Source organism: Martes martes (assembly GCF_963455335.1).
Source record: "Martes martes genome assembly, chromosome: 17".
NCBI lineage: Eukaryota > Metazoa > Chordata > Mammalia > Carnivora > Mustelidae > Martes > Martes martes.
The window spans coordinates 11,790,540-11,914,302 of NC_137905.1; the positions used below are offsets into that span (position 1 = coordinate 11,790,540).

The following is a 123,763-nucleotide window of genomic DNA, read 5'->3' on the forward strand; positions in this document are numbered from 1 at the left end:
GAGTGTGGAGCCTACTTGAAATAGTAATAAAGTTAACTATTATTAATGGATTATTGGGGACAACTGTGGGAAGAAACCAAAATAGTTTACCATATATACAGATTCATAGCTCTTAAGACTTTTCCATGATTCTGGGTGGCTCAGTGGGTTAAGCCTCTGCCTTCGGCTCAGGTCATGATCTCAGGGTCCTGGGATCAGTTCCCATATCAGACTCTCTGCTCAGTGGGGAGCCTGCTTTCCTTCCCCCGCCCCTGCCTGCCTCTCTGCCTACTTGTGATCTCTGTCAAATAAATAAATAAAATCTTAAAAAAAAAAAAAAAGACTTTTCCATGATTCTATCAGCCCCAACTGGATTATCAAGGATAACCTCCTTTACTTAAACCCAACTGATTGTATAATTCAATCAACAAAATACCTTGAAACCTAGATTATTATTATTTTTTTAATAACTATGGAGTACAGACTAGTGAAGATGGCATGTACACCTTCCTATCAATGATGGAAAGAAATGTGTTTTGGGGCACCTGGGTGGCTCAGTTAGTTAAGCATCTGCCTTCCACTCAGGTCATGATCCCGGGGCCCTGGGATGGAGCCTAGCGTGTGCAATTCCTTGCTCAGCAGGGAGCCTGAGTCTCCGTCTGCCTTCCACTCCCCCTCTACTCAAATAAATAAATAATACCTTTTTTAAAAAGTGTTTCACTAATGAATCATTGAACACTATATCAAAAACTAATGATGTACTTACTACACAGTGGCTAACTGAACATAATTTTTTAAAAAGTGCTTCAGTAAGAACTCAGGAAAAATATAAAGTGGCATATGTATATCCGTACAATATCATATCATCAAGCCAAAATAATTACAGAGTACTAAAACATTGTGGAAAACAAAACACTTAGAAATGTATGTGTGTGTGAACTAGAAAGCACAGATTCTAAGTCACATTTGGAAAGATGTTAGGAGAGATGTAAAACTGCCTGGTCGAATCTGTACTTCTTAATCTGATTACTTCAAGTTTCTTTCTAAAAGAATTAAACATTTAATGAAGGGATTAAATAGAAGCGATTTTAAGAAATGGGTGGGTCGAGGCACCTGGGTGGCTCAGTGGGTTAAGCCTCTGCCTTCAGCTCAGGTCATGATCTCAGGGTCCTAGGATCCAGCCCCACATCAGGATCTCTGCTCAGCGGGGAGCCTGCTTCCCTCTCTCTCTCCGCCTGCCTCTCTGCCTACTTGTGATCTGTCAAATAAATAAATAAAATCTTTAAAAAAAAAAAAAGAAAAAAAAGAAATGGGTGGGTCACCCTGGGTGTTGATAAGGCGTGTCTTGGAGTCCTGCTCAGTTGCCCACTCACCTCTGTGAGATCCAGGCAGCTCTTCCCAAGATGGATTTGAACAGCACTAAAAGCGGTAAGTTTTCATCTGCAATTTGCTCTTGGATAATGCCACATGCTTTATTTTCGAAAGTTTATAAAAGTTAAAAACACAATCATAATTACAGAAGCATATTGTCGGAGCAGGAGCTGTTTGCATCAGTAAGTTGTGTCGGGGGACTGATAAGTGCTTTCAAGTTGGAAACTGGAATTTCAAATTTAAAATAAGAGCTATAGTCCCACAAGTGGGTTGTCAAAAGTTCTGAAGTTGACACTGTAAATGGAGAAAATACACATGGAAAACCTAATGTTTTATATTAAAATGTATTTTACCACAAAGTACCAGCTACTGTGTAATTTATCTCAATTTCTTAAGGTTTTACTTGTTTATTTCCATTAAATTTCCCAGCTCCTATTGCTTCCTATTTTCTCTGAGTAATTTTTCATATTTTCAGTAACTCATATCACAGACTGTCAATTTTTCTATTATACGTACATACTTAACATACAGGTCTTCAATTCAGCATGACTTCAGCTGTACCCCTAAAGTAAAAATAGAGAATCATTGTTGAACCTATAGGCTTTCAACCTGGAAAAAAAAATGTGAAGACTTAGGTTTACACAGTTTTTAATCCATGAACATATCCTCCATACCCCTCTTCCCATTTTCTCTTCATCGGGCATACTACAAAAAGAAACCTGGCAAGGCAGGATTGTTTACAACCAGAGTCAAAAGGATATCCTCCAAGAATGGTTTAAACAAAACCCTTACCCTGACAGAGCTACCAGGAAACAATGGGCCAAAGAAATTGTTATTTCAGATTCCAAAATTCAGGTAAGCATAGGTTTCTATTTCACTATCTGTCAGATTAAAGGTAAAGAGAAAGGCTGGGCTCGGGACTTTCAGGCCATTCTTATGTCCAGTATGTTGCTTAGGGGCTTTTTGTTGTATATTAAAAAAAGAACTGCGTTTATATCTTTTACCAACTGTGGAAATTTTGGCTGGGTATGTTCACTGATGGCAGGAGAATACACAGACTGGTTCAGGCTCTCCCAATAGGAGGTAAGTTTTTAAGATTTACATAATTTAAGAAATTATAAAGCTATGTTAATGATAAGGTATCATTAAGTATTGAAATGTAGTGAGGCTCCTTGCTGGCTCAGTTGGTAGAGCAAATAATGCTTGATCACGGAGCTGTGAGTTCAAGTCTCACATTGGGTACAGAGATTACTTAAAAATAAAAAAAAATTTTGTTAATTGATAAATACTGCAGAATGAGGATTAATATGTAGTTATAAGGAAACCGTGGGGGCAAGAACTCACGTACGTTCCCAATTTTCAGGCTAGGTTTTTTTTTAAATACCTGAAGTGTGATTCATACACAGAAGTATATGACATAGGGGCGCCTGGGTGGTTCAGTGGGTTAAAGCCTCTGCCTTCAGCTCGGGTCATGATCCCAGGGTCTTGGGATCAAGCCCCGAATCGGGCTCTCTGCTCAGCGGGGAGCCTACTTCCCGCCGCCCCCTCTCTCTCTGCCTGCCTCTCTTCCTACCTGTGATCTCTATCTGTCAAATAAAGAAAATCTTTAAAAAAATATATATATATACGAAATAAAATCCCATATTGTAATATTTGAATAGAGCTACTGATATGAAAATGAAACTAAGTTGGATTTCTTCAGTTAGCAAGGCGATAATTGTAGACAATATAATTATACCTGGTGAGACAGCATTTAAAACAATGAAGATCAGTAAAAATGTGCTCTTACAGGAAAATAATCAATTCAGATTTTTGTGTCTATATAGAGAGAGAGCCTCCAATTAGCCATTGGCTGTAAGGTCCTTTGTCTGAAGGATGCTGGGGAGAAATATTTTACTTTTCATGCATTTGTTCTAGATGTAAAGAGACAGTTTACTCAAATCCCAGTAATAAAAGTGGATCCCATGGGACTATCTGGTGATGTGCTTAAGACTTACCCGGAAACATTTTAATTTAGAGCACAGATAACCTTTTAGCACGATGCCTGGATAAAGGAGTGGTTTATTAAATATTGGTGGTCATTAACACTAAATCTTATCACAAATTATCAAAATAAAACAAGTAATTAGAAAGTACATTGCAAACCCTATTCCAGAAACGAGGAAACAAGGAGTTCCATAGGTTTTGTATGTGACAAGTTTCACAGCAAGGTGTACAAGTTCCCAGGAGTCTCCTTATCTGTTGCTGATTATAGGTAAGAGGAAATATTGAGGAGTGTTAGTACAGCTCAACTTTGCTAATTTACTCTCCATTTAAAGATATTCTTGGGGCACTTGGGTGGTTCAGTCGGTGAAGTGTCCAACTCTTGATTTCAGCTCAGGTCATGATCTCAGGGTTGTGAGACTGAGCCCCGGGTAGGCCTCCACACTCATCAGGGAGATTGCTTCTCACCCTCTTCCGGTGCCCCTCCCCCTGGCTCACACACTCTCTAAAATAAATAAATAAATCTAAAAAAAGATTCTCTCTCTCCTTCTGCCTCTCCCCACCATGCTCACACATACTTTTTTAAGATTTTTTTTTATTTTATTATTTATTTGACAGACAGAGATCGCAAGTAGGCAGAGAGGCAGGCAGAGAGAGAGAGAGGGAAGCAGCTGAGCAGACAGCCTGATGTGAGGCTCAATCCCAGGACCCCGGGACCATGACCTGAGCGGAAGGCAGAGGCTTTAACCCACTGAGCCACCCAGGCGCCCCACGCTCACACATACTTAAAAAAAAAAAAGGAAACTCTTTTCCACAATCAATTCTGTATGTATTACACATTATAAAATGGTGTTTCTTATAAACAGATGGCAAGCCAAGAAGAGACATTCACAGATTGAAGACCTGTTATGAGAGAGGTAGGAAAGGGAGAAAAAGAAATATTGATCTCCTTCAATAGAATCGACAGTGTCTCTTAAGTCGGAATTTTTCTTGAGATACCATGATGTGATAAAAGAAATGCTGTCCTGAATTGTAAGCTAATAGTAATGTAACTCCTAGGATAATACATCACTTTTTTCTTATGGATATTATCACAATGGTAGTTGATCAAGTCAATTTTAATTATATTGATATTTGGACCGACACAGATTGAATTGATCAAATCAATTTTAATTATATTGATATTTGGACTGACACACCTTCTTCTCCCACTTAGATCTGGTTTAAAAACCACAGATCAAAACAGAGACAATTGGAATTGGGATGCTCCTTAGGAAAAGACAAAACCCAAGGACAATACCATCAGCCTTGGACTCAAGGTAAAAAAAAAAAAAAAAACCACTGGCTCAAATACATTTCTTCAGTGGGTCCCAGTGAAAATGGAAACAACTCAGCATGTTGTGCCCATGTTCTAAAAAAAAAAAAAAAAAAAAAAAAAATCATTATCTTGAGAGGCACTTACAGCTTGTTCTGGGCACCCTAGTGTCAGAAAGATAAGCACAGTCCCACAGCTGCTAGGACAGACAGGTTCTCAGCAGGCAAGGTTCTGGGCCTTTTGGTCCTTCGGTTCCAAGCATCCTCTTCTGTCACCATCAGGGATTCAAGGAGAGTAAGTGTAATCAGCATGACCTTCCCAGGCTCAAGTATCCAGTTTAAACATGAAAACTGTTCTAAAAGATCTCTTCTGTTCCCATGTTCTCCTTTAGAATACTTACCAACAGCAGCCAGACAAGACTGGACATCTGTCCCAAGATCTCAATCACACATCCTACTTCAAGCCTTTGAGAGGAACCGATTGCTTGATATGACAACCAGGAAAAAAGTGGCCAAAAAAAACAGGCATTCAGGAACCAAGAATTCAAGTAAGTTCTGTGTCTGGGACATGAAATATGTGATATTACCCCTCCGTGGATTGCTGAAAAAACTGACCTATCTTAGATTATCACAATCATCAAGGCTATGTAAAGGTATGGGATGGTAAACATCTAGCACTACAAGTCCCACTCCCACAAAATGAAGAACTCTTGTCAGTGGTATACCCATTTAGAATCACCAGCCGCAATTAGTGAGGAAATGTGAAAGTTAGTATCTATTTTGAGAACACCCTGTGTCAAGTTTACTACAGTTGGAACTGCCATTTTGGTCCAGATAATTCCTTTATTGTGAGGCTGTCCCGTGCCTAGTAGGTATTTTCAGCACTCCTGGCCTCTACCAACTAGATACCCTGCCCACCTCCCCTCCCCCAATTTGTGACACCCCCAGAACTCTATATAGTCACATGTCCTCCAGTTGGGAGAACAAAATCACTCCCATTGGGTACCTTCTAAAGTTAGGGAGACAGTGGTTTAGTATGTGTTAAATGCTCATGACAAAGTAGTAATCATCAGTTTATCAGCACAGAAACAATCCTTGATCAGATTTATACATGTGTATACAACATAGGGACTTTTATGCACATGTTGGCAAAGAGAAAAATGTCAACCTGTCAAGAAAATTTGTTTCTGATCCACTGTTGAAATTAAAGGGAGAAAAGGATCTAGATCATATGCCTTTTCAGCCAGTTTCAATTCCTCTATCGTTGATTGCTGAGTGTTATGACCTCAATTTATGTTTTTATGTGTATACACACATTTGTACACACACACACACACACACACACACACACACTGAACACATGAACCAGAGTAATGAATTTCACACATATGGAATACTTATATTTCTGATACTGGGACCTATATTAATAGCCCCTTTGCAATTTACACAGTATGGAAAACAGAGGCACAATCACTTGTCCTGTATCTTCTCTCTTTTGTTCATGTAGATGTGGTTTGAGAACCAAAGATCCCTATACCCAGGGCAGAGCAGAAGTGAGTCCATGAATTCCTTGGCGGATGGCCCAAATGGAAGACCAGATCTGACAGCTCAACAATACCAAATTCTTTTGTCCACTCCCCTGGGCAGATCTCACCAATTTGCTTTCTCCAATTCTTTCAGCAGGAACCAAACATTTCTACCTGCTCCTGTCCCTTGTGTGAGCCAAGGACCAAGTGTCATGGTGGTACAGCCCACACAGGCTACGCAGGGAGAGAATTCTCTCTCTACTCTCACCCTTAGGAACTACCTACCAATACCCTCAACTTCAGGAGGGGACCTCTCAGACATTCAGACCCTTTTCTGGCTCCCAAACCACGAAAAATGCCAGAATCACATAGAACAGACTGGCACAGGAGTATTGCAGTTGAAGGACTATTCTGAGCCTCGGCCTGAGCATCAACACCACCAGCCGCAGGATCTGCCACAGGTGGACATAACTTACGTTCTGCAAAGGTGGGATGAGGTCTGCCAGGCTCTGATAGCAAAATGGGATCCTCAAGAAGGTACACACTGAGATACACACGGCTACAGCACACAGTCAGCTGAATAACCAGCCCACTCCCTCAGCCAACTGCACCAGCAATGTGTAGAAACCTCAAGCCTCATGTCAGCTCCTGTTACCCACAGGTGTTGAGGAAAAGGTTACCTTTTCTGAGTCCCCCAGTCCACCGAAAGAGAACCCTCCAGGACCCCAACTGTGCTTCAGTGAAGATGATTTTCAGACTGTGTTCCATATGCTAAAAAGCTCACCAGGGCCTGAGTTTCAGAAGGAGGAAGTCATTCTCAGAACCTGGTCCAGGCCTCTCTTCTTTTGATGGACAATCAGTGCAACTTAAAGAACAGTAAACAATGAAGTCATCCTGTCTGGGACAGGATTAATACAAGAGGAAGGAGAAAACTACTGGAAACCCAAATGGAAGTCTTAACTTCTTTGTGGGCAGTGGTTATCTTCTGTACTCCCTTCACTGACTAAGCTGCATCCCGCCTCTGGAAGCACCATAGGCATCAGCCACCACACAGGCCTGCGGAATCCTTCTGAACCAAGTATTTTTCTGACAAACATGACCTCCTCTCTGTAATCACCACGACCACCAATCGGGAACATCCATGAACCGTAACCAAACCCAAGCGAAAATAGGTCTACCAGGGACATATCAGCACACCTTTCCCCGCTAGCAAGATGGGAAAGCAAACTTGAAATTAGTTTACCATGTAGAAAATGAAAAGGATAGTGTATTTCCTGATGTGAGTTCATAAAAGTGAGCTTTTCTCCAAAGCTCTGAAGGCTTTAATAGGAACTAGAAACTATCTTAGCATCTACCAATAAGAGAATGATCAAATGAATTAGGATAAATCCACGATACTGAGTAATCTTCACTTGTATTTTCTTCCTTTGTCTATTTAAAACATAAAAAATTTTACAATGAAAATGCAGTAGTGACACAACTACTTACTCTAATACTAGTATTTCTACATTTTTAGGTTTTTCATATGTTCACCAGTGTATGTGTGTGCATATATATATATACACACACACACACACAAGCATCCAGAAAATTCCTCATTATAAATTCTCTATTAAACTAAAACCTGAGGATAACCATTGTCATTTTCCTTTTTCTCTCTTCTGAAATGGTAACTTTTCAAAGTAGATTTTGATGTATGAAGGTGTATTAATGGTTTACTTTGGTACAGTAAAAATATCTTTGAAAAGTATTTTTTTGTTCATTTTATCAATCTGCATTGTCATATTTGCTGTTTACTTTCCATATGAAGGTGTCAGAATAAGGGCCTTGCACATACATCCAGTACTACAAAGATAGCCATTTTACACTAACACTAACAGGTATGAGGTATACATCCTTACCGGTGATACATGGATGCATTATGCGCAAGAGTTTCTCTAGATGTTCACACACTAACACTCAAGCGCCAGAATATTCCAACACCAGTATTTACAGTCAAATTACACTTAGCAGAAATTACTTTTTCTAATATTAGCTGGACTTTACCACCTAACAAATTAAAACTCACACATATACACACGTAAGGGACACTCAAATTACTGTGGCATCTATCAGAAAAAAAACAAAAAAAAAGAACCTGACAGATTTGGTGTTTATGAATGAACAGATTACAATGCTTGAATGACAGAAATTCATTTTCTCACAGTTCTCAAAGTATCTGCCGGTTTGGTTTCCTCTGAGGCCTGTTTCTTTGCTATCTATGTGAATGGCCATCTTCTTCCCGTGTCCTTACATGGTCTTCCCTCTGCGCACACACTGCAGTGTGCCTCTCCATGTATCCAAATTTCCTCTTCTTGCATTTGGTTTTCTTAGCTTTCAGTATATGGTCTCTGGTTTAGGTTTTGGTTTGCTTGCCAAAGGAACTAGAGCCACCCCTGTCTAATGAGCTCCATGTTTTAACCACTTTAACCTCTGTAAAAATTTATTTGTAAAAAGTTTCCACTGCCTGCTTTAAAAATATTAGAAAATAATTTGATTTACTTAAGTCTACATTGTGGACAAAGCCACCAGTTAAATACACAAAACAGGCAGAACAGTCATCAGCAAGCTTCTCTGAAGAGCCCAGATGAGCTCTTCATATCTTTGGACACAAATTTATGACCCAAGGCAGCCCGCGGTGCCAAGGCGCCAAGCTTGTAAAACCTGATTCATTCCCCAGAAACACTCCAAAGGCAACAAACTATCAAAACTGAACGCTGCAGAACTGAGGAAGCCCTTCTTGTTGACAGGCACAACCATACTGAAAACTAGAGAATATGAGAGGAAAAGAGCAAAAAGATAAGCAGAATCAGTTTTATGGTAATGTTTATTATTGAAAGAGAAGCATAAATGGCATTTGCTTCAAGAAAATATGCTCAAGGGGCACCTGGGTGGCTCAGTCAGTTAAGTGTCTGCCTTTGGCTCAGGTCATGATCCCAAGTCATGGGATCCAGCCCCACATCGAGCTCCCTGCTCAGCAGGGATCTGCTTCTCCTTCCCTTCTGTGCTCTCTCTCTCAAGTAAATAAATAAATAAATAAAAATTTTTTAAAGGGGGAGAATAAAAAAATATGCTAAAGAAACATTAAAAACCCTAAGGTAAAGCACAGAAAAATGAGAACTCAAAAGGTTAAGTCCAGGCTGATGATAACAGATAATAATCCACTACTGGGTGGATATTCTTGTTCCTAGAGAAGGTCATTAGGATTTATCTGTACAATTTAAGGTTTTAGATGACTTTTATTTGGGGATTTACATTCCCCCTCACACATTCCCAGGGAAGGTTATACAATCTGCAGCCCAAGACAGACAGACCTTGAAATTTAAGTCAATCTGGTCATTTAAGAAGTTAGGAAGGGGCATATGCCAAAATTCTAGCCAATGAGAAGTCTAGGGGCTTCTGAGAAAGGTGGCCTGCCAATAAAGGAGAAGCCAAGGAGGAAACAGTCCCTCTTCCACTGTTACAACTACAGCAGCCAACTTCTGACCATGAAGTAAGCAGCCTACAAAACAAGCTAGAGATAGCAGAGCAGAAAATAAAAAAAAACTCTGAAGCTAACTGCCTCAGGACTTCTTATTATATATACAAGGTATAATCCCATTGCCCTTGTTTGAAGTCCTTTAGGTAAGTTTTCTGTCATAAGCAATTAAATGCAACTTATGGATATAGGCAGAGGAGGGATATGATCCAGCAAACGCATTACACTAAAAACAAGAGATCTCAAGAATTCAAGCAGCAGCTTAAACCTTTAAAATGCAAATGCAGGGACGCCTGGGTGGCTCAGTTGGTTAAGCAGCTGCCTTCGGCTCAGGTCATGATCCCAGCGTCCTGGGATCGAGTCCCACATCGGGCTCCTTGCTTGGCAGGGAGTCTGCTTCTCCCTCTGCCTCTGCCTGTGCTCGCTCAATCTCTCTCCCTCTCTCTCTCTCTGACAAATAAATAAATAAAATCTTTTAAAAAAAATAAAAAATAAAAAATAAATAAATAAATAAAATGCAAATTCATCTGCTTTAAAGGGACAGGGAACAAAGGAAAACTGAACACCGGGAGCATAATCCACTGCTGCAGGTTGCAGAGGAGACAGAAAAAAAAGTTTCTGCCACTAATGAAGGTATAGAAGTTATTTAAGTCCTAGAAAATTTCAAAAGCTTAAGGGGGGGGTGAGGGAATAATGAGGAAGGTCCAGAATTCAAGAGCTAAAATGAGTAAGAAATGATGTTTCCCAGGGGCGCCTAGGTGGCTCAGTGGGTTAAAGCCTCTGCCTTTGGCTCAGGTCATGGTCCCGGGGTCCTGGGATCCAGCCCAACATGGGGCTCTCTGCTCAGCAGGGAGCCTGCTTCCCATCCCCTCTATCTGCCTGCCTCTCTGCCTACTTGTGATCTCTGTCAAATAAACAATAAATATTTTTTTAAAAATCTTAAAAAAGAAAAAAGAAATGATGTTTCCCAGACCACAAATCTCGTAATGTCCAAAAAATGCAAAAAACAAGAATTTGGGAGCTCAAGGGAGAGGTATCCTGACTTTAGGACTTGAACAGCTGGTCTTTACAGCAGATGCAGCCATAGCTCAATACCATTAACCATTAAAATTCAATTCATTTTCCTTGCTTAGACTTGTGCTCCCAAAAATACTTCTGATAATTTGTTTTCCCACATATACCTCTCAGCCTAAAATAAGAAAAGCCAGAGAAATTGCAAAAAGTTATTTCAAAGTTATTGGTTTACAATGAGTGCTTTGGTTTACACATCTTTTAGGAGTCTAGATAAGACTTTGACAAAACTGAAATTTCTAGCCTTATAAAAGCTGTAGTAACTTTACTAGATTATGAACAACCTAAATAACATCTCCATTTTTATTTAATTATTTGAAAGAGAGAGTGTAAACGCATGAGCACAAGTGGGGGGTGCAGAAGGAGAAAATCTTAAGCAGACTCTGTGCTGAGCACGGGGCCCAACGTGGGGCTCAGTCTCACAACCCTGAGATCATGACCTGAGCAGAAATCAAGAGCTGGATATTTAACTGACCAAGCAACCCAGATGCCCCTGGTGAGAACACATTTTAAACAAATGCCCACCACCCAATCCTTCCCAATACCTACTTAAAAATTACTCCTGGGGGGGGGGGGGAAGAAAATTACTCCTGGAGTGAGCTAGGTACTACTGGGAGCAGTTGTAGCCTTTCAACATACGAAAGAGAAGAACAAAGTAAAGCATTTTGATTTAGGTGGGTTCCCCCAGAACTGAACTCTACAAATGTGTGTGTAACTGATGATTTCAAAATGTACTGATCAGGGGAGTGGAGATGTGAAACAAGAGAAGGAAGCCTATGCAGGGCGCATGTATACACAGACTTCCACCGTGGGCCACTATGCTTATTTCTGCTGGGAATCTCTAACAGATAATGGACACCATTATCCCACTCAGGAGTTAATTCTCAAAGATTGAGTTGTGTCATTTCTCTGGACAACAAGGGTCTGCATCCTCTTAATTCTCATTCAACATCGAGTGAAAGCCACTCCCGGGGGCACTAAACTCCACAGCACTTTAAGCAGAGGGAAAGCTTCAAGCAGGCACTTGCCATGGGACTCCTATCAGTGGAATATGCTGGAATGGTGAGTGCCCAGAGAACATGGGTAGGGCACCGACTCCTTCTGTTACACACCTGCTGGTTCGTGACTCGCTCCTCTCCACGCCAGCTCCCAGTAGTTCACGGTGTTCTGCCTTCTTTCACAGTCCTTGATGCAGATCTTCTCTCTGCTCCATCCGGAAGAACTAGCACCTTTTTAATAGCCTACTAGTTCTAAAATGAAACCACTCTGTTCATTATTGACCTAATTAAGATCCAAAAATTGTCAGTTCCTTCATGGTTTTTACATTAAAAATGTTTTGTGAACACAATCAAATAAAAACACTTGGAGACTCAAAGTTCTGTTTATTTTCAACAATAAAAGCAACACAACAAAGAGGAATCAATTCACTAATTTGTAAATCTAACACAATCCTTAGCACAAACTATTTTCAATAAATAAAAACACATTACTAGTAACTGAGTAAGACTGTTTTTAAGACTCTCTAGGGTTCTGTGTGTTTTAAACAAAACTGGGTGACAGATAAAGAAACACGTGTCACAAGTATGACTGACAAAGACTGGAAGAAAAGAACAGCCAAGGAGCAGGTCTCCAAATAGTAAGTTAGCAAAGGGAATATGGGATTTTCAAAGCAGTTGAGAAATCAGAGTTCACGAGAGGATGCAAGGGTTTAGGGAAGTCTGTATTCAAGGCCTTGTAATTAAAACTTTCGACATTTCTAGATTCCTGATTTGGAATCTACCCAATCTAAAGGAGCTTCTGCCAAAGGATTGGAAGCTCTTTGTATTCATGCTGCCCAGAAACACTCATCTCCTAATCTCTCTCCTTTGACTCTGTCCCTAGCTCCTAAAACAATATAGCAAGAAATCCATTCAGAAAAGGATTACTACGACACAGGCCAACCTCCCCCTGGTTTAGATTTTCCTTTCATAAGCACGCTGATACGGCCACGGACAGCTCTAAATATATCCAATGTCTTTTACTTTTAGCCTCCTACACAACTCTGCTTGGCTACAAAATCTAAGACTCACAAAGAAGCCTATGCAGGGCAATGGCAGCATTGGTCAGAAGACAAGTGTCAGTTCCAATGTACAAATCTCTGAAGTTCAATGATCACAAATCTTTTTTTTTTTTTTTAACCTCACTTGCCACATATTTTCTCTTTTCTCATTATCCTGCCAATTATTTCTTTCGGAATTCAATCCTCCGAGCTACATTCTGAGCACCAAATTTTTTGACCAATGCATCTCGGGCATCCTCATCATCTTTTTGCAAATCTAAGTCATCCTGTCGGGACCAAATGGGATACCCATCAGCCCTCTGACCAGACTCTAAAAAGGAGGAAGTAGCCTCCAGCTCACCACTATTTTTAAGGAAGGCTTGTGTTACTGTTGACAGATCCAAGTTAAACTTTTCCATTAACTGCCGGATGATCTTAATAGCAGCTCCCACCTCTGGTGCAGAAACTTTTTCTTCTTCTTCTTCCTCCTCATCCTCATCAGGCTGTGTCTCAGAATCTTCCTCAGGTGTGGGTGGATCATCGTCACACATTGTTATGTGTATTTCAAAATCAGGGCTCTCGTCAACCTAGAGAAAGGGATGAATATGACCAGTTCCTGATTACCAAGTCCCAACTTATTCTTTCAGTATCTACTCTCTCTCTCAACCACACCCCCCTGCTTTGTCCTTTTCACGCCAATCACACTGAACTTCCCTCAGTCCCTTTAATACCATCATGCTCCTTCTTATGTTTATTCATGTTGGATATGTTTACATATACTTACAGACGATGGGTTAAGGGGGGAGTGGCCATGTGTGTGTAGGTGGAAAATATGCAGTGCTTATGCATACATTATGTGCACATATATGTATACATATAACTACAGTATTCCCACAAAACACTAGAAGCTACACTAGATATTAAAAAATACGTTTGTGCATACACATGTTCATTAGATGATCTGTTAAAAGTCTGACTTCGCTCTCAGATTGTAAGCTCCATAAAAGCAGATATTGTATCTGTTTTACACATCACTACATCCCCTATACCTACTAATGCTTTCACGTAAGTACTCAAAACACACAGCTGTACAAGCACAACTATACTAGGACCTCCACGCTGTACTACATTTAGGCACATTACAAAGCATGTTATGTGAGAAGAGAACTAGGGAAACCATGTTTACATTTGAAAGTTTATGGATTGGGGCGCCTGGGTGGCTCAGTGGGTTAAGCCTCTGCCTTCGGCCCAAGGTCACGATCTCCGGGTCCTGGGATCGAGACCCACATCCAGCTCTCTGCTTGGTGGGGACCCTGCTTCTGCCTGCCTCTCAGCCTACTTGTGATCTCTCTGTCTTTCTGTCAAATAAATAAATAAAATCTTAAAAAAAAAAAAGGTAATTTATGGATAATAGACCAAATATAAAAAATAAAACAAAACTCAGACTACAAAAGACAACAATCACTAAATTCTGCCTATTCTTGTGCATTCCTTCACTCACCAATTACAGAACTTTACATTTTTTTCCTGTTTTATAATGAGGCCCAATCATTTTCCTTTATTAATAAGAAAAAAATTAATTTACAAAATCCTTTTTTGGAAGAAGATATGCACATATAATTTGGACTTTCTTTTAAATTACTATTTTATAGCTCCTACCTTTCCCTCTAACTATGATTAAATATGGGATTCCAACTGACTAACAGAAGCTCAACTAAATACGGAAGCATTAAAAAAATCCCAAAACTACCCTAAGTACACAAAAAGCTAAACTTGCTTATTAAAAAAATTAAACTCTTTTAAAGATTACATTTATTTTCCTAAAAAGCCTTAAAATAAAATTTAAAAGATAATTTATTTAAAAGATAAATCCGGGGTGCCTGGCTGGCTCAGATGGCTAAGTGTCTGCCTTTGGCTCAGGTCATGATCTCTGGTCCTGGGATTGAGCCCCACATTGGCCTCCCAGCTCAGTGGGGAGCCTGCTTCTCCCTCTCCCTCTGCCTCTCCCCCTGCTTGTGTTCTCTCTCTCTCTCAAATGAATAAATAAAATCTTAAAAAAAAAAAAAAAGATAAAGCCACAGTCTTACTTTGAAAACCTTAAACTGAGAATAGAGTCCTCGAAATGGGGTGCTTTATATGGTTTAAAAAGAATTCTTCCTGATTTTTCTCCCTCTCCCCCTCTGAAGTTTTCCTACCAAAACCTCAAAGCTACATATCTGAAACCAAGATCAATCCCACTTCCTATTCTCCCTCTCCCCCACCCCCCACCCTTACCTTGCTGGGCCTTAGGTATACAAAAAGAGTTAATTCAAGAGTTAATTCAATAGCCAATTCTAAAGAAGAATGGAAGTAGGGAAGAAGTTAAATCTAGTCAACATACCACAATCTCCTCAAACTCCCGGGTGGCTTCTACAAGCATCTTTTTGACTGCTTCATCATTCTCCTTGATCTCTTCCTTTACATATTCTTCCTCAGGTAAGTCTGGAGTTCTCTTATTCTGCGGTTCTATTAAAGAGAAGAACACCACCAAATTAGAAGTAGCCTCTTTTACAGAAACCAAAAATACAATGCATGCTCTATGAGCTCTTAGCCAGAAGTGAGCCTGTACATTTTTTCTATTAGAAGACACCAGTTTCGGATCTGAAGGATTAGAAGAACATAAGATATGCATATTCAAGAATTTCTACCTTGATTGTACTATCCAAATGATGATATTTTTCCTAGGTTCTAATACATAAAATAAAAATAGTCTTGAAGTGTAATTCATTTTTTGCTTTCTATTTATAAATGTGTAAATTAACAAAATCGTGCCATAAATCGGGTTCTCTTATCTGGGAAGCAGACTGTGAAATGGAGATTAACACATAGGTGTTTAGTAGGGTACACTTCTGGCAAAACGCCTGTTGAGAATAAAGCAGGAATGGGAGCAAAGTTGAGTGGTGAAAAAGCTCCAACAAAGCCTCAGCTGAAACCATGGGGAAGTCTGGAGCTGGCCAAGTTGAGGTGAAGAAGCCATGACAAAATTCCCCATGGATAGTCCCTAAATGCTAGCCATCCTAAGGTGACAAGACCTTGGGCAAGACGGCTCCCCCAGCCGCTGAAGACAATTAGGAGGGTGCACCACAAGCCACTACATACCATCTACAGAAAGGAGGGTCTCCTAAAGCTCAGCATCCTCTGGTGTCTCTTTTACTCTTTGTTCTCCAAGGATTTAATTCTGCTTTCTTTTCCACTTAACAAAACTGACTACCAAGGAGCAGCAGGAGAAAGCTGTGATGTAACTGCTTTGTATCCTGATTTAAGTGTGGTTACAACAATTATATACACACTAAAATACACAACTGAAAAATAGTATGGTGGTCCCTCAAAGTACTAAACATAAAATTACCATATATGATCCACTTCTGAATGTGTACTCAAAAGAAATGAAACAGAGTCTCAAACAGCTATTAGTACACCCATACTCACAGAAGCATTACTCACAACAGCCAAGATATGGAAACAACCTAAGTGTCCCTTGACAGATGACCAAATAAACAAAATATGGTCTATACATGCAGCAATATTCAGCTTTAAAAAGGAAGGAAATTCAGACACACACTACAACATGGATGAACCCTGAAGACCCCGTGCTAAATAAAATAAGTCAATCATAAAAGGACAAATGTATGATTCCAGTTACATGAAGAAGACACACCAAATTCATAAAGACAAAAAAGAAGAAGGGTGGTTGTCAGGAGCTGGGGGAAGGAGCAAAGGGGAGTCAGTGCTTAATGGGTACAGGGTTTTAGTTTCAGAAAAAGAAAAAGTTCTGAAGACAGACAGTGGTGATGGTTACATGACAATGTGAATATACTTAATGCCACCAAACTGAACACTTAAAAATGGTTAAAATGGCAAATTTTATGTAACATATATATTACCAAAAAGATATCTCTAGATATTACCATTTTTGTTCATGTACCCACTCATAAATAAAAAACAACACTTCCTTGTTCTGATTTACTTTGCTGAAAAACATCACCACATTTGTTATTTAAGTTTCTATGGGTCATAAGTCCAGACATGGTTTCTATCGATCCTCTGATCAGGGTCCAGTTTATTTTTATTTAATAACAATATTCTGCATTTGCTTATCAGCCATTCATTTCCTTTTCCAGAAAATCCTCGTTCCATTTCTTTTGCTCATTGTTCTATTAGTTTCCTTTCACTAACTTCTACAAGCTCTTTGGACATTAAGGAAACTATGCTGCCATGTATTAGGACTATTTTTTCAGTTTGCTCTCTGACTTTATCATGAGAAGATTTTAATTTCAAATAATCAAACAAAAATTATTTTTAATCTCTTTGGTTTCAGGACTATCACCATGCAAATATTAAAAAGTATATTCAAGGTAACCTACTGAATGGGAGAAAATATCTGCAAATCATACATCCAATAAGAGGTTAATACCCAGAATAAAGATCGCATACAACTCAGTAACAAAAAAAATTCCAATTAAAAAATAAACAGAGAATCTGAATAAACATTTTTCCAAAGAAAACATACAAATGGCCAAGAGGCACATGAAAAGATGCTCAAAATCACTAATCATCAGTGAAATGCAAACGAAAACCACAATGAAGTATCACAACACACCTGTCAGAACGGCTATTAACAAAAAGACAAGAAATAACAAGTATTGAACAAGATGTAGAGAGAAGGAACCTTTGTGCACTGCTGGGGGGAGTGTAAGTTGGCGCAGCCACTATAGAACCAATGAGGTTCCTCAAAAAATTAAAAACAGAACTGCCATACAGTACAGCAATACCACTCTGTGGTATCAATCTGAAGAAAATGAAAGCACTGGGGAGCCTGGGTGGCTCAGTGGGTTGAGCCTCTGCCTTCGGCTCAGGTCATGATCTCAGGGTCCTGGGATCAAGCCCTGCATCGGGCTCTCTGCTTGGTGGGGAGCCTGCTTCTCCCTCTCTCTCTGCCTGCCTCTCTGCCTACTTCTGATCTCTGTCTGTCAAATAAATAAATAAAATCTTAAAAAAAAAAAGAAAGAAAGAAAATGAAAGCACTAATGTGAAAAGATATATGCAACCCTTTATTCACTGCACCATTATTTACAAGAGCCAAGATACGGTAACAACCCCAGTGTCCATTGATAAAAACGAATGGATTAAAATGTGGTGCATGCACACGTATGCAGGTACACGTGTATACACACACACACACACACACACAGGACTACTACTCAGCTGGGGGTAGGAAAAAAAACCAAACCGAATAAGGAAATCTTGCCACTTGCAACAACATGGCCAGACCTAGAGAATATTACACTAGTGAAATAAATCAGAAAAAGACAAATACCATGTGATTTCACTCATAAGTGCAATCAAAAACCAACCAAATTAAACAAAACCTAAGCTCACAGATAAAGAGAACGGAGACGGAAGAGGGTTGACATGGGGAGTGGGGTGGGATGCAGGGCAGCAAAATGGATGAGAAGGGGCTCAAGAGGTACAAACTTCCAGGTATAAAATAAATAAATCATGGGGATAAAATGTACAGTACAGGGAATACAATCAATGATACTGTATTAACCTGCATGATGACAGATAGTAACCTAACTTTCTGTGACAGTTCCATACTTGAAACTAATACTGTATGCCAACTGTACTCCAGGTTTGAAAAAAGATCAATAAACAATACCAGACTTGAAAAATAAACTTAAAATATATTCATGCATATTTCTTTTTTTTTTCCAAGTTATTGTTTTTTTCTTGTTTAAGTAATCTCTACACCCAAGTTAGGGCTCAAACCTACAACCCTGAGATCAAGACTTACATGCTCAGGGTGCCTGGGTGGTTCAGTGGGTTAGGCCTCTGCATTCTTCTCAGGTCCTGATCTCAGGGTCCTGGGATCGAGCCCCGCATCGGGCTCTCTGCTCAGCGGGGAACCTACCTGCCCCTGTCTCTCTGCCTGCCTCTCTGCCTACTTGTGATATCTATCTATCTCTCTCTCTCTCTCTCTCTCTCTCTCTGTCTAATTAATTAATTATTTAAAAAAAAAAAAAAAACCTCACATGCTCTACCGGCTGAGCCAGCCAGGCACCCCCTTATCCGTAACTTCTTAGTCATTTTAGGATTTTAATCTTTACAATTAAATACCTGATCATCAAAATATTAGAGTATGGTGAAGCCAGCTTAATTTTCTCCAAAGTTCCAAATGGCCTGTCTGTAGTCCCAACACTACCGATTTAAAAGCAAAGCCCTACATGATCTACTTCACCCATACACATAGCCTCGTCCTCTCTTGCAAAACTCTCTGTTGCTTACTCCATTCTAGCCACACTGGCCTTTGTTACTCCAAGAACACATCAGCTACATTCCCACCCCCAGGCCTGTGCACTTAATATTCCTTCTGCCTGAAACACTTCCTCAGATAACCACCTGGCTTGCTCTTTTGGTCTCTGTTCAAGCGTGTAGTGACCTTCCCTTATCACCCTGTAGAAAACAACCTTCTCCCCAGCCATTACCCTGATTTTATTTTTCTCTATAGCACTTACCACTGCCCAGCTAGCATGTTAAGTTCCATGACCGCAGGGACTTTTACTTATTGTTATATCCCAGCAGGGTAACAGTGTCTGGCACTCAAATAACTGTTGAATGAATGAATCTGAAATGTCACTTTTACCAAAAACAAAATTCCTACTAAGCATGCTGAACTTCGAAATAAATTTACCTCCCCAGACCTGAAGTGTTCCTTGGAATAGCCAGCCACCTAAGGAAAGGGGGGGGGGGGGGGTGACTTGTTTCTTTAAACAAAAGGGTCTGTCAGTTTAAGCTCTCAATACCGGTTACATCAGAAGTGAAGCATCTTCACAGCTCTGCACTAAGTCCTAACCAACCTGAATCCCCACGTCCAATTCAACTGCATTAAAAACTCACTTCACCTGAGCCAGAGACCAGGAAGACCATTCCAACTGATGAAACCTTCTGTGAGTACGCAGAGAAGCCAAAACATGAAATAAACTGGTCCGGCACGTCTTTCTAAAGGCTTATGCTCTATCTAAACACAGAGAGGGACGCCTGGGTGGCTCAGTTGGTTAAGCGGCTGCCTTCGGCTCAGGTCATGATCCCAGCGTCCTGGGATCGAGTCCCACATCGGGCTCCTTGCTCAGCAGGGAGCCTGCTTCTCCCTCTGCCTCTGTCTGCCTGTGCTCACTCTCTCTGACAAATAAATAAATAAAATCTTAAAAAAAAAAAAAATAAACACAGAGAAATATTCTTTTTTAAACGAGCTTCTGGAAAAGAAACCCTAAAAGCTGGCTAACAACACACTGCCTCTAGGGAAGACAACTGGGTAGCCGGTTCGTAAGAAGGGGGGGGAGGGTATCTCTATATGGTCTTTTTGTACCTTTTGAACATCAAACCACCTCAATTCCCTAGTTACTGGAAAAATACATCTAAGTGCGATTAAGAAAATGGTGCAATTTTACCCGGATGTCTAAAGGGGCGGGGGGAGGGCCGGGCGACGCCACCAGCCGCGCCAACATGGATGCCTATGAGAAAGGGGAAGGCGCCCCGCCCCCACCCGCACAGGTGCAGCGCAGGTCCCGCGTTCGCGGCAGAGGCCTCACCCCCGCTATCAGCAGCTTCGGGATCCTGCTCAGCTTTCCGCTTGAGCTTCTGGGACGAGGGGCTCACTGGGGCGTCCCCCAACAGGTACTTGTGCTCCTGGCCCCGCAGGTGCTTGAGGTAGCGGTCCTTCAGGGACTGCCACGAATGCTGGGTGAGTGAGCTTTTCTCCATCGCCTTCCACAAGGCGGTGCCGGTGACGGAGCTCGCCGAGCGGGCATTTTCCTTCACGTACGTCAAGATGGCCACGTCGTCCGCGTCCGTGAAGGCGATGCGCCCCCCGTGCGGCTGCGGCTCGGGCTGCGCGGCGGCCGCGGCGCCCCCCTCGGCCTGGGCCCCGGGCTTCGTCTCCGGTGCCTGGTCGGCCGCCGAGCCGAGTCGATAGTCCTCCAGGTCGAGCCTCTCGTTGCGATCCACGCAGTCCATGATGTACTGCGTGGAGATGAAGTCGCCCGAGGCCTCGGCCGCCGCCTCCCCCGGCTGGGCCAGCAGCACGGCCCCGGGCTCCTGCACCCGGCACAGGGTGCCGCCGCCGTGCAGGATGAGCGTCGAGACCCGGCGCTTGGCCGGGCTGGGACGCACGTAGAAGGACATGGAACTGCCATCTTCCCTCACGAACAGAGTCGAAGAATGGGTGAGCCCGTTGGGGTCTTTGCCCAACTCCATCGCCTCCGCCATAGCTGACGCCAAGTACCACAGGAGCGGCCCTCAAGCGAGCTCTGACGCACAGAGCAAAACAGAACCAACAAGCGCTCCCTACACGGCGGCCGCGAAACCCCGCCCTGCGCCTGCGCAGCAGCAGTGCGCGAAGAGCGCCCTCCCCCTCCTCTCGGAAGAGGCGGAGCTTCCGACCGTGACCTGGAAGTTACTGAGCGACCCTCGTCCCTTTTAGGTCGGGCCGCGGGAAAGATGGCTGCGGTGCAAGGGGCTGAGGTGAAAGTGGACGGCGGCGAGCCAAAACTGAGCAAGAAGTAAGTGTCGCCGCGAGTTACTAAGGTCTTTGCGGCCTGACAGTCCGGGCTAGAAAGCGCTTCGAGGCTCCGGCCGAGGCGGCTGTGCCTGGGGCCTTCCTGCCGGTTCTCGTGGGTACAGCCACGCCGTGATGTAGCCGCTACGCCCCGAAACTACATCCCCCAGGTTGCCCCGGGACCGGGCTCTGCTGGAGCCTTGTGGTCGTATTTCTGGAGTTAGAAGAAATGAGAATTGACTAGAGAAAAGCGAAACTTACTCCTTCCTTGCCCTCCCTCTGAAAAAAATGCGTTCTTTCCTTATTGAGCCACGCCTCGCTACCCTTTGGAGAAATGCTAAATACCCGAGCTTTTCGGAAAGACCTTCCAATTTTCCTTGGCCTCACCCTGGTTATTCTGAATATTATGTATTAAATGGATCCCTTTTAAAACTGTTGTGCACCTATCTATATGGGTTATTTAAAGGATCTGTGAGTATTGAGTGAATGACCGAAGTCTAGCAGTAGGGTCTGATTCAGCCGTCTCACTAAGACTGCACTTTGGAGCACTGCTGAAGAGATCTTGGTTAACCACCCTAAATCCTTGGAGTGTGACGATAAATATAAATGTATCAAGATTAGCCTTCCGTTAACTGGCTGTGTCCTGTATTTCTGGATATATAATATATATATAATATATTCCCTCTCAACTAGGGTTCTTCAGTTGAAGCACAGAACACAGGCAGTGATTTGTTTTCTTAGTACTCCCAAGGATGGTGCGTAACTAGTACCATTCCAGAGGCATAGGAGAGCAGTTAATTCATTACAAATAATGGCTGTCTTAGTGCATTAGGGCTCAGTTCTTCTGCTGAACCCTGATGGAACAGACAACTTAACCAGTAAAAATTGATTTTCCTCTATGTTTCTGGATTTATGCATCAAATGTTCTAGAAAAATGAGAAAGGAAACATCTGAATTGATGGTTTGATAGCACCCAATATGTTGTCCTTCTGAGAGCATCTGATGTTTGGAACCTGGTCTTGGACTTATGCCTTTGGGAAAATTGCTTGGATTTTGATCTGTTACGTCGGTATAGTTGAGCCTTGAGCAACTCAGAGGTTAGAGGCACCATCCCCCTATATAATGGAAAGTTCAAGAGTAACATTTGACTCCCCCAAAACTGAATAACCAACTGTTGACTGGAAGTTTATCAATAATATAAACAGTTGATTAACATGTGTTTTGTATGTTACGTATGTGCTGTACTTTTACAATAAAGCAACAGAAAAAAATGTTTTTTAAGAAAATCATGAGAGAACACGCATTTACAGTGCTATACTATATTTATCCCCATCAAAATCTGCATATAAATGGGCCCTGCACAGTCAAAACTGAGGTCGCTTGAAGATCAACTGTAATTGAAATTAAGGGTTGTGAATCATAAATGCCTCCTAAACAGGTTTCCAACTGAGTGCAGTTTTGAGATAAATTGAGGAACTTGGCTAATTCCTTTTACTCACTCCCTAGATTAATTACAGCTACCATTTTTTAAAGCAGGTTCTGTGTGTCAGACACTATGCTAGAACTATATAAACTTTCTAATCTCAAGAATAACCTTACAGGGAAAGTGTTAATGTCCATTTTTCAAATTAATAAAATGAGGCTCTGAGTGACTAAATACATTGCTGAAGTGTGCATCCCTAAAGTGTGGTCTGTCACCGACTCAGACTCTGGAGCAGAGATCTAAAACCAAGTCCAGAACTCCACAGCCCATGCCCTTTACGCTGCCTGCACCTTACCTCCTCACGTTGTCTAAAAAAAAAGTCTGCTGTTGATGTATATTCCTCTAGTTACCAGGGGCGAAAATAAATTTTTTAATGACTAACATTTCCTTCCGTATCTTAATTATTCTTGGGACTTCCTTGGTCTGCATTTTTAGTGAGCACCGTGCTATGCCAGTTATCTTCTCCAAGTTTAAAAACAGATGGGCTGCCTGCCAGGTGACTGATTCCCAAATGAAAGGTCAAATTAATGTAGTCCAGGGCGCTTCCTGAAATTCTCCTTTCCTCCTTGTTCCTAGAGTTCAAACAAGTCTTATCTTTGACTCAGGTGCTTTAGTATCGCTTACTTTTAGCTTCATCTAGAGTTTGCAGTTGACAGTGACATTTCATATGCTTCCCATTGCCATCTTTTGTGGCCACATAGTTAATCTCCCAAGAGAGAAGCCACATGTCAGGGCCTTCAGAGACACTGCTTCTGGTCCTGTCCTCCTATTTTCTAGATTGTTGTGATCATCTCTACCTATAAAGTGTTGAGTGCCTTGCTCTTGCGTTTTGACCCAGGTATGCACCTTATTACCGTAGCAAGAACAGACCGTTTTCAGAGGTGCAGCACAGCGAGTGTTACAGGGTTGTTGTCAGTTAAGAGGGTCTTCAATGGAACACTAAAGGTTGTGCAACCTCCCCTTGCCCCCCATCCATAACAGTAGGAGTGCTGGTTGGGTGTATTTATACTGTTTTGTCCCATCTGACACCACATCTCTGTTTCCTGTTAGGTGGTGGTAATCATTAGTTCCGGGGTGTTCTGCCATGTTGACGCAAGCTGCTGTAAGGCTTGTTAGGGGGTCCCTGCGCCAAACCTCCTGGGCACGGTGGGGGCAGAGGGAGCTGCGACTGTATCAACTTGCTCCTTTCACAGCGCTTCACAAGGACAAGCCACTTTCTGATAAAAGAAGGTTGGTGCCCTTATCTTTGTTGTTGCTCTGGGAGCAGAAATCCTTCTCTTACTTAGGTCCTTATTTTTAAGTCTCTGCTTAAGTCTTTGGACTTGTTGCTAAGGAAAGAGAGCTCCACTACCAAAACCGGTAGTTGTTTCTTATTTTCTCTTTAATAAATTCAGATTCTCACTCTAGATCCTAGAGGTGGCTTTTGGATCTTATACTAGAACAATGTTGAGAACAAACGTTATTTTCCCTTTCCTGTCTTTTTTACTTGGTTTGCTCCTGAGATTAATTTGGTTTCTAGTCTTTGTTCTATCTCTAGGACCTTTTTGGATTTTCCTTAGGATTAATTTGATTTAAAGAACAACATCTAGTTGAATGGAAAACAGGTTTTTTTATGTTAACGCTAGGGAAAACCAGAAAGGCTCCAGTGCCAACTGACTGAATTACAGGACAATAGGCCTAGCATACAGTTCTGGAATGATTGTCTTCACAGTTGTTACAGGACAGTTTACATCCAGAGACACCTACTTCGAAGCCCCTGGAGTCAGTCTTCTTACTTAAAAATCATTATTTCACATCACCAGTTTATTTTTTTAACTGAGTTATTCTAAATTCATACTGAAAATTAAGAATGTGCCCTCAAGCCAGATAATATGTAAGCATGACTTGGTATCATTTGCCATGGTTCATTTATTATAGAATATTTGTTGAACATTGGTGGTTTGAATGAATGATCAATTCTGTTTGAAATCTGTTTGGTTTCTGGGTTCAGATAGCAAGATTTCAGATCAGAGTGTAGATGGTGAAGGGTTTGACTAAAAATGTATCCAAATCTAAGATTTCTGTCCTGGGTGCAGAGAATGAAGGGTTTAAGATAGTGAAGGATAGCCAGGATGGCTCACATTTGCATGTATATTAAATGCTAAGGGCAGGGTCATCTCAGTCCCACAACATTTGGGGAGGGGAATGTCTTCTGTTATTTCTATTTTACAGATAGGGGTTCTATAATTCCTAGGCAGGTGTGTCAGGATTTAGTCCCAGGCAGTTTGACTCCAAAGATGTTGTATGATGCTCAATGCTGGTTTATACACTGTTCTGCCAGTTTGTTGTCAAAGTCAAGCTCCAGCAAACAGACCAATACTGAGGGCCTTGTCAGTGCATTGACCAATGCTGAGGGAGAGATTATCAGTGACGTGTCTCCTTGAACTCTGAAGAGCCACCTCTCCCCCACCCTGTCCTACCCCAAACTAACCCACTTCTTGGAGAGATGTAGAGAGGGGTGGCAGACAGAGCTGGAGATGTTGCCTGTTTCAGTTTTTCTTTGTCCTGGGGTATCTTGGTTTTAATTAGGACCTCACACTGGAAAGCAGAGGCTGAGAAAGACCTTTCACTTGTTTAGTCTAAACTTACTTTTCCTTTATCTTATTCACCTATATCGTTGACTAAGAAACTAGAAGTGGGGGTGTAGAACCAGGCAAGAGCATTTCTCCCCATGCTGTTCATATTTTTGATAAGTGGTTATGGGGCAGAACATAGTAGAGGACTCTCAGGCAACTGTCACATTGAACATTTCCATCTTCCCAACAGTGAGCTAAAGAGACGCCTGAAAGCTGAGAAGAAAATCGCAGAGAAGGAGGCCAAGCAGAAGGAGCTCAGTGAAAAACAACTAAGCCAGGCCACCGCTGCTGCCACCAACCACACTGCTGACAATGGTGTGGGTGCTGAGGAGGAGACTCTGGATCCAAATGTGAGTCCCCTGGGCCACCACTCTGGCGGAGGTTGGGGAAGCTTCTGATGAGACTTAAGGCAAATTCCTTGGGACCAGTCACTAAGAAGATAAATAGGAACTGGAACAAGCAATGAGCCCTGGGTCGCTGCACATGGGGTAGGGGGTGGGCAGGGAGGTCTGTTACTCCATCTGATTAAAGGCACAGGCCATGAGCATTTTTCCTGATGAACTCTCAGCGGGCATTAGGGAAGATTCAGGACTTGCAAGTGTCTGGCTAATCTCCCCTGAAACTAACTGGGCCTTAGAGTAAATCCAGAGAAGATATCTCCCTAAAGATTGGCTAGGGTTTACTTTGGACTATATAGATCAGCAAACTGTAGTCTGTAGGCCAGATCCACTTTTCCTTGTCTTTCCTCTCATCCCCCCTCCTTGGTTTTGAAAATAAAATTGTGTTGGAGCCCATACCCGTTTGTTTACATTGGTCTAAGGTGCTTTCACATAATAGCAGAGTTGGGTGGTTGCACTGAAAGAAGTGTGCTGGCCCTGCCTTAGAATATTCCCTTTGTACATCCTCCAGGCCCCAAAGGCTGGTCTTGGGGAAAATCTGATATGTAGCCAGAGGTGGGAAAGTAGGAAAAAGGGTATGTAACTCACCATGCAGATGTATCCAGAAAAGTGCTAACCAAGGCCACTGGTACAAATTAAACTTACTTTAGGCAGAATTCCAATTTTTCTTTTCACTGAATCTTACGTTTTGGAGTTCTGGTCTTGATTTCCACCTGTGGATTTGGCCACCATGCATAACTTAAGTGCAAATCTCAATCCATATCAAATCCTGGGATTTCAAAGATCTGGAGGTTTCAGGTTAGGAGACCTCAATGCATTGGACCACTCTGGGGCAGAATACAGTACTCTGCTTGATGGGCCACTGGTCTGACCAGGTTCAACTTCTCAGAGGCTTTTTTTTTCCTCCAACAGCAATACTTCAAGATCCGCAGCCAAGCAGTCCACCAGCTGAAGATCAGTGGGGAAGACCCGTACCCACACAAGTTCCATGTTGACATCTCCCTCACTGATTTCATCCAAGAATACAGTCACCTGCAGCCTGGGGACCACCTGACTGACATCACCTTAAAGGTGGCAGGTACGAGGACTCCCTGGCAGTTTGCTGAGCTCCCACAGCACAGGCCTCTACAGGAGCACAAAGGAAGGTCAGGGTTGGTCTTGCTTTCAAGTAGTCTGTGTCTGAGGCTACTACTTAACGAGGGACAGGGCTGCTCTCTTTCCATCACAGGAAGAAACAGAGCAGCCCTAAGACATGAGCGTGTATTCCGGATGAGGTGATAGAGCAGAGGAAGGTGCGTTCTCTGAGCAGAGCTCCTGACCTGCTGCTGCTGCTGCTGATTCACGGTGCTTCAGGAGGACTTCCTCTTACGAGTGGGAGCCGTGGCTCCATGCTCCTGAAAATTCCCACCTGTGGCCTGAGGATGTTTTGCGCTGAGACTGTATTTCTAGAACATGGTTATTTTGGAGTTCTAGTATCTTGCATGGGATCTTTTCCTTAATTTAAAAAAAAAAAAAAAAAAAACCTGCGGTACCTGGCAAGCTCAGTCCATAGAGCAGGAGACTCTTGATCTGGGGGTCGTGGGTTCAAGGCCCAGCTTGGACATAGAGGTTACTGTAAAAAAAGAGAATGTCTTTGGGGTGCCTGGGTGGCTCAGTCGGTTGAACATCTGACTCTTAGTTTCGGGTCAGGTCATGATCTCAGGGTCTTGGTATCAAGCCCCATGTCGTGCTCTGCACTCAGCACAGACGGAGTCTGCTGGAGAGTCTCTCCACCTGCTGCTCCCCCTGCTCGCGCACACGCTCACACTCTCTCTAAAATAAAAAAATTTAAAAAAAAAAAAGTCTTATTTGACCCACCCCCAAAAAGTGAAACTATTAATAGTAGAAAATTTAGAACAATTAAAGCAGCAGGGAGAAAGTTTAATTACCCATAATTTCAGCTACCCAAAGAAAACTTCTGCCAGTACCTAAATGCCCAAAGGTTTAAGCCTAGTAATTTTATTAAAACGTGTCATGATGTTAGTCATTCCGAGTCAGTATTCTCAGGCATACAGTGTGCTCTTCAAATATGTATTTTCAAGTCTTTTAGGAAATTTTTCTTAAATACAGTTTTTTTTAAAGTCCTGTTTCTTGCTTTGGTTTTCTTTTGGGACTCCTTATATCCATATGTTGGATCTTCCCTTTTCAATATTTGTCACTTTTCAAGCCCTTTTTATCCTTTTCTTTATGCTTTGATATTTAAATTTTATTCTTCTTCCCCACCTGGTGTCTTTAAAAGCATTATTGTATTCACTCTTATTTTTCTCTAGTCTTCTTTTCTGAAATGACTTTATTTCTGATTTTTTCGTGTGTCACTTCATTTCTTAGTTTTTCTGTGACTCTGATTTGTGAGGCTTTTGGTTTCATGTCCCTTTCTACAGGTCTTGTAATTCACTGTGAAATAGAATTGGTTGGGGTTTTTTTGTTTTTTTTTAAGATTTTTTAAAATTATTTATTTATTTGACAGACAGATCACAAGCAGGCAGAGAGGCAGGCAGAGAGAGAGAGAAGGAAGCAAGCTCCCTGCTGAGCAGAGAGCCCGACACAGGGCCCGATCCCAGAACCCTGGGATCATGACCCGAGCTACAGGCAGAGGCTTTAACCCACTCAGCCACCCAGGTGCCCTAGAATTGTTTTTTTCTAAGCATGTCTGTCCCAAGTGCTTTTTTATTTAATAACTGATATTTTACCTCTGTGCTTATATCTTGTTCATTCTTATGTGAAATTAGTTTTCCTGAAATGTTAAAAGGAAATTTAGTTTAGATAGCTTTTCCAGCTTACCTGAGCTCCCTCTTCCGTTGTTTTGTTCAGTGTTCGGAATTAAAGCAGCTTGCTTTCTGAGATTTCCAGGCTCTCTTCCCTTTACTCACTTTTGTTGGACCTTCTCTTTCCTTTGTCTATGTGTTCCTGGTCTTTTTCAGTTTTGTGGGCCTTGCCCTAGAAGGGAGCTCTGGCTGTTAAATTTAGTAGGTTCCTGAGGCTACCCTGAAGGACGTCAGCTCATTTAGACTTTGTGCAGCCCCAGCCCCCTATATTTACCATGTGGCAGTGGGCAAATCCCCTCCTGGGTTCAGCTGCCACATTTTCCAGTGACTACCTATGGCTATTTTGGAAATTTCCAGTTCTCAGATCCATCAGACACTTTATTGCTCCCTACAGCTTTTTCCTTAAGTTTCTTGGTGGTTTGCCCCATGGCTTATATTTGGAGATTGCTGGGAATATCTTCCCACATAATTTTGTTGTAAATTTTTTCCATAACTTTTTGGCCTTGCCTGTCTAGTAGTGCTTTCTTCATTTCTTTCTTTCTTTTTTTAAGTTTTTGATTTATTTATTTGGCAGGGAGAGAGAGATCCCAAATAGGCAGAGAAGCGGGGGCAGGGTGGGGGATGGAGGGTGGGGAGCAGGCTCCCTGCTGAGCAGAGAGCCCAATGCGGGGCTCGATCCCAGGACCCTGAGATCATGACCTGAGCGGAAGGCAGAGGCTTTACCCACTGAACCACCCAGGTACCCCTGTGCTTTCTGTTTTTATGTGAGGATTGAGATAGATACAAAGACTACGCTGCCGCTGACACAGCCATGTTCCGGGAATCCAGTAAACAGATTTAAATCCTGATCTTCCTGTACATTTTTAACTGATTTAATGAGGATTGTTGCCATGAAGAAAAAGACTGAGCTTAATTCTCAGACTAAAATCAAACTGTTCTTGTCTATGGTCATAGGATATTCTACCCAGACATAAACAGTGGCAGAGGGAACTTTTCTAGCACTGATACTATAAAATGGCTTCTGGTTTTATTGGTCAGTATTTTTGTTGTTCTTTTTCTAGGTAGGATACATGCCAAAAGAGCTTCTGGGGGAAAGCTCATCTTCTATGACCTTAGAGGAGAGGGGGTCAAGTTGCAAGTCATGGCCAATTCCAGGTATGTAGAAATATGCCATTACAGGCCTTTCTAGATGGCCCCAAAGCAACATGGTTGGGGACAAAGGCCCATGTTGTCTCCATTTCCTGTTAGTATTTAAAGTTAAAAAGTAGCTTATGGTTGGTTGAGGCTGAAAAAGAGAATAAAAAGGCCATCTGGTCACCTAGAGAATAACAGCTGCTCTCAGGTTGTGCAGCAGTTACAGGTGGCGGATCACACTTCAGCAGTTGACGGAAGAATCTCCGATTCTTCTCGGGTGCACACTAACTAGGCATCTGCGGTTTGGTGAGGATTCCAGAGGTCAGTTTGAAAAACTAAACCAGTGGGGAGTGCAGTCAGTTAAGCATCCAACTCTTCATTTCAGTTCAGGTCATGGGATAGAGCCCTGAGGGAGGCTCCATGCGCAGCACGAGTCTACGCGGAATTCCTTTATTCCTCTCTCCTTCCCCCGACTTGTGCTCTCTCTCTCTCTATAAAAAATAAATAAAATCTTTAAAAAAAAAAAAAACAAAACACTAAATCTGTGGTCAGTTTTAATTTGGAGTATTGTATACTGAAGTACGATTTACTTTCAGGAATTACAAATCAGAAGAAGAATTTATTCACATCAATAACAAGCTGCGTCGGGGAGACATAATTGGAGTTCAGGGGAATCCTGGGAAAACCAAGAAGGGTGAGCTGAGCATCATTCCCTACGAGATCACACTGCTGTCTCCTTGCTTGCATATGTTACCTCATCTCCACTTTGGCCTCAAAGACAAGGTAAGCTCTTGTGGCCTCTTCACTGCGATTTATTGTGGCATTGAATCAGACTTAGCAGTGATTTCTGTCTGTTGCTTTTGGTTTAGGAAACACGGTATCGCCAGAGATACTTGGACTTGATCCTGAATGACTTCGTGAGGCAGAAATTTATCATCCGCGCTAAGATCATCACGTATATAAGGAGTTTCTTGGATGAGTTGGGATTCCTAGAGGTGAAGGAGAATTCCTACCTGACACGATGAGCTAGCTGCCTTGTTATGCCTGCCTCTAATTATTCCTTCTCTTCCTGTCTCCATGTCCTATGTCCATATTGTTCGTGCTCAAGGAAAAGTCCCCTTTCTTCATAGTGTCTTCGTTCCACCTTGTTTTTTTTAGTGCCCTGATTAAGAAGGCAGGACCTGAATTCTGAAATAATGGACAAAATATAGGGCCTTCCACACACTAATGATGTCACGTTCAGTGTGTTATCAACTCATTTTGCTTTTTTGTAGCATTAAAAAAGAAGAATAGGTTTTAATTGTGCAAGAAAAGTAAATTCATGTTATTGTAAAACAAATTCAAAGAAACAGGGATGTGTGAAAAATATATGCTGTGCATATGTACCTGAGCTTGCTGCAAATGAGGTTTGTGGTGAAATGTTTTAGAGGGGTTTTATTTTTTGCTTTAAACATAAATGAAGTAACACTATATGTATTCTGATGGACCTGGTTCCCCCTTCCCAATATATTCTGGAGCGTTTTGCATGTCTGTAATAACTGAGTCAAAAGATAAAAGCATTCCAACTTAGTGTTTCTTAAAATTTTAATTTATGGGCACCTACGTGGCTCAGTCAGTTAAGCATCTGCCTTTGGCTCAGGTTAGGACCTTGGGGTGCTGGGATTGAGTCCGACATCAGGCTCCCTGCTCAGACAAATAAAATCATTGAAAAAAAATTTAATTTACAGTTTATGAATATTTATGGTACTTTATTAATGGTGTTTGGTGTTAAAAGAAATTGAGATGCTTCTAGAAAATCAGGTCATCTCTACTTTTTTATCAAGCGCCACCTGCACATGACTATTAGACTTGACTTTCACTTGCGGATATGACAGGGATAGAACACATCCATGCAAAACCTGAGTTAGCCCAAAGGCCTCTGGTTTGAGGACCTCTGTGTGAAGACTAAATGTTTCTCCCTGTCGTTTAGATTGAGACTCCCATGATGAACGTCATCCCAGGAGGAGCTGTGGCCAAGCCTTTCATCACCTACCACAATGAACTGGACATGAATTTATACATGAGAGTTGCTCCAGAGCTCTACCATAAGGTAAGCAGTAAGAGGATGCCTTGTTCCTTCAAGAAGCAGAAGGCTGGAAATCCACTGGCTGGGTAGGGACAGTTAGAAATAAGAGGAACAGTGAGGGTAGAACAGCCAGGAGAGTAGTATAATCTGCTGGGCCTGTGAATGTTATACTTCCAGAAGTTCTCTACAAGATCAGTGAAGCATTGCAGGTCCGAGGGCAAAGGGATTGTCTTTCCCAGGTGTAGAGCTCCTCCTAACCTGCTTTGGTTCTCATATTTTAAGTTTATAGTCCTCCTTGGATTAAATCTGATTTTAGTCTTTTATAGAAAAGTTTGATCTCTGCCTAGAAGTTGACAATAAATGTTATAAATAACCAAAGCAAATATAGAAGACTGTCATTCGAAATTGTTGCAGACAACAAAAGCTGTTACAACTAGTTTAAACACAAGAAGAATGTATTCAAATACATAAGGAAGCTCACAGTTCCCAGGAGCCAGAGGGATCAGAGATTCAGGCTTGGAGACCACAGGGCTAGGAATGATTCTCAGGCCTGTCTGGGCTGTTCCTATGGAGAAGCTGGATCTTTTCCATTGGGGACAACTAACGCAGCTCGTGACCCTGGCTCTCGGCACACGTTGTCGCCATTAGGACTTCTGTAGTACTTCTTTCATCAGTAGCTTTCAAAAGCTGTATGGTCATGTCTGACTGGTGGGGAGCTTAGGATGCCTGCATCCTAACCCCAAGAGGCTCCTTTCTTGAGGAGGCTCACGCTCACGAGAGAAAGTCCTCTCCCAACAGAGGAAGAGTATTCAGAGGTCCTGAGCAACCAGAATGAATGATGACTATCCACTACAGAGGTCTGAAGAGGGTAGGTTACTCAGCATTTGGGTAGAGACCTGAAAACAGGCCTGAGCTATGAAAACCATATTAGCTTTTGTAGACAGACTTTCCAGAGTCATTAATATTAGCTGCCATGACCTTGGCCATGTGTTATTAGATACTGGTGGTTGGTGGCATTGACCGGGTTTATGAAATTGGACGCCAGTTCCGGAATGAAGGAATTGATTTGACTCACAATCCTGAGTTCACCACCTGTGAGTTCTACATGGCCTATGCAGACTATCACGATCTCATGGAAATCACGGAAAAGATGGTATCAGGTGACCTGTCCCGTTTCCTTTGTCTTTCACACATGTCTGAAGGAGTGGGGTGCTGCTTTTGGGAGGACTTCCTGTGGGTCCTCTTTAAATGACAGATTTCTTTCCCAGGGATGGTGAAGCACATTACAGGCAGTTACAAGGTCACCTACCACCCAGATGGCCCAGAGGGCGAAGCCTGTGAGATTGACTTCACCCCGCCTTTCCGGAGAATCAGCATGGTAGAAGAGCTGGAGAAGGCCTTGGGCGTGAAGCTGCCAGACACCAGGCTCTTTGAAACCGAAGGTGGGTGAAGTGACGCACGCCTCCACGGAACGGCTCTCCTTCCTGTTCAGCTCTGAATTAGATGAGGCCAGGGCAAGGATTTCCCATGCCATTTTTTATATACTTTTTTACTGCGTAACGCCTTCTGTCCTGACTTGTACGTTTGTATTACAGAAACTCGTAAAATTCTTGATGACCTCTGCGTGGCAAGAGCTGTTGAATGCCCTCCACCTCGGACCACAGCCAGGCTCCTTGATAAGGTGACAGACCGTGCTCTGCAAGTACATGCCCTCATCCCGTGCTAACCAGCCCCCTGCTCCGTACGAAGGTGAATTCCACTGTGAATTCCATAGCTTCTCCAGCCTCTCAGGAAAGCCCTCACGAGAGAAATAAGAGAATTCACAGGTTTTGAACTCCTGTTGTACTAAGCTCTGTGCCAAGAAGTTAGGTAATCTCAGTTAAACTGTACCAGCCAAGGAGAGACTTAGGATAAACCCCGGTAGCAGCAGGTAGTGGGTGGAGTGGAGTCCCAAGACTGGAACAATCAAAATGCCATTCAGAAAGGATCTCTAGCTCTGCTCTGCTTTTTCGTTAAGCTTGTCGGGGAGTTCCTGGAAACGACATGCATCAATCCTACATTCATCTGTGATCACCCGCAGATAATGAGCCCTTTGGCTAAATGGTAAGATAATACAAGGTATTTCTGTTACCTGTTACTGCCTAACAACTTCAGAATTTAGTGGCACAAAGCAGCAGTTCTCAGGAGTTTGTGGGTTCATTGGGTAGTCTTCTCTACTGAGTGGTAGCGAGGGTAACTAAAGTGGCTGCAACTAGGAAATCAGGCGCCTCGTGTCCCCTCCACATGGCTTCTCGTCCTCTAGAACCTCTTCATGTAGCCTCTCTCTGGCAGCATAGCCTGGGCTCCCTTACATGGTGGCCGGGTTCCAGAAGAACCAACCCCAAGGCGCAAACACATGTCAAGCCTCTGCTGATGTCCCAGTGGCCAAAGCAAGTCCTGTGGGCATTTCGGGGTCAGCGTGACAGGGCACAGCAGGGCCTGAATACAGGAGGTATGGGCAGTGCACCCGTCTCCCACACAGGCATGTTGTGAAGATGACGAAGGCTTCCACGTCTCTCACCCTCCTCACTACTGTACCAAATGACTTGGCGCTGGAGTGCATACGGGCCTCAGGTCTCAATTCGCAGCACTGAGGAATCAACAGGAATTCAGCAACTCCTGTGTTTGTAGCAGATGTTATGAGTGAACCTGTACATTCAGCCTCCCCTTTGGTTTCCCGTCCCCAGGCACCGCTCTAAAGAGGGTCTGACTGAGCGCTTTGAGCTGTTTGTCATGAAGAAGGAAATCTGCAATGCCTACACCGAGCTCAACGACCCTGTGCGGCAGCGGCAGCTGTTTGAAGAACAGGCCAAGGTAAGGAAGGGGGGTGGGGGCAGAGGCAGCTGTTTCCTCCTGTGCCCACTCACTAGACAATGTCATTGTCTGCATCTCTTGGTGGCTTCAGCAGAAACGAAGGGTAAAGCCACGGGCATCACTGGAGGAAGTCCCATTTCAAGATGGAGAACTTGGCGGTTTGGGCCCTAGAATTTCCACATAGAGGAGCTTAGGCATGATCATATCTGTGTGGGGAGTGTGATGCTTGCCTTGAAAATACATTTGCCTAACAAGAACATCATTTTTCTTAAATGATACATTAATTAAGGTGACTTTAGGGCAAGAGGCAGATAGATTAATGAAGACAAAGCCCCCACCGGCTGCCTGCACCAGCACTGCCACAGACAGGTAGTTTCAGGAAATGAGGGAAAGACTCTTGGGAATCCTCAGTCTCCGAATATCAGTCTCACTGATATTCTGGGGCAGTGGAGTTGTTTTCATTTCACAGAGAAATTCTCATGGGTTCTGAAGTGGGGCTCACCAGCCCCAACCCGGTCTTGGAAAGAAATGGCTCCATCCTGAAGTTACTGGGAAGCCAATTCCCGAGACATGCCGGGTGTCCAGAGCATTCCCAGAATGTTGTCCCTGTGAATGTGCTGATGCGCTCACTCAGACCCCGAGAGACCGCGCGGCCTGAAACACTGTCGCTCTTTGGTTCTCTTGTAGGCTAAGGCTGCTGGCGACGACGAAGCCATGTTCATAGATGAAAACTTCTGCACTGCCCTGGAATACGGGCTGCCCCCAACGGCAGGCTGGGGCATGGGCATCGACCGCGTCACCATGTTTCTCACAGACTCCAATAACATCAAGGTACGTGGTGGGCCTCCAGTGTTCGCTGCCCCAAGGAGCTCCACTCTCGGGGCCAGGGTAATGCGGACCTGGAGAAGAAAGGAGGGGCTCTGGGCTGGAAGGAGGACAGTCAGGGCATCTGACCTCATAGGATTTGGGTTTTTTCCTACCTGAGGCGAAAAGCGTACTCGTCGTTTGCATTTCTTGAGGATCCCAGGAATACACTAAGCCCTCTCCGTGCATTATCTCATGTAATTTAAGTCGCCCTATGAGGGAGGCACAGAAACTGTTACTCCCATTGTTATAGACAGGGAAATCGAAATCCTACCATCAGAGAACCTCTGTGTTCACTCATTCTTTTCCATCCCCTGTATTTGAGAGGGACTAAGTTGAAGTAAAAGCCAAGATCTCTGGATTTGGGCCACGGTAACCAGGAGCAAAAGGAATGAGTGGACAGCTGTGAAAAAGGGCATGCTTCTTCCTTCAAAATGCATTTTCTCCCCTGTAGGAAGTACTTCTCTTTCCTGCCATGAAACCCGAAGACAGGAAAGAGAGTGGGGCCTCCACTGATACGTCAGAAAACACAACAGCTGGCACTTCTGTCTAGAAAACGACAGCAAGTCGTATACTCAGGCCTCTCTGCATTTCTGCATAAGGTCAAGGACTACGGGGGAATTCTTGTGTGTTGCTCTCCATTTGACGATCACAGTTCGGTTCTGTCACCAAAAGAGAGAAGAGGAATTAAAAATTCCTTTTTACTTCTTGTTCCCAAATAAACCATTTGTCTCTACTCGCGTCTCATGACTATGTTTTCTGTAGAATGTCAACTTTTACTCAGACAGCTGGCCTAGTGGATGTTTAAGATTATACCACTTTATTCATTCAACAATTTCGTATTCATGTCTGCTCTGTGTCAGGCATTGTGCTGAGGGGTTGGGGACAGCAGTGAACACAAGCCAAGTCCCTGCTTTTGTGGAACTTGTATTTGTTTAGGGGTTGAGGGCAACTAGACAAGAAACAAGTAAATACACATTTCTGGTACATACTAAGAAAAAAGACAGGTCAGGGGACAGAGGTGCTATTCTAGAAGGAGGTGGTTTGGGGACAGTGCTATTTTAGATATATAATCAGGGAAAACTTTTAGATGACTTTTTTTTTTTTTAAGATTTTATTCATTTGACAGAGAGAGACACAGTGAGAGAGGGAACACCAGCAGGAGCAGTAGGGGAGAGAAACGGGCTCCCCACCAAGGAGGGAGCCCAATGCAGGGCTCAGTCCCAGGACCCCGGGACCATGACTCGAGCTGAAGGCAGAGGCTTTAATGACTGAGCCACCCAGGCGCCCCTAGGTAACATTTTTAAGTAATCTCTACACCCAATGTGGAGCTCAAACTTTACCTTAGAACAAGAGTTCCGTGCTCTACCAACTGAGCCAGCCAGGCGCCCCAAGGACCGTTTTTGAGGAACAGAAAAGCGTCTGGTGTGACTGGAGAGGAGTAAGCAGGGGCCCTAAGGGGCCAGATCACACAGGCCGCTGTAAGCCATGCTGAGGAGCGTGTGTTTTATTATGCGTGACATGAGTAGCCATTGGAGGGTTTCGGGCAGAGTGCTTTGAAAATACTGCTGTAGTTAGCACAGGGAGGGCAAGAGTTAGAGGGAGACAGTGGCTGATGGTTTGAAGTAATGGAGTTGGTTACATGTCATTGGACTCAGCCTGGTCCTGAGGTTCATAGAATTTGGTGAGGGGACTTGGGTTGTAAGAAAAAGAATTCAAAAATGATTTTAGGGGCGCCTGGGTGGCTCAGTGGGTTAAGCCTCTGTCTTTGGCTCAGGTCATGATCTCAGCGTCCTGGGATCAAGTCCCATATCGGGCTCTCTGCTCAGCGGGGAGCCTGCTTCCCCACCCCTTGCCTGCCTCTCTGCCTACTTGTGATCTCTTTCTCTCTGTCAAATAAATAAATCTTTTTTTTAAAAAATGATTTTACAGTTTGGGGCCTGAACAACTGAAGAGTTGTCATTTACTGAAATGGGACAAACAGGAAGTGCAATTTCAGAGGAAAGAATGAGCATTGGGTTTCAGACCTCATTTAAATCAGGTAGGAACGGTAAGCATGATGAACGTAAGTCTGGACTTTTCTCATTACCTTCAGCTCATTTCAGCTGGGCTAGGAATGGGACAAGGGTATGGCCAAGGGCCTGCTGTTACAATGGAGCCCCCAGCCCCAACACGAGAGGCAACACGAGAGGGAAACTATAGGTGAGTCCTATCCTGAACAACTTGTCCTTCTCAGCAAAACCTGCAAGCATCCCAAGGAGTCTACTTTGACAGCAGGGTGTCACTTCTGTAGCTGGTACACTGATCTGAGCACACAGAATCCCTTCCCTGGGAATTAAGCTCAGTGTTGAGCACCTCCACCCCTCGCTGGCATTTAAACACAGGCTCTGGGAGCACTTGGAAGTGGTGGTGGATGACCAGGTGGCATTTCAGAAGAAACACTTCTAGACGGCACATCCTTCACAAGACAGTGTTCAATTAAAATGAAAACCACCTCCCCAAAGGAGACGGCATAGGTTCAAGATACATTACTGGACTGCAAGCCACACTACCACTGGAAAAGGCAACAAGGACCGTCAAGGTCCCAAGTGACCTTAGAAGAGCTGTTTAGGGGCGCCTGGGTGGGGCAGTTGGTTGAGCATCTGACTCTTGGTGTCTGCTCAGGTCATGATCTCAGGATTGCCGGATCAAGCCCCACTTCAGGTTCACACTCAGCGGAGAGTCTGCTGGAGATTCTCTCTTTCCCTCTCCTTCCGCCCCTCCTACTTGTGCTTGCTCTCTCTCTCTCTCTCAAATAAACAAATCTTTAAAAAAAAAAAAAATAGAGCTCTTCAGTAGTAGGCTGGGGGCAGAAGCCAGCTTTCTGTCCTCAAGAAGACTGGAGACAGGGGCGCGTGGGTGGCTCAGTGGGTTAAGCCTCTGCCTTCGGCTCAGGTCATGATCCTGGGGTCCTGGGATTGAGACCCGCATCGGGCTCTCTGCTCAGCGGGGAGCCTGCTTCCTCCTCTCTCTCTCTGCCTGCCTCTCTGCCTACTTGTGATCTCTCTCCCTGTGTCAAATAAATAAATAAAATCTTTTTTAAAAATGTTAAAAAAAAAAAAAAAAGAAGGCTGGAGACAGATGAACTGAAGCAGTAGACAACATGTTTGTGGGGTGTGACAGGAAAAAGTGACAAACAGGATGAAAGCCAGAAGGAACAGAAGGATTGCAATTATAAAGTCCTCATTACCTCCTTCAACAGTTGAAGCTCACAATTTGCTAACTGTTGTACTGGAGCGAAAACAAGGCATGGTCTCCAGTTTCATCAAGCTTCTAGAATTGTAAGGAAAACAGACACTTATTAAATCATTTTTCAACTGTGTAAAATGGCAGTTCTAATAAATGTTTTGAAGGAGAGATCCATGCGGTATTGAGAAACTCTTAACAGACTCAGTTAAGGAAGGTTTCCCAAGGATATCAGAATCTGAGATCTGAAAGAAAATGGGGCATTAACTAGTCAAAGGAGAGGGTTTTCCATGGTGTAGCAACAAGCATAAAGGCCCTGAGATAGGAAAGAGCATAGAAAAGGCCAATGACACTAGAGAGAGCCCGTAAGACATGCCACCAGATGAGGCAGGACCAGGCCACCAGATGGTCATACAGGGGTATGAGCCCTATTATGGGATTTTGAGTAATCTCTGAGCCTCGCTATGGGATTTTGTATTTTGAAAGTCCTGGAAAGCCACTAAAGTATTTAAGCAGTGACATCACATTTGTGTTTTAAAAACACCAGTCTGGCTGCTCTGTGAAAAAGAATTGGAGTTGGGCAAAGAAAGGTCTAAGTCTAGAGGTTAGTACAGCAATCCAAGGGGAAGACAGACTGGGCTATTGCCATGGAAATGGACAGAAATGGATATATTCAAAAGACAAGAAGTTACGAACAGGACTTGGCAGTGGATTATATTGTGGGGGTTACGGAAAGGAAATGACAAGGAGGGTGACTCACTTTACAGTGTATTTGAACTACACCGATGGTGGTACCGATCCCTGAGATTGATGACTTCCCACCCCACCTGCCGCCAGGATCAGTGCCTCTTTAAAGGCAGAAGAGGGAGGCAGTTGCAGGTTAAAGATGTTAGAGAGAAAGGGATAAGGAGCAAGGTCCTTAGCCTTGGAGGAGGTCTGTGGTCCTTTTCCCCTGAACTAGAGAGAAGAATGGGGTCAAGTAAATTGCACTCCTGTCTCCTCTAACTTTTGAAGTTTACCAAGAAGAAAAGTGAATTCTCTCACCTTTAGGAACTGAGGTATACAATTGCTGGATGGCACGGGCTCCTGAATCATCCAGACAAGGTATTCCTGGCAACCTGACGGTTTAAGACCCAGGCTATCCATTAGAGCAGTCACTACCCACGTGTGGCTGTTGAGGATCTGAAATGTGGCCGGTCCACATTGAGAGGCATTTTAAGTGTAAAACACATACCAGATTTCTAAAGTATGAAAAAAAACAATGTAAAATATCTAATTTTTTTTAAAGATTTTATTTATTTATTTGACAGACAGGCATTTAAGTGTAAAACACATACCAGATTCCTAAAGTATGAAAAAAAAATGTAAAATATCTGTTTTTTTTTAAAGATTTTATTTATTTATTTGACAGACAGAGATCAGAGGGGGAAGAGGGGGCAAAGAGGGGGAAGCAGTCTCGCTTCCGAGCAGAGAGTCCGATGCGGGGCTCGATCCCAGGACTCTGGGATCATGACCTGAGCCACAGGAAGAGGCTTTAACCCACTGAGCCCAGGCGCCCTGTTTTGTTTTGTTTTGTTTTGTTTTGTTTTGTTTTTTAATACTGGTTACACGCTGAAATGACAAGACTTTGGACACACTGGGCTAAATAAAATACATGATTACAATTAATTTCACCTGTTACTTTTGACTTTTTAAAATGTAGCTATAGAAAATTTTAAAATGCATTATGTGGCTCATCGTATATTTCTGCAGGACCGTGCTGATTTAGACAGAAATTCAGACTAGTGTTTCAAGATACGACATCATTCTATTATTGGAACCATCTTACCAGCTTCCGTTGGGCCATTTCATGCTCCAACACGCGGGGCTCCAACCGAAAAGGACTACAAGGGCCAGAGTGCACAGCGCGCCTTTGGGGGCGGAGCCTGAAGGAGCAGCCTCCTTGGGACGTTACGTCCACTACGTCCCGCGATTCTCCTCGCTGCCCCTCAGGGTGCGCACCTTGGAGGTGGGAGAGGAGCGTCGGGCAGGTGGCGGGGTGGCGGGGCCGAGAGCGCTCAAGTGTGGGGGACCCCCTCCACCAAGGCTGCAGGGCGAGCTGCCCTCGGTCGGCCTTCCCGAGCCGGTTTTGTGTGTGAAGTGGTGGTATGGACCGTGCCTCCCCGGGCGCGCGTCCCGTTTCCCGGAAGTGCCGGTATCCGCGGCGGGCGGGCGTGGTGTGGGTGGCCTCGCAGCAGCCTGCGCGCCTCCCGAGGAGGTGAGCGCGCAGGTTGTCGCTGTTTCACGGGCCCAGAGCTTCTCGGGCAGCTGGCGGAATGGGCCCCGCTGCGGCTCTAGAGCCTGCCGAGGAGGGGCTGCGGTCGGGGTTATTGAGGAGAGGGGACTACAGCCAAAGCCTTTTCTCCCTTGGCAGCTGAGCTGCCTTCACCTTACTTTGAAAAGGGAGTGGGTTCTTGGGCTTTTTGCGCGTGTTGCCACATGCGATCTTGTGGGCAAAGACATGCCTGTTTAACTGAGCTGTTGTTTCATAGGACGTTACTCAAGACCTAAGAGAGAGTGGATTTGGAGTTTGGATTTTAGTGGACCTAGTTTAGCAAAACATGGATTCATGTCAGCTACCGTGCACGCTCACCCAGACAATTACGTGAATGAAAGGATGGAATAGTTCCGCGCTGCATCATCTTAGGGAGTCAGTGGTACTTCTGGCAAGTTCTGTCTTCCCTGGCTACTATGGTTCGTGGTATGTGCCTCTGGTTTAATTTCACGTTGACGCCTTGTGATGCCCGCTCCCCGGCCCCCCGCCCCAGGCCCGAAATGAAGGGGGGAAATCCCTTCCAAGTAGAGGATTCTGGGATCTCCCATGCTTTTCTTTTTTTCTTTCCCCCCACCCCCATACTTTTCTTTTGCCCGGAGAGATACATGGCCTGCTGGTTCTCTGACTTTAAAGTCACAATTTATGTCAGTTCCTGGCAGATTCTGGTTTTTAATCACTGTGGTCTGATTTACCATGACCATTTATTGCAGCAGCAGGCTCCACATTAGAACTCTTAAAAGATAAATGGAAGCATATTAAAAATTTTAAGAGCTTTTTTGGGGGCAAAAATCAATTCCAGCTAGGCAGCACCAGACCGAAAGTGGTTAGGAACATTGCAGATCAGAGCTAGGGGAGAGACTTCCAAAGAGTACAGCAAGAAAGGAAATTAGGTGGTTGGCAAAAGTTTAAGCCCGGTTCTGGCTGTTTGTGACTGGTTGTCCTTACCGTTTTGCTTTTGTAACCTACAGGCATGTACAGACTTAGATCATGGTTTGCTTTATAGGCCACCATAGCACTAGGGCCACATCATTAATGGCGTTCTTGTTTAACGAATTTAACTCCGTGCTGGGGGCTCATTGTAGAAATAGCAGTTTTCAGAAGCTGCATGCAGTGGGACTCAGTAATGCCTTTTTTTTTTTTTAAATGCTTAGCTGTATCCATCACCCATATGATCTCATTTTCTGCTAAGAAGCTTTCCATACATTTGAGTCCAAATGAAATTATGGAGTGAGCACAGAGTCAAGAGTAGACGGGTTTCTAGCAAAGTAGCCTCTCTGGTCTGATATGCTTAATGGTTTTTTATTCATGGCTTTACATTGCCTTTGCAGCCCCCTGCTCCCCAAGGGGCTCAAGACAATCAGGAACATAAAATGTTCCTTTTTGGAACATTAATCACAGTTGACATTAATTATGCTTAACATTGTAGCAGTAGCTTTTTATAAATATTACTTAATCCTCACAATAACCCATATTAAATACTACTGTTATCCCTGTTTTAGCAGATAAAGACACAGAAACAGAGAGGTTAGTACTCAGTATCACCCAGTTGGTAGCAAAGTCAGGATTAGAATACAGAAAGAGTAACTCCAAAGCCCACACTCCAGCACAGACTCCTGTGAGGAGAATGGTTGACTGGTGAGAAAGCTCTGGGCTTTGTCACTTCTCCCACCCGCCTCATAAAACATTATGGGAGAAATTAAAGTGTTGTTCTCTTCATGGGGTCATTGGAGATTTATTAGAGGGAGATCAAGAGTCAGTCTGCTGGGAGGAAGTCGGAGAAGAGAAAAAAAAAGTCTGAAAAAGAGGACGGAAAAGAACATCTGCCCAGAAAGATAAACCTTGTGTGGTTAGAGTCTGCCCAAAGCCAGCTGAGGTGTGCAGTACCTGACGTGCTACTTCCAAATGAAAATTGGGAGTAGCAAGGATACTTCCCTCTCATGCACTTTTATTTTTGAGTAGTGGGTTCAGATTCATTAGATACATGTCAGATGTCCAGCATTTAAAAAGAAACAGCTTTAAGAAACTGGGACTTCTTTGATCTTTCCTTAAAATGGAAAGGGGAGGGGTGCCTGGGTGGCTTAGTGGGTTAAGCCTCCAACTCTTGATCTCAGCTCAGGTCTTGATCTCAGGATTGTGAGTTCAGACTGTGCGTGGGGCTCCATGCTGGGTTTGAAGCCTGCTTTTAAAAGCGGGGGTGGGGGGGCGCCTGGGTGGCTCAGTGGGTTAAGCCTCTGCCTTTGGCTCAGGCCATGATCTTGGGGTCCTGGGATCGAGCCCCACAAGGGGCTCTCTGCTCAGCAGGGAGCCTGCTTCACCCCCTCTCTTTGCCTGCCTCTCTGCCTATTTGTGATCTCTCTGTTGTCAAGTAAATAAATAAAATCTTAAAAAAAAGAGGGGGGGGTGGTATGTGGAGAGGGGACAGGGAAGTAGTAGAAGAAAGTGACCCATTAGAGTTCCAGATAGAGAAATCTTGGTATGAACGTGGTCAGGCTACCCTGAAAGCCCACTGAAGCGCCTGGGCAAGTTGTAGCATCTTGTGTTGGTTCTCTTTTCTGTTCTTTTGATGGTTGTGGTTTTTGATCAGGCTCAGCACTAACGTGGACCATGTGGACTGCAGATGAGATCGCCCAGCTGTGTTACGAGCACTATAGGACCAGACTGCCCAAGCAGGGGAAGCCTGACCCCAGCCGTGAGTGGACATTACTAGCAGCCATGGTGAAGATACAACCTGCAGCTGACGAGGCCCACGGCATCACTAATAAACCAGCACAGGGTGAGGTCTTTTCATCTTCCAGCGCTCCCTCTCCCTGTCAGAGATGGCAGGAGAATTGTTCATGGCTGTGCAGGGACAGTCCTGGCTTGTGGCAGTGGCAGCAGGGGGCATGTTCCCCCTGGCCTCCACCAGGTGGCGCAGTACTTATGGTTGGAGCCTGCGGTGCTACAACCACAGCCCTGGGTTGGGTCCCCCTATAGAAATGCCCTGGAGGAGTGTGCATGCGTGAAACCTGAGGGCTGGGGACCGTTCACAGCATGGGAGCTCGCTCACCTAATGATTCGTTCTTTCCCTCTCAGTGACGAAGGAAGTTGTCTCAATGGGAACAGGAACGAAATGTATAGGCCAGTCCAAAATGAGGAAGAGCGGTAAGCCTGGGTGGGGTCTGAACAGCATTCATCCAGGGCGCTTTGGAAAGCACTCTGCATTTTGTCCTCTCCTCTCCTCATCCTGTTAAAAGGGGCCATACCAGTGGGGTGGCTGACCTTTCCTTTCGTACTGTCACTCCACTGGGAAGGTCAGAACTCATTTTAAGAATCAGAATAAACATCGGAAGCAGAGGCTGCCCGGAACATGCTTTCTGCACAGATTGGAAGTTGGCCGGTATTTTCCTGCGCAAACCAAACATTCCCTGGAGCAGCTCCTCCCCATGAGGTCTGAAGCCCCCCCCCCCCCGCCCCCAAAGCTGTCTTGAATTGATGGAGATTTGGACAACAAAAAGAATATGGAAATCCCGTGGAGATCTGACATCTTCACCTCCTGCTTCCAGTTCGCAGATTCCTTCTCAGGTTTGCTCTCCCCGTTTTCCCAGCCTTGCCTCCTGTGTGCCTGGACCACTGTGGATTGAATTGGATGGAATTGTATCTCCACAAGCTCAAGTGTGATATCAGGCCACAAAAGATTTGGACCCCTTTCCTCCATCTATTTTCCTGTAAATCAGTCCTTCTCAACTGTGGGGAGATTTTGTCCCCCAGGGGACCTCTGGCAGTGGTTGGAGACATTTTCGGTTTTCGGTTGCCACAAGTCAGGGGAGAGCATTACTGTGCTACCTGCCTCTGGTGCTAGAGGCCAGGAATGCTACTAAACATCCTCCCTTCCACAGGACAGAACCTCACAACAAAGAATTTTCTAACCCAAGGTGTCAGTAGTACTGATTTGAGGAGGCCCTGCATTGCCATCAGTGATCGCAGTACTTCCTGACAGAGCCCTCCAGGAGCTCCATGGCCATGCTGGTAGCTGGGGAAACTGCTGTGTTCTACTGCACGGAAACAGGGCCTCTGGTTCTCTTGTGTCTTCACTAGTGTCCTGTCTTTGCCACAGGAGACATCCTCAATGATAGCCACGCTGAGGTCATAGCCAGGAGGAGTTTCCAAAGGTAAAGGGATAACCCCAGAGAATCTGACTTAGCCTGCCCTGGGGAGCCCCAGAATTTGCATTTCTAATAAGCTCCCAAGTAACACTGATGGTGTCGGTCTGTGAACCACACTTTGATTACCCCTGGTCTAGACCATGGTTCTTACGCTTGGTGTGCATCCGAATTACCTATGTTTGTGAAAACTCAGATTGTTGGGCCCTCCCCTGGAAATTCCGACTCAGCAGGTCAGGGGCGGGACCTGGATTTCTAACAAATTCCAGATGATGCTGATGCTGCTGGTCAGGGGCCACACTTTTGAGAATCACTGGTCTGCATCATCCTCGAAATTCCAAATCACTGCCAGTCCCGTCGGTCTGCAGTAACTCTCTCTTAGTCATCAACCAGCCAGAGTCTTACACTTCACTGCATTATTTGGTTGTTCATTCTGGCCACCCCTTGTGCCCCAATTAGGTACCTTCTTCATCAGCTCCACTTGGCAGCCGCCCTGAAGGAGGATAGCATCTTTGTCCCTGGAACTCAGAGAGGGCTGTGGAAACTCAGACCAGACCTCTCTTTTGTGTTTTTCTCCAGCCATACACCCTGTAAGTATAGCCAACCCTTTGGATCATTATTACATTGTCTACTTCCTTATGTCCTCTTATCCTTAGATATATTCCTCAAAAAAGCTCGTCTGGCTGCAGTGTAGCGGCAAGCAGTGGACACTGCCTTTTTCTGAACAGGCCGCGGTGCCTGACCCCTTCTCTATCAAGGAACGACACTGTAGTTCTCAGTTCCCAGTCAGGATTGGGAAGCTTCAAGCTGAAACCCCACAAAGGGTTTCTTCAACAGAAAATAACTTCAACAGTTATTTTCTGCTACTTGTCAGGTACAATGTGACATTGGATGTACAGCAGGGAGTAAGACTTGTCCCTCGCTTAGCCTCATAGAGTGTAGACGGTCATGATCAGTTAAGTTAAATTTTGACGAGTTATATGGGGACATTCAGGTGCTGTGGTTGTATCAAGCAGGAAGACCAGACTTAGCCTAGAGGAGACCACTGGTTTTTTGTTTTCAAAATGGAGAATTTCTACTCCCTTTAGATAGCAGCTCAGGGATGGCAGTAAACTTCACTCACCCTAAAACCTTTGAAGGAAGGCTCTAACAGTGTTCTCTAACCATTAAACTTTAAAACTACACATGCAATTAGAGCAGGTATAGGTACTCGCTCTGAAGAGACAGAAGAGCTGTCAAGACTTGGTCATAATTCAAGTCCAAAATATAATCCAGCTTAAGGAAGGATGAGTCTCAGAAAAGAATCGGTTGAGTCAAAGGCCAGAAAATGACATACAGAGAAAGGCAGGGCTCATCTGTGCTTTCTTACTAGCACTGGATACCCTGGTCCAAGAACCAAAGGATGTTTCTTAACTCAGTGCTTCTCAAACTATAAAATGCAAATGAGTAATCTTAATAAAATGTGGATTCAAATTCATTAGGTCTAGGATGAAACCTAAGGTTCTGCATTTCTAACCAAGTCCCCATGATGTCAGTGGTGTTCGCCTGTGGACCACACGTGGAGTAGCTAGGGCTTGGCTGACCCAGTGGCAGGTGTAGCCCTAATGATGGAGAGAGATGCATCTGTGGATCACAGCTAGCCTCGCCCACTAATCAGACCACATAGATCAGTGGTCCACAGGCTGGTCTATAGCCAGACGGGAAAAATCTGGACTATAATGAGTTTTTCAAAAAGTCTAATTTCTGGGGCGCCTGGGTGGCTCAGTCGTTAAGCATCTGGCTTTGGCTCAGGTCGTGATCCCAGGGTCCTGGGATCGAGCCCCACATCAGACTCCCTGCTCAGTGGGAAGCCTGCTTCCCCCTCTCCCACATGCCCTGCTTATGTTACCTCTCTCGCTGTCTCTTTCTTTCTGTCCAATAAATAAATAAAATCTTTAAAAGTCAAATAAATAAATAAGCTCTTTTTAAAAAAATCAAATTTCTCTCCATGAAAAGGTTGTGAGATTTTTATCTTTTTATTTTTAATAGTGGTAATTAGGAAAAAAATAAATAGTAATAATTAGGATTTTTAAATATCTTACTTGATGGAATACAAAATTGACCACCCCCTCTGTTGGTCTTAAAATCTTCTGGAAATTTTACTGGTCTGTGAAATCAAAATCTGGACCCACCAATCCAACTGCCGTGGGTTTATAGGTCATCTTTTGCCCTGTGATGCCCATGCATGGTTTGTCTGCAGGAGGAAGGAATATTACCTGGAGAATGTAACTGTCTCCCTTTGCATTTATTCCTCATTACTAATTGATAATTTGGTGCCTGGACTGGCTATTTCAGACTCTTACTTGTGAGTTTTATTAGCATGAGTCAGCCTCTCAAGTTTAGGCATCTGTCTGGATCAAATCTCCGAGCCTTCAGAGTGGGAGGTGGGCCCCAGTCAATTCTCCAAAGTCACTGTCCCCTTGTGAGGTCTCTGGAAGTCCGCCAGCCAGCCTCTCTGGCCACAATCCCAGTTCTACATTTCTTGCCTTTCCCACTCTTAGGTTATAAAGGCTACAGATGTATTATTTACACACTTTAGAAAAGCCACACACACTAGGTTAGTGTTTGAAGAAGTAGCTCCCTTCTCCAGGGGATGCTGTGCTTTTTGCTAACCTCTGGTTTTCTATGTTTCTATTTAAGCACAGAGTTGAGTCAGAAATCTCTAACTCAGCACAGGGAAACACCACTTGTGTAATTCACTGCAAAGTTTTTACTGTGAAGATATACATGTAAATCTCCAATATGGGGAATTTGGGAACATATTTGCTAAATATTTAACCATGAAACCAACCTCCCACTTTTTGTTTTCCAAAGCATGTTACAGGATAACATTCCACAAAATGCACTTGGGCAACTGTGCTCATTGTAAACCAAGGGTTCTCAACTCAGGACAGTTTTGCTTCTCAGAGGCCATTTAGCAACATCTGGGGACATTTTTGATGGTCAGACTTGGGGTGCTATTGGTATCTAGTAGGTAGAGACTGAGGAGCTGGTAACCATCCTATGATGTAAAGGATAGCCCCCACAAAAGGAATTACCTGGCCCAGAACATCAGTATTATGAATGTTGACAAACCCTGGTCAAAGCTGGTGTTTCCAAAACTTCCTGTGATGAGCATTACCTGGGATCTTTGTTAAAGTATTCTGCTTTCCAGACCCCCACCCCCACCCCAGAGTTTCTAACTCACTAGGTCTGGGTAGGATATAGCCACGAAAGATTCTTACTCGGGAAATTTGGGCAAGTGTTCCTAATCTCAAGTCAGCTAGGAAAATAGAATTAGACTTTGTTTCAGACAGTAGTTCTCCAGTCATCAGAATGACCCGGAGAGCTAAAATACGCACTGCTGGCGACCACCTCCAGAGTTCAGACTCAGCGGGTCGACTGTGGCTTCCAAGAATTGGCATTTCTAACAAGTTCCTTTGGGACATTGATGTGGCTGGTCCTGGGGCCTCACTTTGAGAACCACTGGTTTTTAAGGGGTCCCTTCTCTTGCAGGTGGGGATGCCTCCATCATTCCAATGCTCGAGTTTGAAGATCAGCCCTGCTGTCCTGTCCGTAGAGACTGGGCCAGTAAGCCATCAGAAGCCAGTGGTGACCTGGAAGCTCCTGAGAACACAGAGAGATGTGAGGGCCTGGGTGGTCCTGTGACCAAAAAGATGAGGCTTGAGCCTGGGACTCCTGACAGTGTGGCTCAACATCAGAGTTTTGGCCATCAGGAAAGTGGCCCAGTCCCACCAGACATCAGCGGCTCTCATTTTACTGCCCAGGAACGGGCGCCTGTCACCAGAATGGCCCCCGGTGGTGTCAAAGTGGTGGACGTTTATAGAACCGGAGCCAAGTGTGTGCCCGGAGAAGCTGGAGACTCAGGGCAGCCTGGTGCTGCGTATCACCAGGTGGGGCTGCTCCGAGTGAAGCCCGGCCGGGGAGACCGGACTTGCTCCCTGTCCTGCAGTGACAAGCTGGCCCGGTGGAACGTCCTCGGATGCCAGGGGGCACTGTTGATGCACCTTCTAGAAGAGCCCGTCTACCTGTCAGCTGTGGTGATTGGGAGGTGCCCATACAGCCAGGAGGCGATGCACAGAGCTCTGACTGGGAGGTGAGCCGGGAGGGAGGGAGGGAGGGTGGGTGCAGCTGGAAGGTGTCCAAAGAGACTAAAATACCCATACGTTTTGATCCATTGGGTCTATTGCTGGGAATTTGTCCTAAGAAATAATTAAGAAAGTGCTCAGACATTTAGCTTTGTGTGTAGTCATGTTTTTAAAAAAAAAAGGAAACCAGTGAAATGGTTTAAAGCTAATATTGATGACTATTGGACCTGGAAAGATGCTCATAATTTTTTTTAAATTTTATTTTATTATTTCAATGTTCCAAGATTCATTTATTTATTTATTTGACAGAGAGAGATCACAAGTAGGCAGAGAGGCAGGCAGAGAGAGAGGGGGAAGCAGGCTCCCTGCTGAGCAGAGAGCCCAATATGGGGTTTGATCCCAGGACCCTGGGATCATGACCTGAGCCTAAGGCAGAGGCTTTAACACACTGAGCCACCCAGGCGCCCCCCGAGATTCACTGTTTATGCACCACACCCAGTGCTCCATGCAGTACATGCCCTCCATAATACCCACCCCCAGGCTCACCCAACCCCCCACTCCCCTCCCCTCCAAAACCCTCAGTTTCTCAGAGTCCACAGTCTCTCATGGTTCATCTCCCCCTCCGATTTCCCCCAACTCACTTCTCCTCTCCTTCTCTCCATGTCTTCCGTGTTATTCCTTATGCTCCACAAGTAAGTGAAACCGTATGATAATTGACTCTCTCTGCTTGACTTATTTCACTCAGCATAATCTCCTCCAGTCGCGTCCATGTTGATACACAAGTTGGGTATTCATCCTTTCTGATGGAGGCATAATACTCCATTGTGTATATGGACCACATCTTCCTTATCCGTTCGTCCGTTGAAGGGCATCTGGGCTCTTTCTACAGTTCGGCGATTGTGGCCATTGCTGCTATGAACATTGGGGTACAGATGGCCCTTCCTTTCACCACATCTGTATTTTGGGGTAAATCAGTAGTGCAGTTGCAGGAGATGGTCATAATTTTTAAAGAGCAAGTTTAAAGATACAATGACTTCGTGTTGGTCGTAAAGTATATATGCACATAGTAAAAAAATCGTGGGAGGATATACACCAAGGTATTAGTATGATTATCTCTGAGTTGTGATATTACGGGTGGTTTTTTTTTTTCTTCTTTGTGGTTACTCTGTTTTCTCATTGTTCTTTTTTTTTTTTTTTTTAAAGATTTTATTTATTTATTTGACAGAGAGAGAAAGCACAAGTAGGCAGACAGGCAGGCAGAGAGAGGGGGGAAGCAGGCTCCCTGCTGAGCAGAGAGCCTGATGTGGGGCTCGATCCCAGGACGCTGAGATCATGACCTGAGCCGAAGGCAGAGGCTTAACCCACTGAGCCACCCAGGCACCCCTGTTTTCTCATTGTTCTGCCCCTACATATATATTGCTACTCTAATTTTTATTTTTTTTATTTTTATTTTTTTTAAAGATTTTATTTATTTATTTGACAGACAGATCACAAGTAGGCAGAGAGGCAGGCAGAGAGAGAAGGGAGGAAGCAGGCTCCCTGCTGAGCAGAGAGCCCGATGCGGGGCTCGATCCCAGGACGCTGGGATCATGACCTGAGCCGAAGGCAGCGGCTTTAACCACTGAGCCACCCAGGCGCCCCGCTACTCTAATTTTTAAAAATCATCAACGTCTTTAAAATATAAAAGACAGGGGCACCTGGGTGGCTCATTGGGTTAAGCCTCTGCCTTCGGCTCAGGTCATGATCTCAGGGTCCTGGGTTCGAGCCCTACATCGGGCTCTCTGCTCAGCGGGAAGCCTGCTTTCTCTTCTCTCTCTCTGCCTTCCTCTCTGCCTACTTGTGATCTCTGTCAAATAAGAAATAAAATCTTTAAGAAAAAAGAAGGATAAAAGATAAAGGAAGATCACTCAAGTGTGGTCTCCCTAAGGAAGCGTGGCCAAGCCCAGTTAAGGCTGTGGTAAAAGAAGGCAGGGAGAGGCCACCGCTGGAGGGAGGCCCATCGTGTCGGCTATACTGCTCCTGAGACCAGGGCCAGGGAACACAGCCAGGGAGTGTACCCAGGAGAAATGAAAACATGCATCCACATAAATACCAAGACATGAATGTTCACAGTGGTACAAGTCACACCAGCTGCAAAGCGAAGCAGCCCAGATGTGCATCAGCTGGTGAACGGATCAACGAAAGGTAATAGACTGTTAGATCATCAGCCCCAAAAAGGAGCGAAGGCTGGCCCAAGCTACCACACGGATGAGCCTCAAAAGCTCGGTGCTGAGTGAGAGGAGCCACGTGGTGGATGATTTCATGGAGCAAAATGTCCAAAATAGGCAAATCCAGAAGTAGGTTGGTGGGTGCTGGAGAAATGCATGCGGAGTGACCGCTGATGGGTGCAGGGTTTCTTATCAGGGGTCAAACGTGATAAATTCAGATTGTGGTGACAGTGGCACAATTCTGTGAATATAGTAAAAAACAAACAAAACCTTAAATTGTACACTGAGAATGGATGAATTCTGTGGTATACAACTATAGCCCAGCATGATGTTTTCAACAAAAGCAACTCCTAAGCACTATGCCCAAGACATTTTCGGTGTTTTCCATGCTTTCCCTAGTCTGTCTGCTCGGTTCCAGAGCAGCGTCATGGTAGCCTCTAGATGGTGTGAAAGACCCAAGAGGGAAAAACGAAGCTTGTCTGTTACAGGAGAGCTTTGGTTTCTTGTGTTTGGACGATTCCCTAGGAAGAGATACTGACAAGTTAATATGGCTCTTTGAGGGTTTGCAGTCTTTCAAAGCCAGTACCGGGACTGGAGTTTAGTGTCACTAAAGTCTCTGAGGGGTGGTGACTCAGCTAATCATTTTCACTTCAGAGAGAGAGGAAGGGATCTTTCTCTGGCCATATGGCTCGTAAGATCTTGATTCGGTTTTTTCGCACCCTCTCACCGAGACTCAGGGGTGGTGAAGTGGTCCACGGGTATAGACACTGTCTTCCAGAGGAGCATGCTGAAACAGTGCATTCTCCCTCACATTTAGGTGTCGGAACGTCTCTGCGCTACCCAAAGGCTTTGGAGTTCGAGAAGTGAAAATACAGCAGTCCGGTTTACTGTTTGAACAGAGCCGCAGCGCGGTGCAGGCAAGAAGGGCCGATGGCCCAGGTCGACTTGTTCCTTGTGGCGCAGGTAAAGTATCTGCCCTATTCCACTTGCCCTGGAGTAACTTTTGCACAGACCATGGAGTGGCCGGTGGTGGGGGGGGGTGCTGCATCCCCCAGCCCAGGGAGGCAGCTTCTGACCTGAGTCCTCAGTAGGGGAGGCTTGACCGCACTGAGTCAGGGTCATGCTCTGCAAGACACTGGGCAGCTTACTTATCCTGTCTTAGCCTCAGGTTCTTCATCTTCAGGTAAGAACGTCATTTCTTAATTAATTACTTATTAATTATTAATTAATAGAATTAAAGAATTCTATTAATTCTTAATATCATTTCTTAAAAATTAATCCAATTAATAAAATGGGCAGAAGGGATGAACAGACATTTCCTTAAAGAAGACATCCAGATGGCCAACAGACACATGAGAAGATGCCCAACATCACTCATCATTGGCGAAATGCAGATCAAAACCCCAATGAGCTGTCACCTCACGCCTGTCACAATGGCTAATATCAACACAAGAAACAAGTGTTGGCAAGGACGTGGAGAAAAAGGAACCTCTTTATACTGTTGGTGGGAATGGTGGGAATGCAAACTGGTGCAGCCACTGTGGAAAACAGTATGGAGGTTCCTCAAAAAATGAAAAATAAAACTGCCTTATGATCCAGTAATCATACTAGGGGGTCTTTACCCTAAAAGTACAAAAACGCTAACTCAGAGGAACACACGCACTCCTGTGTTTACTGCAGCATTATTTACAGTAGCCAAGCTACGGAAGCAGCCCAAGTTTCCATCGACTGACGGATGGATGAAGATACTGCTCAGCCATAGAAGAAAATGAAATCTTGCCATGTGGAGGAACTTGGATGCAGCTAGAGTGTGTTATGCTAAGCAAAATAAGTCAGGCAGAGAAAGGCGTACCATATGATCTCACTCATATGTACAATTTAGGAAACAAAACAATGAGCAAAGGCGAAAAAAAATAGAGACAAACCAAGAAACAGAGTCTTTTTTTTTTTTTTTAATATTTTGTGTATTCATATGACAGTGCACAAGCAGGGGGAGGTACAGAGGGAGAGAAAGAAGCAGACTCCCTGCCGAGCAGGGAGCCCAATGTGGGACTCGATCCCAGGTCCCAGGGACCATGACCTGAGCCAAAGGCAGACACTTAACTGACTGAGCCACCCAGGTGCCCCAAGAAGGAGACTCTTAGCTCTACAGAACAAACTGATGTTACCGGCGCGGGGGTAGGGGGTTCAGATGGGGATTGCAAGAGTATGCTTATGAAAACAATGTTGGGGCACCTGAGTGGCTCAGTGGGTTAAGCCTCTGCCTTCGGCTCAGGTCATGATCCCAGGGTCCTGGGATCGAGCCCCACATCAGGCTCTCTGATCAGCAGGGAGCCTCCCCCCCCCACCTGCCTCTCTGCCTACTTGTGATCTCTCTCTCTCTCTCTCTCTCTCTGTCAAATAAATAAATCTTTTTTAAAAAGAAAACAACGTGTCATTTTCTTATCGGGATTGTTATGAGGATTAAATGAGAAATTCTGTTCCATGCACTGACTTTGTGTCCAGGATATAATGAGTGCTAGACACACAGTTATTGTTATTGGGTCTTAGAATGAGGATGATGAAGGATGAACCTCTTTATATCACTGTATTCTGGAGGCCGGGCGTCAGAGTGGCAGCCGTTGACTCTGTTTTGGAGAGAGAAGCAAATATTTTTGCGAAAACACTTCTGACATTCACAGGAAACTGAGGAGTTTTAACTCTAGAATCTTGTCTCTTCACAGCCATCAGCTGGAGCGCAGTTCCCGAGCAGCCTCTCGATGTCACTGCCAATGGCTTTCCGCAGGGAACAACGAAGAAAGCCATCAGGTGCCTTCAGGCCAGGTAAGCAGGTTGAGGCAGAAGGAGGTGGTGGCTGTGCAGGCACCCTTTACCACTAATTCCAGAACATCTTCATTGCCCCGAAAAGAAGCCCTACCCCTCTTAGCAGTCATTCCCCAGGCCCTACTCCGGCCCCTGACATCCATGAATCGACGTGATATCTCTGTGGATTTGTTCTTTCTGGACATTTCGCTGTGTAAAATCATACAGGATGCGGCTTATTTTACTTAGCGCAAGGTTTTCAAGGCTCATCCGTGTTGTAACACGTTATCAGTCCTTCATTCCTATAAACCATTGTGGGGCTCTCCCTGCTGCTTTTTGTTCATCCGTCCTTTTGTCCACGGCCATTTGGGTTATTTCGCTTTTGGGCTATCAGAAATCATGCTGCTGTGAACATTCATATAATGAGCTCTTAGGTGGGCGTATGTTTTCAATTCTCCTGGGTATACTATGGCGTGGAATTGCTGAGTCCTGTGATAACCTTAGGGGTTTTTTGCTTTTCTGCTTTTTGGAGGAACTGCCAAACATTTTCCATAGCAGCTGCAGCAATTTAAACTCCCACCAGCAATGTATGTGTCTCAATTACCCTACATCCTTTACAACACTCACTGTTGCCTGCCTTTTTCATTGGAACCACTCTAGTGGGCATGAGAGCTATCTCGTTGTGGTTTTGGTGTGCCTTTCCCTAATAACTGTTCGAGCTTCTTTTGATGTTGAGCATTCTTTCGTATTTTATTTGCCATTTGTGTATCTTCTCTGGAGAAATACCTATTCTGATCGTTTGTCCATTTGTTTGTTTATCTTTTTATTGTTGAGTTGGAACATTTCTTTGTATAATCTGGATGCCAGTCTTTTTTCACATATGTATTTGAACATATTTTCTGCAATTCTGTGGGTTATCTTTTCACTTTTTGAAAGGGTCCTTTAAAGCACAGAAGTTTTAAATGTTGATGAAGTCCGTTTTATCTGTTTTTTTCCTATGGTGGTTTGTACTTTTAGTGTCGCAGGTAAGAAACCATTGCCTGATTTCCCAAGGGCCTCCTGGCTCCGGGCCATTGTTTGCATCTCTCAGGGGACCAGCTGTTAGCCACCGACCAAAGTGTGTTTTACCTTCAAACCTCAACTCAACTACCACTGCCTTCAGGCTCACAATTACCGTCCTCTTTTCAAATTTCCATAGTGCTGTTCTGCAGCTTGTCCCAGTATGTTGGCGCTCTCTGTTGACTGGGAGCACCTCACGTTCCCACGCTCTGTCTGTCTCCAGTATCCACATGACTTTGGACAAGGCCAGTTGCTCTCCAGGCCTCCGTGCGCGCCTCTCTGTCAGATGAGGATACTGGCGTAGATGATCTGAGATCTCTGACAGGCTGTAGACGTCCGTCTCTCCGTTTAGAAGGCAGACTCCGTAAGGGAGGAAGTAGAGGGGGGCAAGAACAGAAATCTTACGGTGCAGGAGACTGATGTTTGATTCCTGGTTCACTTCCTCCCCAGGGTGTGACCTTGGGCAAATTGCTTTACCTCTCTGAGCCTCCGTTTCCCCAACTGTAGAGCAAGGGGAACGAAAAGTACGTTTCACCCACGAACGAAAAGTACGTTTCACCACGAAGTGCTGGCGAAGGGAGTGCAAGCTTACAGCAGACATCTTGTTAAGATTCATTTCCCCTTCCTTTCTTCAGAGAAGCTTCATATTCTGTGTGGAAGAGTCCGTTTCTCCTAAAGATTCCCAGGTTTTCTCATGGCTCATGCCCTCATGCTGGCATCCTGGGACCACCTTCTTTAGAACTGTGGGGAATAGGAACGTGGACTGGGATGTTAGAGACATTTAGGATACTGATGCAATACAAGAAGAAAATATTTCATTTAAGTCTTTGTGTTCTTCTGCACACAAGGCAATAATAACAGACACCAAGTAGAGGACCCTCATTTTCAAGAGGTTTCATTTTACTCTTCCTGTAAGTGGCAAATCCTCTTCCCATCCCAGAGGGTCCCAGAGAGATCATTACATGTCTCACTGGATTATAAAAGAAAAGGATGAGGAATTTAAAAAAAACAACCACCAGAAAACCTAAGTGCATCTGAGTTTGTTAAAGATAAGGCTAGATTAAGAATACCAATGTTGGGACGCCTGAGTGGCTCTGTCGGTTAAGCGTCTGCCCTTGGCTCAGGTCATGATTTCCAGACCCTGGGATCGAGCCCTGCATCGGGCTCCCTGCTCAGTGGGGAGCCTACTTCTCCCTCTTCCTCTCTCCCTCCCCGTTGCTCACTCTCTGTCTCAAATAAATAAATAAAATCTTAAAAAAAAAAAATACCAATGTAGAGGGTGCCTGGGCAGCTCACTTGGTAAAGCGTCTGCCTTTGGCTCAGGTCATGGTCCCAGGGTCCTGGGATCGAGCCCTGTGTTGGGCTCCCTGCTCAGCAGGGGACTGCTTCTCCCTCTCACTCTCCATCTGTGCCCCCCCCCCAAATAAATAAAATCTTTTTTAAAAAGAATACCAATATAAATGTGTAATCTTAAAGAAAGTATACTTGTGTGTATAGCTTTTCTGGCTCTTTGATGCACCAACCAGCAATGTTTCTCCTGAGGAAAACCTAATACCAAGAGTGTAATCCTTGCCGCTGAAAGGAACCAGGGCTTGCTGGGGAGTGGCAGCTGCCATGATTGCTGTGGAGGGTTGCTGTGCTCCACAGATGACCCCAGTGGGGATTTCTGAGTAGGTCTCGTTGACGGAGGAGTAACTAGTATGGCCACTCCGTTCTGCTGTTGAATAGATCTTCAGAAAGGTCTTATTTCTCTTGAGGGAGCTCTGTTTCAGCAGAGGAGAGGTTCCCAGCTTCTCCCTTCTGTCTTTATAGGTATAGTACCATAACATTACTCACGAGGCTGTTGCCTTAGGTTGGAAACATTGATAAGAGAAAGGGCTGTTTTTCCCTCCCGAGGGAAAAATGTTGGAACCATTTACAGACCTGGTCTCAAGAAGCTGTTGAGCTCACTCACACTGATGGCCCTTATGGTGAACCTGGAGGCCTTGACATTGCATTACAATGTTGGTGGTAAACTGAATCCGTTAGGGCTCCTTCCAGGGAGGTTTAAGTGATGGGTTTCTTTAACAAACCTTGATGGGGAACCGTCTCCAGCTCCGGATAGGCATGGTTGATTGCTAAGGCTTCTTGTTTTGGTGAATGAAAGGCCTTTGTATGCTTCATTCACGCTCCATAAAAATAAACCCAGATGTTCTTGCATAGTTGCACATCAGTGGCCCCTGGGCTGTAGCAAAAGTTTAGGGGCTCACCTATCAGTGTTTCAAAGGGAAGCGGGAGCGTCAGGCGAGACACTAGTTTATTTTTGATGTTACTCCTTTACCTGTTCTGGGTAAGGTGGGCAGCGCAAATGTTGAGTCTGTAAGACTCTGTAGACTTCCTGAACAGTAAGATGTATGGTCCTGTCCCCTAGAATGATGAAACAGACTCAGAAATACAGAACAAACTGGTGGTTGCCAGAGGGGAGGGGAAGGGTTCGGGATGGGCGAGAATAGAGGAAGGGGATTAAGAAGTACAGACTTCCAGGAGCACCTGGGTAGCTCGGTTGGTTAAGCCTCTGCCTTCAGCTCAGGTCATGATCCCGGGATCCTGGGATGGAGTCCCACATGAGGCCTCCTACTCCTTGGGGAGCCTGCTTCTCCCTCTACCCTTCCCCCAATTTGAGTTCTCTCTCTCTCTCTCAAATAAATAAATAATATCTTTTAAAAAAAAGTACAGACTTCCAGTTATAAAATAAATCATGGGGATCAAGAGTACAGCATGAAGGTACAATCAGTAATACTGTAATAACTTCATGTGGTGAGAGACAGAAACTGTGTTTACTGTGATGAGCATTTCGTAACATAAATATTGGTCAAGTCACTGTTATACACCTAAAACTAACATAACATTGTAAGTCAACTATACATCAGTTTTTTTAAAAATCACCATGGGGCATCTGGGTGGCTCAGTTTGTTAAGTGACTCTTGATTTCAGCTCAGGTCGTGTTCTCAGGGTCCTGGAATTGAGCCCTGTATTGGGTTGTGTGTGCGTGCACGCAGCTGTGTACTTTCTCCCCCTCTCTCTCAAATAAATAAATCTTAAAAAAAAAAAAAATCACCATCTTGGAGGTCAGCTACCACAATGCTATTTTAAATAATATCTTTTTATTTCATTTTCTGCTCACTGCTGTTGTAATCAGTTTTTTTTTTTCCCTGTTGCAGCTAATGTTTGTATCCAGCAACCTTGTTAACTTACTCTCCTAATTTATCTGGGAATTCTGTTGCTTTATTTTTTTTTTTTTCAAAGTAAACAGTCTTTTGCAAATATTTCCTTTCCAACCCTCCGTTCCTTTTATTTATTTATTTTTCCTTGATTTACTATCCTGGCTAGAACTGACAGTCTGCCAATCATTTGGCAAATAATGACTTTTGTTTTTGTGTTTTAATCCTTACTCCTTTTATTTCTTGTCTTACGGGCCAGAATCTTCTGGGTAATATGGGATAAAAACAGTGCCCTTTGGGTTCCTGGGTGGCTCAGTGGGTTAAAGCCTCTGCCTTCGGCTCAGGTCATGATCTCGGGGTCCTGGGATCAAGCCCCACATCGGGCTCTCTGCTCAGCGGGGAGCCTGCTTCCTCCTCTCTCTCTGCCTGCCTCTCTGCCTACTTGAGATCTGTCTGTCAAATAAATAAATAAAATATTTTTAAAAAAAAACAAAACAAAACAGCGCCCTTGTCTTATTCCTGATTTTAAGGACATGAATTTGCTGCAGGTTTTTGTAGACATATCTTACAGCCATAAGTACTGTCTTTTTCCTAATCCTCGTTTGCTAAATGGTTTTAAATCATTCTGTGGATGTTGAATTCTAACAGATGCTTCACTGCATGTTTTTTCTCACAAAAAGTTTTTTGAAGATGTCATTTATTGAGAGAGAGAGAGCACGAGAAGGGACAGGAGCAGAGGGAGAGGGACAACAGGCTGCCCTGAGCCTGGCGCCGATGCGGGGCTCCATCTCACAACCCTGAGACCATGACCTGAGCCAGAATCAGGAGCCGGCCCTTAACCAGCTGAGCCACCCAGAGCTCCACCCCGCCCCCCGCTTTTTTTTTTAAGATTTCATTTATTTCTTTCTTTATGGGGTGGGGGAGTTTCTCACAATTATATTACATTTCTCCTTTAATCTGTTAAAAAAATAAGTTTCATTAGTTGTTTTTTTTTTTGGCTTTGGGTTTGTTTTGTTTTGTTTTTTAATGTTAAAGGAACCTTATGTTCCCAAGCGCCAGCTGCCACTCCAGCTCAGTGAGGGGCCAGGGAGAGCAGCGTGTGAGGGCTCAGGGCCCCCTGCCAAGTAGCCTAGGCGCCAGCCAGGTGAGGGAACGTCTTGACAGATGGTACACTTCCCTATTTCACCGTTTGGCCACGGTGTCCAAGCTAATGGTACGGTCTGTGCGAACAGCGAAGGCTCTGGTGTGTAAGGATGAGACCGCCCATTGTTGGCCAACGTGCGTCCCTACTCTCAGTCTGCTCGGGAGCTGTGTGAGGGAAGGAAAGGAGGCACATGCAGGCCAGATCCTGGCAGCCTGGATGGCCAAAAGCAAGCAGGCCCCGGTGGGCCGGTGGCCAGGTGGCCTGGCCACACTCACTTTGCCCGATGTTCCAAACTGTGGCCTGCATGAAGCTTCGTGGTGGAAGCCAAGGATTGGCCTCAAAGGCCCACAGTGCCCAGAGGAGAGTCAGGAGGCTCTGTGTCCAGTGCTCATCCAAGTGGACTTTATGACCGCAGCTCCCACAGGGAACAGCCCTCGAGGCTGAAACCACTGCGGTGCCTTGAGCAGCATTACCCACCGGCTCAGCTGCCTTGAGGAGAGGTAGCCCGGTGTGGCTGTGGGTGTCCTGGAGGGAGTTTAGTAATGCCATCCCCGCCTTTACCTCACATGAGCGTGTCGTCTTGATGATTTTGCTGCTGATGACACTTCTTTTTGTTTTGTTTTATTTATTTGACAGAGAACACAAGTAGGCAGAGAGGCAGGCAAAGAGGGCGGGGGGTGGGGGGGAGGAAAGCAGGCTCCCCGCTGAGCAGAGAGCCCAACTCGGGGCTCAATCCCAGGACCCTGGGATCATGACCTGAGTCGAAGGCAGAGGCTTTAACCCACTGAGCCACCCAGGTGCCCCTGCTGATGACACTTCTTAAGATGAGATTGCTGGGCGCCTGGGTGGCTTAGTGGGTTAAAGCCTCTGCCTTCGACTTGGGTCATGATCCCAGGGTCCTGGGATCGAGCCCTGCATCGGGCTCTCTGCTCAGGGGGAGCCTGCTTCCTCCTCTCTGCCTACTTGTGATCTCTGTCTGTCAAATAAATAAACAAATGAAATCTTTAAAAAAAAAAAAAAAAAAGATGAGATTGCTTTTTCTCCCTCACCCCAGTCAGGTCTAGATGTTCTTCATGTGAAGAACAGGTGGAAATGGCCCTGGCGCATTCAAACATCAGAAAGCTCTGTGTGAAGCCCAGCATCTCGGAGGGACTGGTACGTGCTCAGCACTTCTAATAAACCTCTTTGTCCTCTGCTTCCAAACAGATCCCGGATCAGCAAAGTGGAACTCTTTAGATCATTCCAGAAACTGCTAAGCAGTATTTTGGAGGACAAGTGGCCAGACTCCCTCAGGTGACGCTGTTGACCCATGTTTTTTATATTTAGGAAGATTTGTGGGTTAATTCTGCCGTACGAATGGCAGGAAGCCTTGGCAGGAGTCCGTGGGCACTTAATTACTGCTCGTGCTTTCCTCTCTCTGATCGCCAACGCACATCTGAGGTGTGCAGGATGGTTGGCTTAGTGGTGCAGTTACAGAGGATATTGGGGAGGGGGGTAGGAATCAGGGTTTGGCCCGTTCCAGGCTCTCCTTTCACCCTCTTCCACATGGAGAGCAAGGCTGACATGTGAGGGTTTGGGGAGCAGTAGGGTGTGTTAGGAACATCACTCTCTTCTCTTGTGTTCACATCAGTGGTTGTGAGCTGCGGCTTCATGAATGAAATTGCTGCCAAGCAGGAACGTAGAAAACTCTAAATCTGCTGCTGGGACAGCTGGGTGGGAGAGTTCAGACACTAACTACCAGAGGTTGGTGCCCCTCACTTCATACATCAGACACAAGCCGCTCAGGCTTCTGACCTCTGCCTACAGACTCACTAGAACAACTCATGAATTCAGGAAGGCACTGTACTGAACAATTCCTTTGTATTGTGAAGGATATGAATCAGAGCCAGCTAAAAGAAGGGTCACCCCCCAGCACATCACTGTGTATCACCAGCCAGAAGGGGGACCCAAGTTTCAGTGTCCAGAGTTTTCGCTGGTTTCATTATGTCAGCCTGACCGAATCGTTGGCCACGTGATGTGACTGAACTCTTTCGCCATTTCTCCCTCCAGTCAGGAGATCACACCGATAGCACGACCCACTGGACCCTGTGGTTAGTCTTCCTGGCCTGGCAGCCCCACCCTGATTGGTTAGGGCCCACCAGGAGTCACCTCGTTTAGTGTCAACTCGGATGATCACAGGGGTCCACCATGAAAAACAAAGACGTTCCTGCCCCCAGGGAAATTCAGAGGGTTTAAAGGTTCCGTCTCAGCAACTGACAACAAGACCTGCCAAATTCTTTAACATACAGCATACGGCAGGGAAGCTGAGGCGTTGCTAGAAACTTCTGCCCGAGCAGGCTAGCCCCTTGCTGTCACCACTGTGCACAGTATAGTCGGTAATGCTGCCCTGCAGTCCATTTGGTCAGTTTGCTCGGTTTTTTTGGTCTAGAAAAATGAATCAAACTGACCGGGGGGCGGGTTCCAGACATTTTGTGTGTCAGTGAAAACGACTCTGAACTAAGATCAGGAGAAACTTGATTCCAAAGGATCACTGCAGTAAGAGAGGGGCTGTTAGAGCAGCAGCAGGACTGGTGCCAAAGCGAGGGCACTGAGGTCGTTTGGTTTGTAAGCCTCCAGGGCGGGTGGGAAAGAGCCTTCCTTTGCGGGGAGCCGTGAGCAAGGCTAGAAAGAAGCGGGCAGGGGGCGTGGGAGGCGCAGTCATGGTGAGGGGACAGGTGGACAGGAAATGGGAAATGTCTTTTCTTGAGATCAGTCGATTCTCGGTGGGGTGGGGGGAGCTGGGGAGATAGTTTGTTAAGAAGGGCTCACTACACATTCTGATGCTGGCTCAGGCTGAGGGTGGGTCAGAGTTCAGGGCCTGGGAGATGGACAGAAGCATAACTAATGTTGGTCACAGAAGCAAGAATTTTGTCCAGTTTGGTGTATGGTACAAACAGTTCATCTAGTCACTGAGACAGAGTGGGAGTTTGGAGCATCTGTCATAGGTAGGCCTAGGGGGCATCCATGAGTCTTACAGGGAAGGGGACTTCTTTGCAGTAAGCCATTTCCCAGAACACTTTAAGCCAAAAAGTAGTTATTTGTCTGATTCCACCAGGACCAAACAAGACTAGCATTGCTGATTATCACCTGTTTTAACCCATGTTGCTTTCTAGTGAGTTTCCTACAATAGAGAGAGTTGCTGTAGGAAAGCGTACCAAAATCCTCCCGTTCCTAGGTCTGTTCCTAGGTCTCTGGTTAGAAATCTGTCTGGCTGCTGGCTCAGTTGGCCGTCCTGCTGAGCTGATCATGGAGAACCCGTGTGCTTGCTGGTGTGTGTGCATTAGGCTGCGGAAGCTGGAGACCTACCACGAGTACAAGGAGGCCGCGTCTGCTTACCAGGAAGCCTGGAGTGCGCTCCGAAAGCAAGCCTTCGGATCCTGGATCCGAAACCCACCCGATTATCACCAGTTCAAATAAGAAGGGCAAACTGCAACAAGCATGTTGGTGGCAGAGTGTTCCCAGCTCTTCACACTGGACCGCTGCTGCTTTTTGTGCTGGACAAGACTGACCTTTTCTTGTGGCCGAGTCAGGCAAAAAAAAAAAAAAAAAGGTCTGCCATCTACCAGAGCGACCTATCACTTCAGACAGAACTCTGGAACACGGAACAGTGTATCCTTGATTGAAGTCACTTTCTCTGCTGAAATGGCATCTAGCTAATGACCTTGGCATCTGTCCTAACTTGTGTGTTATTGCTTCTCTAAAATACGGAATAAGAACATGGAATGTGATGCTTTAAAAGGACTCTGAGGTTGCTCTGTTTTGTGTGTTCTTGCTTTGATTTGGCAAGTGTTTATGGGGCTGAGATGATGTTCAGATCTGCAAGTTTTAGAGCTTCCTTTGGTGTTGTGGACAGGTTTTCTCTACGCAGCCTTTCTTCCTAGGAGAGCCACCCTTTCCTGCTCTACCCACAGCACTTGGTTGAAGCAGACCTTTCTCCCCGGCTGTGAGAGTGGGAGCCAGCCCTACAGTCCCGGAACTGCTGCGAGAGCTAGTGGGAGAGAGTCTCTCTCTTGTACCAGGAACTGTAAGGGACACAGAGTCGTGGGACCACCTGTGGCTGCCTTTGCCACCACACAGCGATCGGCAGCTTGAGAATGAGGCAGTCAAGAAGGAAATCTGTTCCCGTGACCTTGTCTGGATGCCACTGCTCACCCTGGACTCCCAAGTATGTGACTTAAATTTGTATTATTTTGGTTCAGCCTGGTTGAGTAGGTTTTCTGTAGCTTGCAACTGAAAGAGTTCTGTCTAAAAGGCCAAAAGTCTGTATAGCAGATTGGCAGCAGACCTAGCAACGACCATGTAATATTTAACTCTCGGCCTCTCCATACCTTAAATCACCGACCGCAAGGGAAATTCTTTCTCCCTGTTGGGATTATTCAAGATCCTTCTCAAAGTTCTTCAGCCTTTTTTTTTTAAGATTTTATTTTTTAACTTTTTATATAAATTCATTTTAGTTAACATAGCCTGTATTACTGGTTTCAGAGGGAGAATTTAGTGATTTCTCAGTTGCCTAGAACACCCAGCGCTCACTACCTCAGGTGCCTCCTTAATGCCCATCCCCCAGTTACCACAATCCCCCAACCACCTCCTTAAGATTTTATTTTTTTTTAAATATATTTTTATTTATTTATTTATTTGACAGAGAGAGAGCGATCACAAGTAGGCAGAGAGGCAGGCAGAGAGAGAGAAGGAAGCAGGCTCCCTGCTGAGCAGAGAGCCCGATGCGGGCTCGATCCCAGGACCCTGGGATCATGACCTGAGCCGAAGGCAGAAGCTTAACCCACTGAGCCAGCCACCCAGGCGCCCCTGAATGTTTTTTTAATAACAGCTTTATTGGAATATAATTTACATTCCATACAATTTACCCATTTAAATTATACAATTTAGTGGCTTTTAGTTTATCCACAGAGTTGCACAGCCATCACCACAATCAATTTTAGAACATTTTTGTTCTAAATTTGGGGGAAGGGACACTTATCAACCCAGTAGGGTGCCCATTTGCAGCCACTGCCCACTTTCCCTCGGCCCCACCCCCTCCCCAGCCCTAGGGCAACCCCCAGTCTACTTTCTGTCTCTAGAGATTTGCCTATTCTGAACATTTCATATAAATGGAATCACAGAATACATGGTCTTTTGTGACTGGCTCCTCTCACTGAACATAATGTTTTCAAGATTCGTGATGTGATAGCACGAATCAGAAGAGATCAGTACTATGTTCCTTTCTGTGGAAAAAAGGAACATTCAGTTGTATGGATGTATCACATCTTATTTATCCAGTCATCAGTTGATGGGTACTTGGGTTGTTGGCACTTTGGGGCTATTATGAATAGTGCTGCTGTGAACATTCTTTTTTTTTTTCTTAAAGATTTTATTTATTTATTTGACAGACAGAGATCACGGGCAGGCAGAGAGGCAGGCAGAGAGAGAGGGGGAAGCAGGCTCCTTGCTGAGCACAGAGCCCGATGTGGGGCTCAATCCCAGGATCCTGGGATCATGACCTGAGCCGAAGGCAGAGGCTTTAACCCACTGAGCCACCCAGGCACCCCTGCTGTGAACATTCTTGTACTAGTTTTTTTTTTTTTTTTTTAAGATTTTATTTATTTATTTATTTGACAGAGATCACCAGTAGGCAGAGAGGCAGACAGAGAGAGGAGGAAGCAGGCCCCCCCGCTGAGCAGAGAGCCAGATGCAGAGCTCGATCCCAGGACCCTGGGATCATGAACCTGAGCCGAAGGCAGAGGCTTTAACCCACTGAGCCACCCAGGTGCCCCTCTTGTACTAGTTTGTATTTGAACATATGTTCTTAAATTTTTTTTTAATGACAGAAGTAACACATTTTTGTCCTAACAAATTATCCTTGAATTTTTTTCCATAAGAAATCTTTTTTAAATTATTCTTTAAAGATTTTATTTATTTGAGAGAGTGAGCGAGCAGCAGAAATGGGGAGAGAGAATCTGAAGTCAGCTCTGCCCTGAGCACAGAGCCCAATGATGCGGGGCTCGATCCCGTAGCCACAAGATCATGACTTGAGCTGAAACCAAGAGTCAGATGCTTAACTGACTGAGCCACCCAGGCACCCCAGGAAATCTTTTTAGATAGCAGGCAGAAACATCACACCCTGAAGACCAGGCTCTCCCATATGCTGCTTTAATCGGGAAGATTCTTTACTTGACCCCAAATCCCATGTTTATGACAGCAGTTAAGGTAACAACTAGCAGGAGCTCTTATCCATAGAAGATTATGCCTCTCTCTCTCTTATGAGATGGTCTTTAAAGGTTAAAGATTTTTTATGAGAATATAAGGAGGTGGTGTCTTAAAAAAAAAAAAAAAAAAGGAGGTGGTGTCTTTTTACTCCAAAGTTTTATGGTAGATTTGTCAAATCAGTACCAAGAAAACCCCTAAATACAAAAACTACCCCTACATTTAGACTTTAGAGCAGAAACTGGGAAAACCCTGAAGGCTTCAGACAAAAGGCAGCTTCATCTTGGGCTCCACCTGTTTTCTCAAGACCTGAAAGGGGTTCTCGGACATCCAACTTTCTACCTTTTACTTTAACCTCTTAAAACCCTTATATTCTTGGGGTGCCTGGGTGGCTCAGTGGGTTAAAGCCTCTGCCTTCGGCTCAGGTCATGATCCCAGAGTCCTGGGATTGAGCCCCATGTCAGGCTCTCTGCTCTGCGGGCAGCCTGCTTCCCCCTCTCTCTCCCTGCCTGCCTCTCTGACTACTTGTGATTTCTGTCTGTCAAATAAATAAATAAAATCTTTAAAAAAAAAAAAAAACCTTATATTCTCACCTATGCCTTAAAATCACCTCTCTGAAATATTGGAAGGTTCTTAAATTTCATACATTTAATTAGATCATGTATTTTTTTTATTTTTTTTTTAAGATTTTATTTTTATTTATTTGACAGAGAGAGAGATCACAAGTAGGCACAGAAGCAGGCAGAGAGAAGGGGGAAGCAGGCTCCCCTCTGAGCAGAGAGCCTGATGCGGGACTCGATCCCAGGACCCCGAGACCATGACCCGAGCCGAAGGCAGAGGCCCAACCCACTGAGCCATCCAGGTGCCCCAGAGCATGTGTTTTTAACTTGTGTTTCTTAACCCATATTTGATAACTGCTTTTATTTTTTATTTTTATTTTTTATTTAAATTCAATTAACATATAATACATTATTATTTTCAGAAGTGGAGTTGAGTGATTCATCAATTTTTTTTTTTAAGATTTTATTTATGGGGCACCTGGGTGGCTCAGTGGGTTAAAGCCTCTGCCTTTGGCTTGGATCGTCCCGGAGTCCTGGGATCGAGCCCTATATTGGGCTCTCTGCTCAGCGGGGGGCCTGCTTCCCCTCCTCTCTCTGCCTGCCTCTCTGCCTGTTTGTGATCTCTGTCTGTCAAATAAATAAATACAATCTTTTAAAAAAAGATTGTATTTATTTAGGAGACAGCAAGAGCAGGATGAGTGGCAGAGAGAGAAGCAGGCTCCCCACTGAGCAGGGAGCCCAATATGGGGCTTAATCCCAAATTTCCAGGATCATGATCTGAACTGAGGGCAGACACCCAACCGACTGAGCCACCTAGCACCCCTCATCAGTCTTATAAATACCCAGTGCTCATTATATCATATACCCTCCTTAATGCCCATCACCCAGTTACCCCAGCCCCCTACTCCCTCCCCTCCAGCAACCTTCAGTTTGTTTCCTATGATTAATAGTCTTTTATGGTTTGTCTCCTCCTCTGATTTCATCTTTTTTTACTTTTCCATCCCTTCCCCCATGATTCTCTGTTTTGTTTCTTAAATTCTACATATGAGTGAGATCATATGGTAATTGTCTTTCTCTGATTGACTTATTTCACTCAGCGTAATACCCTCTAGTTTCATCTACATCATTGCAAGTGGTTAGATTTGATTTTTTTGGTGGCTGAGTAGTATTTCATTGTATACATACACCACATCTTCTTTGTTCATCTGCCAGTGGACATCTGGGCTCTTTCCGTAGTGTGCCTGTTGTGGACATTGCTGCTATAAATACTGGGTTGCAGGTGCCCCTTCAGATCACTACATTTGTATCTTTGGGGTAAATACCCAGTAGTGCAATTGCTGGGTCATTGGGTCATAGGTCATTCAACTTTTGGGGGAACCTTCGTACTGTTTTCCAGAGTGGCTGCACCAGCTTGCATTCCCACCCACAGTGTAGGAGGGTTCCCCTTTCTCCACATCCTCGACAACACCTGTCATTTCCTGACTTGATAATTTTAGCCATTCTGACTAGTGTGAGGTGGTATCTCATTGTGGTTTTGATTTGTATTTCTCTGATGCTGAGTGATGTGGAGCACTTTTTCACGTGTCTGTTGGCCATCTGGATGTCTTCTTTGCAGAAATGTCTGTTCATGTCCTCTGCCCATTTCGTGACTGGATTATTTGTTCTTTGGGTGTTGAGCTTCGTAAGTTCTTTATAGATTTTGGGTACTAGCCCTTTATCTGATAAAGCATTTGGAAGTATCTTTTCCCATCCTGTTGGTGGTGGTTTGGTTTTGTCGACTGTTTCCTTGCTGTGCAAAAGCTTTTTGCCTTGATGAAGTACCAATAGTTCTTTTTTAAAAGCCTTTGTTTCCCTTGCTTTTAGAGAGTGCCTAGCAAAAAGTTACTGCGGCTGAGGTCACAGAGGTTGCTGCCTGTGTTCTTCTCTAGGATTTTTATGGATGCTTCTAATTTTTAAATTCATTTTTTTCTAACCTTTTAAAACATGTTGAGAAAATTTTAAATGGACACAAAAATAGAATAGTGCCCCCCCCAAGCCCCATGCACTCGCTCGCACCCACGCGCGCTCTCTCTCTCTCTTTCTCCCTCTCTCAAACAAATGAATAGAATCTTCAAAAAAGAAAGAAAACTTCTTAGGTGATTCTGATTACATCTGTTGCACAATGTGAAGAGGAACATCTGGTTGCCCCACGTTCGGTGACTGAGCAGTGTGTTCAGTGGTGTCAGCCTTATCTCTCCCACCATGAAGTTCCCTATCATCCTTTCACCTAATGGTTTTGGCAGCTGGGCCAGGGATACCCAAGACCACCCTCAGGTTTGATGAGACACTGGACAGACTCACAGAACGCACCAAAGCTGTCGAAGTTACCGTTTATGTCAGTGAAAGGGCACAGATTAAAATCGGCAAAGAGAAAAGGCAGCCCAGCTCAGTCCAGCAGAAAACAGGTGCAAGATTCCAGTCATCCTCCCTGTATTAACCATGTGTGTCTGACGCTTTGACATCTGGGGCCTCACTTACCCTGAAGAGACTGCCTCTAGGAGTCTAGCCAACTCCCAGAGAGAGTAAAAGATTCCGGCCATGCACTCCAAAGCTCATAGCCCAGCCACCTGCTGCGTGGGGCTCTCACACTGGCCGCCTGCACGCCTCACCCCGGCTCCAGGTACCAGAAAACCAGGGACAGCCCTTGTGCCTCAGGCGCCACTGAAATGAGTCAGACTAGCCAATCCCCAGTCTGCTTAGCTGCCCCATCCCTCCCTTCGCCCTTACCGTAACACCTCGTGCTCACGTGTCCTCGCTCCCTTTGCCTCCTGACCGACCCCGGTGCTTCTCCGTCAGATGGAAGGGCGGCTGTGGCCCAGCGTGTCCCCTCCTCCTACATTTGCAAACTCTCCCAGTGGACTTGCACACGGGGCACTTAATTCTCCCAGCAATGACGCGTGACCGTACAGCCAAAGTTTTGCTTCAGGTGCCGCTGCCATGGTGCTTGCGCGGGGCTACACCCCATCACAAAGAATGATCTGGCCCAAGATGTCAGTAGTGCTGAAGGTGAGAAACCCTCATCTAGGGATTGTGTTTTAAAGTCACTTGAGGGGCGCCTGATGGCTCAGTCAGTTAATCATCTGCCTTCAGCTCAGGCCATGATCTTGGGGTCCTGGGATGGAGCCTCTGCTGAGAAGGGAGTCTGCTTCTCCCTCTGCCTCTGCCCCTCTCCTCCTCCCCCGCTCATGCTGTCTGTCTGTCTGTCTCTCTCTGTCTCAAATAAATAAAATCTTTAAAAAAATCGCTCCTCTTCCAAATCTATATACAGTTAACTTTGTTTCATTTTGCTTTTCTTTTTTGGGGGAAGGGGGGAGTGGCTTTTCAAAAAATTATGTAAAATATTTATATGATTCCAGAGTTAAAACCAGTAAAAAAAATCAGGGGTAAAAGCAAGGTACATTCAGAGAGGTCTCCCGTCCTCTCCCTCCCGTTTGTCCCTTGGTCCAGCACTGACCAGCAATTTTTATTATTAATTGGTGGTTATTTCCTTCTTGCTTTTTGAAATGCTCTGTTACCAGCCTCCATGCAATATTTTGTATTTTTGCCAGGGTGTCTTTTGGATACATTTTTAGAAGTGGGATTTGCTGGGTGAATGGGTAAATGAACATATAATTTTTCTTTATTGAAATCCATCTGCGAGGTTCTGTTTCTAAATACAGTGAGTGCAAAGAAAAAAAAAGCAAAGTACAGGATAGCGTTAGTACATTCCATTTCTATAAAAAAGAAGAGTGAGAAATTTATATCTGTGTTTTGCTTGCATATGCCAGTCTATCTCTGACTCAATACAAGAAGCCACTAACCACTAAACGTGGGGCCCACGGGAGGGTAAGGGAATGCCTGGGGCCCAGGCGGGGGAGGGGGACTTCTCACTGAGTACCCCTTATATTTTGTTATTTTTGAATTTTGAACAATGTTAATATCATGCCTGTTTTAGAAATTTACAAAATGGAAAAAAAAGTCTCAAAAACCCCGGGAAATACTCAGAAGTGACATTGTGTAGGGAAGAGAGACTCTCCAAACTATTTTCGGCACCTCTGCTTGTAATTCCGCAGACTCATCTAACAAACCGTCGTACGGAGTTGGGCTCCAGAGGGGCCTGTACGCCTCCAGCCTTGCTGGCTTTGTTCTGGGTTCACAAGCGGATTCTAATGTCACGTCTATGTGTGCCTCATTTTTATTCTTTTTCTTTAGAGTTTTTAACATGTGGCTTGATTGAAATAATTGTGTGCGTGTATTCCATGCAGTCATTTCTGCCTGAAAGCACGGGCCTAACTGCCTCAGAATTTTATGGGGTTTGCCGGTGCCAAGCATTAGCTCACCGTCTGGGGAAACGAAGCTCCTATGGAGAAAATGACCCGCCCTGGCTGCCGCGCTCGGCTTGGAAGGGAAGCAGGCCCCATCGGACTGGGTCGTGTCTGTGGCTGGTGGACAGCCGCCTGCACCTGGGCCTTGGCTCCGTTTGTTGGCCTGGAAGCAGTGTTCTGAGCAAGCCTTCACCCGACTTTTCCAGTTTCTAAAACCCAGTTTCCTTGGAGGCTAGTGAAGTGGCTGAGGACAGCATTAGATTTTCAACGAGCCCTGTCCTCTTGGGATGCTGTGTGGAGAGGCCAGATGAGCTGGGAAGAGGAGGCCCCGCACAGCAGGAAGGTGACCGGGACCAGGAAGTGGCTTCTCCGTTGAAAGATGGCGGACCTGTGCTCGCTCGCAAGGGCTCGGCCGGTTCTTCCCACAGATACAAAGCCAGCTATCCTGAAGGGGAGGCGGGGCACGGAAAGAGTCAAGAAAGCAGATCCGTTGAAGGAAACTTGACTTTCCAGAAAGAAGCGTTCTTTTTGTACCACGTGCCGAAGAATCATAGTTGGCCTTCATCTCTCATAAAACGTGAATCCCTTTAAACCTAAATGTGTCTGTACTGCGGTGAAGACGGACTTCCTGGAAGGCTGTCCAGATGGATCCAAAACAAATCTTAAGTAGTACTTGTGGTCCAAAAGGGGAGGAAAATCTGCAGAGACAGACTCCTCGGCTGCAGGCAAGGTTGCATGCGTTCAGTTTTTAGTTCTTAAAACCCCAAAACTAACCAAGGGGGATAGGAATCAAAGAATGGTTGTTGCCTGGTGGGGGAAGAAGGGAGATGGACACTGAGTGGAAAAAGGCCTAAGGGAACTTCCTAGGATTATGGAAATTTTGATTGAAGTGTTGATTACATGGGTGTAAACATTTGTCAAAATTCATTAAACTCGGCCCTGAAGATCTGTGCATTTTATTCTATGCCCTTGTACCTCAACTTAAAAATGTAGAAACAAATAAACCCTAGTCCTGTTATTTCGTATCTGTGTGGATACGGGGGAAGTATTTAATCTGACTTCCAGCCTATCACCTGGTTGTACAAAATGAGGTCCCAGCAATTAGGATGCTTTTTTTTTTTTTTCAACTGTGAGATAGGATTTCTCATAAATTCTTAATTGGGTCAATAATGCAAAGAGAAATTTCCTCCAGGAACCTGAGTCCATTGACACTTTGAGATACATATGGCCTCAGTCATGTTGGTGACAAGAGAGATGGAAATAATTCTTGTCTTAGCCTAGTCACTCGGGTTCTGAATTTGGGTGTGGGTTTTTTTGCCCCTTACATGAATAAGCCAGCAGGGGGTGGGAACCAGCTTTTAGCACTAAGCGTGTTCGGCACTTCATTTCAATCTCCAAATTCAGCGGAGTGTCTTAATAGGAAAAAGGGAAAGACAGAGATTCACTCCAAGTGGGGACACAGGCTGCCAAATGTTGGGCTCAAGCACATGTTCCCTGAACTTGGGCTTGGCTCCAAGAGGAGAAGAGTTTACAATGGAAACAATGACGGCTGTTTGCTCAGGCAGCCAGGAGAATGAAAAGTGCATTGAAACCCAGCCATGTCTCCACGGGGAGAGGTACGGTGGGGCCCTTCCTGGTGAGACCAACCTGTCAACAGAGCAGGATAACAGAGCCCATTCCCAACAACAAGACCTTTCTGTGCAACCTCAGGAGATCGCTGAGAAGTTCTGCTATGGGCCCCCCAAGCCTTGCTCAACAATAAGTGCACGCTCAATTCCAGTTCACCCTGTCTTGGTTGAATTAGATTCTGTCAATAGAAAAGAGCTCTTCTCGAGGTATGTTCCCCCATCACCACCAAGATTTCACCCAGTTCCTTTTTTATTGCGACGACTATGGGCTCTTTTGACCTCCAGTGAGTACTTTTTCAGTTGGTATTTCTTTTTTCTTTTATATATATATATTTTTATTTTAAGTAATCTCTAAGACCAACATGGGGCTCGAACTCAGGATGCAGAGATGAAGAGGCCCATGCTCCACCAGCTGAGCCAGCCAGGCGCCCCTCAGCTGATATTTTCATGCCATACTTTTTGTTCTTCGTTGATCCAGTGCCGTTGCGAACACCCTTCTGTCCTAGCCCGTCCATACTGCCAAGCTGAGAAACCAGGGGGCGGCAGGAGAAACAAGGCTTTGGGTGATAGAGTGGCAGCACAGTCTGCACCGGGCCCGGACGACCGCGCCCCCTCACCTGTGCTGCCACGGGCGGACCGGACGGGGCCTCCCACCCCTAGGCCTCCTTCACGAAAGATGAAGGGCCACATGGGTTAGTATTTCGCTTGCATACACTTCGGAGGAATTCTGTTCTAGAATAAACAGGAATGTGCAGAAACTGTGGTGCAGGGGCTTGCAAACCCAAGCATTTCTAGGAGTCGGAAATTCAAAGCAGGCGGAGTGAACTGAGGAGGGTAGTCCTTGTCCAACGAGGAGCCGTTATTTTGTTCCAACTGATTGTCATCAGATGTTAAGAATTTTTTCGGGAGAAGCAGGAAAGTGGGGCTGTTACCTGTGTGGGGGCCACGCAGAGACACGGGCCTTCGGTGTGGATCCTTTGGTCTAGCAGAACAAGGATGGATTGGGGCCATCGGCCTGAGGCGGAACTGCGGCTCCAGGGGGCACCGCAGGTGTGATCCCCGATAGGCCGGTACGTGCGTAGAGTGTCCGCCCCCGCCTTTGAAATGAGGGCACCACTCCCGCCCGCAGGAGGGTGGCAGGGAAGAGCTGAGACCACGGATAACACGGGGACCGGGAGGCCTGCCTGCCTCGCACGCAGCGAACCCCAGCCTTGGTATTTCAGCTCGTAAGTGACTCATACCTAAGTCAGATGCCTTCTGAGCGCCGTCGCTATGCCAGGCATTTTGCTATGGGCCGGAGGTTCAGGGATAGGGGACAGTCCTCTCGTTGCTCCTTGACCGACAGGGAAGACGGGCAAGTCCCCTCACAGTGGTAACAGCGCAGTGTGAGGGTGGCTGTGATCCAGGTCAAACACCCCACCTGGGGGAGGGGCGCAGGACGATCTCACGGGCCCAGGTTCACTTGGGCAGAGGCAAAGGCAGAAGGAAGGATCCGGGGTTAGTGAGCCAAGAGAAATGGTGGCGTGTGCGGGATGGTTTCGTGAGGATATCTGGGGCCAAATCACCATCACACAGGCCAGAGAAAAGAGCAGGGCACGGCCGGGCTGGTGGGGTATGAGGGCTAGAGAGGAACTCCGGCGAGTCAGGGAGGACTTTGTCCATCCTGCGAAGGAGAAAGGTTTTCTCCTGACAACTCCGCCATTCGGGGATCATGAGAAAAGGGTATTGGGATGAAAGATGGATTTTAGAAGGATCACTCTCCTCTGTGGCTGGGGGGTTGGAACGGCAGGGGCAGGGATGCTGGTGGAGAGACCACAGCTTGGGGGTTACTGGAGTAATTCAAGGAGGAAGGACGAGGCCCAGACAATGCCGGTGTTAGGAGCACAGGGAAGGGACCGGCGAGGCTGATCCGCAGGTTGTAGGTAGGGGATGAGGAGGAGGGAGTAATGAGAATGCTCCCAGGTCCCTGCTGGGTGACAGGACAGAATGTGGTGCCATGCATCAGCAAAGGGGCCCCGGGGAGAGGAGCTGCAGGCTGGGGACGACGGGCTCAGTTTCAGAGTTTAGGATTTCTGCACTACCTTGGGATAAGGACTGGGGGTGGGCATTTGCAGGGGCTGGCTTGAGGCTCAGGAGAGATGGGCTGCAGATAAAGATTTGTGGGTTATCTATTTTCAGGAAGTCCTTGAGGACATGAGTTAGGGTAAAAGCATCCAGACAGAATGTGGGTGGAATGATAAGAGAAAGGGGGTGTGGACGGAGCCCTGAAGGCCATGGAGGGTTCGGGAGCAAGTGGAGAAGCAGAGAAAGAGTGTGACCGGGAGGCCAGAGGGAAAAGACAGGAGCTTCAAGCTGGGGGAGGGGGCGGCAGGCATAACCTAAAGGGTAGACTATATAAAAAGAGACAAAGAAGGTAGGAACTGAGAACCTTGTTCCCCGCCTCCTTCCCCACCGAGGGACAAGGTTCTCTCTGGCATCCTCAGCAAGGGTGGGGAAGCCAGCCCCTCCCGGGCTAAGGACTAAGGGAAGGGGAAGTGAGAAATGGAGGCACTGTGTGTTCTTCCTCAAGAAGGGCCAGTCTCTGTTCTTGCTGATGTAACTTAGAAACAAAAAGTTGGGAAATATTTCACACATAACAATAAAAAGAACACCCGCCACACAAGTGACAGTAAACATTTCTTGTATTTGCTTCATGTTTTTATTTTCTGGAGAAATAAAACAGGACTAGTTGTATTTGAAACCCCACTTTTACCAACCCCCGCCCCCCCAGCCTCCCTGATACTGTCCCCTCCCTCTGTTAGGTAGCCACCACCCTCAACTGTATGGTTTATACTTTCTTACATAAGTTTGTATCCTTAAGTAATACATACTATTACTTTGCATGTTTTTACATTTTTTTAAAGATTTTATTTTTTTAAGTAAACTACACCCAACATGGGGCTCGAACTCATGATCACGAGATCAAAAGTCACATACTCCACTGACTGAGCCAGCCAGGAGCCCCACGTGTTTTTAAATTTTAAATAATATGCTGAATAAATTTCTGCATCTTGCTTTTTTCCTTCCTCAGCACCATTTTGGAGATTTGTTTCTGTTACCATACATAGCTCTCGTGCATTCATTTTACCTGCTGTATAGTATTCCTTTGTGTGAATAGACCGCATATCACCCCTCCATTCTCCAGTTGGTGAACATTTAGCTGGCTTCCAATATTTTGCTTAGGCAAACAAGGTTGCAGTGATCATTCTTGGACATGTCTCTTGTACATGGGTGGGGATATTTCTAGATTATATACCTGGACATGGAATTTGCTAGGTCATGGTTTATCTGTATTTTTAATTTTACCTGATATTGTGAAATTGCTTTCCAATGTGATGGTACCAGTTTACACCCACAGAAGCAGTGGATGAGAATTCCACATATTTCACATCCTCCCTACCATTTTTTTTTTAGGATTTTATTCATTCATTTGACAGACAGAGATCACAAGTAGGCAGAGAGGCAGGCAGAGAGAGAGGGGGAAGCAGGCTCCCTGCTGAGCAGAGAGCCCAATGCGGGGCTCGATCCCAGGACCCTGAGATCATGACCTGAGCCGAAAGCAGAGGCTTTAACCCACTGAGCCACCCAGGCGCCCCACCAAGCCTGGAGCCCACCATGGGGCTTAAACTCACGACCCAGGGACGCCTGGGTGGCTCAGTGGGTTAAAGCCTCTGCCTTGGGCTCAGATCATGATCTGGGGTCCTGGGATCCAGCCCTGCATCGGGCTCTCTGCTCAGCGGGGAGCCTGCTTCCCTTCCTCTCCCCCTTCCTCTCTGCCTGCCTCTCTGCCTAATTGTGATCTCTGTCTGTCAAATAAATAAATAAATAATCTTTTAAAAAATTAATTAAAAAAAAACCAAAACTCATGACCCACACAGAGATCAAGACCTGACCTGAGATCAAGAGCTGGACCCTTAACCAGTTGAGCCACCCAGGTGCCCCTTCCATACCATTTTTTTTTTTAAGATTTTATTTATTCGTTTGATAGAGATCACAAGTAGGCAGAGAGAGAGGCAGGCAGAGAGAGAGGAAGGAAAGCAGACTCCCCACTGAGGAGAGAAGCCCGACACGGGGCTCAATCCCAGGACCCTGAGATCATGACCTAAGCCAAAGGCAGAGGCTTTAACCCACTGAGCCACCCAGGCGCCCCTTCCCTACCATTTTTAAATGTTACAACTTAATTTGGCCAATTTGACAAGTGTGAAATGGTATCTCCTAGTTTACTTTCCTTTGCACTTTCACAGGGCCACCAGTGATATAGTATAAGAGTGTATCCTTTAGTGTAGAGCTTGTGCACTGCACAACTCTAGGGGGCACTGTTCACATTGTTGTCTTAAAAAACACTCTCTAGGGGCGCCTGGGTGGCTCAGTGGTTTAAGCCTCTGCCTTCGGCTCAGGTCATGATCTCAGGGTCCTGGGATCGAGCCCCGCGTCGGGCTCTCTGCTCAGCAGGAGCCTGCTTCCCCCTCTCTCTGTCTGCCTCTCTGCCTAGCTCTGATTTCTCTCTGTCAAATAAATTAAAAAAAAAAAAGAAAAAAAAAAAAACACTCTCTAGAATTGGTACAATGTGTAACGTATACAGTGGCTCTAAGTAACAGTAAGGATTTTCTGTTGTTCTCGTTCTGTTGGGCTGTTATACCTTACTAATTGGAAGAGTTCTAAAGGAGTTCTTTATTCTGGATATGAATTATTTTTTAAATTTATATCTGTTGCGGGTGCCGGGGTGGCTCATTCGATTAAGTGTCTACCTTCAGCACGGGTCATGATCCTGGAGTCCTAGGATCAAGAGCAGGGAGTCTGGTTCTCCCTCTGATCACGCCCCTGCTGCCGTGTTCTCTCTCTCTGTGTGTCAAATAAATAAAATCTTTTCCTAAAAGATTTTATTTATTTGACAGAGAGAGACACAGCGAGAGAGGGAACACAAACAGGGGGAGTGGGAGAGGGAGAAGCAGGCCTCCCGCCGAGCAGGGAGCCCGATGTGGGGCTCAGGTCCTGGGATCATGACCTGAGCCCAAGGCAGACGCCTACTGACTGAGACACCCAGGTGCCCCAATAAATAAAGTCTTTTTAAAAATGTATATCTGTTGCTAATGTGTTCACCTAATCTGTGGCTCCTATTCTGTTTATGGTACCCTTTTCCTTATGCAAAATTCTTTCATTTTTTTAATTAAGAAATTTAAATTTAATGAGCTTAAATATATCAGTTTTTTACTTTTATTATATTTTTTTTTAAAGATTTATTTGAAAGAGCAAGTGAAAGAGAGAGCATGAGTGGTGGGGGAGGAGGGGCAGAGGGACAGAGAGAAGACGACTCCCCTCTGAGCAGTGAGCCTGACATGGGGCTCGATCCCAGACTCTGGGATTATGACCTGAGCCAAAAGCAGACACTTAATAGACTGAGCCACCCAGGCGCCCCTATTGTATTTTTTTTTTTAAAGATTTTATTTATTTATTTGACAGACAGAGACCACAAGTAGGCAGAGAGAGAGGGGGGGAGGAAGCAGGCTCCCTGCTGAGCAGAGAGCCCGATGCGGGGCTCGATCCCAGGACCCTGAGATCATGACCTGAGCCGAAGGCAGAGTCTTTAACCCACTGAGCCACCCAGGTGCCCCCGCTATTGTATTTTTGTCTCATGTCTAAGAACTCCCTGCCTATTCCAAAGTCATAGATATTCTAAATTTCTTTTCTAGATTTCTCTAGATTTTTTTAAAAAGTTTTGCTTTTCCACACTTAGATCTTTAATTCATCTTGGTGAAATATGAGGATCTATTTTTTTTAAATATTTAAGTAAATATTTACTCTACCCAACATGGAACTTGAACCCATAAGCTCGATCAAGTCGCACACTCTCCCGACTGATCCCGATGACCCAGGATCTATTTTTTCCATATATATAGCTAATGACAGAATCCTAGATTAACCAGTCCATCCTCTCCCTTTGGATTTTCATGCTGTCACTGTTATATTTTAAACATTCGTCTGTTTCTGGGCTTCTGTTGTGTTTCCTGGTTTATCTGTCTACCTCTGTGCCATATGGTACAGTCTTAATTACTGAACTATGCTAAGATAAGCTTCCCCGGCTTGTTTTTCTTAGCACTTCTTGGTTATTCTTGGCCTTTTGCTCTTCTAGATGGATTTAGCATCAGTTGTCAGATTCCACAAAACAAAACAAAACTGGCTGGGATTTTTATCGGAATCGCGTTATAGATTAATCTACAGCAATATGCAGCTTTACAATACTGGACGTTCTCATCCTCAGATATTGGGAATATTAGTGTATCTCCTTTCATTTAGGTCTTCTTTCGTGTCCTTCAATAATGTTTTGTCATTTTCTCCATGAAGGTCTTGAATATCGTATGAAATTTATTGCTATGCGCTTATAGATGTTTGCTCCAACTGAGGAGATCTTTTTGCCTATTATATTCCCTAATTGGTTACAGATGATATGTAGAAACAACTTCCATATGTGTAACACCTCTGGTATCCAGCAACCGTGCTGAACTTTATTTGTTTGAAGCTTTACAGATTCTCTTGGATTCTTCTGTGTAGACGATTACTGTCTACATATAAGAACAGTTGAGTCGTCCTGTCTCATTTTTTTAAAAAGATTTTATATATTTATTTGTCAGACAGAGATCACAAGTAGACAGAGAGGCAGGAAGAGACAGAGGAGGAAGCAGGCTCCCCACTGAGCAGAGAGCCCGATGTTGGGCTCGATCCCAGGACCCTGGGATCATGACCTGAGCCGAAGGCAGAGGCTTAACCCACTGAGCCACCCAGGCGTCCCCTGTCTCATTTTTATGCCTCTCATTTACTTTTCCTCTCTTACGGTATTGGCTGGCTTTATGCCAGGACACGGTGAGTAGAAGCCCTGGCAGACTTTTTTTTTTAAGATTTTATTTATTTATTTGACAGAGATCACAAGTAGGCAGAGAGGCAGGCAGAGAGAGAGGAAGGGAAGCAGGCTCCCTGCTGAGCAGAGAGCCCGATGCGGGGCTCGATCCCAGGACCCTGGGATCATGACCTGAGCCGAAGGCAGAGGCTTTAACCCACTGAGCCACCCAGCTGCCCCCGATAGACTTTTTTTTTAACGGCTTTGAGAATATTGAAATAAGAGTTCACATACCACAAAATTCACCCTTCAGACTTCACAGTACCATTTATATTTGTTGACTGGTTCTTCATTTCCGTACTGATTTGTCATGCCACCTCTGATATACGTTTTTATACAGAACTATTTCTGGGCTCCCTTCCATTAGTGTATTTGTCCCAGTATCAGCACCGCACTACCTTATTTACCATAGCTTTAAGTAATATTTGCTCTAGATTTTTTTTTTTTTTGCTCTAGATTTTTTATGGATTCCTTTATCAAGTTAAAGAAGTGTACTTCTTAATTTACTAAGAGATTTTTTAAAAATTATAAATGGGTTTTGAGTTATTTCAGGTGTTTCTTCTTCATCTATGAGATAATTCTATAGTTTTTCTCCTTTAATTATTAATTTGGTATATTTAATTAGTAGACATAATGATGGACTATATGACCCTTTTCTTTTTAAAGATTTATTTATTTATTTGACAGAGAGAGCAAGCGAGAAAGAGAGAGCACAGGCAGAGGGAGCAGCAGAGGGAGAGGGAGAAGCAAGCTTCGGGCTGAGCAGGGAGCCCAATGTGGGGCTCAGTCCCAGGACCCTGGGATCATGACCTGAGCTGAAGGCAGACAATAACCAACTGAACCACCAAGGCTGAACCACCCAGGTGTCCCTATATGACCCATTATTTTATCTTTATTCTTATTTTTATTAACATAGAATATATTATTTGTTTCAGGGGTACAGGTCTGTGATTCATCAGTCTTACACAGTTCACAGCACTCACCATAGCACATCCCCTCCGGTGCCCATCACCCAGCCACCCTATTCCTCCCACTGCCCTCCACTCCAGCAACCCTCAGTTTGTTTCCTGAGATTAAGAGTCTCTTATGGTTTGTCTCCCTCTCTGGTTTTATCTTGTTTCATTTTTCCCTCCCTTCCCCTATAATCCTCTGTCTTGTTTATCAAATTCCTCATACTAGTGAAATCATATGATAATTGTCTTTCTCTGAGTGACTTATTTTGCTCAGCATAATATCCTCTAGTTCCACCCATGTCGTTGCTAATGGCAAGATTTTGGGTTTTGATGGCTGCATAGTATTCCATGTGGTATATACACCACATCTTCCTTTTTTTTAAAAAAAGATTTTATTTATTTGACAGACAGAGATCACAAGTAGGCAGAGAGGCAGGCAGAGAGAGAGGAAGGGAAGCAGGCTCCCTGCCGAGCAGAGAGCCTGATGCGGGGCTTGATCCCAGGACCCTGAGATCATGACCTGAGCTGAAGGCAGAGGCTTTAACCCACTAAGGCACCCATGCGCCCCTACCACATCTTTATCCATTCATCTGTTGATGGACATCTGGGCTCGTTCCATAGTTTGGCTATTGTGGACATTGCTGCTATAAACATTTGGGTGCACGTGCCCCTTCAGATCACTAACATTTGCATCTTTAGGATAAATACCCAGTAGCACGATTGCTGGGTCATGGGGTAGCTCTCTTTTCAACTTTTTGAGGAACCTCCATGCTGTTTTCCAGAGTGGCTGTGCCAGGTTGCATTCCCAGTGTATGCAAGAGGGTAAGAGGGTAACAGTGTAAGTGTAAGAGGTTTCCCCTTTCTCTGCATCCTTGCCAACACCGGTCGTTTCCTGACTGGTTAATTTTAGCCATTCTGACTGGTTTGAGGTGGTATCTCAGTGTGGTTTTGATTTGTATTTCCCTGATGCCAAGTGATGTCGAGCACTTTTTCATGTGCTGGCCATTTGGACGTCTTCTTTGGATAAATGTCTGTTCATGTCCTCTGCCCATTTCCTGATTGGATTATTTGTTCTTTGGGTGTTGAGTTTGAGAAGTTCTTTATAGATTTTTGGATACTAGCCCTGTCATGGACAAATATCTTCTCCCATTCTGTTGGTGTCCTTTGGTTTTGTTGACTGTTTCCTTTGCTGTGCAAAAGCTTTTTAGCTTGATGAAGTCCCAATAGTTCATTTTTGCTCTTGCTTCCCTTGCCTTTGGTGATATACTACCCATTCTTGAGCTAAATTCTACCTGGTCATGATTGTTTTGTTTATTTAAGAGAGGGTGAGTGAGTGAGTGAAAGAGCACAGGAGGAGGAAGGGTCAGAGGGAGAAGCTGACTTCCCACTGAGCAGAGAGCCCAAAGCAGTGTGGATCCGGGACTCTGGGATCATGACCCTGGCTTAACTGACTAAGCCACCCAGGAGCCCCGGTCATAACTGTTTAAGTACACTGCGAAATTTTATTTACTAGTATTTTATTTAGGATTTTTCTGTGGTGATAAATGAGATCAATCTGTAATTTTTCTCTTATGAAGTTTTGGCATTGAGATTTTCAGTGTCAAAATCAATTTGTGATCATTCGTTTTCTAATCTCTGAAAATTTAAGAACGGGTTAAGGTGTCCTTATACAGTTTGATAAAATTCATCTGTAAAACTTTGCTACTGTCTTTTAAGGACTAGAATTAGGGGACACTAGATGCTACCTTTTTTTTTTTTTTTTTAACTTTTCAAACCTTCATTCAGATGCTACATCCTAAAGGCAAGATGGACAAATCCATTTTTATTGGTATTACAAATAAGGCTGCTTTCCTCAGTAGCTTGTTTTATAGATAACAGCTGCTCCCTCCTCTGACCCAAGAATACTTTCTAGTATCACTTTTTAATTATTTGTTTATGTGTAGGCTTACCCCCATACTGTAAGCTTCTGGAGGATGAGGTAATGTTTTTATTCCTGTTTGTGCCTTACTGTCCAGCAGTGTGAAGCACATTGTAAATAGAAAAAACAAACACCATGACATGATTTCACACGGCCAACTGTCTTTCCTCTTAAATCTCAAGTCTGGTGTCTCCACTGTCACTTGGTAGCAGTATAGCTATGAGAATTACACTACCTATATCTCATGAGTGCCTTTTGAAAACTAATCTTAATAATATCTACAAATCATCTGCTATACAATGAGAGCTCGATAAAAACTATAAAAATTTATCTATTAATTAAAAATTTTTTAAGTAATCTCTATGCCCAACATGGGGCTCAGACTCAACGACCCAGTGATCAAGAGTCACATGCTCTCCCAACTGAGCCAGCCAGACACCCCTAAAAATTACTTTTAAAAGAAAGAAAAACAGCTGGCTTTAGTGACCCTTGCTTTATTTTCTTCTTCGGCTACTATTTCTGTTCAGTTGCATTTGTGGGTTTGTGGTTGTGAAACAGAAACAGATCAAAATGCCTTTGGAAAGCTAGCCCTCCCCCATTTCTCTACAATCCTCTTCTGTTCATGCTGTTAAGGAGGGTTTTACCTTTCCTTCCCACCAGTCCCTGTCTCAGGCAGGAAGGGTGAGGGGCTCTTTGGTAATTCAAGTGAGGCTGGAGTCGAGTCCCCCAGGGGACTTCCGACACTGCCCTCAGAAGAAACGCTCTTCCACTGGATTTGCTACACTGGTGGGGCCACTCGGCTGTCACATGAGAGGAGTCTGCCTGAGAGTGAAGTCAACACAGAGGGAAACAAAACCAAGAGGAAAGAGTTTTGATGTTATCAATCGACCTCTGGTGCGAGCTATGTCTGAAGCCAGTGAACTAAGCTGAGCTAGTGGCCTCTTTTAGAGCTTAAGCCAGCTCGAGCTGGGTGTACATCACCGCAAACAGATTCCCCTCAACACGGAATTTGTTCCTTTCCTTCCCCTTGCTCACTCAGAGGTCAGCTTGTACCTGCTTCTAGTTCGAAACTACCAGCAAAGAGACCGCAGATTCTGTTGGGTCAGGTTTGGGAAAGACCAACATGATGCTTAATGACAAGTGATTCCTCTGATCCCAGTTGGGGAGCTGACCTCAGTGGATGGCCTTGACAGGTTGCTTCTATAATTTGGTGAAGACAAAGCTAAAGATCTTTCTTCCCTAGGACAGAGTTTAAGGGAGTCATTTAAACTACATGTTGATCGTGGGGTGATACCTAGTGATTCTCTATGTAGGGCTCTAGCCTCCAACACAGGCTATCTTTGGAAGATTTGGGAAAGTAACTAAGTTTTCCTCTTAGATGCATTTGTGTTCCAGCAAGCCTACATATTTATACTAATTTGTGAGAAATCATGAAACTCGTGGGCATGGGAAAATCTAATTGTGATTTCTAGGAAGAGGGCTTGGAGAGCAGCCCCATGAAGAGTGCAGGTACATGTAAGTAAGAGGCCGTGTGTGTACAGTTATCATCCCAACACTGTACGTAATGGTGAAAGGCTGCAAATAACCCAAAGGCCATTAATAGGGGCCTGGGTACTAGGTATATAATAACATATTCACACAGCACAATACCATTTAGCTATGAAAATGAAAAAAAAGTTTCCTTATGAACTGATATGGAAAGGTCAGCAGGATATACTGTTAAATGAAAAAAAAGCAACATACATAAATATATGTTTTCTTTTGTAGGAAAAAAATAGAAGAAAATAAGGACATATATTCACATTTAATTATATTTCCAAAAATAAATACTGGAAAGAAACAAGATACTAGTTAAAGTAGTTTCCCATAAGGCAGAAGGTTAGGGATCAGGAAATAATAGTGGGAAGACTTCTCAAGGTCTACCTTTTTTTTTTTTTTAAGGTCTACCTTTTTATAATATTTGTATCTGAACCATCTGGATATGTAAACCATCCAAAAAAAAAAAAAAAAAAAAAAGTCTCTCAGGGCCCCTGGGTGGCTCAGTGGGTTAAAGCCTCTGCCTTTGGCTCAGGTCATGATCCTAGGGTCCTGGGATCAGGCCCTGCATCGGGCTCTCTGCTCAGCGGGGAGCCTGCTTCCTCCTCTCTCTCTGCCTGCCTCTCTGCCTACTTGTGATCTCTATCAAATAAATAAATAAAATCTTAAAAAAAAAAAAAAAAAGCCTCTCTTACGACACAGATCACTGCTTCCTGTCCCAGGCTGTGCAGCCAGGGGCCCCACAAACCCTCCTGCTGGCCTAGCAGACGCCAAGCCACTGCTCTGACCCTTTTGGAAGAAAGCGAATAAAGGACATGGTCACACTGCAATGCCTTTATAAGAGGAAGTTTTATTGTTAATTATTTACCTTAATAGTTTCAGAAAGAGGAACAGATTAGCTCAGTCCAACATGATTGGCAGTTGGCAAAATCTAGTGAAGCAAGTGTCTGATTGCTAAGGATTTAATTTGGGTGCTTTTAATACTTAGCCATCTTTAACACTTCAAACATAATCCAGAAGAAATGTATCATCTCCCTCCCTTTCACTTTAATACCCCACCTACCTCACTTTAATATGGAAATATCTTCATTAAATAATGATCCTCAGAGAACAGGTTCCCTGGAGGGTACAGCCATGAGGACAGTGCACAAAAAGGAAAACTCAAAATAAAACTCTGTATGATAATTTACTAATCTAAGGAAACAAAACCTTCCAATATATTAAGAAATAAATCCAGTTACAAATGCACTACTTAGGTCTATGTGAAGAGGTCTGGTAACTGAAAACGGCCGGCTATTTACAAGATACACAAGCAGGAACGGTGCACCTAGCCCAGCGCTGGCCCTCAGAAGCCGAAAGTGTTCTCTCCGCTGTAGGCCACATACAAGAATCCGTCTTCATCTTTTTCCTTCTCGTAAAGCTGTCCCATAGTTAGGCTTGAAAGAAAAGAAAAAACAACACTGAGAATTGGGTTTGGTCACTGAGTCTGGGTGTTTGAAGAAAGATGATCTGAGGATAAGGGACAGATCGCTGGAACCGGTTACTCTGCCTGGGTGGTAGATCGTGAAAGTGAAAGTAATTCCAATCTCAGCACTGCTGTGTGCCAACAATCCGTGTTACGGAAGGGAAATGGAGCCAGGAAAGATTAAAATAAATTAGGCCCCTGGCAATCAGTAAATAAGACTAGAATCAAATCTCCACCCTCCTGCCCTGAGGCAAAGCTATCTGCTGCACACTCACACCAAATTCTTCCTTCAGAGGCCAGTGCTGGCTCCTTGAGTGGGCTTGCCTGGCTAGTACCTGAATGCTGTCTGGATGCCAAGGGCAGGAGATAAAACCTAAGCAAAATTAAGAGCCTAAGAGGCCCATCCCTGTGTGGGTGAAGGACCAAGATACAGAAACTACATGGGGCTTGCTTCTCCTTCAGGCTTATGTGAAGGTTTATAATCTGTACCTAACATGATAAGTATTAGTGGGTTCAATCTTGTGGAAGTTCCCCCACCAAAACCCTCGTGCCCCAGCGATCAGCATCAGTGCCATCAAAGAGAAGTTATTTTCCTCACATGTAATGCAAAAAGCCCTGATTGTATCTGGGATCCAAAGAAACCCTGCCCAACACTCCTAAGAACCCTCCAGAAATAGATATTGCTGAAATTAACATGTGTGGGCTGGAAAGCTGGTTTTCCTAAGCGGTAAAACAGACTGCACGCAGTACAGGAGACCTAATCTAGTTCTCTGCCACGGATCTGAGCTGTACGGGCTCCAGAGTTAAGACTAGTACCACGGGGAGCCCCAGGAGAACTGTGGCCACGTGACTGCACTGTAAGAACAGCAGGAAGCACGGACGCGTGCTGAACGTCAGTGTGCCCCCACGTGCAGCGAGAACCAGTAAGACAGCAGTCTGACCGCCAGCCAAAGACAGCACGGGTCACTAGCTGCACAGGCCACAACAGCGGCTTATAAGCAGGACTCAGTAAAACAAGGGCGACAGAGGCGGGTAGGGCCGCAAGCTGGTGCAACTGGGACTGCCCCACTCTGCTGGCGTGCTCCCGGCGGGCCGCACGGACCTCCATGTAAACGGGGACACGGGCCGCACGGAGCAAGGGGGAGTTTTCCCTTTCTGTTCCTCCTGCCCAACTGCCAGCTTGGCCCGGCTGGCTGCGTGGGCAGATGAGAATTCCTAAGTAACAACATGAGGGCGGATGAGTCTGAATACAAATGACCTGTCATCAGCATCTGGTAACTAACACGGTGCTCCCGAGCTCTAACCTGAGATGTGTAAAATAAGGACGCCATGCCCCAGCACTGTCCACGCGCGCTATTTCTGCTAGGAGAGAAATGTCCTGCAGTTTGGCTGTCCAGCGCTGGGTCCAGGCGGCAAGCTCAGACTCCTCTGAACTGGAATGTGTTGTTACATTGTGTAACAACATTGTGTGAAACATACACAAGATTTCAAGCCCGCTGTGAAAAAAAGGATGTAAAAAATCTCAATTTTTATTACATGTTGAAATGACATTTTGGATATACTGGATACATAAAATATACTACAATTCACTTCACCTGTTTCCTATTTAATGCACTAGAACATTTTAAATGACAAATGGGGCTCACACGCCATTTCTCAACAGCACTGCCCTGGAGCACTCGAGGACTTGAGGGACGGTGCATAGAGGGAGGAAGCCCCCGCATGAGGCCCCCGAGAGCAGTGGGTCCCAGCCTCAGCTCTACAACACAATCACAGGGGAGCTTTACGACGTCTCCAGGCTCAAGCCCAGGCATCAGTAGGTTTTTAAACTGCCCAAGATGATTCCAGGTGAAGCGAGGTGGGAAAAAAAAATGGTCTCTCTACCAGAGGGAGCCGTGCTTGTCTTTTTAATGGATTTTCTTTTCTTATGTTAAGCAAGCAACGTGGGGCTTAAACTCAGGATCCTGAGATCAAGATTTGCAGGCTCCACCTGACTGAGCCAGTCAGGCGCCCCATCTGTCTTTTCTGTTTGTCTGCTATGCTCATCTTTAAAGAGCCATGGGATCAGAAGTGCCGTGAGGAGCCAGCGACCAGCCAAAGGCTTGACACGTAGCTGCTTCTCTCAAGACCTCCACCCCGCTGGCTGGGAATGCCCCAGGACTCCCGCTTTTCTCAGAGATGCCTCGGGATGAGGGGACAGGGAAAACAGCCGCAGCTACTGCACAGCTCTCGAAGCCCACCTCCTCCACATGTCCGGGATGACCTTGGTGAGCACCTGTGCCACCATCTCCCCAAGGCCATTACCAGAGGGATTTAGTGGCAAAGTAAAAGACTGTGTGCAATTCAAAGGCAGCCACCCCTTGATATCAATGTCACATCTGGTTCCACCCAACAGACTAAGTATGCTCCGTTCCTAGCAAGTCAGAAGCCCGAGTGCATATACTCCAAATCCCACTGCTGAATTAGAAATACTTGAGGAGGAGTCTTGGTTTCGGCTTAGGCTGTGATCTCATGGTCATGGGATCGAGCCCTATGCCAGGCTCTGTACTCACTGGGGAGTCTGGTTCAGATTCTCTCTCCCTATCTCTCAAATAAATAAATAAAATCTTAAAAAAAAAAAAAAAAGGAAAAGAAATACCTGAGGAGCTACATAAATACCGGTGGCCCACCCCAGACTTGGCCTGTGGTGAACAAGGCCCCCCGCTGCCTACGGCAGGCCTGGAGACTGTGCGACCAGAGGCCCATCACCATGTGGCTCTCGCTCCCGCCTGTCTCTAGACTGCTCTGTCTTTTAAGTAAAACTTGGGTTTATACATTTGTTTAACCTGTGCTCCAGCTGCCATAGAAGGGGGTCATAACACTCCGAATTATAATAGCGCTTACATGCCAAGCACTGTTCTGAGTTTATTCTTTTTATCCTCACAGCCGTCTTGGGAGGCAACATCACCCTCACACGGATCACAAGCCACAGTTTACAGAGAACAACAGAAGTGAGGCAATAAGAAAAATGACACACAGGGAAGTTACATGATTCACACCAGGACACGTGCTTCGCACTAAGCCGTGCCGCCTCCAAGTGAACACGCAGATCTGTCCTACTGCCCTCACGTCGGCATCCTGTACCTTCTGCACGGATCTCCCGAGAACAGAGCTGCTCACACACATACACACGCACACCCGAAATCACTCGCGCGTCTGCTCCCAGCGCCTCTCTGGATTCGGGAGGTCAGAGCGGAGCCCGAGACTCTACATTTGTAACAGATGTCCGAGGAAGGCAGCCGCTGCCAGCCTCCGCGTCACACAGCTCTCTCCTTCAGATCCTGTAACGTGACAACGGGCTGGTTGTGCTACGACTCTAAGAGTCCTCTTGCTGTTCTCCTTTTCTGTCACGCAGCCTCGTCGGAAACCTGACTCGGCTGGCAGCAGCACTGGGTGTTACACGCAGAGGACAGCCCTTGGGCAGGCACTTGGAAAGTGACGACACTCAAGGCGGGGAGCCGCCGCACACTCCATTCAGCAGCCGGGAACCAAATGCCTGGTTCTGAGAGTCACTGAGTGCCATCGGAGAACACTGAGACATCTTACGGTATGATTTCAAAATAGCTCTTATGGGATCAGGCCACACACATACAAAGCCGAATAATTTGGTCTGGAGCCAAAAAGAGCTGGCCGCAAACACAGTTTACATTTTGAGTCCCGTTAAAGAGTTAAATGGAAGTGCAGGGGGACAAAACGCGACCCCAGTCAGCGGAGAGTCTCCAACAGGAGGCTGGCCTGTCAGTTTAGGACAAGTTCCACAAGCCTCTGAGGAGCTTCCTCCGTCTCAGAGGCCACACAGCCCGAGCCCCACAGCGCTGGGCAGGCCGCGGCCGGGATGCCCGAGGATGCTCGTCCGGGTGGCTCTGACGCGCCCGTCGGGCTAAGCAGCACAGGCCTGCGGGATGGCCCGACAACTTGCGGGCCACGCTGCACCTCCACAGCTTCCCGCCCAAGTTACTGGCTAAGGAAGACACGCAGAGATGACCTCAGACCCTAAAGCCCACCACTGTGACATCAGCGAGGACAGGCACTCACCCCGGAAGGGTGCGGCTGAGCACCAGGAGGCCCGCCACCTTCCACACCCTGAGTCTGACAAGGAAAGAGATGGGAAAAGCCAACGGCAGATTCAAGCCACGGAACCAATCTCCGGTGTGGTGGGACCCTGAAGAACCGAGTCTAGTGAACCTAAACTGACCTCGAAAACGGTCACTCACCCCTCCATTCGGAGTCACCCAGATTCAGACAAACCAGCCAATACTAACGGCACCTTTCAGAAGGGTCCCCATCCAGGCACGGCCGTGCTGCTGCGGGCGAACACTGGCTTTAAGCTACTTGAGAGCACATGCGCGGGGGCAGCCGACAGAGAACTGTGTGGGTGCCTAATCCCTGCAGAACCTCCGCGGCCCCTGACCAAGGTCAGGTCGTGAAGGCTGTGGGCTCCAGCCTGACTCAGGAATTGGCTGGCCTGATGGGCACACACCTGGACGCCCATCTGCTCTGGCACCCGCGTGCTTCCACTGTACCTGGACTTCTCTCTTTCCAGCAGGGGAGGAGGGGGAGGACAGAAGGGGTGAGGTGGGAGGACAATGGCCACTGCTGTGGACCCTGGAAAGGCAACCACCTCGAAGTGAGACGTAATGTAGCCAGAAAGGCTTCCCGACATTCTAAAAAATAAAAATTAACTACTGGCTCTTCCTTTTGTCAGATTTTTCTCGGATATAAATAAACCCTATTCTGTTACTGCGGGAATAAACCTTTGAAGAGATATTTACCTAGAAATGATCAAAAGTGCTTAATCTAAGCACATTTCTAAATAAAGGATGGACTGTAAGATCTCACAACTTTCTTTTACTTAACAGCTCTTTAAAACTGAAGAAGCAACTAAGCACCACAATATTAAACAACACCCGTTTCCAAATGTAACTAACATTCCCAAATTATCACATCTTAGAGATATGTTACTTAATAACATACTACTGTTTCTATTTTAAATGGGGATTAACAAGACTCGTCTGTGTTCTAAACAAGACCAAAACGTAGATACCATTGCCAGGTCTGGGTTCTCCCCTAAGGCCATGACTGGGAAGCTTGTACACTGATACTCTTTCTCGAGCTCTGTCTGCACCAAGATACAATTCTTTTGTTTTGGGGCTGATTCTGGATGCAGGAACCTAGGCAGAGAATTCAGCTTTCCAATGCTAAATGGGAAAAGGAAGCTGAGTGAGATTCCCTCCCCCCGCCCTGCTTTAAAAAAAATAGAACTCAGAAAGAATTTAGGAAGTAAAACTCTCAGGGACTTGCCTTGGTCTCTATTTCTAGAAACAGTATTCAATACTCACTACTCTAAATGATCACCACATTTTTACATGATAATCACTTGTGTTCCAGAACACTCTCCCAAAGTTCCACTGCAAGGCAAGAATAACTGAAGTTACCTCTGCTTCGCCTACCACCTCACACGTGACCCTCCCGCAGCTCTGTCTGTTACAGGATGGGAGAGGGCTCCTGCAGGCCTGGATTCACCCTTTCCCAACTCCGGTCTCCCCAGACTCTCCTAAGGCTGCAAGCCCTGGTGGAAGGTTAACGGAGGCCCCGCACCTCCCTAAGAAGGCTGGAAGGATCTGAGAAAGAGGCTGCTGCTAAAGTGCCTTGGGGAGCAGACGGGAGGGTTGAGTCACACACCAGCTTTCACAGGAGACCCTGTGCAACTGTGTGTGTGCTGCCATCAGGTGATCAGCATTTGCATAAAGCCCAATGATGTCACACACCACTTTTGTTTAGAAACCATTTTTCTTAATAAAGCCAAACTGCTGCATTAAGAGTGGGACAGAAAGCCATTAACTGAGGCCAAAGGCCTGGGCAGAGGAAGCCTGGTTAGTCATTCTCTGAAAACCTGACTTGGGTCACTGGTGTCATCTGCTTTAGGGCTGATTCTTACCAGCCTGGAAAGGCAAAGGGGACTGGGAGAGAAATGGAAGCAGCCTCTGCTGCCCTGAGAATCACTTTCATTTCCAATTCTATTTATAGCTCAGGGATAATGGAGGGAGGGGGCAGTCGCTAATCTGCAGCCATTTTAATTGCTAGATTAACATGGAGCCATCAGAGTAACAATGTCTCCAAAGCTTTTCCTTTAAGAAGTATCATGGGATCAGAATTGATAAAATAAATTCAATGCCACAGGTCATAGTCACCTACTTCCTCTACTGAGAAGCCACCTCCAGGAAGGAGGAAAGACAGGGTCGCCAAGACTCTGCAGAAGCTGCAGGCGGAAGGAGTGAGGATTTACTTCGCCACCACCTTGAGAGAAGCTGAGCGTGACCACAGATGCCCACGGCTTCCGACCCTGATGAAAAGTGCACCCAGTACCACGAAGCCAAAGGCCCAGGAAGGAAAGCTGGAAGAGCTCCAACAGGCGGCAAGACTGCCTCTGCCAACACCGCAGCTTCCCAAACTATAGCTGTAGTAGGCCAACGGCACCTAGCAGGCAGGGCCAAGGCCTACCACCTCAGGCAGAGCATTTCATTTCTCCCCTAACCTGCTTCTCTGCCAAACACAGGAAATGGAGGTCGTTGAGACTGGGAAAGCAAAAACCAGACCAAAAAAGAGCCAGAGCTCCCTACTTTTCATAGGAAAAGGACTGGAATTTGGCTTACACCTTTTCTGGAGCTTTCAAGAGTTTTCAAAGGAAACATATTTTGGCCACACGGGCCTCATTCCCTGGGCTTCTGAAAGCCTTAGCTTTTAGAAGTACTACTTTGGAGGGGTAACAAATGAGGCTTAGTTTGGGTCTCCAAGATGAGAAGCAGCCAGGAACTCACACTCAGGGGAGAGGGCCTAGCATCTGGCTCAGGGGTTAGTACTCAACCAGTAATAGAAAAGGACTCATCAGGAATCCAGAAGGAGCCAGTCCATTTTCTTTTTCTCACAGGGGACTAGAGCTGGCTTGTCAACTACACAGGAGGAGGGAAGTGTAATGCCCCTGCCTAGATTCAGGCCCCCAGTTATCCCAAAGAAAGCTTCTAGGCAGCACAACAGCTACAGCAAGGCAGGGGACAATGACTCTGACAGTCAGAGCAGGTGGTACGAGGGAGGTGTAAGTCTATAAAGAGACCTCGGGGAATTTTTGCTGGAAAGTAGCCATTCCAGCATACCTGAGGATCAGGCAGCTATGGGCTCGCACAGAGGCACAGAACTAGGTCTGGAGAGCATGCAGCAGGGTGATTAACTGGAGCCGAGCCTCAGCAGGGCCCACAGGCTCCCAGTGGAGAATGGCAAGACTTATTTCATGGGTCATTTGAAGAAAACCTCATTTTAGGCTTCAGTTCTACTGATGGCTTAAGCCTACGTAAATCCTCAACTGTTTTAAAGGATTCGTGAGGGTCTGAAGCTAGACTTCAGGTTTTTCTTTTTTTTTTAAAGTCCAACCTTGTTCTATTTTCTTGATCCAAAGTACATTCCCATGCACTATAGCCCTTTCTTATTTTCCTTGAACTCCTCATGTCAGGGAGCACAAAATCCAGACTTCCAGTCAGGACCTCTAAGAGTTTTCTGACCTCCAAAATTTAGAGTTCTGTAAACAGCCAAGCAGATGGCCAATGCCAGTAAACACCTCTCACCTGGACTGTGGGACTGTCTTATCCACAAACAGGAAGATTGCCTTTTCAGAAGGAAGCTGGATCCTTTTCCTGATGATCCACATGAACTGAGCCACAGTGATGTCAGATGGAACCAGATACTTCCGTTTGTCAATGTCAACAATCTGAGAGCCTGAGACTTTTTCCACAATCACCTAGGAAAGCAAACAGAGATCAGGACTGGATTGCTAAAGTGAGGCTCTGGCCCCGCGTTCTTCTGGCCTTGCCTTGTCAGGGAGCTGATGAATAGTATGTGGGCAAGGAGGTGGGTGGGAAACTGCACAACACTGGAAAATAAGCCCCTGATTTAATAAACCACAAACTCTTAACTCTGGAGGTTAAGAACTGACATAAACGTATGATACAGAAACTGAAAGTGCTTTTCTGTGGTCAATTATGTTTATCATCCTGGATCTCAGCAAGCATAAGAGAAACACAGCCCTTACTACAAAGCTTTTCAACATTTAGTCTGGGCAGAACTGAGACTATCTGGTAAGGGTTTCATCTACAGCCAGTTACTCCAGGACCCCAGAATGGATCTGCCTTCACACCAGAGGAGAAGATCCCAAGGAACACAGGAAACGGGAAAGGATGGCCTAACAGGAATGAGTGGCAATCCCAGACAGCCAAGAACCAAGCTCATTTGGCCTGTTGCTTCTCCCTGAACTAGGTTTCAAATGTGTCCCTCCTGACCCCTCCTCACAGGAATTGTTCAAACAATGAGCTACAATGACAGGCATGGATGTCCTTTAAAAATCAGTTAAGGATTACAGAAACTTACCCCCTACCACAGAAGAAATATAGGATCATATTTATTACTGATTAAGGAGAAACGAGAGAAAGGGTTCTCAGAGGCTTCTCAGATTTTTTGGTGAGGAAAGGAAGCCAGAAGACAAGCAAAGATAGAGGCTCAAAGTTAAAGATGAGTGTCCTGAGACTAAAGTACCACTTCTAAGACCAAAGTGACAGTCTTTCTCCACCGTTGTTCCCAAAAGTGGCAGTGACCTGTTGCCCTGTCCTAGAACATCGTTCCTTACATAATTGGCGAGGGAGCCCAGAGGCTGCAGACAGCTCGCTGGCCTAGATCAGGAGATTCAGCACTGAGACACCCTGAACAGCACCAGCTCAAGCCCCTCACGCCACGGACCCGGAAGGCCCCTAACCCACTCTGGCCTGTCTACTACTATAACTGGGACTGGAACCTCAACTTGTCAACTGTTGAATGGCCCGGGGCCTTATCACGAGTCCTAAACGACGGGGTGACAGCGAGGTGAGGGGGCGGGGAGTGCACTCACCGGAACCCGGTCGGGATATTTCGCTCGGATCTTCGCAGATTCCACACATCTGTGTTCTGTGGGAGACACAGACCGGCTGATGGTCTCTCCTGCCCGACCTCAGGTTCCCGGGTCCCCAACCCTCTTCCCCCAGCGACCTGCGCACGCCCCGGGGCCCTTGTTCCGGAGTCTCAGCGGCCTGGGCCCTCGGCCCCTGCCTCCCGGCAGAAGGGCAAAAAGCGGGACAAGATCCGTGGGCAGCCGCCGGGGGCGCCGAGGCCTCAGCGACCCGAGGCCGGAGCGCGGCATCCGCCCCTCCCGGCCCAGCCCAAGGCGGCCCGAGTGGGGGAGGGGGTCCACCCACCGTCCTGACCCCCCACCACCCGGTCTCTCAGGGAGCCCTTACCCAGAGAGTGGTCCTCCTTGAACATCCACTTCATGGCGGCGGCTGGGAAGGGATGCAGCCGGCTCTCGGAGCCGCGGAGCTCAGCGAACCAACCACAACAACAACGACGGCAGCGGCGGCAGCGGCGGCGACTACACGACAGGCGGGACTTCCGGCTGCCGGAGCCTAGCAACCGGCCGGGGGCGGGGCTTCCGGCGCCTTTCGCTGGACCGCGCGCCGGGGGGGCGGGGCCACACGTAAAGGGGCGGGGCAGGAGACGGCTCTAAGAGGGCTACGGCGGAGAAGTGGGGATGATGACGTTCACTACAGGGCTGTCTTTGAGGGTTTTGGTGACTGGGAAGGGGATGTTGTCGGGAGCTAGTAACAGGAGTGGGGGCTCGGTGGATGTTGGTAACAGGAAGAGGAGTTCGGGGGTATGGCTGATAGGATAGCGCTTTCATAGTGGGCTTTCTTGAGGGAAGTCTCGGTGCGACGGGAATTCTGGAGGTATGAATGACAGAAGGGTCTCTGGTGGTTGGTGATGGCAGGAGGAATCTGTTTGAGGCATTGACAGTTTGGGGAGTATTGTTTAGGGTGGTAATAGGTTGGGGGCGCAATACAGAGAGTAACTAGTTTGAGGGGACTGTGGAGAGAGGGACTGATGACAAGCGGGGGTTCAGTATTGGAGACCGCCGTAATAGGTTGCCTTGGACCTAGAAACTGAATTTAAACAAATTCTATTTCCTTCCTTTTGTCATGAATAAGTGTTTGAGTAAACAAGAAAAGGTATCACAAATACGCATTTGAGGAGCGTAACATAGCACTGATCACAAAGAGACCCCATAACCTTAACTGCAGAGGAGTTAGAGGTGATCGTCAGGCTGGGAGAATTCCCCTGAGAGTTGGTCATAAGACAGGTTTCTTTGGCAGTCAGCATGGATTTCAGCAATGACAGCCTAGGCGGTGTGTGCGTGTGTGTCACCTGCCTGAGCATATGCCTTGAGGTTCTCCAGTGATGTCACTCCTTTCTTCCTAGCAGAGTCATCAGGACAGTCTGCTCAGGGTCAACATCTGTTTACAAGCTGGTGAATACGTATCAAGAATATTCATTTAATTGGGCACGTGATTCTTGCCATGTTCTTGTGATTCTGATGCATCTGAAAGGCTTGCATATTTGAACATTGTCATTCATCATTTCCTACAGTTGTAATTCCTGATGGATGCTGTGGAATCTAGCTTCATTCTAGAAGTATTTTGGTTATTTTAAGATCGTCTGAGCAACGAAAATAGGTTTTTGTTTGCTTGCTTGTCTCCAATGAAGTGAAAAATCCTTTGCATTTCATACCTAGAAATTATTACTGCTACACAGAGGAGCACTGTTCTAGGTATTGGGGGAAAGCAATGAACAGAACAGACAACACCTCTGCTGTGATGGAGTTTGCACTGTAGTGGAACAAGATGAAAAATAAATATGTTATGTAATGGTAGGTGCTCTTTAGAAAATAAAGCAGGATTGGTGACGAGTGATGGTGGGATAGAATGCTAATTAGGTAAAGTGGTTGACATAGGGACAGGAAGGAACCCCTTGTGGCTGGAGCTAAATAAAGGGGGAGTGTGTTAGAAGATGAGATCAAAGAGATGTATAATAAAACTAGTGAGCTTTGAATTCCATATGAGGAACTTTGGTTCTTATTTAGAATGAGGAGAAGTCAGTGGAGGATTTTAAGTAAAGGTGTGACATGGTATGGCTTTCCTTTTGAAGTGAGCAGGCTAGCTTCTTTATAGAGAGACTATAAAGAGTTGAGAATGGAAGCCAGGGGAACAGTTAAGAAACTGTTGTGATAATCTGTGTGGAAGATGATGTAGGCCTAGACCAAGATAGTGTCTGTGGGGTTGGTGGGAAACAGTTGTACTGTAGATATATATTGAAGGTAGAGCAACAGAATTGATGATAGATTGGATATGAAGTGTGAGGTACAAGTCAAAGTCAGGGTTTTTGGAAGGATGGAATTGCCATTTACTGAAATAGGGTGGAGGCAGCTTGAGGGGGTGAGAATCAAGGTTTGGTTTTGGCTGTATTGAGTCTAAGATGCCCAAGAGACACATCCAAATGAAGACATGGTGTAAGTGAATAGGTCTATGAGTCTCAAATTCAAGAGAGAAGTATTTAAAGCTATTGAGCTAGAGAGTGAGTGAAAAAATTGAAAATACCTATTTTGCAAATAGAATTAAACACTGGGGAATCAAGGTAGATGTTCACAATTGGACAGTCAGTGAATCAGTGGAGGAGTTTGAAATTGGACTGAAGATCACTGCTTCCTTTTACAGAACTGGCCATTGTAACCTAATCCAAGGCATGTGTATACCACCTTGCTGCTGGAAGACCTTAGTATACTTCTCAGGGGAAAGATCCTGTCAGTTACCCACTTATAAGCATGTAACCAGATGGTCTCAATACAGGGCAGTATCTTTCTGTCTTCTATCCTTACCTACTTTCTTGATGTCTTTTTCCAGCTCACCATTCTAACTGGCTTCCCTGATCTGCCCTGATGATATGCATCCTCTTCTTTACCTATGGGGTCATTATATGTAGCTTATTGAAGGCTCTAAAGATACCAAATGCCTCCCTTGAGGGGGTGGCTAGTTGAAAAGGTGAGTCAGAAGAAAAAAATAGGGTAATGAAAGTATGCAATTACATATTAACAGACTCATAAAACATGCAGAATAAATTTCAAATGCTGGAGAGGTCTGTAAACATGGATGCTGAGGGGTGGTTAGGACAGTGGGGGGCTGACACCAAACCAAATGAGGTTTATCAAGAAAGACTTCACAGAGAATGTGAATCTTATGCTTCAGAGAGAAGGGTACAATTTCCAAAGGATAAACTTCCCTTAATAGATAGAAACAAAGGGTGGGTTTGGGAGGGGGAATGGGTAAGTAATCTAGATAAATGCTGGAAAGCCTTGATGCATACTTTCAGACATTCTAATCTGAAGATAACCTTGAAAGGGAGCTTCTAGAGAGGAGTAGAACATGATCAAATCGTGTAGTTTTAAGAGAATAACTCTCTTTGCCCTTAAAAGAAAATTGTATCAAGAGGTGCCTGGGTGGCTCAGTCGGTTAACTGCCAGACTCCGTTTCAGCTCAAGTCATGATCTCAGCATCCTGGGATCAGGTGCCGTGCTCAGCAGGGAGTCTGCTTGTCTCCCTCTCTCTCTCTCTGCCTCTCCCCATGCTCACAGGCTCTCTTTCTTTCTCTCTAAAATATATAGATCTTTTTAAAAAGTAAGTTGTATGAAACATGAGAAAATTATGGAAATGGAAACTGAGAAGTCAGTCCTCAGTTATGAATATATGAAAATGACACAATATACACAGATCTTTAGCATTTTTAAAAATTAATATTCTTAAAGAATCAAAACCACAAAGACTCGCTTCTTCAAACCACGGAAGCAGAGAGTAAATCTTAGTATCCATTATTACTAAATACTTTGGCAAAGCTCATGGCATCTTGGGGGAGGCACTTCACACACCTAAATTCTTAGCAATCACCACCCTGTGTCTCAGCAGTGACTAAGCTGACACTAGCCACAGTATGTGTTTCCTTGTGCTGAAAGAAGGAACTCTGAAGGCAAATACCTCCTTCCTCAGTGTAGAGCTACCCTCAGAAGGTGACACTAGACCCATCTATTCCAGAATCTTATTTTAATGGTTATTTATTTATTTTTACTACAGTGTAGTTAACATAGCATTAATTAGTTTCAGGTGTACAATATAGTGATTCAACAATTCCATATATTAGTGCTCATCAAGAAAAGTCCACTCTTAATCCCCTTCACCTATTTCACCCATCCCCCTAACCACCCGCCCTCTGGTAACCATCTGTTTGTTCTATATATGTTCTATATAGTAATATATAGTCTTTTTCTGGTTTGTCTCTTTTTTCCCTTTGTTCATTTGTTTCCTTAAGTTCCACATATGAGTGAAATCATATGGTTTTAACAGTTTTTCTTCTTTTTTTTTTAAGATTTATTTACTTATTTATTTGACAGACAGAGATCACAAGTAGGCAGAGAGGCAGGCAGAGAGAGAGGAGGAAGCAAGAGGCAGGCAGAGAGAGAGGAGGAAGCAGGCTCCCCGCTGAGCAGAGAGCCCGATGCAGGGCTCAAGCCCAGGACCCTGGGATCATGACCTGAGCCCAAGGCAGAGGCTTTAACCCACTGAGCCACCCAGGCGCCCCTTAACAGTTTTTCAATAAATGAAAGTCATTCACTTAAATCACAGATGCAGTATAATGTCAGAATAATAATATAGATTTAAGCCTAACAATTACTGTATTTAGAAGCTGTGTTCCCACCCCAGAAAAGCTTTAAAGCAAGAATGAGTAGTACTGGACCCAAAATGACAAAATCTTATGGCTGATACTGTCATCTTGAACAGTGGTGAGGACCCTGGATAATTTTTCCAAATGATCAGGTCTTGACCCCTCAAGCATCTGTGTTGTTAGGATCTCAGCTGTATTCTTCATCTAAAGGCCATTTCTAGGTTGCCTTCAAAATAGAGGCATCACCTCCTGGACTGCGCTCAGACCACAAACCTCACACTATCGTTTGGCACTGCAATGTGATCCTTCCGGACCTTCTGATAAAGAACTTGGCTGTTGACAATGATAAAGAAAAAAAAAAATCCTTCTGCCATGTTCAAAATACTGGTTGGAGGTGGTAATGGAAGCTTTCAATTAGGTGATAAGCCACTGTCATCTTTGAGGGGGGCCACAGCTTCTAAAACTGGCAGCCAAGTTTGTACCCAGTATAAAGTGATGCAATTCAGCAGAGAGAGCCATGTAGTAATTATCCTCGAAGAGCTGGGGATTTGTGCCCTGTTTCTGTGTCTGTCCTGCTATGGCGGGAAGTGAAAGCGACAGGAAAGTTGGGGGCAAAGGGACCGGGGTTTGGTTTTAGCCCAGGCCAGGTCCAGGAGCACAGCCACGCATGTTTTGGGTTTTCCTGCACTGGAGGGTGTGCTGTGACGCGTTGGATTTAAGTACGAACCACATTGCGGATTAACAGATGACACATAAGCAGGTAAGCACTTTAAGTCAATTTTTATGGAAATCTTATTTTACACAAATGTTAACCCAGGAAATGGCCACGATTCTGAACCCGGACACTCCCTAATCCCATTCAGCGTTTGGAAACTAACTCCCACCAGCCGAGCACCGCCCCCGCTTGGCCCCACCCCTGCCAAGGCCCCGCGCCCTTCCTATTGGTTCTTTTCCCGGCTCCGTCGGTTGCCGTGGAGACCAAGGCTATGGCAACCAAGAGAAGCCAAACTTGGTCCTTCCTGTCGGCCCGCGTAGGGGTCCCAGGCGAGCGGCCGGAATCCGCGCGGCGTTCATGGCGCTTTACGAGCTCTTCTCTCACCCGGTGGAGCGCGGCTACCGCGCGGGGCTCTGCTCCAAGGCCGCTCTGTTCCTGCTGCTGGCCGCCGCGCTCACGTACATCCCGCCACTGCTGGTGGCCTTCCGGAGCCACGGTGAGCCTGCTCGCGGCCGCTGCGCGCTCAGCTAGCTCCCCAAGGCCTGCTGCGCCCGCGCCCGCCTCCATGACCTCCTCCCCACCGCCCTCTCTTCCTCAGGGTTTTGGCTGAAGCGGAGCAGTTACGAGGAGCAGCCGACCGTGCGCTTCCAGCACCAGGTGCTGCTCGTGGCCTTACTGGGACCGGAGCCCGGCGGGTTCCTGGCCTGGAGCACGTTCCCCGCCTTCAACCGGCTGCAGGGGGATCACCTGCGCGTCCCGCTGGTTTCGGTGCGTGGTTCCTGTCCGGGCCTGGAGGCCCACCGGGACTGGGCGGGGGTGGCCGGGGGTGGCGGGGAGAGGATGAACGGCCCCGGCCAAGGGAAGCCCAGGTTGGGTCTTAAGGGTTTGTGAATCCAGGGAAGTTGTGTACACAGGCGCGTTGGCCTGAGCCTACGTTTAATTTCCCGGAAAGTGACTTTCTTGTTTCATTCGACTTCTCCAAGCAGTCCACAGCGCCAAGAATGTTAGCCACTGCCGTGAGCATGTGTCCTACGGAAGCTGGGGGAGAGCCGGTGTCCGGCCCCCCGCCATTTCCGTGGGCCTGGCCTGAGGGATGGGTGGTCGCGAAAGTTTCTTTGAGTCACGAAGGCCGAGCGCTGTGAACTAACCTAACGTGTGGCTGCAGTTGTGCCTCGCAGCGGGGACCATCGGTAAGGGCACGTATTTTTATGCAGACCTGACACGTGGAAGCCGGGGAGCTGATTGGCTGAGCGACCTGCCCAGAATGTGCTGGGGGTCCCCGTCCCGGCTCCCTGGCTCGTAGGACTAGATGCGGCTCCATCTTGCAGTTGTCCAGGATGGAAAGGAAGCATTTTCCTGTCTTTAATTTAGTATTTGGTTCAGGATGAGTGAGTGCTAACTTTACAGTCATTCCCTTTCTGCTCATTTTCTGAAAACATTTTCCCTTAGAAGTAGGAAATTCTATTTTTTCTTCTTCCAAAGTTGAATCTCTTTACATAGCTCAGAGATGATTGGCCTACAAGGCAACTTGTGTAGCTGGAAAAAAAAAATCAGACTTTCTTCCAGCAGCCAAATAAAATGAAAAAAAAAAAAAAAATCTACATCTGATTGATCATATGAATAACTCTAAACAAAATATAATTCATATTTTTTCTGATTATAAAAATGCATTCCCATTGTAAAATATTAAAGAGTTACAGGTATACATCATGATGTAAAATTAAAGGCTGACTTTGGAACATGTATATTTGCTAGTCAAACTTATTCTTTTTAAGATCTGCATAAAATTTTCATGATAGGGAAAACCTATTGGATTTAACCAGTTCTCCGTTGGTGGATATTTGATGGGCTTTTACTTTTTCACTATTTAGGATACTGCAGTGAACAAGATTTTGAATCAATCTTACACCTTTAAACAGCCAATGGTGAGGAATTGGAACACAAGCTGTTTTTTGAAATTGTACCCGTAAATAGAAAACTAAGCAAGCAAATAATTGTTAAATTCAGAGAAATAAAAAGTAAGGAAAAGGGAGAATGGAATAGGATTCACATAGTCATAAGTATATGAACACTGAATATTGATTGACTAATCAAAATGAGAGTTTAACTCAATGGGGGGTGGTGGAGGGAAGAAAACTAAAACTTCATCTTTCCACATCAGAAGTCAGTAGAGGATGCCTGAAACTGAGAAATCCAGAATTGCCAGTGCACAGGTTATTTAAAGACATGGAGGGAGTGCCTGGGTGGCTCAGTGGGTTAAGCTTCTGCCTTCAGCTCAGGTCATGATCCCAGGGTCCTGGGATCCAACCCTATACGGGCTCCCAGCTCAGTGGGGAGCCTGCTTCTCCCTCTTCTCTCCCCCTCTCTTTCCCTCTCCCTCTACCTCTGTGTGTTCTCTCTCTCTCTAGCTTTTACTCTCTCCCAACTAAATAAATAAATTTTTTTTTTTTAAGATTTTATTTATTTATTTGACAGGCAGAGATCACAAGTAGGCAGAGAGGCAGGCAGAGAGAGAGGAGGAAGCAGGCTCCTCGCCGAGCAGAGAGCCCAATGCGGGGCTTGATCCCAGGACCCTGGGATCATGACCTGAGCCAAAAGCAGAGGCTCTAACCCACTGAGCCACCTAGGTGCCCCTAAATAAATAAAATCTTAAAAAAATAATAATAAAGACATGGAGATAGACTTCTGAATAATCAGGCAAATGAGATGAAAATATTTGCCATGGGGCTGGAAGTCTGCTGCTTTTGATTCTTAAATGATCAGGTCTTTCAAATGGATTTTAAGAAGTAGAACTGGAGGACGGACAGATTTCTGTCAATAACTCCTCACTAATCATGACATGTTGCCCAATTTTATTCTTTTTTTTAAAAAGATTTTGTTTATTTGACAGAGTGAACACAAGCAGGAGGAGAGACAAGCAGAGGGAGCAGCAGGCTTCCAACTGAGTGGGGACCCCGATATGGGGCTCTGTCCCAGGACCCTGGGATCATGACCAGAGCTGAGGGCAGACGCTTAACCAACTGAGCCACCCAGGTGCCCCAGCCCATTTTTATGCTTTTTTGAGATGGTAATGAATGCGGGGAAGGGTGACTGTGGATGAGAGGCCTTGTCAAGGTGTGCTTACTTTTCCCCGGTATATCCACTGTATTTCTGGTGCTCTCCATGCATGTGTTTCCTTTCTAAAAGTGAAAGCAAAATGTTTCTTTTTATTCCAAACAAAAATATTAACTTTTTAGTTTTACTTTTTTTTTTTTTTTTTAGAGAGAGAGAGTAGGAATAGGGGAGTGCGGTGTGCAGAGCAAAGGGAGAGAGGTGGGAGAGAGAGAGACTCTTAAGCAGGCTCCGTGCTGGAAGACGCAGTGCTGTTCCCATAACTCTGAGATAATGACCTGAGTGGAAATCAAGAGTCCAACACTCAGCCGACTCCCGGGCCCCCCCGGGAACCCCTTGTTAGTTTTACTTTAGGTTAACATTACCTGTTTTTCATAGACGTTTTTTGTTTTCCTTACATTTGTGTATTCCTCTCCGTCATACTCTCTGGTTACTTAAGTGTAAGAAATAATCATGAAAAGTTAAAGTAATCACGAAGCATTAGGTTTCATTCATTTTTTTCTTTTCATTTGTTCGTCCAACACAGCAGATTGACTCTCCAGTTGGATGGCTGGTTAGATAGGCTCTCATCTCCGTGACCTTGAAAGCACCGCCCTTGTTCCCCCTGTTTCTTGTGTGTGTGTGTGTGTGTGTGTGTGTGTGTGTGAGAAAGAGAATTTTTGATCCATGAAAGCAAGACTGCCTCTATTCTTATGGTGCCCAGAATTATTAATCCTTTATAATACTAGGTAATTTTACACTCTAAAATGCAAAACCAAAGCTCCTTTTTCCTAGTCTTTTTCCCCCTCCATTCTAGGGCAGTGTCTATATAAGTTTTTTGGGGTTTTTTTTTTTGAGATTTTTATTTATTTATTTGACAAACAGATCACAAACAGGCAGAGAGGCAGGCAAAGAGAGAGGGGGAAACAGGCTCCCTGCTGAGCAGAGAACCCGATGCGGGGCTCGATCCCAGGAACGTGAGATCATGACCTGAGCCTAAGGCAGAAGCTTAACCCACTGAGCCACCCAGGTGCCCTACAAGTATTTTTTTTTTTAAGATTTTATTTATTATTTGACGGAGAGAGGCACAGCAAGAGAGGGAACACAAGCAGGGGGGGTGGGAGAGGGAGATGCAGGCTTCCCTCTGAGCAGGGAGCCTGATGCAGGGCTGGGTCACAGGACCCTGGGATCATGACCTGAGCTGAAGGCAGATACGTGACAACTGAGCCACCCAGGTGCCCTGTCTATAAGTTTTTTTTTTTTTTTTTAAGATTTTATTTATTTATTTGACAGGAAGTAGGCAAAGGCAGACGGGGGGGGGGGAAGCAGGCTCCCCACTGAGCAGAAAGCCCGATGTGGGGCTCGATCTCAGGACCCTGAGATCATGACCTGAGCCGAAAGCAGAGGCCTTAACCCACTGAGCCACCCAGGCGTCCCTATAAGTATTTTTTAGTAAATGATTTGCTTCCTTCCTAGCTGAGCTCTTAGGTTTGAGAATAGTTTGAAATCATGAGATACAAATAAATGAGCTAGAAGATACAGTGGAAGTACAGATCTCAACAGCAGCCCCAAAATATAAACTCGTTAGGAACAGGCTTAACATGAAATGTATACGTAAAAAAAAATTTTTTTTTTTAAAGTGTGGGTTCCTCGGGGGCTCAGTCAGTTAAGCATCCACCTCTTGATCTCAGCTCAGGTCTTGATCTCAGGGTTGTGAGTTCAAGCCCAGCATTGGGCTCCAGGCTAGTCAAGGAGCCTACTTTAAGTAAGTAAGTAAGTATGTAAGTAAATAAATAAATTTTAAATAAATAAATAAATAAAAGAAATGTGCAAGAACTATGTGAGTAAAACTTTAAATAGACTGATAACTGACACAAAGGAGATTAAAAAATGGTAATATCTGTCATATTTTTAGACAGGAAAATTCAACATCATAAAGATGCCTCTTCTCCCTTGGTTGATCTATAATTGTAATGCATTCTCAGTGAAAACATGACAGTGTGCAGGGACAGACCGCCATATGGAAAAAGAAAGAAAAATTCTAAGAAAAAAGAGAAGGGTAAGAGGAGAATAGCTCGCCAAGATATTAAATTATATCTTAAAGCCATAATACATAAAGTAGTGTGACTTGGGGGACTTGTATAAAAAGTATAGAAAAGGACTCAAATATGATGAAGGTGACATTTTAAATCTGGTGAAGGATGACTTATATAATAAGATGATGTAGGGGAGACTGGGAAGCCATCTGGAAAAACTTAAGACGGAGCCAGTGCTCAGATTGTACACCAGAATTAATGTCCAGATAGGTCAAGATTCAATTTAAAATATGGAATAGGGGCACTTGGGTGGCTCAGTCAGTTAAGCATCTGGTTTTGGCCCAAGTCATGATCTCAGGATGGTGGGATCCAGCCCTACATCAGGCTCCCTGCTCAGAGGGGAGTCTGCTTGTTGCTCTGTCCCTCCCTCTATCTTTCTCTCTCAAATAAATAAATAAAATCTTTTTTAAAATTATTGGCATGGTAAAACCATAAGCATAATCAAAGCACAAATAGAACTAGAAAAAAAGGTTTATCATTTGTATCACTTGTAAAAAGCTCATTTTCCTAACATAAAGTGCCTGTAGATTTATAAATAAAAGACTAACCATCTAACAGAAAAACAGGCAAAGAATGTAAACAGTCCAAAGAAAAAGAAGCACATGTGACTCTTAGGAAGTCACAGTCATGATTAGAGAAATGCAAAGAATATATTGAGATGCTGTTTTTAATCTATCAAATAGGCAAAAATTGAAGTTTGACCACGCCATGACCAAGACGTCGGGAAACTTGTGAGCATTTGTGTGTATCACTGGTGGGGCTGTAGATTGATTGATGCACATCTTTGAAGGAATGTTTGTCCATATTTTTAAAAAAGATTTTATTTATTTATTTGAAAGAGAGAGGGAGAGAGACCACAGCAGGGGGGAGCGGCAGGCAGAGAGAGAGGCAGACTCCCCACTGAGCAGAGAGCCCAATGAGGGACTTGATCCCAGGACTCCAAGGTCACCACCTGAGCTGAAGGCAGATGCTTAACTGACTGAGCCACCTAGGTGCCCCAGTATTTGTCCATATTTATCAGAATTACAGATGCATGTGCCTGCTTCCACTTCTAGTAAGGTACTCTGGGGTTTGTGCAAACAGGTAAGATGACATACATAAAAAGTCACATGGTGCAGCATTGTAATAAGGTAAACAACCAATGTAGTAATAGAAGACTCATCAGGAGAAATTGTGGTACATTTACGCAGTGGAATGGTGCATAGCTATTTTTTTTTTTAAACGAAGCAGATCTCTATATTGATTTGGAATTACCTCCGAAAGAAATTGATAAGTAGAAAAAACAAAAATTGTATATAATATGCTTCCATTCACATAAAAATAATAGAAAGTGTAACAAAGATATGTGTATGGATGTGTATGCATAATGTACATGAATGCTCTTACTCTCTCTGGAAGGATTCAAAAGACAGAACTGATTGCTCTGGGGAAAGAAATAAGTAGCTGAGGTTAGGGAGGGAGAGAAGCTTTTTTTTACTATATATCCTTCTGTACCTTTTAAATTTTGTATCATGAAAATGTAATACACGTGCAACATTTTTAGATTATAATGACAAGTTTTAAAGATTTATTTATTTATTTTAGAGAGAGAGAGCGGGTGAGCAGGATAAGGGCAGAGGGAGAGGAAAATCTCAAAGAGACTCCCAGAATCTCAAGCAGAGCCCCATGCAGGGCTCGATCTCCAGACCCTGAGATCATGACCTGACCGGAAATCAATAGTGGAACGCTCAATCTACTGTGCCATCCAGATGCCCCATAATGACAATAATTTTTCAAAGAAAATTTAGAAAAGGGCCCAAGTAAGGCAAAAACAAAGCAAAAAAAAAAAAAAAAAACCCAACCAAAAACCCCCCAAAATTCAAAAGCAGGTAAATGTGTAAATGACATGGCAACTTTGGAAAATAGTTTGCAGTTCCTCAAAAAGTAAAACAAAGAATTACTAGGTATATGCGTACCCAAGAGAACGAAGAGTTATGTCTGCACAAAAACTCAGGCACAAATGTTCACAGAAGCTTTATTCCTAATAGCAAAAAAGTAGGAACAGCCCAAATGTTCATCAACAGATGAATGCATAAACAAAATGGGTTCTAGCCATATAATGGAATGTTATTCAGCCACCAAAAGGAATGGAGTTGTGAAACATGCTACAGCATGGATGAACCTTCAGAACAGGCTAAGTGAGAGGATCCAGCCACGAGATAGCACAGTGTCTGATGGCATTTATATGGAATGTTCAGAAGAGTCAAATCTGGGGCGCCTGGGTGGCTCAGTGGGTTAAAGCCTCTGCCTTCCGCTCAGGTCATGATCCTGGAGTCCTGGGATTGAGCCCCGCATCAGGCTCTCTGCTGGGCAGGGAGCCTGCTTCCCTTCCTCTCTGCCTGCCTTTCTGCCCACTTGCAATCTGTGTCTGTCAAATAAATAAATAAAGTCTTAAAAAAAAAAAAGTCAAATCTGCAGAGACAGAAACTAGGGGTTCCAGGGGCTTGGGGAATTGACGGTCAGGAGAGACAGGTAATGACTACTAATAGGAAGAGGGTTTCTTTTTTGGATGATGAAAACATTTTGAAATTGGAATTAGGTAGGGGTGATAGTTTCATAACTTCTTGAATATCCTGAAATCTACCAAACTCTATATTTTAGGTAATTTTATGGTACATGAATTATGTCTCAATTTTGTTGTTGGTTTTTTTTTGAGAGTTATTTTATTTTTATTTATTTATTTATTTTTAAATTTCTTTTCAGCGCAACAGTATTCATTGTTTATTGCACCACACCCAGTGCTCCATGCAATAAGTGCCCTCCCTAATACCCAACACCTGGTTCCACCAACCTCCCACACCCCCTCCCCCCTCAATTTTGTTTTAAAGCAGGTGGGCGGTCCCCTGGTGATATACTTATGAGCCATAGTAATAAAAATTACTGTTGATTTGCTGTGTTTCAGGCATACGCTTAGCATTTCATCTTTAGATAAATGTTTAAAGTCCTTTACATAGTACTTGGCCTGTGATAATCACTAAGTGTTAACTCTTAATTTTTTTTACATACATTACCTCTTTTTTTTTTCTTAAGATTTTGTTTATTTGACAGAGATCACAAGCAGGCAGAGAGAGAGGAAGGGAAGCAGGCCCCCCGCTGAGCAGAGAGCCCGATGCGGGGCTTGATCCTAGGACCCTGAGATCATGACCTGAGCCGAAGGCAGAGGCTTTAACCCACTGAGCCACTCAGGTGCCCCACATTACCTCTTTTTTAAAATTTTATTTATTTATTTGTCAGAGAGAGAGAGGGAGAGAGCACAGGCAGGGGAGCTGCTGGCAGAGGGACTCACTGAGCAAGGAGCCTGATGTGGGACTGGATTTCAGGACCCTGGGATCATGATCTGAATGAAAGGCAGTTGATTTAACCAGCTGAGCCACCCAGGCATCTCTACGTCTTTAATCCTCATAGTAACCATGTGATATAGAGGCTATACCCCTGTTTTACAGGTAAAGAAACCAAGACTCAGAGAAGTGACCTCATTTGCTTAGTTCTTAACCAAATAGTCAAGACTGCAACACAAGGGTTTGTCATTCTATATCATATATTCTTTTATTTTAAGATTTTATTTATTCATTTATTTGAGAGAGAGAGAGAGAGCATGAGAGGGGAGAAGATCAGAGGGAGAAGCAGACTCCCCGCAGAGCTGGGAGCCCGATGCTGTTCTCGATCCCGGGATTCCGGGATCGCAACCCTAGCTGAAGGCGGTCACTTAACCTACTGAGCCATCCCGGTGCCCATCTATAGCATATATTCTTAACCCTTATTGCAACAAAGTATTTTTTTTTCCCTCCAGCTCCCAAGGTAAAGCTAGACTAACCACAGCCTGTCTGAGAAACTGTGCAGAAGACCAGAGAAGTAGTGGTTTTAGGCCAAGGTTTGACCAAATGCTGGGGGGTGGCTCTGTGGTTACTAACTTGGGAAAATGCCTCAGAAGCTAGAAATGGCCTTGCTTCTGCTTTGGTCAGCTCACCTTGGACAGCATCTCTAAAGTCCCTGTGCTTTGAACGCTTTGTAAATCCAAGTTTCTTGTTGTTGCTATTGTGGTTAAGGACAGAAGGAAAAACCACAGGGTGACCTCTCCTTTCAAGCCTGACTGAGCTCTTTAAGGCATGTGTGGGCCCAGAGACTGTGGGGGCTGAAGGCTATGGGAAGTGCAGGGAGGTGAGTGGAGAGCATTGTCGTATCTGAGATACAGTTTTCACATCTCTGAGATCAGAATGTGTCCTCTCTGTGGTATCTTAAAATTGTCGCTGTGGGACGCCCAGGTGGCTCAGATGGTTAAGCATCTGCCCTGGGCTCACGTCATGATCTCAGGACCCTGGGCTCGAGTCCCACGTTGGGGTTCCCTGCTTAGCGGCGAATCTGCTTCTCCCTCTCCCTTTGCCTCTCCCCCAAACCCTGCTCATGTGCACGTGCTCCCTCTCTCTCACTTAAGTAAATAGAATCTTAAAAAAAAAATTGCTGCTGCCAGGAGACAGTGTTGGCTTAATCCTTATTGCCTCCACATGTGCAAACATCAGATGTGTCAGCATCAAAACTTGGAGAAGTGACATCAGCATCTTGAAAGAAAACCCTAGAAACAATAATAAAACATTATTTTAACCCTGAGAACCAAATGTTGAGCAGGTCAGGGAAGGTTTAAGAGGCACTTAAACATAGGCCAGATCTACATACCTTTTTAAAAGATTGATTGATTGATTGATTTATAGAGTGGGAGCGAGACGAGGGGCAGAGGGGGAGAGAAAATCTCAAGCAACTCCACACAGAGCACGGAGCCCAGTGTGGGGCTCGATCTCACAACCCTGAGATCATGACCTGAGCCAAAATCAAGAGTTGGATGCTTAACTGACGGAGCCACCCAGGTGCCCCTAAAGCCTGCTTAAGAGCCCAGACCAATGGATTTAGTTCCGTTTATGGATTTTTTTTAATATTGTATCTCCAATATGCTTGATGGCACAAAGGACAAAATTACATAGAAAAGGATGGTTATCATTGAGTCACAAAATGATGCAAAAGAATCAGAATGTAAAGAAGTTTTAGGAGTCCCTAGGGCCATTTATTTTCCTTATTTTTATGTGCATAAATATGATATCTGATGTAAATATGCCTAGAGTCTAAAAGCTTTTAATAAATGTAAAAGAAATGTTCTCAGTAATTAGAAAGTGTTGTGTCATAGTTTAACTAGAAGTAGTTTTGCTTTTTTGCCGGTATCTAAAGTAATGGTGCATTTTATAATTGATGGTATCTTAGATTCATTGAAACACAGGCAGCAAGGATTTGATGAGTCTAGGAGCCCTGAAGTGTTGGTCCCTACTTTGTTGGAGACCCAAAGACTGGTGCCAAAGAGTAATTCCAACATTGAAAGAAAAAAAATGAAACACCCACTGATGACAAGTATATGGTAAAAGAGACACTGGTATAAACTAAGACATTAACCTTGACACACCTGGCTGGCTCAGTAAAGCATGGAACTCTTTTTCTTTTTTTTAAAACTATTGATTTTTATTTACTTATTTTGAGATAGAGAAAGTGAGAGCTTGAGCAGGAGCCAGGAGCCAGAGGGCAAGGGAGAAGCAGACTCTCTGCTGAGCAGAGAGCCCAGTGTGGGGCTCGGTCCCAGACCCTGGGATCAGGACCTGACCTGAAGGCAGACGCTAACCAGGTGAGCCACCCAGGCACCCCAGATTTACAGTGACTGTTAAGTTGGTGTGCGGGTTAGTGAGTCTTATGCCTGCCCCAAGCCACCCTCCTGTGTGCCGCTTTGTGATGAGTTGCTGAAAACCACATTCTCCTTTGCTCACTGGCTCTCTGTGAGGTTCTTCCTGTAGGAGGCATGATGAGCCTTCTGGCAGTGGGAGAAAGACTCTAACCAGAGTGAAGAACCATTGGCGGTGGGGGCGGGGGGATGCAGACAGGAAGGAGCAACCTTACTGTTCCTTCTGGTGGGTTCTATGTCCAGGCTTCTGAGGTCTGGCCCAGCTCCTTGAGGTAACACCAGCCTCTTCCCTTCCTTCTCCAGCTCTAGGCACAGAGCTCCCATGGCACAAATGCCTTATAAAAACTAGGTGCTCATGTAATTTTTGAATTCCCTTCGCCAAACATACCCATTGGGTTTTAGATACTAACCTTGAAGTTGTGTTAAAGAAGTATTAGCTCTCGGAGTGCCTCCCTTTGTAACTTGCACACGTGTCAAGCTTGATTTGAACTAAATGGAATGAAAATGTGGATTTCGTCCTTGGTCCGAGTGCTGGCATGGGAATGTGGCCCACCTCGCCAGCCCTGTGGGGATGAGAGCGGGACCTGGTGATGGGCATTTGTGGGGATGCAGCATTAGCATCGTCCCCTCCCCCCGGGACTACCTGGGCCCTGGCTTCCACCTCCCTCCTCCTCACTGCCCTCACCGCTCTGGTAATCGCTGACCCACTTCGCAGAGCAGGTGGACTTTGTCAGCGGGGATCACCCTGCTCCTCGATGTTTCTGTACCTCTTCACCTCACTTCTTTCTGGCTACCCACAGTCAGATCTTCCTGAGTATTTCCTGTAAAAAATGGCTGTGAGATCCTCCCTTTCCTTCTTTCATTGAAGCCTGCCTCATTTCTCTTTGTGGCATTTATCACATTTATTCGTTTATGGATTTATTTTCTGCCTCCCTGGCTGTATTTCCAGCCCCTGGCAGTACCTGGCACATAGGAGGCCCCTAAAAAATACTTAGCAGAGTAATGAGCGAACTTAAGAAGCGGACACTAATTATGGTGCTGTGGCAGATCGCTGTCCCATGTGAACGTGAAGTGGAAATGTTGCACAAACACCACACTGACTTGCTTTCAAACTTTGATGCTGGCTTTTTGCAAAAAGATTTACCTTACCCACCATTTTCTCCTTGAGCGTTTTTTTGTTTTAAGTCTGGACATTTTAGTTCTGGAAAGAGGACCCAATTTGGAGTCACAGACATGGTTTCAAATCTTTACCAATACTAGCCACACCCAAGAAATCCCTCAGTCTCCCTGAACCTCGATTTTCTCATCTGTACAGTGGGTATAATCTTTGCTTTGCTTACGTCAGGATTTATTGTAAAGATCAAATGAACAAATGTGTTTCTCTCCCTCCCACACTGTGTTGGGGTCTGGATTCTTCTGGCAATCCACCCCCCCCTCGCCCACTATACTGTCTTGCAAGTTGAGACATTTGATCTTTGTCTTCCTGTCCAGCCCTAAAGATCCAGAAGGTATGGGTCCACTACAGAGAGTGAATCCGACTTTGTCTTGCAAGTGTTTCCAACTGAAGAAAATTCACAGGAAGACAAGGCAGCCTCTTTTCTGTCCCACTCATAATTGCTAATACATAATTGCCTCAGTAACTTGACCGTCAACCCCGGTAACAATATCCCCCCCCTACACCTGTGTAGCTGATGGAACAGGACAGAGAAAGCAGAATCCAACAGAAGAGAAAGGGTACGTTTCTCTATAACAAGGCCTAGGATAAGGACATTATTGTCTGAAGGGAGGACATGATTGAAAGGTCCTGAAAACTGAGCTCCATCTCAACCAACCTTAGGAGCCTGAAAAAGAACAAAGAATCTCTTCCTTGCATCATAATAACAGTGGGAAGCAAAACGAATCTGATCACGGAGCATGCCAGTGGGAATGTTGATGTGCCGTAGCAGAATCCTTCTGGGAACCTACAGCGGGAAAGGATCAGTTGTAGCAACAAGATCCAGGGCTGTCCCAAAGAATCATGTCCCCGGTGATCACATTTCAGTGCCGTCTTTCCTGTGAGTCTTTTTAGGATCAGTATGAGGTCAGACTATGGGTGGTGAGACAGGATGCTGGTGTGTTCTATGGACTGTCCTTTGTCTTTTTCCCTCCTTAGATCTCTGTTTTCCCTCCTTTTGTATCCATAATTTATAAACTGTCTGAGAAGTTTTAATGACTTGCTGATTTGATTTAGCTTCCTTTCTCACTGCATCGATTGGTACTAAAAGATGCACGAGGCTTTCAAGCCCCGACATCAGTGATGAGAAGGAGTTCCACTACCGACAGTCTGAAGCAAAGACACTTGTGGCTGAAGAAAGTATAAATAGAGTTTGGTGTTTTTCTCCTGAGTCTGTCTGGGGAATGAATGCACGGTGATTAGGATCTGTTTCTTTTCTATTTAAAAAAAAAAATGGACTCCTGGAGAAGTAGAAGTCAGTACTAATGTGCTGTTTAAATATTCCGTCCAAACTCAGACGCGTTTCTAAAGGAGAAAAGAAAACACCAGCAACAACAAAAAAGATCAAGGAGAAAGCTTTAAAAAAAAAAAATAGCCATCCAGATAGATGTTCTTGCCACTTCAAGTTCCTGTTCAGTGGCGCTTGAACATTTGAGAAGCACGAGTGTGAAGTCCGGGGCCAGCACCTCGGGTCTCCTTCCCCGCTCTTGATCCCCTTATACCTGTTTACTCTTCCTTTTTCCCCCCGGTGAGGGAGGTAACTCCTGTGTGTAGCAGAACAGTGGGTCACTCTGTTACGGCAGGCATATGGATTCTTCCTGGACTTACTAAGGACCAGGGCCACTGGCTGTCTTTGGGTTTCCTAGACTCGAGAAGAAGACAGGAACCAGGATGGGAAAATGGACATGTTACATTTTAAGCTGGAGCTTCCCCTGCAGTCCACGGAGCACGTTCTCGGTGTGCAGCTCATCCTGACTTTCTCCTACCAATTGCACGTGAGTCCATTCCTCAGGGAAGCCCATCCCCTCCCTTTTGTGCCTTCATAGAACTGAGCCCTCTGTCTGATTTCTAGGAAACCCCCTGCTGCAGAAGGCTCTCTTCCGAAGTGTACGGGATTTAATTGAGGCAACTTGCACGATTCTCATGGGGGCCCAGTTGGTGTGCGAGGGCTATTCACAGCTTGGGTTCCGGGCTGACAGCTTCCCGCATGGCCAAGGCAGGTGTTGGAGGGGCTAGGAGGCTGCCACCCCAGACAGGGATGCCCAGGGCCCAGAGCCTTCTGATCCCCTGAAACTGTCTCTCCCTCTAATGATTTCAGAGGATGTCCACGTTCGTGATGCAGAGCATGGCGTTTCTGCAGTCCTCCTTCGCTGTTCCAGGCTCGCAGCTGTATGTCAACGGGGACCTGAGGCTGCAGCAGAAGCAGCCCCTAAGCTGCGGTGGCCTGGACGTGAGATACAACGTAAGGAGGCTCCCTGCTGTCGGCGCTTTTGTTCTCTCTGTTACTGCTTATCAGGTTCTTTAAAGAGGGAGGCAGGAAAGTTGGAAATAGCATTTCTCTGTGGGTGGCGCAGAAGAGGATTTCTGAGTTCTCGCCTTGAGTTCTTTCAAAATACAAGGCCAGATACACCGGTATTTGCATCTAAAAAGAGACCAGAAACATGCCTTTAAGAACCGAAATATTTCTTCCTTGCAGGTGCGCATGCGTGCACACGCGTGGCTTATTCCAAGTGGCCTTTTCCAGTTCACGTAAAACACTGGGGGAAGTTACAACTAACCGCTGTTCTCTAAGCGGCAGCTGCCTCCGGGGATCCTGCTCCTGTCCTTTTCCAGCTCTCCAGCCGCTTGTCCTGTCATGGTCCCCCGGGGCTCCTTTCCAGCCAAACCGGCCCTTTCTCTGTTCCTCAATCCCACGGAGCAGCTCCTGCCCCCAAGTTTTTGGCCTTGGCCTTTCCTCCTGCCACATATCCACGTAGCTTGCTCTCCCACTCCGTTCAGATCCCTGTCCAAATGTGCCCGAGCTCAGTCCTTCTCTGACTCCTCTTTCTAAAGACCATTCTCTTCCCTGCCTGTCATCCCTCACCTTGACTGATTTTCCTTACTTCCACCGGAAATAGTAGAGATCAGGTTTTGGTTTGTTCACGTCCTGTCTCCCCCAGTGCTAAAAGCATCTCCACTGTCACCCCGGAGCCTAAAACAGGGCCTGGCACATTGGAAGCACTCAGATTTGTTGAAAGAATGAACTCTCGTTTTTACACATCAGGAAATTGAGGCAGACAGTGCTTAATTAATTTTCCCAAAGTCCTGCCACTTGAAAGTAACAGAGCCATAAATTGTCCAGGACTGGATCTTACACATACAGTCACTCATTACTGATCTTTCTTTTATTACAAGGGAGCCTATGTAAGTTGGGCCAGTCTACTTTTGAAAATCAAAGAGTGATCTTATCAGTTACTACAGGCATGAACCAGGACTGCTCCAGATAAACGGATTTATGGTCTCTCCCCCTATAGTCAATGTAAAGGTTTTTTTTAGTTTTCTTTTTTAAGATTTTATTTATTTATTTGAGAATGAGTAAGCGAGAGCATAAGCAGGGGGAGTGGCAGGCAGAGGGAGAAGCAGACTTCCCGCTGAGCAGGGAGCCTGACCTTGATCCCAGGACCTCCAGATCAACACCTGAGCCAAAGGCAGATGCTTAACTGACTGAGCCACCCAGGCGCCCCTCAGTATAGGTTTACATAAAAAGTAGGGGACTATAAGATAAAAACATTTTATTTGAAGATTTAGATATTGATGATATCAACAGAAATGTAATATTACAAGGCAGGAGATAGTTTACTTCTTCAAAGGATTATATGCTTATTATTTGCCCTTTATCCTATTTTCATCTCTAGATTTAAAAGAGAAATTACAGGGGCGCCTGGGTGGCTCAGCCAGTTAAGCATCTGCCTTTGTCTCAGGTCATGATCCCAGAGTCCTGGCATCAAGCCCTAAATCAGGCTCCCTGCTCACTGGGGAGTCTTCTTCTCTCAAAATCTTTAAAAAAGAGAGAGAGATATAAATTACGGAGTGTCCAAGGAAGAGCGAGAAAGACAAAAGAGATGAAAATATGGGCTTCTTAAAAAAAAAAAATTAAAAGAATTATTGCTCCCCTTGGAAGGGGGGGCGTGTTTTATAAGTAACTAAAACCCGTGAAAGGTGGATACTGACCACTTTTCCATCCCTGTAAAACGGAAGACTCGGGGGCACCTTGGTGGCATAGTCGATCAAGCATCCAACTTTTGATTTTGGCTCAGGTCATGATCTCAGGGTCATGAGATTGAGCCCTGTGGTGGTCTCTGCACTCAACTCATCGTCCAGTTGACCTTCTCTCTTCCTCTCCCTCTGCCCCTCCCACTCATGCTGCCTCATTCTCTCTCTCACTCTCTATTGCTGGAAAGTAAATAAATCTTTTTAAAAAGGGTCTGGGAGACTGAATGTAGACAACTTAAATTGTTGCAAGGTGGGCGGGGGGGGGTGTTGGGGGGGGTGTCACCTATCATCCATCCTTGAAAAAAGGACTCCTGATGCTAGAGTAGGTCACCAAGCCCAAGAGGGTGGTCTGTGAGCTCAGCCTGCGTGGGCGGGAGGGTGGAAAGACGAGTGGAGAAGTGGCTGGAGGCTTACCCCATATCCTCCTGCCATTTCCCAGGTGTCTGTAATCAATGGGACCAGCCCTTTTGCCTATGACTACGATCTCACCCACATTGTTGCTGCTTACCAGGAGAGGAATGGTGAGTCATAGGTACAGTTTGTTCAGCCGCTTCTCAAGGACCTTCCAGGTTAGTGGGAACATCAGACAAAAACAGAGTTGGAGCCCTTGGGATGCCTGGGTGGCTCAGTTGGTTAAGCATCTGCCTTGGGCTCAGGTCATGATCCCAGGCTCCTGGGATCAAGTCCCATATCCGGCTCCCTACCCATTGGGAAGCCTGCCTCTCCCCCTGATTGTGCTCTCTCTCTCTCTGACAAATAAATAAAATCTTAAAAAAAAAAAAAAAAAGAATTGGAGCCCTTCTCATGATGAAAATGTCAGTACCAGTGAATACTCAGTGATGGGAGGGGAACAGGCTGCCCTGATTTGTCTTTTTCCTCCTGATCTAAAGACCCATACCATTCCCCCGCACTTTACCACTAGTCTTATGGCCCAGCAGGTGACTGCTGATTTATGCCCCATAGTTATTTATTAAGTGCCACATTTATCCCACCACTGGCTTGATAGATTTCCTTTTTAATGTAAACGCCTAATTGAGTCAGCCCCACTACCACACACAAAGACAAATTGCTATCCCTGGTTTTCAGATAGAACTAAAGAATGTGAGTGACTTACCCGACATGAGCAGTGGAGGTAGAACAGAGGGCCCAAGGTTCTAGCTAGAAGGCAAAGCGTGTCCATTCCTTACAGAGAAAAGGCTGTCAGTCCAGCCCAGTGTACTTGACTCAGCACATTTGGCGGGTTGATGGTCTGAGGTTTTCTCTAAAGGCATCTGAAGCGTTCCTTGGCAGCCAGACATCAGGGATGCTATACACACATATTTACCAAATAGGGGGACTGCAGTTCCAATAGTCCTGATTTTTGAGTAACGCACTGGTGGCATTATTCCAAGGCTAAAGGTATTTTAAGGCAAAAACACTCATCTACAACTTTGCTTTCTGTAGTCCTTCCAGTCCTTGTCCATAGCAGATTTTTTTTTATATTCAGCTCTTATCATAGTTTAGAAACATTTTAGGATCCAACTTTTTTGTCCTTTCTTTAAAAAAAAGTTTTGTTTTTTTTTTAAAAGAGAGGGAAAGTGATCACAAGCATGGGGAGCAGCAGAGGGAGAGGGAGAAGTAGGCCCCCTAGTGAGCAGAGAGCCCAATACGACACAGGACTCAATCCCAGGACCTTGAGAGCATGACTTGAGCCGAAGGCAGATAATTAACTGACTGAGCCACGCAGGCACCCCTGTACTCTGTAATATAAGTATTTCCCACCCTGCTACAAAGTTTTAATTGGTATTTTTAGTGGTAGCATAGTATTCCTTTACTTCGTCATTCAACAACTGTAGAACATGTAGACCATTCCAAGTTTTTTTTTTCCTTAAGATTTGTCTATTTATTAGAGAGAGAAAGCGTGCTTGAGTGGAGAGGCAGAGGAATAGAATCCTGAAGCAGACTCCCTGCTGAACCCAGTCTACACTTGGCTCAATCCCGTGACCCTGAGATCATGATCCAAGCCGATTCTAAGGGTCAACGCTTAATGCTTAACCAACTGAGCCACCCAGGTGCCCGGATGGTTCCAAGTTTTTAACATAATTTTTTGTTTTTTTTTAAATAGGCTCTGCACCCAGCATAGAGCCCAATGCGCAGGGCCCAAACTTAACAACCCTGAGATCAAGACCTGAGCTGAGATCGAGTCAGACACCCCTTTAACATAAATATTTTGACGAGTATTTTATTTTTTATTTTTATTTTTTTAAGATTTTATGTATTTATTTGACAGAGATCACAAGTAGGCAGAGAGGCAGGCAGAGAGAGAGGGGGAAGCAGGCTCCCCGCTGAGCAGAGAGCCCAACGCGGGGCTGGATCCCAGGACCCCGGGATCACGACCTGAGCTGAAGACAGAGGCTTTAACCCACAGAGCCACCCAGGTGCCCCAAACATAAAAATTTTGATGAGTATTTTAATGAATAATTTGTGAGCAACTTTGCACATTCAGTTCTCTTTTCTTTGGGGGTCATTTCTTTGGAATAAGTTGTGGTGTGCAGAATTTGCCTGAGAGGTTAAAGAATACTTTTCTAGCCCTCATTACTTTATTCATGGATTAACTCTGGCTTGCATTACAGTAACCACCGTCCTCACGGGCCCCCACCCCATCTGGCTGGTGGGAAGGGCTGCCGAAGCTCCATTTGTGATTAACGCTGTTATCCGATACCCGGTAGAAGTCATTGCATATCCTTTCTGTTAGAGAGCCACAGTAGCTCAGTTTTGAAAAAGGAGGGTTCCTCCGTCATCCCTAGAAGGAACAGACGCAGGAAGGAGGCCTTTGACTGGGAATGGCAGTTCGTGGCCCCACTCAAATGACTCTGCTGTTCATACAGGGAAAAAAAACCACAAAAACTCATTTCCTCTTCCTATTTCTTTCTGGGCAAGTCTTCCAAGTCAAAATCATCCATATTTATGCCTTAATAATCTTTAATCATAGTCCCTTTTATCTTACGAGTATTTGAAACATTTTTGCCATTTCCTGTCTAAACTAAACCTTTGGTTTAACTTCCATTTAGAAAACACCATCTGTGACTCCTTAACTGTCTGTACATATCTACCAGGATTCTGGGAAGTGATAAAGTTTGCCTGGGTCCAGTATGTCAGTATCCTGCTTATCTTCCTCTGGGTGTTCGAAAGAATCAAAAGATTTGTGTTTCAAAATCAAGTGGTGACCACAATCCCTGTCGCAGGGATGCCCCGGGGAGAAGTGTATAAGGAGCACTTATCATAAGACGACGTTTCGGAGAACTCAGCAGGATCCTGGCTACCTCACTCACTGTGGTCTTCTGAGAACTGCCATCTTAAGAAGTTTTTGCAAAGAGCCTGTGGACACGTGCGGGTGTGTGTGCTTTTCCTGTCAAAGACAAAGGACAGTCCTTTCTCATTTTTCTCTACACAAATCCATATCTTCTAAGCACCTGGCACGTAAGCACCACTCATCAGGGACTAGTTTGTGGAAACATCCAAGGGCTCCCGAAGGCTATAATTTGCTTCCCTTTTTTTTTTCTTTTTTTGCCGTAGGCTTGAATTTCAGGAGAAAACTACAATCAGTTCAGACCTCTTGGAAAGAGTCCCATCTCTGGTCAAGCAAAGACTTTTCCTCTCTTGAACCCAGAAACGTGCTCTACATTTCTTCCCACTATTGTAAGCCACTTCTTACTCTTTTCAGGGCTCTCTTGTGAGAGAGATGCAAATCGGCAGCACTTTCCACTCCTGAGCCTCTAAGTTTCCCGTTCAGAACTTCGGTTTCCAGCGCTGAGAGGCCGTGAAGGGGAGGATGGGAGCGAGAAGAAGGAGCGCTCGGGAGCACATGCGCGCACACGTGTGCGGGTGGGCGACCCCAGAACACGAGGACCGTCCACCTGCCCTCCGCCTAACAGACAGTCGTCTGTCATCGGCTCAGCTGCGGGGCGCTTTATCCCTGCCCTGCCGGGGCTGGCTTGTTGCCCTGCCTTTCGCCCTGTCTGTGCCCCCTGGAACAGCAGGCTTCAGCCAGAGTGCTGTTTAGTCCACAATCCCCGCAGCAACAGTGGGGGAAGTAAGGATGAGAACCACAGTCGCCTTCTCTCTGGCCCTCCTCCAACAGCCTGGACACTTGCCACTCTTCGTCCTTGACAGCCCTCCCCCTTCTTGAAGAGGACGTGGGTGACAGAGGAGCTGTTGTTGGTATTGGCTCCCACTGCCAACGGCCACAGAGCTCATTTGGACGGCCAGCAGGAAGCCCAGCTACTCGAATTTCCCCTGATGAAGGAACAGGGTGCCGATCAGGGTGAGCGGCTTTGGGGGGGGACACACGAGGTACAATGAGGGGATCGAGGGAATGTTCGCCCAGGCAGCCCACTCTGGCCTGGCGGGTAGCAGAAGGACAGGCAGGCCAGGAGGCTCATCCTCTTGCTCTAGTGAGCGCCTGCAGGGTGGGACCACAGAAATGGGCCCCCGTTGCTCATGGAAGACTGCTTCTCCGTTCTTGGCCTGCGGAGACAAGCTGCCTGCAAAGGACAAACGGATCTGCTTTATGATCCCAAGATACTGGCACTGGAGACATGCCTGTTCTGACCCATGCATTATGCCGACGCATGAACACACTCCTCACCGTATGCCTCAGTTTACCTTGGAGGTTCAGTTCTCATTTCCAAAGCACCTTGTCTTTCAGGCTGACCAAAATCAGAAATCTTTTGAAGATTCAAGCACAAAAACAGCTTACCACTGGCCTCTCCGCCTTTTCTTTTAACATCTAGGACTGTTGATAATACCTAAAGATTTTCTCTTGAGATATAAATGGAAAAAAAAAAAACCAAAACCGGTTTCTGGTTTGAATCACAAGAAGGTAATGAGATGTGGAAAGATAACTCAAGATGTAAATAAACACTGCGTTTTGTTAAATTATTTTAATGCAGAATTTGTATAAAGAACCATGATGTTTTGTACCTTTCTAATTAAAATATTCAAAACTGGAGGCTGCTTGTGGCTTTTTCAAGGAGAAGAGTTTAGAAAGGGGGTGGGGAGGGGAGAGGTTGCGCACACTTCTCCGAGTTACTCACCGGCCGCCTTGCCTTGCCAGGGTTCTGCCCAAAGACCTTGGAGCTTTTGTTGGCTCTTTGGCAGAGTCTCCTGGTCTAGTCCCAAGTACATGTGAGTTTTCGGTGGAATCCACATGGCATGTGGAAACCACAGGCTGGAAAATTACAACTGTGTCTGGCGAATATCAAATTATTTACAGATCAGATGTTGGTAGCTTCGGAACTTGAATGATACAGTGTAGTGACAAGAGAGAAAAAGGTGAGAAATACACAGGATTTTATCATCTGAGCTGTAACTCATAGCTAAGTCAGGGTTTGAGACAATTATGCGATATTTGGGATGGGGAAGATCTCTAATCTTGCGAAATGATTATCCAGTTTCTGTGTGAATCACGTAGGGCCCCTAAGACCCTGCTTGGGTCCCATCAACTAAAAAGCAATTCTTGGCCTTACTCCTTTCTCCTCATATTCATGTTTTTAAAAAATTTTTAAAAGATTTTTTATTTATTCATTTGAGAGAGAGCTCAGGGGCAGGAGAGGGTCAGAGGAAGAGGGAGAAGTAGCCTCCCCACTGAGCAGGAACCACCCCCCTTCCCCAAAGGCTCTACCCCAGGACCCCAGGGTCATGACCTGAGCCTAAAGCAGATGCTCAACTGACTGAGCCACCCAGGCACCCCATCATGTTCATGCTCTTTAAGATGTTTTGTTTCTGGGGTGCCAGGGTAGTTCAGTAGTTAAGCATCTGCCTTCTGCTCAAGTCACAATCCCAGGGTCCTGGGATCAAGCCCCGCATGGGGCTCCCTGCTCAGCAAGAAGCTTGCTTCTCCCTCTCCCACTCCCCTTGCTTGTGTTTCCTCTTCTGCTGTGTCTCTCTGTCAAATAAACAAAATCTTAAAAAAAAAAAAAAAAAGATGTCTTATTTCTTTCTGACCAGATTCTAAATGCCAATTAGACCAATTCTAAATCCCTGTTGGGGAAAATATATAATTATAGTAACCTAAAGAAAATAAGTTGTCCTTAGATGTCCTATTGGTATTCTGGTGCATGTCTTTTCAATCTTTTGTACTTTCTAATTTTTCTCTATCATAAACGACACATATGAACTTTGTGTATAAATCCTTATTGCCAGTTATTTCCTTAAGATGGACCCTAGGGGAGCACCTGGGTGGCTCAGTCAGTTAAGCATCTGACTCTTGATCTCAGCTCAGGTCTTGATCTCAGGGTGCTAAGTTCAAGACCCCTGTTGGGCCCCATGCTGGGCGTGGAGCCTACTTTAAAAAAAAAAAGAGAGAGAGAGAGAAGTCCTAGAAAGGAATTGCTAATTCAAAAAGCTTATGGCCGTTCTTAAGGATTTAAATTCATCTTGCCAAACCGCATCCTGGAAAGAATGCACTGATTTATACTCCCAGCAGCAGGGACTTCTCTTAGATCTCACCACAGATTACAAGAGGTCAGAATTCTCTTTTTCAGATGCCTGGACTCTGTTGTTATCTGGGCGGGGAAGGGAGGGGGGTGGACTGCTGTACTTATGGAAACATGTCCTGTATTTATCCGGACCTGCTATCAATCCTGGGCCTCTGAATTGAGACTAGAACAGGGAGGGGGACAGCCAGCTCTGGGGACAGCCAGCTCTGGGCCCAGCCCCTCAGTGTTTCGGCTCCTGGCGCCTGGGCCCCTCTCAGCTCCGGCACTGCTTGGGGGGGCCACGCGTGTGTCCGCCTGGCATTGAGATGCATTTGACTTAGGTCTGAGGCTGGGGGCTTGGGAAGCGGCTTGGATTCCAAGTCACCTCCCTGCGAGGATGCCACGAGCGCGAGGAGGGGCAAGATTAAGTAAGATTCGATTTCCCTCGCAAGGGCCTTTTGTGCCCCCGGGAGGCTTCCTTCTCTGGGAACGGAGCAGGAGGCAACTTTTTTGGTCATATAGTCGCATGAGAGTTGAGTGCGAGCGCCCTTCGACGTCCTCCCCCGGCCCTCGGGCCCACCTGTGCCCGCCCTCCCCGGGTCCTCCCGCGCCCGCCCCTGGGCGGCCGCCCCTCCCCCGAGGTGGGGAGGGTAGCAAGAGCCGGGGGCCAACCGGCTCCTTCCTTCCTTCCGTCCCTCCCGCCCCGGCTCCCGCCCGCCGGCTCCGGGACCGCAGCCACGTCTGAAAGCGCCTCATTGTGTGCGCTCTTCTGCGGCCGGCGGCGCGGAGCGGCGGCACGGGCAGCGCAGGGCTCCGGCGCGGGGGCGCGGCGCCCGTCCCGGGGTGGGGGGGACCTCCGGAGCAGTGGTGCCCGAGTCTGCGTCTGGCCGTGGCCGCACGACTGCGCCCCCCACACTTCCATCCCGTTCTTAAGACGCCTCTCCTTCTCCAGGACAACCCCGCCCTGTTTCCAGGTTCCCTCCGCCTTAGGTCTCCAGGTGCCTCCACTATCTCGGTGTCTGCTGATCCGCGCCCGTGCCTCTCGGAGCCTCCCCCCCAGGTATCACCGGGGCCCCCTCACTAGCCTTGAGAGCCTACGGAGCACGCCAGCCCCTGCGGACTCGCCCAGAAAAGACACGGCCGGTTGCGGACTGGAACTTGGAAGAGGAGACGTCAGGGAGCCTCTGCGGAGCCTCGGGAGAGGGGCGTCCGCCTCCCCCGCCGCGCCAGCCCGGGTCGGGGCGCCGGCTTTGGGGTACGTTGGTTGGTCCTCCCTCCGCCCGGGATGCCCGCAGTCAGTGGCACAGAGCTTGTAGCCGGGGAGTCGGGTCTGGGGAGAAGAGCTGCGGGTG

The 123,763-nt window shown here is 45.5% G+C and overlaps 5 protein-coding genes across 7 annotated transcripts; 3 read left to right on the forward strand and 2 right to left on the reverse strand.

The window, feature by feature from the left end:
• Window positions 1-12,125: 12,125 nt before the first annotated feature.
• On the reverse strand, window positions 12,126-21,215 carry TERF2IP (TERF2 interacting protein). Its single transcript, XM_080828324.1, has 3 exons — window positions 20,428-21,215; window positions 15,180-15,304; window positions 12,126-13,386 (listed from the first exon to the last, which is right to left on the reverse strand). The coding sequence occupies exons 1-3, from the start codon at window positions 21,101-21,103 to the stop codon at window positions 12,982-12,984; spliced, it is 1,206 nt and encodes a 401-aa protein (XP_080684450.1). The 5' UTR covers window positions 21,104-21,215; the 3' UTR covers window positions 12,126-12,981.
• A 50-nt stretch (window positions 21,216-21,265) lies between these two features.
• KARS1 (lysyl-tRNA synthetase 1) lies at window positions 21,266-36,344 on the forward strand. Of its 2 annotated transcripts, XM_080828201.1 has the most exons (15): window positions 21,298-21,396; window positions 23,926-24,105; window positions 25,681-25,840; window positions 26,801-26,966; window positions 29,754-29,847; window positions 30,423-30,609; window positions 30,696-30,821; window positions 31,796-31,915; window positions 32,889-33,051; window positions 33,160-33,333; window positions 33,487-33,572; window positions 33,909-33,994; window positions 34,618-34,744; window positions 35,432-35,575; window positions 36,063-36,344. In XM_080828201.1, the coding sequence occupies exons 2-15, from the start codon at window positions 23,960-23,962 to the stop codon at window positions 36,159-36,161; spliced, it is 1,878 nt and encodes a 625-aa protein (XP_080684327.1). In that variant the 5' UTR covers window positions 21,298-21,396; window positions 23,926-23,959; the 3' UTR covers window positions 36,162-36,344. The 2 variants fall into 2 exon arrangements, with proteins under 2 accessions (XP_080684328.1, XP_080684327.1); XM_080828202.1 differs by lacking the exon at window positions 23,926-24,105 and having other exon boundaries at window positions 21,266-21,396.
• A 4,469-nt stretch (window positions 36,345-40,813) lies between these two features.
• ADAT1 (adenosine deaminase tRNA specific 1) lies at window positions 40,814-63,416 on the forward strand. Of its 2 annotated transcripts, none has more exons than XM_080827723.1 (11): window positions 40,814-40,841; window positions 41,365-41,573; window positions 43,732-43,920; window positions 44,220-44,288; window positions 45,241-45,295; window positions 45,746-45,876; window positions 48,821-49,421; window positions 52,438-52,583; window positions 54,344-54,443; window positions 61,032-61,118; window positions 63,040-63,416. In XM_080827723.1, exons 2-11 carry the CDS (start codon window positions 41,564-41,566, stop codon window positions 63,101-63,103), a joined length of 1,452 nt encoding a protein of 483 aa, XP_080683849.1. In that variant the 5' UTR covers window positions 40,814-40,841; window positions 41,365-41,563; the 3' UTR covers window positions 63,104-63,416. The 2 variants fall into 2 exon arrangements, with proteins under 2 accessions (XP_080683849.1, XP_080683848.1); XM_080827722.1 differs by having other exon boundaries at window positions 40,824-40,841; window positions 63,149-63,416.
• A 21,349-nt stretch (window positions 63,417-84,765) lies between these two features.
• Window positions 84,766-94,912, reverse strand: GABARAPL2 (GABA type A receptor associated protein like 2). The gene is made up of 4 exons (XM_080827724.1): window positions 94,753-94,912; window positions 94,368-94,423; window positions 93,055-93,227; window positions 84,766-85,370 (listed from the first exon to the last, which is right to left on the reverse strand). The coding sequence occupies exons 1-4, from the start codon at window positions 94,784-94,786 to the stop codon at window positions 85,280-85,282; spliced, it is 354 nt and encodes a 117-aa protein (XP_080683850.1). The 5' UTR covers window positions 94,787-94,912; the 3' UTR covers window positions 84,766-85,279.
• A 5,191-nt stretch (window positions 94,913-100,103) lies between these two features.
• On the forward strand, window positions 100,104-118,687 carry TMEM231 (transmembrane protein 231; the record flags this gene model as incomplete). The annotated part of the gene is made up of 6 exons (XM_080827787.1): window positions 100,104-100,266; window positions 100,369-100,538; window positions 113,568-113,696; window positions 114,020-114,163; window positions 116,393-116,474; window positions 118,566-118,687. The coding sequence occupies exons 1-6, from the start codon at window positions 100,128-100,130 to the stop codon at window positions 118,685-118,687; spliced, it is 786 nt and encodes a 261-aa protein (XP_080683913.1). The 5' UTR covers window positions 100,104-100,127.
• Window positions 118,688-123,763: the final 5,076 nt, after the last annotated feature.

Excerpts from the sequence above, each read along its gene's own strand:
- ADAT1 (XM_080827722.1), top strand. Across the intron at positions 45,877-48,820 it reads TTTCTCCAGCCATACACCCT|GTGGGGATGCCTCCATCATT; the intron begins GTAAGTATAGCC and ends CTTCTCTTGCAG. Across the intron at positions 61,119-63,148 it reads AAGTGGCCAGACTCCCTCAG|GCTGCGGAAGCTGGAGACCT; the intron begins GTGACGCTGTTG and ends TGTGTGCATTAG.
- TERF2IP (XM_080828324.1), bottom strand. The coding sequence starts at position 21,103 with ATGGCGGAGGCGATGGAGTTGGGCAAAGACCCCAACGGGCTCACCCAT. Across the intron at positions 15,305-20,427 it reads CGAAGCTGCTGATAGCGGGG|AACCGCAGAATAAGAGAACT; the intron begins GTGAGGCCTCTG and ends TCTCTTTAATAG. Across the intron at positions 13,387-15,179 it reads GGGAGTTTGAGGAGATTGTG|GTTGACGAGAGCCCTGATTT; the intron begins GTATGTTGACTA and ends CCCTTTCTCTAG.
- GABARAPL2 (XM_080827724.1), bottom strand. The coding sequence starts at position 94,786 with ATGAAGTGGATGTTCAAGGAGGACCACTCTCTGG. Across the intron at positions 93,228-94,367 it reads AATATCCCGACCGGGTTCCG|GTGATTGTGGAAAAAGTCTC; the intron begins GTGAGTGCACTC and ends TTGCTTTCCTAG. Across the intron at positions 85,371-93,054 it reads AAGACAGTCCCACAGTCCAG|CCTAACTATGGGACAGCTTT; the intron begins GTGAGAGGTGTT and ends TTTTCTTTCAAG.
- KARS1 (XM_080828201.1), top strand. The coding sequence starts at position 23,960 with ATGTTGACGCAAGCTGCTGTAAGGCTTGTTAGGGGGTCCCTGCGCCAA. Across the intron at positions 24,106-25,680 it reads CCACTTTCTGATAAAAGAAG|TGAGCTAAAGAGACGCCTGA; the intron begins GTTGGTGCCCTT and ends TCTTCCCAACAG. Across the intron at positions 26,967-29,753 it reads CATCACCTTAAAGGTGGCAG|GTAGGATACATGCCAAAAGA; the intron begins GTACGAGGACTC and ends TTCTTTTTCTAG.